This window comes from Cannabis sativa, chromosome 6, assembly GCF_029168945.1.
Source record: "Cannabis sativa cultivar Pink pepper isolate KNU-18-1 chromosome 6, ASM2916894v1, whole genome shotgun sequence".
Taxonomy (NCBI): domain Eukaryota; kingdom Viridiplantae; phylum Streptophyta; class Magnoliopsida; order Rosales; family Cannabaceae; genus Cannabis; species Cannabis sativa.
The window spans coordinates 35,499,872-35,644,050 of record NC_083606.1 but is presented as its reverse complement, the minus strand read 5'-3'; the positions used below and the strand labels follow the sequence as shown (position 1 = coordinate 35,644,050).

At 36.4% G+C, this 144,179-nt stretch overlaps 1 protein-coding gene across 1 annotated transcript; it reads right to left on the bottom strand.

Annotated features, from left to right (window-relative positions):
- Positions 1-49,541: 49,541 nt before the first annotated feature.
- Positions 49,542-117,668, bottom strand: LOC133039243 (uncharacterized). The gene is made up of 5 exons (XM_061118091.1): positions 117,489-117,668; positions 116,993-117,122; positions 116,667-116,950; positions 116,007-116,357; positions 49,542-49,550 (listed from the first exon to the last, which is right to left on the bottom strand). The coding sequence occupies exons 1-5, from the start codon at positions 117,666-117,668 to the stop codon at positions 49,542-49,544; spliced, it is 954 nt and encodes a 317-aa protein (XP_060974074.1).
- Positions 117,669-144,179: the final 26,511 nt, after the last annotated feature.

Sequence of the window (144,179 nt, the reverse complement as noted above, 5' to 3'; positions counted from 1 at the left end):
AGTTCACAACGTATTCCACGTCTCGATGTTGAGAAAATACGTTTCAGACCCCTCTCATATACTCAGTTATGAGAGTCTTCAGCTTCAGCCAGACATGACTTATGAGGAACAACCAGTGCAGATCCTGGATAGAAAGGATAAAGTCCTTCGGAATAAGACCATAGCATTGGTCAAGGTTCTCTGGAGAAACAGTAAGGTGGAAGAAGCCACCTGGGAGCTAGAGTCAGATATGAGAGCTCAATATCCAGAGTTATTCAGGTTAGATTTCGGGGACGAAATCCTTTTAAGGGGGGGATAGTTGTAAAGCCCGCTTAGTTAATTTGGAAATTAACAGTTGTTTATGATTAATTATGAAATTATTTATAGCTATTTAAATAATTTATTATACTGTTATTTACGTTATTCAGTAGCTTGCATATTTTGCAATTCCGGTGCCCGGTATTTTGGAACTCGGCGTTTGGCTCAGTAGAAATCACAACTTAGTATGTTAGTAGTTTGGGGACGGGTTTTAGACATTGGGAATGTCGGGAATGGCCGGGAATTTAGAATTTCCCAAAAATACCCCTTTAGTTTGATTTATGTGATTTTAGTGTGGAGGGGCAAAATGGTCTTTTTGCCCCAATGACTTTTTGTCTTTTAGTGACTGTTTATTTGAAAATTAAATGTTTATTTTAATTGTTATCTGGCTGAAGTAAATGAGATAAATGGCTTTGTTCAAAGAAACTCTCTCTTTCTTTCCCTTCCATTTTCGGCCAAGCATTGAGCAGCAAGGAGTGGGTTTTCTCCTTTGATTTTGGCTTGTTTATTCATCTTCTCTTAAGGTCCTTTGCAAGCTAGGTTAGCTCACCTTCTTCCTTCTTTAATTTCTTGAGATTTTGATGAAAAAGTTGAGTAAAATGCATGATTATTTGAGTATGTTGTTGCTGTGTTTAATTGTTGTTTACAGAAGCTTAATTATGTTTAATTTGAATGGATTATCTAGGTTGTAATGCATGCTAGTTGTGTTGTTCAAGGTTTGGAATTTTTAAGCTTAAATATGTGATTTTGGTGAAAATATTGTGAATCTGTTGCTGGGTTGTTGTGTATGATTTTACTTGATTTCAGAAGCTATTTTAAGCATGTTTAAGTAGAATTAAGCTGCTTGGTATGCATGTTGTTTAGATTTGCTCAAGTTTGAGTTTAGAACTCAAAGCTTGAGCTCCAATGGTGATTTTTGTTTCTGTGATTTCTGGGTTAGTTTGATGCCTTAGATTTGTTCTTTGGGGTATTTAGAGCAGGTCTGGAAGGTTTGGAACCAATTGGGTTTGATTTGGTTGAGTTAGGAATTTTTGAAAAATTCCTGCGAGGAACCGGAATTCCGGTTGTGCAACCGGAATTCCGGATGAGGGTTCAAGATCCCTTAACCGGAATTCGGTTGGGCAACCTGGCCTCATTGGGGAATTTTTCGGAACCCGTGTTTTCCTCGTTTTTGTGTTTTAAGGGGTATTGCCATGCTTTTTATCGATAGGGAAACTTTTAGTTCCTAGTTTAAGTCCCCGGGAAGTGATTTAGCGTGTCACTTATAGCGTTGTGATTTTTATGGTTTAGGAGGCAGTAATCCGCCGCTCGCCTTCGGGCTCCAGTCAGTTGACCCAAGCACACCTGAATTCGGAATCTAGGTAAGATTAGTATAACAGTATGCATATGTAGATTACATGTTTAGCGTGCATGTAGGAAGCCTGTTAGATTACATTAGATATGTATGTTGGCTTCGAACCATCGAACCCTGTCACGTCGGTACAGGCTGGAGTATGACCGGTTTGACCGATCAGGCTGACACTTGGTTGGTGGTTCCGTACTATTGACGTATCCTGCGCATGTGCCGGAGTATGACCAGCAATGAGTATGACCAGCGCGGAGTATGACCGGTTCGACCGATCGGGAGGATATAGTAACACGTCCAGACAGCCGGAGTATGACCAAGAAGCGGAGTATGACCGGTTCGACCGATCAGGTTGTTACGTGTCAATAGTACCGTCCCTATGAACGTTCAGAACTCAGTACCATGTTGGACATGGCAGTAGTGGCTCAGTACCATGTTGGACATGGCAGTAGCGGGACAAAGTATCGTGTTGGACACGGCAGTTAGAATTATGTATGAGTATTATTATGCTTTTCTTACTGAGTCTGTCGACTCACAGTTCTACGTTTACGTGTAGGTAAAGGCAAGGCTAGAGCTGATGGACCGTGAGCGAGCTTATGAAGGTTGTACATGTCGGGGCGGTTAGGCCTGGAGCGTACGATCATCGAGACAGCGAGGCTGATTTTGTAACTTGTCGTTAGACGACATTTATTTTATGTATCAGTTAAACAGTTAAATCTTTTTGTAAATGATTTTATAATCGGGATCCCGAGTCTTTTGTAATATTGTTTTATAAGTTTAATTAAAAAGCAAAATTTTAATTAATCACGTTTTTCCATAAACCTCGTTGATTGGCAACAAGCTGCACAACAAGTTTAAAAATCACGTAATACGCCTATGTTAGTTAGGGTGTTCACTAACCATCTCAGAGGCTAGTTGAGGGGCTATCAGACATGGTGCAAACTTGCCTGAGGACCCTTTATACTTAAAGCATCAGCCACAACATGGGCCTTCCCAGGGTGATACAGAATTTCACAGTTGTAGTCCTTAACCAATTCCAACCACCTTCTCTGCCTCATATTCAAATCCTTCTGGGTGAAAAAGTATTTGAGACTCTTATGATCAGTATAAATCTCGCACTTCTCACCGTAAAGATAATGTCGCCATATCTTTAGAGCAAAAACCACAGCAGCAAATTCTAAGTCATGAGTTGGATAGCGCTGCTCATAATCTTTCAGTTGTCGAGAGGCATAAGCTATGACTCTGTCAGCTTGCATCAGAACACATCCCAGACCTTGTCTGGATGCATCACAATAAACCACAAACTTCTCTTGATCTGATGGCAAAGCTAACACTGGAGCTGTTATCAAACGTTGCTTCAACTCCTAAAAGCTTGTTTAACACTTATCTGACCACACAAATCTCTGACTTTTCTTAGTCAATTCGGTTAGGGGCATAGAAATTTGAGAAAATCCCTCGGAAAAACGTCGATAATACCCTGCTAAACCGAGAAAATTTCGAACTTCCGTCACAGACTTTGGCCTCGGCCAATTCTTCACTGATTCAACCTTGTTTGGATCAACCATAATCCCATTCTTCCCAACAATATGACCTAGAAAGACACCTCAGACAACCAGAATTCGCACTTTTTAAACTTTGCATACAACTTGTGATCCCTAAGTCGCTACAATACCATTCGAAGATGATGCTCGTGCTCCTCTTCTGACTGAGAGTATACAAGAATGTCATCGATAAACACTATGACGCAGTTATCGAGGAAATCCTTGAATACCCTATTCATAAGATCCAAAAAGGCCGCAAGAGCATTAGTCAATCCGAATGACATTACCAGAAACTCATAGTGCCCATATCTGGTTCTTAAAGCAGTCTTCGGTATGTCCTCCTCTCGAATTCTAATTTGTTGATAACCAGATCGTAAATCAATCTTCGAAAACACTATTTTTCCTTGAAGCTGATCGAATAAATCATTGATTCTGGGTAACGGATACTTATTCTTAATTGTTAACTTATTAAGCTTCCGATAATCAATACACATTCTGAGGAAACCATCCTTCTTTTTCACAAAAAGAACCAGAGCTCCCCAGGGAGATACACTAGGTGGGATAAATCCAATGTCAAGCATCCCCTGAAGTTGTAACTTAAGCTCCTTAAGTTTTGTTGGAGCCATCCTATATGGAGCTTTAAAAACAGGTTCGACTCCATGTACCAAATCAATTACAAAATCAATTTCTTGATGCGACGGCAATCCCCACAACTCCTCAGGAAACACGTCGAGAAAATCTTTTATCACCCTGACTGCCTAAGGCCCAAATGTTTCAGGTCTGCTGGAGTCAATTACCACCGCTAATAATCCTACACCTCAAATGTGTAGTAAGTCTCTTGCCCTCAGTACAGAAATAACTGGGATCCCAGGCCCCTGAACTGATCCATTATAAACAAATGGATCTTCACCTTCTGGCTCAAAAGTCACCATTTTCCGCTTACAATCTACACTGGCCGAATACTTAGACAGAAAATCCATCCCCAGTATAATGTCAAACTCAGTTAATTCCAATTTTATAAGGTTAGCACCCAACTCCCTTCCCTCGATCTTAACCGGCATAAACCTAATGTGCCTATTAAAGATAACAAATTCCCCGCTAGGCCTTAGGGTTCCAAACCTTCTTTCTAAAATATCACAAGGCCTACCCAAAAAGATTAATTATTCTCATAGCTACATATGAACGTGTAGCTCACGAATCAAACAACACGATATAAAAGAAGTCGTTTACAGGGAGCTGACCTGCCACTACAAAAGGGCTCGCTGCATCATCAGCTTGAGCATTAGCATACACTGGAGTAGGAACAAATATCTCTTCCTGCTCTTGATCTTCTTTCTCCACCTGTGGGCAATCTTTCTTAAAATGACCAACCATGCCACATTGAAAACACACTTTTCGGTTACATTCTCCGGGATGGTGTTTCATGCAACGTGGGCACTCAGGGTAAGAATAACCCTGGCATCCTCCTTTGCCTTGAAACCTTTGGAACCGCTTGTTCTGTCTTAAATGCACCACTGATGACGTAGGTTTCCTCTTTCGCTCAATCATGGAGCTCCTTCCACTTCCACCATAATCTGGAATCAGGCAGGTGATATCCTTACCGTCTGCCATAATCTCGTGAGGTCTCGGAATAAATTTCTCAGGGCTTTCAGCCCAAAAAGCGTTCTTCATATTTGAATCTCCCTGAAAGACTGAAGGTTCATGCATCCAAATCTTTCCATGCAATGGTTCCACTTGATTACCAGCCATTCCATGCTTTGCTGGTAATACCGAATCAAAAATGATTGGCATATGTGGTAAAGATACTACAGGAGACCTTTGTTCTTTCAAACTCTGAATCTCTTCTTCATGTCGTTGAATCACAGCTTCCATTTTTGCAAACCTTTGCTCCAAATCCAACGGAGCCTGTGACGGATAACCATCACTCCCGTCAAAAGCCCTCCAAAGGCTTTCACCTTGGTTACGGGGACAACTTGGACTCCAGTCTGTCCAACCGTTACTAGCCCTGGCCACTTTACTCTGACTCTCCATATTGCACCAGGTGTCCATTCTATAAGACTAACCTGTCAATTAGTAAGTCCGCCTGGTCAGGCAACGGCCTATTTACATACTTACTATCCCACTTACAGATTTTAAGGCAATGCACTTAACATAAGTAATTATAACCTAATATTCTTCCTAACATCCTTTAATAATCTTTTGAGATACTAAACAAGTACAGGCTTACTGAACCGTCAACCGAGCTTTCTCTGATGAAGATTGTACATGTCTTAGCAAGCTTCAGTAGACAAACCTGGCAGCTCTGATACGAAAATTGTAACGCCCTAATGCTAAGGCACGCTACAGTGCTTTTTCAATTATAGTGCAATCTTTGCTAATCGAAGAATTTTTCTCGAAAAACGTGTCAAATTAAAACTTATATATTAATTAAACTTTTTACAGAGCAATCTTTACAAATGTTGGGATCCCGTTTTCAAACTATTTAAAGTTAACGTTCCAAAATACATATATTGCAGGTCGCACAGCAAATATCAAAATATAATCCCCATATGTCCTGAGACCGAACACTCCAGGTCGCGCTGCTTTGACATGTACAATCCCATCCGAGCTCAGGTTCACTCATGTTCAGCCTTCACCTTTCATTTACCTACACATGGAAGCAAAACTGTGAGTTGACAGACTTAGTAAGAAACGCATATAACATATCATATAATTTCCGACCTGTAATTAGGCGCCCATACACCTATTTATAGGGCTTAATAGATGAGCATGAACGTTCTAACTGCTTGTGCTATTGACAATGATATCACTCCTACCAGCACTATGATCGTGCTGCAGAATCGGCACTATGTTCCTACCGCTCTGATAGCATCAATAGCACCCAAAAGTATAATTGGCCATGATATCACTCTTAACCTGTACGATGCATGTACTGCTGAACCGACACAATCGTTGTGTCGCTATGATAGTACCAATTCATACTTTCTGGGGTGAACATCACTCTTAACCAGTACGATGCCTGTACTGCTGAACCGACACAATGGTTGTGTCGTTATGATATCACCCGAACATATACAATGATACACACAGCATGCATATATATCATACATATACATACACCCAGATATTTATATCACACGTAATATTCAGTTCTTACCAGATTTCCGAATTCAAGTGTGCTGGCCGACCTGAACGGAAATCTTGTGCTAGACGGATGCCCTATTCACATTTTAAAACCGGGTAAGTTACATGATTAATACCCTAATCTCGGGGAACCCAAAACCAAAACCCTAGGTTCTGCTACACTCTCAATGGGTTATTCTAACTCTAGAAATGGGGAAACACCCAACCGAGGCACCGCAAAGACGAAAATTGAGAAAATGAAAGGCCCGGGGAACCCTGTCAAAACTGGCTAGCAAGTTTTTGTGGCACTGCAAATCGGCTAGCCGATTTGCACCAGGTTTCCTAAAGTCCTTCATTTGTTGCTCAATTCTCCACCAAATGCAATGAAACCTTCCAGAGTACCTAATAAGGGCATACACAACATTTTCCAACCAACAAATCATAGAACAAACCATTAACACTCAAGTTGCCATTAAAGCTCAAAGTTGCATAAAACTCAAACCAATCAACAATACCAGCTGCTAGGAACTAAAATCCACTCAAATAAACTCTAAAATTTCAACCCTAAGCATAAGCAAACCTAACAGCCCCTAAACCTAGAAATCACATGTTGAAACTAACATACAACGTCAAGAAATTAAGGGGAAAAGAAGCTAGGGTTACCTTTGATTGATCCTCTTGAATTCCCTTGCTGCAAACACCAACAATCCACAACAAAACCCCCTGGTTTTGGCTGCTTCGAAGAGAAAGAAAGGAGGGAGAGACTTGTTCTTACTTTTTTTTTTGGTATTTTCCCTTTAATTTTACAAAATAAAATAAAATAAATTAGGGGAAATCAATTTCCCTTGGCTGAAGGTATTGGCTTACTAGGTGTCAAGTTACTAGGCTGCCACCTAACTTCTCCCTTGGCAATTTACTAAAATTCCCTTACTCATAAAATTAGGGTATTTTCAAGATTAGCGGTAAAATGGTCAAATTTTATAACCCCGCTCAAATCCGATAATTTATTTCCTCTAAAATATTTCCCACTAAGGAATAAGATTCTAAACTAACCCATGTGATCAAACTAGCCATCCATCGCATTTTCCGTTGTCACCGAGCAAAAATTACAAAAATAGCATATTTCACATATAAGCTAAATAATACTCCTAGAGTTTAATAAAATCTCTGGAATTGAGAAATTATAACTCTAATATTTATTTCTAAATATTGGGGTCCACAATAAAATAAATTCATAAATAATTTTAAAATAACAGGAATTAGTGCTAATTGCCTTTAATAATCCAAATTACTAAAGCGGTCATTACATGTTATGTCCTTTCCAGGGCCTTAGCAAAGTTTACCAGTATCGGATGTATGGAGTATACATCGGAAGGGACCGATATTGAACTTTGATTAGATATATTAAAATTTACTGTAATATCTATTCAATTCAATATCACCAGTTGATCCTAGATCAAATGATCTTAATCCTGATATGGTTAGGTACGATCTCAAGAGTATTATACATGTTCTTTGATTTGTTAGTTAAGCCTACTTTTGGGTCAGGGTGATACGTACATTTTTGGAACATGATAGTATAATTGAGTGGGAGCGCTAACATAAATATGGCGTCTATAACTTCTACAGGAATTTAGAAGTGAAATGATGATATCCTTTGAGCTTGGCTAAACAGAGATAAAATGGTGGAGATCTCATTTCACTTTGTTGAAATATCATTTATACAGAGCTAAGTGTTTTAAGGATAAAATACATTGAAGGTGTAACGGTAATTTAGTGCCTATTCAATGTAGATCATCAATTAGAGGGTCATTGATCAAATTAGGATTATAACAATGGATAACTAATGACGTATCTATATCATGGAACATATAGAGCGTTCTATATGACTGAGAGTGCAATTCCAAGTTCTAAGTGTGAATTCAATAAGGAATTAATAAGTTAGGGAATTTACTTGGTAAATTCAGTTCGACTTATTGGAAGCTCGGTTATATAGACCCATGGTCTCCATACTAGTTGAGACCATACTGCTTGTAAGACTCAGTTAATTGATTTTAATTAATCAATTATAATTCTAAAGTTAGACTATGTCTACATTATGAATTTTCACTAAGCAAGGGCGAAATTGTAAAGAAAAGAGATTCTAGGTTTATTTATTAATTAAGTTACTTTATATGTCTAATTAATAAATATATTAAATGATAATATTATTTAATAATTATTTTTTTAGTTATTAAATAATTAGAATTGGCATTTAAATGGTTAAATTGAAAAATTGGCATTTTTGAGAAAATGGGAATGAAAAATAACAAAATGGGAAAGTTGCAAAGTGAGGCCCAATTTCCTTATATGGCCGGCCACTATGCAAGCCTTTTACCATTTTATTTTTCATTATTTTAATGCCATACAATTCTAACCTAAACCTAGATGGCATTCTATAAATAGAAAGTGTTGGCTTCAGGAAACAATGAGACTTTGCATATTGTTCCTTTCAAAAAAAGCCATGCGCCACCCTCTCTTCTCTTTTCCTCTCTTCAATTTTGAGATAGCCTTGAGTGATAGAGTAGTGCCCACACACATCATGTGGTATCTCTATCATAGTGTGTAAGACTGTGGAGAATCAGCATCAAAGAAGGAGAGAAAGAGATCCTGATTCAGATTTTGATAATGCCCTGCTACAGAAAGGAATCAAGGGCTAGAGATCTGAATGGAAGGAGTCATTATATTCCGCTGCACCCAATGTAAGGTTTTCTTAAACTCTTATGTGTTTATTTCATTGTTTTAGAATTCATATTAGGATGTTAATGAAACATACTTGGTAGTAAATCTAGATCCTGGTAAAAAAAAATTCCAACAACTGGCACCAGAGCCATGGTATTGATTTACTTTCATGAAATATGAATTAAAACGTTGTTTTGTGTTTATTTGGATGGGTTCATGTTGGTTTATGTGCTTATGTGATGAATGTATGTGTTGTACGAAATTTTTCCATGAAAAATATTTTGTATTTTTGAAAATATTTTATTTGGATTCCTTGTGAAAAATTAAGCAATTTTGTTTTTTATAGAACTCGATTCCGATAAAAATTAAGAAAGTTATGAATTTTGGAAAATTCGAAGCCATGGCTGTCGAAGCTAGGTGCACGCATGCACCAGGTGCTTCAGACAACCAGGGACACGCGCTCGTGAGCCTCGGTCACGCACCCTGCAATCCGCCCGTGTGACCCTGCAATCCGCTGAGCCTGATCCTACAAGCGCCGAGGTTTCTCGGCGCCTCTTCTTGCTCCGTGCACGTATTGGAGCTTTTGCAACCTCTTGGGCTGCTGCATGCAGCCTCTCCTGGCACCCAACCCACAAATTGCGATTTTTGTGGGTTTTTCCCCAAAAATCCAATTTTTTATGGGATTGTTTCCCAAAATCCGATATTTCCAATTTTAGATTTTTCCAATTTGGAATATTTCCAATTTTAAATATTTCCTATTATGGTGAGATTTAAAAATTTGTTAATTTTTTTAATATTTATAAATTATTTAATTATAAGATTAGATATTTTGATATTTAACATATTTTAAATTAAAAGATAACTTTATCTTTTTATTTGAAATATGATATTAAAATAATCTTATATGACAAATTAAATAATTAATAAATTTGAAATTAACATAGATATTTTTATAGATACACTTACCATAATATTTTCAAATTCAAAATTTGTTAAATATTTAATTATTTGTAAATTATAAGTTTAAAAATGATATTTTTCTATATATATATATATATATATCATTTGTTTCCTTATTGGAAATTTATAAATCATATCTTAAATATTTAAATAACTTAGATATTTTTTAGAAATTTGAATATTGCTTAATTCGAGATATTTTGACATATAATTATTGCAATTATTATTCATTTATTATTTTATTCCTAAAATAATAATTATCTAATCAAATCTATTTTAAAATTGGTTTATTTTATTAAATTATATGATTTGAAAGTGATATTGAAGATTCTTTCTTTCAAATCATTAATCTTATTAGGTATTTAATTTAATTTGATTCAAATAAACCTAAATATTTTAAATTTAAATTTTTTGAGATTTTTAAGGTTTGTTTTAACAACCCTTAATTTTCAAAATTTATTTGGTTAGTTTAAAAATAATAATTTATATATATTAATATCTTATTTCATATCTGTTACATGGACAATGTTTGTTTATTTATTTATATTGTTTATTCAAAATTTTTTTACAAACCTATTTATTTGATCTAAATTGCTATGATTAACTTGGTGACAGATCCAATGATCTGATTTTAATCATAGTCCAATTGTCAATAGATCTTATAAATAATTTGTAACAGGTAAATTTGGCACTTCTTTCATCTGTGTAAACCTAGTAACATGATAGGGCGCATCCAAATCATTTGACATGTGTGAGCCTATATGTTTGCTATTGGGCTTAGATGCATATAGGAAGCCCATTTAAGTTTTACTAAGTAAATGGACTAGATTGCTAAAATAAAATTTGACATAAGTAATTTTATTTAGCCCGAATTAGAATTGGGCTTATTCAATGAATAACAATTGTTTATTTAAAGGTTAAATTCCTCTCCTTTGGGCCTTGTGTGAGAGTTAGGTGGCCAATAGCAGTGGGTACGACATACTGAACCCAACCCTCCCTCACATAAATTACCACAATTGTGAAGGCTCATTTGCCTTATTTAAATAATTGTATTAGGTTAATTATATTATTCTAACCTAATTAAAATTGAATTAGCAACATAATTTACTTGTAAAATATGTGAAATTTATTTTTCATTTTAATATTTTAAAGTTAATTTTAGAAAAATACTTAGTTAATGATATATATTGTAGATAGTTATTTCTATACTAGTTATTATTTCTAATATTAAAATAGGAAAATATCATTGATTGTGAAATTAATTGTTTAATAATTTATTTTGGTACAGTCTAAGTTTAGTATAGTTTCCTAGTATTAAACTAGAATTAATAATTAAGTTTCCTCTATACTTTATTATTTATTTCTTGAATTTAATAGATTTAATTAAATTGAAAATTTCAATATCTAAGTTGATTTTCATAATGCTACTTAAATATTGTTATTTTCATGTTATTTAATTAAAGTTGAAAATTATCTTAATTTTGGAATCTTATTTCAGAATAACTTAAATCTGAATAACTTTCAAAATATATTTTATTTTATTTTATTAATCTTTTTCCCACAATTTCGAAATTGCATTTCTTTAATGCAAAAATTTCGAATTTTATGTGAAAAATAGATTAAAGTTGAAAATTATTTTTTTTAATTTTGGGCCAACTTAAATCAATGATTTTTTTATTTAATGATTAATTAAAATAAATGAACTAAAATATATTATAATTAGAAATTGAATTACTTAGTCAATGAAAGTCTAGATAGATATTATCTGTTTTGCTTGAAGTATTTTTCTAGTGATATTTAATTAAATAGAAAATTAATATTTAAGTTGATATTCATCATGATGCTTAAATTTTTGAATTTTTTTCTTAAATATTTTATTAAATAGAAAAATTATATTTTTGTTGTAAATTAATTTTATTAATTAATTTTGGGCCAACATAAAATTAGAATAATTTTTTTTAGCATTTATTTTTATTTTATTTTAACAAGCATTTTCGAAAATTGTATTCTTATATATACTTCAATTTTTGGAAATGCAATATATGTTTATAGAAAATTAAATTTGAGTTGTAAATTAATTTAAATTAATTTTGGAACAACTTAAATTGAATAATTTTCTAAATATTTATTGGAAATTATTACTAAGATGAAAATAATTCATGTTATTTTCATATCCATCTAAATATAATTTATAAATATTCAATTAAAATTTATATTTAGAATTTTTCATTCTAAATTGGAAATTTTAATGAAATAAATATATATTTAAAATAAATATTAGAAGAAAACACACCTTAAATAATGAGCTTTATTATTAGGATATTCGATCTCCATTGTTTGTTTTACATAGCTATTGTTTTAGTGAGTAATCCTCCCTAATGGAGGAACGTTAATTAGCAAGTTAGCATCGTTTAATCTCAAAAGATAAGTATTCTTGTAAGTTTTTTATATAGTATTGATCACCCTAATGGTGGCGACTGTATAAGACTTGCAAGAGTATGAATTAATGGTGGAAGCTCATAAGATAGAATAGCCTTGACTCTCGCCTAAACGGGACAATGCTGGATTCCAATCTTGATCGAATAAAAGGTTGCTAGAATGTTTATCATTTTAGATGAGCTGACAACTCTATTCAATAGATGGTATCACTGGCTGTAAAGCCCGCTTAGTTAATTTGGAAATTAGCAGTTATTTATGTTAATCAGGAAATTATTTTTAGCTATTTAAATAATTTATCATGGATATTTATGGAATTCAGATATGCATAATTATGTTATCAGCAGTTTTTATATTTCGCATTTCCGGTGTCCGGTATTTGGAACGCGGCGTTTGGCTCAGTAGAAATCACAACTTAGTATGTTAGTATTTTGGGGACGGGTTTTAGACATTGGGAATGTCGGGAATGGCCGGGAATTTAGAATGTCCCAAAAATACCCCTTTAGTGATTTTTATGTGATTTTAGAAAGGAGGGGCAAAATGGTCTTTTTGCCCCAATGACTTTTTGTCTTTTGTGACTTGTAAATGGAATTATATGTTGATTTTATTTATTCTTTTCTTGGCTGAAAGTAAATGAATAATATGTGAATAAATCCTTTTTTTTTCTCTCATTTCAAACACTTAGTTAATTTTAAAGAAAATAGAAAAAACACTCTCTCTCTCTCTCTTTTTCCTCTCTTTCGGCTGAGGCTTGGGGGTTCAAAGGGCTGGTTTTCTTTGGTGATTCAAGCTCTAACTTGCTACTTTGTGATCCCTTGTTGTGGTATGTGCTTCCTTGTTCATTTCTCTTTAAATTTCTTGGAAAAATTTGATGAAAAGTGTTGAAAATGCATGTGAATTTTGAGAGTTGTTTCTGCTGTATTTTGTTGTTGAGTTATGTTGTTCAAAGCATGATTTTTGATGTTAAATGAGTTGTGTGAAGCATGAGTAGCTAGATTGTTCAAGCTTTTTATTATATATGAAAATTGATGATTTTTGTGAGAAAATGCATGTTTTGTTTCTGTATAATTGCTGGGTGTTTTTGTTAGTTTGCAGAGGGTTTTTCTTGCTTAGTTAAGTAGAATTAACTAGGCTAGGGTGCATGCTAGTGGGTTTAACCAAGTTTGAGTTCTTGAACTCAAAGCTTGGTCTTTAATGGTGAATTTTGCATGTGGGATTTCTGGGTAGGTTTGATGCTCTAGAATTGTTATTTGGGACCTATAGAGGAGGTCTGGAAAGTTTGGGATCATTTGGGTTCGAATTGGTCAAGATATGGGAATTTTTGGTTCTGCTCGCGAGGAACCGAATTCGGTTGAGCATCCGGAATTCGGATGGGGGTTCGTATTTTCCCGAACCGAATTCGGTTGGGCAACCGACTTCCGGATGGGGGATTTTTCAGAACCCTAGTTTTCCTCGTTTTTGGGTTTTTAGGGGTATTGCCATGCTTTTTATCGATAGGGAAACTTTTAGTTTCGAGTTTTAGTCCCCGGGAAGTGATTTAGCGTGTCACTTATAGCGTTGTGGTTTTTATGGTTTAGGAGCCGATGTCCGCCGTTCGCCTTCGATTCCGGTGTTGACGGCACACCCGAAATCGAATCCGTAAGATTAGTATAACAGTATGCATATGTAGTTTACATGTTTAGCGTGCATGTAGGAAGCCTGTTAGTTACATTAGATATGTATTAGGCTTCGAACCATCCAACCCTGTCACGTCGGTACAGGCTGGAGTATGACCAGGCGGAGTATGACCGGCTTGACCGATCAGCCGACACTTGGTTGGTGGTTCCGTGCTATTGACGTATCCCGTCGGGACAGCCGAGTATGACCAAGCCGGAGTATGACCGGCTCGCCCGATCGGGAGGATATAGTAACACGTCGGTACAGCCGTGGAGTATGACCAAGCGGCGGAGTATGACCGGCTCGACCGATCGGGTTGTTACGTGTCAATAGTACCGTCCCCCGAACGTTCAAAACTCGCACCATGTTGGACATGGCGGTAGTGCTCGCACCATGTTGGACATGGCGATGGCGGGACTCGCATCGTGTTGGACACGGCAGTCAGTTTTATGTATGATATTATTATGCTTTTCTTACTGAGTCTGTCGACTCACAGTTTACGTTGCATGTGTAGGTAAAGGCAAGGCAGTTGCTGATGGACCGTGAGCGAGCTTATGGGATTGTACATGTCGGGGCGGTTAGGCCTGGAGCGTACGATCCTCGGGATAAAGACGGCTGAGATTTTGTAATTGTCGTTAGACGACTTTATTTTGATGTAAAAGTTGAACAGTGAAAACGTTTGTAAATATTTTTATAAATCGGGATCCCGAGACTTTTTGGTAAAATGGTTTATAAGTTTAATGAAAAAGCAAAATTTTAATTAATCACGTTTTTCCATAAACCTCGTTGATTAGCAACGAGCTGCACAGTACGTTTAAAAATCACGTAATACGCCTAAGTTAGTTAGGGTGTTACAATTTGGTATCGTAGCCGCTGTGTTGTCTTCCGAAGATCGTCACGACATGTACAATCATCATCGCCAGCTAGCTCGGTTCACGGTTCAGTAAGCCTTTATTGCTTTAGTAGTTTATTTTATTCAGTTATGAAAAAGAAAAGCCTGTTAGGAAGCATGTTAGTAGCCTGATAGTAGAATAGGCGCATGTTTCATTTCTAATTTCCGAATTGAGCGGCATTAGTAAAGCTCTCGATGATCGTGACCTGAAATGCCAACTCGGAATTTCGAGGCAGTTCAGACTAGATGGACGCCAGGCGAATATTAGGAGTCAGGGCATCTCAGTCGGGTCAGATCAAGGTCGAGGAGCTCAGTTTCCCCCCAAGTGTTTTGGGCCGAGGTAGAGGTCCCAGGGGCAGGGTTCGCGGTTGGAGTGATGTTAACTCACCGCAGGCTGCCCAAGTGAATCAGGAAGCCCGGAATTGGGAAGTTGCAGTTTGCGAAAATGCAAACCCGGATAGAAGAGCAAGATCTCGAGATTCGCAGGCCGAGACAACAGGTGCTCTTGGCAGCCCAAAGGCTCCGTAGTTCCCGGTGGCACCGCCCCTGCCGCCTGTGCCGAGATAGTGGTAGCGGCCATTAGATTGGAACCTTAGTATGAGCGGTTCGGAAGGTGCACCTCCGGTTTTCTGGGAGGTCCGACGTGTTGAAAGCCGAGTAGTGGCTGACGGTGGTCACCAAGATTCAAAACTTTATGGGTGTCACCGGGAACGACAGAGTGGTGAGTGCCACTTTTCAGTTTAAAGAAGACGCTCTGGTCTGGTGGGACATGGTGTCTCAGATCCATGACGTCATCTCTATGACCTGGGAAAGGTTTTAGGAACTCTTCAGCGTTAAAGGTTGTAACGAGGCGGTCAGAAGCGCCAAGAGGAAAGAGTTCGCCTACCTGACCCAGCGAGAGAATATGAGCATGACGGAATATATTGCTCAGTTTAGCCGGTTGGCGAGGATAGCCTCGGGATTTGCGCTAACCGATTTCAGTAAGAAAGAAAATTTCTCGATGGACTTAATGTGAAGATCAAGTATGACCTTATGATCACTACCGACGATAAGGCCATCTAGGTTGAGGTGGCGAAGAAAGCATGGTGAGCTGAGGGCGCAGCTAGATGTATGTGGAATCAGTTAGAACTCCGGAATGTGGCGGGGCTCCTACCCCTTCTGCGTCAGGTTTCAGCAGGGGAGGTAGCGGTTCGGCCATGGACTGGAGGAGGAATCACCCACTGCATCTGGTGGCTCAAGGCAGAACAAGAAGTTCCGAGGGAACCAGAATCAAGACGATCGTCGGGGTAGTGTTAAGACCCGTTATTCCTACTGGAGTGTCTTATTAGTAAGAGGCATTCTCCGGGTGAGTGCTTGGTTCGGGGTTGTTTTGTGTGGCTGCTAGAATCTCTAGTAATTTGAGTAGACCATTTGATAGATATGAATCAGGGTTTGGAACCCTGTTACCTGGCGGAGAATTGGTTATCTCCAATAGGTGGATTAGGTCTATGCCGATCAGGATAGATGGTAGAGAGTTAAGCGCTGATCTGATAGAGATGAGCTTAGTCGAATTTGATATTATTTTAGGAATGGATTTCCTATCTAAATATTCGGCGAGCATTGATTGCAAGAGGAAGATGGTGATCTTCCAACCGGAAAGTGAAGAACCGTTCGTATTTGTGGGTTCGGTTCAGGGATCTCGGATCCCGGTGATCTCGGCTATGTCAGCGAGAGAATTATTGCTCGGTGGGTGCTTAGGGTTTCTGGCCGTGGTGGTGGACACCACTCGGCCAGACACCATTCGGCCAGAGGACATCAGCGTGGTTCGGGAATTTTTGGACGTTTTTCCCGAAGAACTTCCAGGGTTACCACCTCAGCGGGAGATTGACTTCGTGATTGACTTGGCACCAGGGGTGGATCCGGTTTCTAAAGCCCCGTATAGGATGGCTCCAGCTGAACTTAAGGAGTTAAAGATTCAGCTCCAGGGGTTGCTTGACATAGGGTTCATTCGGCCCAGTGTGTCACCCTGGGGAGCCCCGGTTTTGTTCGTGAAGAAGAAGGATGGATCGATGAGGATGTGCATCGACTACGGAGAGTTGAACAAGCTGACGGTGAAGAATAAATATCCATTACCTAGGATCGATGACTTGTTCGATCAGCTTCAGGGGAAGACGGTCTTTTCTAAGATTGATCTCCGTTCGGGTTATCATCAGTTGAGGATCCGAGAGGAGGACATTCCAAAGACGGCTTTCCGCACTAGGTATGGACACTACGAGTTCCTAGTTATGTCATTCGGACTAACCAATGCTCCTGCAAAGATTCATGGACCTGATGAATAGAGTATTCAAGGATTTCCTCGATATCTGTGTGATTGTGTTTATCGACGACATCCTCGTGTACTCTCAGTCAGAAGAGGAGCATGAGTTACATCTTCAGATGGTACTGCAACGACTTCGAGAACATAGACTCTACGCCAAGTTCAAGAAATGTGAGTTCTGGTTGTCTCAGGTGTCCTTCCTAGGGCACATAGTGAGTAAGGATGGGATCAAGGTGGATCCCGGGAAGATCGAATCCGTCAGGGATTGGCCGAGACCGAAGACAGTGACAGAGATCAGAAGCTTTTTGGGATTAGCTGGGTATTACCGTAGGTTCGTGGAGGGGTTCTCCAAAATTTCAATGCCCCTAACCGAACTTACAAAGAAGAATCAGCGATTTATCTGGTCGTATAAATGCGAAGCTAGTTTTCGTGAGCCGAAACGAGAGGTTGATTACCGCTCCGTACTAGCTTTGCCTTCGGACGAGGAGAAGTTCGTGGTCTATTGTGACGCATCCAAACAGGGTTTGGGGTGCGTATTGATGCAAGCCGATCGGGTTATCGCTTACGCCTCCCGTCAGTTAAAGGATTATGAACAGCGATACCCGACTCATGACTTAGAATTGGCCGCAGTGGTTTTTGCACTGAAGATTTGGCGGCATTACTTGTATGGTGAGAAGTGCGAGATCTATACCGACCATAAGAGTCTCAAGTATTTCTTTACTCAGAAAGATTTGAACATGAGACAAAGGCGTTGGTTGGAATTAGTGAAGGATTATGATTGCGAGATCCTCTATCATCCCGGAAAAGCCAATGTAGTGGCCGATGCCCTGAGTAGAAAGGGTCCCGGGCAAGTGGCTAGCATGGTTCAGATCTCACCTCAGCTAGCAGAGGATATGGTCAGGTCCAGCATTGAGTTTGTCGTAGGTCAGCTTCACAACTTAACGCTGCAATCTGATCTGTTAGAAAGAATAAAAGTTGCTCAGACGACAGATCCGGAGTTAGTGAAGATCCGAGATGAGGTATTGGCTGGTCAAGCCAAGGACTTTTCAGTGTCAGATAGTGGGATGCTTTTGTATAAAGCCAGGGTTTGTGTCCCGAACAGTGTGGACTTGAGGAACGAGATCTTTGAGGAGGCTCATTCTACCCCGTATTCTCTGCATCCCGGCACCACCAAGATGTACCAAGATTTGAAACCGTACTTCTGGTGGAGCGGTATGAAGAAGAATTTGGTAGAATTCGTTTCGAGATGCCTCACATGTCAGCAGATCAAGGCTGAACATCAGAGACCAGCAGGGTTGTTGCAGCCTCTAACCCTACCAGAATGGAAATGGGAGGATATTACTATGGATTTTGTGGTCGGGTTACCTAGGACCACGGGTATGTATGATTCCATCTGGGTAGTGGTGGACCGATTTACGAAATCTGCTCATTTTCTGCCGGTCAGAACGACGTTTACAGTGGATCAGTTGGCAGAATTATACGTCAGGGAGATAGTGAGACTTCACGGGGTACCGAAGTCTATTGTTTCGGACAGGGATCCGAAATTCACCTCCAAATTTTGGCAGAGTTTGCAACGGGCAATGGGTACGAAGCTAAAATTCAGTACAGCATTTCATCCTCAGACAGATGGTCAGTCCGAAAGGACAATTCAGATATTGGAGGATATGCTGAGAGCCTGTGTTATGGACTTTGAGGGTTCATGGAATAAATACCTACCGTTAATAGAGTTTTCGTACAACAACAGTTACCAGAGTACGATAGGGATGGCACCCTATGAACTGTTGTACGGTAGGAAATGTAGATCCCCTATCCACTGGGATGAGACAGGGGAGAGGAAATATCTAGGTCCGGAGTCAGTTCAGCGGACCAATGAGGCAATAGAGAAGATTAAAGCTAGAATGCTTGCCTCCCAGAGCAGACAGAAGAGTTACGCAGATCCGAAACGTCGAGATGTTGAGCTCCGAGTAGGGGACCATGTGTTCTTGCGAGTATCTCCGATGAAGGGGATTAAACGTTTCGGGAAAAGAGGCAAGTTATGCCCTAGATTTACAGGACCTTTCGAGATTCTCGAGAAGATAGGTCAAGTGGCATATCGGTTAGCATTGCCTCCAGCTTTATCAGCAGTGCACAACGTATTTCATGTCTCAATGTTGAGAAAATACGTTTCAGACCCCTCTCATATAATCAGTTATGAGAGCCTTCAGCTTCAGTCAGATATGTCCTATGAGGAACAGCCAGTGCAGATCCTGGATAGAAAGGATAAAGTCCTTCGGAATAAGACCATAGCATTGGTCAAGGTTCTCTGGAAAAGCAGTAAGGTGGAAGAAGCCACCTGGGAGCTAGAATCAGATATGCGAGCTCAATATCCAGAGTTATTCAGGTTAGATTTCGAGGACGAAATCCTTTTAAGGGGGGGATAGTTGTAAAGCCCGCTTAGTTAATTTGGAAATTAGCAGTTATTTATGTTAATCAGGAAATTATTTTTAGCTATTTAAATAATTTATCATGGATATTTATGGAATTCAGATATGCATAATTATGTTATCAGCAGTTTTTATATTTCGCATTTCCGGTGTCCGGTATTTGGAACGCGGCGTTTGGCTCAGTAGAAATCACAACTTAGTATGTTAGTATTTTGGGGACGGGTTTTAGACATTGGGAATGTCGGGAATGGCCGGGAATTTAGAATGTCCCAAAAATACCCCTTTAGTGATTTTTATGTGATTTTAGAAAGGAGGGGCAAAATGGTCTTTTTGCCCCAATGACTTTTTGTCTTTTGTGACTTGTAAATGGAATTATATGTTGATTTTATTTATTCTTTTCTTGGCTGAAAGTAAATGAATAATATGTGAATAAATCCTTTTTTTCTCTCATTTCAAACACTTAGTTAATTTTAAAGAAAATAGAAAAAACACTCTCTCTCTCTCTCTTTTTCCTCTCTTTCGGCTGAGGCTTGGGGGTTCAAAGGGCTGGTTTTCTTTGGTGATTCAAGCTCTAACTTGCTACTTTGTGATCCCTTGTTGTGGTATGTGCTTCCTTGTTCATTTCTCTTTAAATTTCTTGGAAAAATTTGATGAAAAGTGTTGAAAATGCATGTGAATTTTGAGAGTTGTTTCTGCTGTATTTTGTTGTTGAGTTATGTTGTTCAAAGCATGATTTTTGATGTTAAATGAGTTGTGTGAAGCATGAGTAGCTAGATTGTTCAAGCTTTTTATTATATATGAAAATTGATGATTTTTGTGAGAAAATGCATGTTTTGTTTCTGTATAATTGCTGGGTGTTTTTGTTAGTTTGCAGAGGGTTTTTCTTGCTTAGTTAAGTAGAATTAACTAGGCTAGGGTGCATGCTAGTGGGTTTAACCAAGTTTGAGTTCTTGAACTCAAAGCTTGGTCTTTAATGGTGAATTTTGCATGTGGGATTTCTGGGTAGGTTTGATGCTCTAGAATTGTTATTTGGGACCTATAGAGGAGGTCTGGAAAGTTTGGGATCATTTGGGTTCGAATTGGTCAAGATATGGGAATTTTTGGTTGCTGCCTGCGAGGAACCGGAATTCCGGTTGAGCATCCGGAATTCCGGATGGGGGTTCAGATTTTCCCAGAACCGGAATTCCGGTTGGGCAACCTGGACTTCGGATGGGGGATTTTTCGTAACCCTAGTTTTCCTCGTTTTGGGTTTTTAGGGGTATTGCCATGCTTTTTATCGATAGGGAAACTTTTAGTTTCGAGTTTTAGTCCCCGGAAGTGATTTAGCGTGTCACTTATAGCGTTGTGGTTTTTATGGTTTAGGAGCCGCAATCCGCCGTTCGGCTTCGATTCCGATCGGGTTGACCGGCACACCTGAAATCGGAATCCAGGTAAGATTAGTATAACAGTATGCATATGTAGTTTACATGTTTAGCGTGCATGTAGGAAGCCTGTTAGTTACATTAGATATGTATTAGGCTTCGAACCATCCAACCCTGTCACGTCGGTACAGGCTGGAGTATGACCAGCAGCCGGAGTATGACCGGTTTGACCGATCAGGCTGACACTTGGTTGGTGGTTCCGTGCTATTGACGTATCCCGTCGGGACAGGCTGGAGTATGACCAGCTGGAGTATGACCGGTTCGCCCGATCAGAGGATATAGTAACACGTCGGTGACAGCCGGAGTATGACCAGCCGGAGTATGACCGGTTCGACCGATCAGGTTGTTACGTGTCAATAGTACCGTCCCCTGAACGTTCAAAACTCAGTACCATGTTGGACATGGCAGTAGTGCTCAGTACCATGTTGGACATGGCAGTAGCGGGACTCAGTATCGTGTTGGACACGGCAGTCAGTTTTATGTATGATATTATTATGCTTTTCTTACTGAGTCTGTCGACTCACAGTTTACGTTGCATGTGTAGGTTAAGGCAAGGCAGTTGCTGATGGACCGTGAGCGAGCTTATGGGATTGTACATGTCGGGGCGGTTAGGCCTGGAGCGTACGATCCTCGGGACAGCACGGCTGAGATTTTGTAATTGTCGTTAGACGACTTTATTTTGATGTAAAAGTTGAACAGTGAAAACGTTTGTAAATATTTTTATAAATCGGGATCCCGAGACTTTTTGGTAAAATGGTTTATAAGTTTAATGAAAAAGCAAAATTTTAATTAATCACGTTTTTCCATAAACCTCGTTGATTAGCAACGAGCTGCACAGTACGTTTAAAAATCACGTAATACGCCTAAGTTAGTTAGGGTGTTACACTGGCTCTCGCCTAAACGGAACACTGATATCAGTTTGTTGAAGACCTTGGAAGTTATTTAGGATTGTATGTTTAGTATTTTCACTTGTCATTCCTACTTGCTATGTGATTAATAATTTCTGAATTGTGTATGAATTTATATTGAACCATGTTATTTTCTATTATTAAATTGTAGTTTAATTTTGAATCTTCATTGTTGGTCTAACATGGTTTGTTGGTCTAACTTGGTTTGTTGTTCTAATGAGATAAATCCCTAATGGATTTTCACCATTAGACAAACATAATAGTGTTAGATCTCGAAAGATAAATATTGTAAATGCAACATCTAGTTGTTCATCAATTGATGACACCTTAGACTAGTATTTACAATATGAAACAAGAAGATTGTATAAATAAGATTACTTTGACTCTCGCTAATCGGAGCATCATTATATTCTTATTTAAATACGAAATTATCCTAATTCCTCTTAGCTTATTCATTTCGAATTAGCTCAATAACATATCATTGGATGAATGGTCTATAAATCATTTCATGTCATTCTATATTTTCTCTTAAGAAATTAAATGACGCATATGATTATATTCCCGGAATTATATCCCAAAATGATATAAATCCTCAATCTTAGAAATCTTCTACTTGTATGGGCAAATCAACTTAGAGTTAAATTAGTAATGGTGGTCCAAGAAAGAATTACTCATTATACAGTTACACTTTAACAAGTGTTTAATAACCATTTTCTATCAATGGATTCAAACTGTATGAGTTTAGTATTCTGTGACCAGAATCCACTTGCACTATTCTAAGAACTCTTTGATGCAACTAAATCAAGTCATCAAAAGACACAACAATATTTTATAAATCTATGACATTTGTATCTTGTTCATAGTTGTTTTGACAAGATCATTCTCTGCAAAAAGTTAATATGCCTATATCCACTAAAATTAAGTTCATCTCTTTCACAGATGGATGTACATTCAGGGGTGGATATGAGTTTTCATTGTATTCTTAAAAAGATCACTCTAGATTTTACCTTAAGCAAAAGAAATTTGAAAAATTTCATGAATTTCTAGCAATGGTGAAAAACCATTATGGTAAGTGGTTAAAGATCTTGCGAATTGATAGGGGTGGAGAAATAGTTAGTAGATATGCAATTTAGAGATCATTAAATTGATTTTTTGAATTATATCCAAACTTACCTCCCCACCAATTCGATTTGCATATTGATGATTAGTTACTAGTCGTTGCCTAAATCCTTCTATGGTAATACAATTTCAGAATGATGCAATGGTTGTATACTTAATGTAAATCATTACTAGATTCATGGATGACCTAATCGAAATCTTAAGAAAAGCAAGAACTATTAACCCTGGGTTGCATGTTTGTTAGCTATTCTAAGTGATTAGGGGTGGAACATCCCATATTCAATAGATAAGAAAGTGTTTGTTTAAACGAATACTAATTTTCTAAGAAAATGACTAAGTCTGAAAATAAAGTAGCAAATAAAGGAGATAATTTTTCCTTGATTCCAAAAGTGTTCTATCATCTTATTTGACGTATGATGATCCCACTGCCTCTGTTGTCTTGACACAACCGAAGAGGTCAATACCATTTAGTTTTCTTAGACACAATTCAAGGTACCTTGTCGTAGTGGGAGGGTTTCTAGGAACTCACCTTCTTATGACTTGGAAGACACTAGTGATTAAAATCCATTGTGAGTTTAAACAAGTAATGGATTGTCAAAAATAAGAAACTAAGAAGTAAAGCCAAGAGAACTATGGTTTGATCCATTCACATGGAGTAACCTAAAGTTTTCTATTACAAGGACATAAAAGGAAATTTTCGTTAATAAGTCTATTCAATGGACTTAACAAAACTTCATGTTCCTAGTATTATAGGTTTGAGTTTATCTAAACCTATGGCTTGTGGTATACCTGGTAATTACTTACTCTAATGCAAGCAACTTACTTTAGTAAGATGCTGAAGCATTCTCTTTTTAATGGCAATCTATAGAAGTCTCTCGACTTCTAGGCATAGATTTTATTTATCTAAGGAAAAGTCTCAACTATTCCAGAAATGATAAAGCCATGGAAGGATTTCTTGAATCAATAGTGAGAGGTCTCAGATATGCTTTAGTATGCCTTAGACCAGACACCTGCTGTTGAGTGGGAGGAACGAGTAGGTATCAGATTAATCCAGGAAAGGAACATTGGAAGACAATCAAGTAAATTATAACATTTCAGGATAGAATTTCGGGAATATAATCATATGCGTCATTCAATTTTTTAAGAGAAAGTAGAATGACATTATTAGCAAATGATTTATAAACCATTCATCCAATGATACATTATTTAAGCTAATTCGAAATGAATAAGCTAACAGGAATAAAGGATAATTTTGAATTTTAAATAAGAATCCAACGATGTCCCGGTAGGCGAGAGTCAAAGTTATTCTTATCTATATAATCTTCTTGTTTCATATTTTAAATACTTGTCTAAGGTGTCATCAATTGATGAACAGCTAGATATTGCATTTACAATATTTATCTATCGAGATCTAACACTGTTATGTTTGTATAATGGTGACAATTCATTAGGATTTGTCCCATTAAAAACAACAAGCTTAGTTAGACCAACAATGAAGATTCGAAATTAAACTACAATTAATAACAGAAAACTTGGTTCAATATAAATTCACACACAATTCAGAAATTATCAAGCATTTAGCAAATAACAAAGACATGTGAAAATACAAAATAGGCACATCTTAAATAATTTCCAAGGTTTCTAACAAACTGATACAGTGTCCCGGTAGGCGAGAGTCAAAGTACCATTCATTGAATATAGTTGTCAGCTCATCTAAAATGGAAACCATTCTAGCAACCTTTTATTCGATCAAAATAAGAATCCAACGTTGTCCCGGTAGGCGAGAGTCAAGGTTATCTTATTTTATGAGCTTCCACCATTGTTTCATACTTTGTAAATTTATCTCTAAGTAGTCACCGTAGAAGAGAGTCTAATAGAGACGAAAACTTACAAAATACTTATCATATGAGATCTTACAGTGTTAAATGCTTTCAACGAATAACCATCCATAAGGGGGACGAAGTCTAGCGTCTCGAGGTTATATTGAAAACATTTAACTATGGTAAGACCAACAATGGAGATCGAACATCCTTATAACTAAAACCTCATTATTTTAAAGAGTTGTATTTTCTTTGATACTTATTTTAATCTATTTATTTTAATATATATTTATCTAATTAAAATTACCAATTTAGAATAAAATTCTAAATATAAATTTTAATTTAATATTTATAAAATTATACTTAGATGGATATGAAAAAAATAAAATGAATTATTTTCCATGTTAATAATAATTTCCAATAAATATTTAGAAAATTATTCAATTTAAGTTGTTTCAAAATTAATTTAAATTAATTTACAACTCAAATTTAATTTTCTATAAATATATATTGCATTTTGAAAAATTAAAGTATCTAAGAATACAATTTTCGAAAATGCTTTTAAAATAAAATAAAATAAATCTTCAAAAATTATTCCAATTTATGTTGGTCCAAAATTAATTAAAAAATAATTTTCAACACAAATATAATTTTTCTATTTAATTAAATCTTTAAAAAAAATTAAATATTTAAGTATCATGATGAAAATCAACTTAAATATTAATTTTCTATTTAATTAAATACACTAAAAAAATAATTCAAGCAAAACAGATAATATCTATCTAGAGTTTCATTGACTAATTAATTTATTTTCTAATTATAATATATTCTAGTTCATTTATTTTAATTAATCATTAAATGAAAAATATAATGATTTAAGTTGGTCCAAAATTAAAATAAATAATTTTAAACTTTAATCTATTTTTCAAATAAAATTAAGAAAAAATTCTGCATTTAAATAAAAAATGCAATTTCAAAAAAAAAAATGATTAATAAAATAAAATAAAATATATTTTGAAAATTATTCAAATTTAAGTTGTTCTGAAATTAAAATTTCCAACTTAAAATAATTTTATATTTAATTAAATATCATGAAAATAATAATATTTAAGTATCAAGAATAAAATCAACTTAAATATTTAATTTTCAATTTAATTAAATGTATTAAATACAAGAATTAAATAATCAAGTATACTTAATTATTAATTCTAATTTAATACTAGGAAAAATATTCTATAATTAAGTTGGTCCAAAATTAATTAAAATAAATAATTAATTTTCAACTTAAAATATTTTCCTATTTGAATATTAGAAAAAAAAATAACTAGTCACTAGAAATAACTATCTACAATATATATCATTAACTAAGTGTTTTTCTAAAATTAACTTTAAAATATTAAATGAAAAATAAATTTCATATATTTTAAAAGTTAATTATGTTGCTAATTCAATTTTAATTAGGTTAAACTAATATAATTAACCTAATAAAATTATTTAAATAAGGCAAATGGGCATTCACAATTGTGGTAGTTTATGTGCGGGAGGGCTGGGTTCAGTATGTCGTACCCACTACTATTCGCCACCTAACTCTCACACAAGGCCCAAAAGAGAGGAATTTAACCTTTAAATAAACAATTGTTATTCATTGAATAAGCCCAATTCTAATTCGACCTAAATAAAATTACTTATGTCAAATTTTATTTTAGCAATCTAGTCCATTTACTTAGTAAAACTTAAATGGGCTTCCTATATGCATCTAAGCCCAATAGCAAACGTATAGGCTCACACAGGTCAAATGATTTGGATGGGCCCTATCATGTTACTAGGTTTACACAGATGAAAGAACTACAAAATTTACATGTTACAAATTATTTATAAGATCTATTGACAATTGGACTATGATTAAAATCAGATCATTGGATCTGTCAACAAGTTAATCATAGTAATTTAGATCAAATAAATAATAGGTTTGTCAAAAAAAAAATTGAATAAACAAAATAAATAAACCAACATTGTCCATGTAACAAATGTGAAATAAGATATTAATATAATTAAGTTATTATTTGCAACTAACCAACTAAATTTTGAAAATTTAGGGTTGTTAAAACTAACCCTTAAATATGTCACAGGCTCACCTTTTTAGGCAGCAGAACACCCGTGCGGCACCTTGACTTCTCTAAGCCAAGGTCAGCCTTCCAACCATCCGAGTAACAATGGGCTCATTTTTCGCGCGACCGTGTGCCTCGTGCACACTTCCGTCTCTCGAACAACTCCCGCCGAGTCATGCTCGCAAGCATCCATGAGTGCATCCATGCATCGAGGCTCTCTAGCCAAGATACTCACACTGTCCATAGGTTCCCACCACGGTAAGACAAATTCCAACACCGATGCTCACCTTGTCACTCGTGAGCAGGGTAACATGTGTGGCAAGATGCCAACACCAAGTCAATGTGCCAACGCTTCTATCATGCCCCATTCGATACTGTTCGAACAGTCTCTCTCGTCGCGCAAGGACTCCCATACGTCCATGGACCAATCCTTAAGACGCCATGCCTCCACGCATGTTGGCAGGCCCTCAAGACAGCCCACCAAACTAATTGCATACATTAGACCTCTGTCCCTTTCCAACATGGTGCATCCGTCCCATGCATGTATGCCAACTAGCCCACAAATGACTAGCCGTGGCATCTCGTATTGAGACTCGTGGCCTAGGCGCACCACAACATCTCTTGGAGGATCTAGGCCACGTCCCATGCAAGCGGCATACCGGCAGGCCAAGGGAAACGTACCAGTGAACCTCTGGCGGCATTCTTCGACACACTATCGGGTCGGCCCGATAATGTGCATGAGTACTCCAACTCATGGAGACATATGAGTCCCCTCGTGGTCCTCATATGCCCTCCCTACTAGTCCCCACTGACTAGTAGTAGCTCACTTAGCACCAAGGTGCAAGGGGTGGTGGAGAGCTGACACCAGGGTACCCCCTTAAAGAGCATTCTAAGCTTTTAGCCATCTACGAGGAACATAGATGATTTTTGCTCTGTAGACATATGGGAAGCACCATATACCAAATCACCTAGTTTCGCCAAACCGATTGCACCATTCTATTTGTAGACCCAAATAAATGGCGAATACCAAGTCCCGTCCCGATCCGGACAATATTGAAGATATTTACGAAAATGCCACTGCATACAAACTAAGCATCAGCATGCCACCTGCATGCACCACAACATGCGCCACCACTTGGCCAACTTGTGGGCATCACTTAGCTCGTAACGTGCCATCTTAGACTGCACGTAACACTGTGCACACACAGGCTGCGTGCAGCCTCATCCGCGCGCACAGGAGGCTGCATTGCAGCCTTCGTGTGTGCCTGCAAGGGGTGCTTTGGGCGTTCAGACACGTTCACGCCCTTCAAACACGTAGGGTTCAGGCACAGGAGGACTCTCCTTGTCCGAGTGCCTGTGTGCGTGTGGTGTCGAGTGACGACACCATATGCACCCGAAACTTCAAACCTTCATAACTTCTTCGTTTTTCATCGGAATTGAGTTCCGTAAAAACAAAAATTGCTTAATTTTTCACAAGGAATCCAAATCAATATTTTCAAAAAGAAAAAAATATTTTCGTGGAAAAAATTCTTACAACACATACATTCATCAAATAAGCACATAAACCAACATGAAACCATCCAAATCAACACACATCATCGTTTTAATTCATATTTCATGAAAGTAAATCATTACCATGGCTCTAAGGCCAGTTGTTGGAAATATTTTACCAGGATCTAGATTTACTAGCAAGTATGTTTCATTAACATCCTAATATGAATTCTAAAATAATGAAATAAACACATAAGGGTTTAAGAAAACCTTACATTTGGTGCAGTGGAATATAATGACTCATTCCGTTCAGATCTCTAGCCCTTGATTCCTTTATGTAGCAGAGCATTATCAAGATCTGAACCTGGATGTCTTTCTCTTCTTCTTGAGCCTAATTCTCCTTCTTGTTGATGGATTCTTCATAGTCTTCCACACTATGATTGAGATACCACTTGATGTGTCTGGGCACTCACTCTATCACTAATGGCTGAATAATATTTGTGAAGAGAGGCTATAGTGTTTTCGAAATTGAAGAAGAAAGAAGGAAGAGGTCTCATCTAGGTTCTTATCTTTGGAGGCATTAGAGGCAAAATTTGCATTAGTTGGATGATGAGACCATAGCCTTCCTTTTATACTATTCTTCAATAGGGTTAGGGTTGAATTAAATGGATTAAAAAAGAATAAAATATTTGGCAAAAATACCTTGTTGGTCGTACAAGATAGTCGACCAATCTCTAGTTAACATTTTGCCACTTTATTTCAACCACTTATTCTTCTTTTCAATAATACCATATTTTCCAATTCAAACCTACAAATGTCAAAACTATTTATTTAATAATTAAAATAATTATCAAATAAAATTGTCATTTATAATATTTATTAATTAGACTCCATAAAGTCTCTTAATTAACAAATAAACCCTAAAACACTATTTCTTCACAATCAAGCCATAACATAGTGAAAAATATATAAACTAGACATAGTCTAATTTTAGAATTATAATTGATTAATCAAAATCAATTAACTGAGTCTTACAAGCAGTTTGTCTCAACTAGTATGGGGACAATGGGCCTATATAACCGAGCTTCCAATAAGCAGTTCTAGAATTTACTAAGTAAATCCACTGACTTATTAATTCTTTGTTGCATCCACGTATAGAACTTGGAATTACACTCTAAGTCATATAGAACGCTCTATATGTTCCAAGATATAGATACGCTATTAATTATCCATTGTTATAATCCCAATAATCAATGATCCTCTATAGATGATTTTGTTGGGTTTTATGCCCTAAATAAAACTCCATTTCAATATAATCCATTTTATTCAACATCAATAAAGAAACAGAAGTATTTTTCATTCATTTGTGTATGTTTTGGTTCATCTTATCAATTGTTTGTCTATTTGATTTATAAATTCATCTGAAACCCTTTTCACATACTTGATCCTGTTTATTGTGTTGTCAACACATTGGAAAGTAAACATGACTATGTGGATAAAGATTCCTAGATTTGTCAGACACAGGGTTTTTACTGATAGGATAATCTACAACAGAGTTTACTTGCATTTGGAGAAATGCTATGTTCTTTCCAGAGCATTGGTTAAAGTAAAGCTCAGGTTGGGTGCATGGAGTATGCATCGGAAGGGACCGATATTGAACTTTGACTTAGATTTATTAAACTTACCGTAATATCTATTCAAGTCAATATCGCCTAGTTGATCCTAGATCAAATGATCCTAATCCTTTTATGATTAGGCTCAATCTCAAGAGTGTTATTCGTGTTCTTTGATTTGTTAGTTAAGCCTACTTTTGGGTCAGGGTGATACGTACATTTTGGGAACACGGTACTGCAATTGAGTGGGAGCGCTAACATAAACATGGAATCTATAGCTTCTATCTGGCGAATAGTAACTAAAGGATGATCTCCTTCGAGCTTGACCAAACGAAAATAAATGGTGGAGTACTCATTACACATAGCTGAAATATCATTTATACGGGGTTAAGTATTTTAAGGATAAAATACATTGTAGGGTGTAACGGTAATGTAATCCCTTTACAGTGTAGATCATTCATATAGAGGATCATTGATCAAATTAGGATTATAACAATGGATAACTAATGACGTGTCTATATGGTGGAACATATAGAGCGTTCTATATACTGAGAGTGCAATTCTAAGTTCTATGCATGGATTCAACGAAGAATTAATAAGTCAGTGAATTTAGCTTATAAATTCTTGATCTACTTATTGGAAGCTCGGTTATATAGACCCATGGCCCCCCACTAGTTGAGACAATATTACTTGTAAGACTCATTTAATTGGTTTGGATTAATCAATTACAATTCTCAAATTAGACTATGTCTATTTGTGAATTTTTCACTAAGTAAGGGCGAAATTGTAAAGAAAGAGTTTTTAGGGCATATTTGGTAATTATGATACTTTGTATGGTTCAATTAATAGATATGATAAATGACAATATTATTTAATAATTATTTATAGTTATTAAATAGTTAGAATCGGCATTTAAGTAGTTGAATTTGAAAATTAGCGTTTTTGAGAAAATGAGATGCAGAAATGATAAAACTGCAAAATTGCAAAAAGTGAGGCCCAAATCTACATAGCCATGGCCGGCCACTTTTATAGGGTTTATCATCTGATATTTTCATTTTTTAATGCCAAATAATTCAAACCTAACCCTAGCGGAATGTTATAAATAGATAGTGAAGGCTTCAAGAAAATTACACTTTCACTTCTGATTTCCTTCAGAGAAAAACCTGCCCCTTCTCTTTCTAAACCCTAGCTGCCACCTTCATACTCTTCTTCTTCCTTGAATAATTTCGAACCACTTAGTGTTAGAGTAGTGCCCACACACAGCAAGTGATACCTCAATCATAGTGAGGAAGATCGTGAAGAAAGATATTCAACAAGAAGGAGTTTCAGTACTAAAGAAAGGAGAGAAAGAGATCCAGGTTCAGATCTTGATTATACTCTGCGACAGAAAGGATACAAGGGTTAGAGATCTGAACGGAAGGAGACATTTTATTCCGCTGCACTCAATGTAAGGTTTCTCATACTTTATATGTGTTTATTTTATAATCGTTTCAGAAGTTCATATTTAGGATTTTAATCAACATACTTGTTAGTAGATCTAAGATCCTAGTAAAATAATTTCCAACAACTGGCCTCAGAGTCATGGTAATTGATTTTCTTGCAAGAAATTTGGACTTAAAACGATTTGTTTGTGTTTTGGATGGTATAATGTTGTTTTGAGTGTTGTTTGATGATTGATTGATGTTTGTTTAATTCTCATGAAAAATAATTGAATATCTGTTTCTGAAATTATTTTTATTGGATAGTATGGAAAATATTAAGCAATTTACTTTTTTATAGAACCCACTTTTGATTTAATTTGAATTAGTTATGATTTTTTGAAGTTTCGAAAAATATCAGGGTGGTGCAACTACCCAAGTGCGAGGATGAGGGGCATCCCTCGGACAGCACGCGCACAGACAAGATTTTGTCTGAAACCGAGCCTCGCGCGCGCGGAGAGGCTGCATGCAGCCTCCTGCGCCGAGTTTTCTCGGCCGTGCAACCTGTCTTGCGGGCGCGGACAGTATGCACAGCATATTGTCCGTACAACTCGCAATTTTTTCGTTTTTCTTCGATTTTTCATGCTGTTTCATGGATTTAACTTCCAATTTTTTGTGTTGTTTTGTATTTTGATTTTTACTTTTCAATTTTCAAATCTAATATCAGAAATAAATTAATTTGAATTTTTTAAATTTAATTTTAGATATTAGTGTAATTTGAATTTGAAAACAAGTAAAAATCTATCTTTTTGCTTGATTTTATATCTTATTTTTAAATTTGATTATTTTATCTTATTTTTTAAATTTAAAGGTCAGATATTAAATATTTTTTTAAATTAATTTTTTTAAAAAAAATTATTTGACCTTATTTAAATTTAAAATAAGATTACTATAATCATGTAATTTTAAATAGAAGTAAGATATTTTGCTAATTTTTAAAATTTTGTTATTTTATTTAAATTAAATTATAAAATCTGAAAAATATCTATTTATTTGTATTTTTTTTATTTTATATTTAATTTATAAAATAACTTTAAAAATTTAAAAGGTAGTTAACAATTATTTTTAAAATGATATTTAGGTTAGTTGAAACCTAATTTTTCAAAAATTGTAGGTTTAATTTTAAATTATTTTTTTATTATTATTTTATTTTTAAAAATCGAAATATTTTTTTTATTTATTTAAATATTTTTGAAAATAATTATTTAAAATTTAATAATTCCGACATCCAACTATCCAATTCATCTTGTTGAAGGAGTATGTGTTTTAGCTTGTTTGTAAGTTTTATAAAACCTATTATTGCTTGATCTAAATTGCCATGGTTAACTTGTTGACAGATCAAATGATCTGATTTTAACCCATGGTTCAATTGACGATAGGTCAAGTAAATAATTTGTAACAGGTAAATTTTATAATCTTCTTTCATCTGTGTATGACCTAGTAACATGATAGGATCCATCCAAATGTGTGCCTGTGTGAGCCTATATGTTTAATTTTGTTATAGATGCATATAGGTTGTTGTTGCTAAATAAAATATCATAGTTTTTGATAGATTTTATTTAGGTCCATTTAGTTTTTGGGCCTATTCAATTAATAACGGTTATCCATTTTAAGGTGAAATTCCTCTCTTTCGGGCCTTGTGTGAGAGTTGGGGGCCAATAGAAGTGGGTACGACATACTGAACCCAGCTCCCCCTCACATGAAGTACCCCAATTGTGAAGGGTCATTTGCTTGATTTGGATAGCTGTACTAGGTTAATTAAATTAGTTTAACCTAATAAAATTGATTAGCAACATAATTATTTTCATTTATTTTGAAATTAATTTAAGAAAACCATATTTTAAAGACTAATATTCTAAGCTAAACTATATGTATTTTCTTGTATTTAATTAAATATAGAATTATAACCAACTAGATTCTTTCTGAAGCTTAATTTAAATTTTTCAATAAATATTCCTATTTAAGTTGAAAATTAGTTATCTCTATCTAATCAACTTAAATCTGAATATCTTTTGAATTTCAAATTTCAAAATTAAGTTGAGGAATTTTAGGAATTGGTTATTAAGATTCTATAGATATTTTTTAAGTTGATATTTTTTCAAATATTAACTTAAAATGGAATATTTTAAAATTAAGTGGTTACAACTTAATTTTATATTTAATTAAATCTAATTTGAAAGATATTTATGTTGATTTTTTTTAGATTCTTCTAAACAACTTAAATAAGATATTTTCAAATTTTTTCCATTATTTTTTTATTTTTTTTTCCAATTTAAATAATAATTGAAATTTAATTAAAATTGTTTTTTTTTTATTTAAACAAACTTTAATTTGTAATTTTTCATTATTAAAATATGGAACTCATGATTAAATAAAATACAATTTTTTTTTTAAATAATGAGCTTTAATCAAATGATATTCGATCTCCATTGTTGGTCTTACAATAGTTAAATTTTTTCAATATAACCTCGAGACTCTAGACTTCGTCCCCCTTATGGATGGTTATTCGTTGAAAACTTTTAACACCGTAAGATCTCATTTGATTAGTTTTTTGTGAGTTTTCGTCTCTATTAGACTCTCCCCTACGGTGACTACTTAGAGATAAACTCATAAAACATGAAACAATGTTGGAAGCTCATAAAATAAGAATAACTTTGACTCTCACCTACCGGGACAACGTTGGATTCTCATTTTGATCGAATAAAAGGTTGCTAAAATGGTTTTATTTTAGATGAGCTGACTACTCTATTCAACTAATGTTATCTTTGACTCTCGCCTACCGGGACACTGTATTTCATTATGTTGGAAACCTTAGAAAATAAACTATGTTAGATTTAATTTTTATAACATATGTGATTATTCGTTATTTTCTGAACTTGTGTATGAATTTGAACCAAAACCTTACTTCTGCTTTATTGATGTGTTGTAGTGCCAATAACCCTCATCCCATTCCACTCCTAGTTAATATCTTAGTATATGAACTTGAAGTTATAAACTCCTTGTCAGAGTAATACTTCCCATATGCTCATGATGAACATAAAATTTCAGAAAGCAGGTAAGCTAGGAATTGTTCACTCTGAAGAGCAAATAGTTCATAACTCCATAAATCCTACTATTTCAAGCTTAGTTGAGAAGATAAGAGAAAGTGATTCCACTTCCTCAAGTTATACTTCGCAACAAAATGAAGCAGCAAGAACAACAAATCACAAACGAATAAGCAGTGATGCTTTAGTCTTCGAATCATGTGTTTTAGAGAATGATAAATCCATTTGGATTCTTGATTCTGGCTCTACAAACCATGTAAGTTGTTCATTGCAATTGCTTGAGAATTGGAATTATTTGAAATCCGGAGAGTTTTGTTAGCCCAAGATATGTTTCCAAGAGGGGGGGGGGTGAATTGGAAATTTAAACTAATTTCGGTAAATTAAAACTTTTAACACAAAATTATGCAATTAGTCACTTAATCAAATAAAACCAAGTAGTATGGCAAGAAATATATAAAGAAAAATAATTAAACTTGTAAATTAAAGAGTTTAAGGATAAGAAAAAGCAAACTCTCGATTTTTACAAGGTTCGGTAGAGCTATGCCACCTACGTCCTTGGTCTTCAAAGCTATGGACCTAGCTTTTAGTTCCAATATCGAGCCAAGTTAACGGGCTTCACTAACCCTTATAACTGGGAAATTTTTACCAAGGTATTTCCAAACCTCTTACAATAGTTTCGCACCCCCGAGGACTATTAACCTCTTTCTCGGATTGTTGAAGTGCCAATCTCACTATTACCGGGTTATTTACAATACCCGTGCCAACCTCACCTCAATCACAATATGGAAATGCGTTTGATATTACAAGCTAAAATCACTCTAGAAATATGATGATACAATGGAAACCTAGAGTGAAAAGCAAGCACACTCAAGATGAATAAAATCAAATTTTGGCTCAAAGTGTGTGAAAAGTGTTTGTTTGGATTTCAAACTTGGAAGCTCATTAATCTCACTTAGATAGGTTAGATATTTGAAATAAATTCTCAACCAGCTTATTTTTTGAAAGAAAAATCGAGTTTATATAGTGTTGAAGAGAAAAATAGTCGTTTATAGCTGTTAGCACGTTTCCCGAGGTGAGGTCAGCCGTGAACCGAAATTCCGAATTGATGACAACCGGAGAATTCCGGATGCCAACCGGAATTCTGGATGACTGACCAGAGGCAAAAATGCCATTTTTCGGGACTTAAACGCGCATAACTTCTTACTAGATTGTGCGATTTCAGAAATTCCAACTTTGTTCTCTTAGTTAAACAAAATGTGATTTAGAAATTCAATCAAAAAAAATTTTGAACTATCGTGTGACAAAACTTGTTGCACAAGTTAGTGAATGGGCCAAAATTTAAATTTATAAAACTTAGTGTGCTATGCAAATCACTTTAACAAGACTAAAGTAAAATTATACAATTTTATGTTGAGTAGTCTTGATATAGATGAGCCTCCTAGCTTGATTTGCATGTTTTTGATCCCCTGTTGACTTTTCCCGAGAGTTGACCTTGACTTTGACTTTGACTTTGACTTTCAGGTTGACTTTTGACTTTGGGCTTTTGAAGACCTCTTTTGAATACGGTCTTGAGTTGTTGATCCCTTGATGAATCTTTTGCTCTTGATATGCTTGTTGAATCCATTTAGTGTTGCTTTCAAAAGTTTGGTAGAAATACCAAAATGTTTATTTTCTCTTTTCAATTTGCTACAAAATCAATAAATCATTAGTAACAAATAATAATCAAATATTTGTTAATCATCAAAACAAGGAGATCTAAAAGTTTGAGTTAACAAGTTGAAACTTAAGGTTGGTAATGGCGAAATGGTTTCGGTTAGAGCTAGAGGAAATGCCAAACTCAAGTTTCAAAATAGAATTTTGGAAATAGACAATGTCTTATACATTCCAAATTTCAGTAGAAACTTGGTTTCTGTTTCATGCTTACAATTGCAACAATACAAATTAGATTTTTCGAGTTTTGGTTCTACCATTTCTCGAAATGACATTCATATTTGTGTTGCATCCATGGAACAGGGGCTTTATGTGCTTAGACCAGAAACACCATTTGCCCTACATAACGAACTTTTTAAAGTAGCTAAACCTAGAAACCACAAAAAGCAAAAGATCGATGATGATAATGAAACATATCTATGGCATTTACGTTTAGGTCACATAGGCTATGACAAACTAAATAGGCTAACCAAAGACGGTCCATTGAAAAATGTCGTCTTAGGTGAATTACCTGTTTGTGAGTCTTGCCTAGAAGGAAAGATGACTAAACGTTCTTTCTCTGCAAAGGGAGAGCGTGCCAAACAACCCTTAGGGTTTGTGCATTCAGATGTTTGCGGACCTTTGAATGTAAAAGCCCGAGGTTGTTATGAGTACTTGTTGGAAATTATTTTACCAGGATCTAGATTTACTAACAAGTATGTTGGATTAACAACCTAATATGAATTCTAAAACAATGAAAATAAACACATATCAAGTTAGAAAACCTTATAGTGGGTGCAGCGGAATAATATGACTCCTTCCGTTCAAATCTCTAGCCCTTGATTCCTTTCTGTAGCAGAGCATCACCAAGATCTGAACCTGGATCTTCTTTTCTCCTTCTTTGATGCAGAAATTCCATAGTCTTACATACTATGATTGAGATACCACTTGATGTGTGTGGGCACTACTCATCTCACAAGGATTTCGAAATTTCTCTCTACTTTTCTCTCTCAATTTCGTGGCTTATGAAGCATACAAAGACATGCAAGAGAAGAGAACAAGGCTTGCTTTATATAGGGAAAAGGGAGAGCACAACTTTCCAAATAAACAGTTTCCTCTTTTACTGTGTAATTGATTAACTGCCTTATTTAGTGTGATCTACCACTTTCCTATTATTGCTAGCTTTGATTAGCAATTACATGGCAATTAAAAATTGAAAATAATAATTGGGAAAATCACAAAGAGGTGGCCGCCCATAGGGTGATATGGGCCTCACTTGGATTTTGCAGTTTCCTCAATTTTATTTCTATTTCTCCAAAAATACCACTTTTCCAATTCTAATCATTTAGATGCCACAACTAATTATTTAATAACTAAAATAGATTATTAAATAATTATTAATTAGACATACAAAGTCTCTTAATTAATAATTAAACCTAGAAACCCTTTTCTTTACGATTTCATCCTTAAACTGTGAGAATTCATAAAGTAAACATAGTCTAACTTTTAGAATTATAATTGATTAATTAAAATCAATTAACTGAGTCTTACAAGCAGTATGGTCTCAACTAGCATGGGGACCATGGGTCTATATAACCGAGCTTCAATTAAGTCGAACCGAATTTACCAAGTAAATTCCCTAACTTATTAATTCCTCATTGAATCCACACTTAGAACTTGGAATTGCACTCTCAGTCATATAGAACGCTCTATATGTTCCACGATATAGACACGTCATTAGTTATCCATAGTTATAACCCTAATGTGATCAATGATCCTCTATATAGATGATCTACATTGAAAAGGCACTATTGTTTCCGCTACACCTTCAATGTATTTTATCCTTAAAACATTTAACCCTGTATAAATGATATTTCACCTAAGTGAAATGAGATCTCCACCCTTTATCTTCGTTTGGTTAAGCTCGAAGGAAATCATCCTTTACTTCTATTTGCCAAATAGAAGCTATAGATTCCATATTTATGTTAACGCTCCCACTCAATTGCACTACCGTGTTCCCAAAATGTAAGTATCACCCTAACCCAAAAGTAGGCTTAACTTAACAAATCAAAGAACACGAATAACACTCTTGAGATTGAGCCTAACCATATCAGGATTGAGATCATTTGATCTAGGATCAACAGGTGATATTGAATTGAATAGATATTACGGTAAGTTTTAATATATCTAATCAAAGTTCAATATCGGTCCCTTCCGATGTATACTCCATACATCCGATACTGGTAAACTTTGCCAATGTCCTGGAAAGGACATAACACTTTTCCAAGGTGTAAGAATACCTATCGCTGATTATACCATGTCAGTCTAAATCCAGTGTTCTGACAAATCAGGGAATAAACTTTTGAACATTTGATTAAGATTATATTCCACTGTGCTGACAACACTATAATCTTTAACCAACTCATATGTTTTGGACTTAAAAAAAATTCATACATTATATACATATAATCATGTGAACCATGCAATATAAAATGTTATTTCTGATCTTTATTAATAAGTAAATCTTATTATATGAAATGAGTTTTATTTAGGGCATAAAACCCAACAAACTCCCACTTGCACTAATATAAAACAAAAAGTGCATTTCAAACAATCAATAACACCTTGATATACAAATCAAGTGTAATAGTAGTAAACTCCTCGTAATAGGATCTGACAGGTTGAATTAAACACAACCTTTTCTCCATCATTACTCTTCCTTAATCAGAAAATCTTTGATAATAAGAAATTCCTCTCTATATGTCTACTCTCATGGGATACTGGATCCTATACTTTTGGCAACTACTCTTTGGTTATTCAGGAAGTAACCTTAGTAGTTAAGGCAAGTTGGAACAGTGCCACAAATGTATAGAACTTTCCTTAGACTGAATAAGTATCTTTCCTGCAACTTTTAACATTCAGTCTCTCTCTGGTAGACCAAGAGATTTCAGATAGGTTTTTACACTTCTGAAAAATCACTACTCCACCCCCAAAGTAATCACCATCTCATCAGCAGACTTTCTAGCGCACAGGCAAGTCTCAAAATCTAATGTGGTGCAGTCTAAGAGTTTTAAAACCACCCTTATTGACTAACATATAGTTCCTCTTCTTAATCTTAAAATTTACTTGATTGTCTTCCAATGTTCCTCTCCAGGATTAATCTGATACTTACTCATTACTCCCACTCAACAGCAGGTGTCTGGTCTAAGGCATACAAAAGCATATCTGAGACCTCTCACTGTTGATTTAAGAAATTCTTTCATGGCTTTATCTTCTCTGGAATAGTTGAGACTTTTCCTTAGATAAATAAAATCTATATCTAAGAAGTTGTGAAGCTTCTATAGATTTCCATTGGAAAGAAAATGCATCAGCATCTCATGCTTGCATTAGAGTAAGTAATTTCCAGGTATACCACAAGCCATAGGTTTAGATAAACTCAAACCTACAATACTAGGAACAAGAAGTTTTGTTAAGTCCATTGAATAGACTTATACACATAAATTTCCTTTCATGTCCTTGTAACAGAAAACTTTAGGTTACTCCATGTGAATGGATCAAACCATAGTTCTCTAAGCTTTCTTCTTAGTTTCTTATCTTGACAATCCATTACTTGTTTAAACTCACAATGGATTTTAATCACTAGTGTCTTCCAAGTTATAAGAAGGTGAGTTCCTAGAAACTCTCCCACTACAACAAGGTACCGTGAATTATGTCAAAGAAAACTAAATGGTATTGACCTCTTCAGTTGTGTTAAGACAACAGAGGCAGTGTGATCATCTTGTAAAATAAGATGATAGAACACTTTTGGAATCAAGAAAAAATATCTCCTTTATTTGCTACTTTATTTTCAGACTTAGTCATGTTCTTTGAAAAAAGTGGCATTTGTTTAAACAAACACTTTCTTATTTAAGGACTATGAGATGCTCCACCCCTAATCACTTAGAATAGCTAACAAACATGCAAACCAGGGTTAGCAGTTCTAGTTTTTGTTAAGATTTCGATTAGGTCATCCATGAATCTAGTAATGATTTACATTAAGTATACAACAATTACATCATTCTGAAATTTTATTACCATAGAAGGATTTAGGCAACTACTAGTAACTAATCATCGATATGCCACTCGAATTTCTGGGGAGGTAAGTTTGGATATAATTCAAAATCAAATTAATGATCTTTGAACTGCATATCTACTAACTTTTTCTCCACCCCTATCAGTTCGCAAGATCTTTAACCACTTTCCATTGCTAGAAATTCATGAAATTTTTCAAACATTTCAAATTTCTTTTGCGTAAGGTAAAATCTAGAGTGATCGTTTTAAGAATACAACGAAAACTCATATCCACCCCTGAATGTACATCCATCTACGAATGAGATGAAATTACTTTCAGTGGATATAGGCATATTAACTCTTTGCAGAGAATGATCTTGTCAAAACCACTATGAACAAGATACAAATGCCATAGATTTATAAAATTTGTGGTTGTATCTTTTGATGACTTACTTTAGTTACATCAAATAGTTCTTAGAATAGTGCAAGTGCATTCTGGTCACAGAATACTAAACTCATACAGTTTGAATCCACTGAAAGAAAATGGTTATTAAACACTTGTGAAAGTGTAACTGTATAATTAGTAACTCTTTCTTGGACCACCACTACTAATCTAACTCTATGATTTACTTATACAAGTAGGAGATATCTAAGATTGAGGATTTATATCATTTAGGGATAGAATTCTGGGAATATAATCATATGCGTCATCTAATTTCTTAAGAGAAAATAAGACTTTATATGATTTATAGACCATTCATCCAATGATATGTCATTAAGCTAATTCGAAATGAATAAGCTAAGAGGAATTAGGATAATTTCGTTTTAAATAAGAATCCAACGATGCTCCGATTAGCGAGAGTCAAAGTAATCTTATTTATACAATCTTCTTGTTTCATATTGTAAAACACTAGTCTAAGGTGTCATCAATTGATGAACAGCTAGATGTTGCATATACAATATTTATCTTTCGAGATCTAACACTATTATGTTAGTCTAATGGTGAAAATCCATTAGGGATTTATCTCATTAGAAAAACAAATCAAGTTAGACCAACAATGAAGATTCGAAATTAAACTACAATTTAATAACAGAAAATAACATGGTTCAATACAAATTCATACACAATTCAGAAATTATGAAGCACATAGCAAGTAGGAATGACAAGTGAAAATACTAAAACATACAATCCTAAATAATTTCCAAGGTTTTCAACAAACTGATATCAGTGTCCCGTTTAGGCGAGAGTCAAAGCTACCATTCATTGAATAGAGTTGTCAGCTCATCTAAAATGTCAAACATTCTAGCAACCTTTTATTCGATCAAGATTTGAATCCGCGTTGTCCCGTTTAGGCGAGAGTCAAGGCTATTCTATCTTATGAGCTTCCACCATTGTTTCATATTCTTGCAAGTCTTATACAGTCGCCACCATTAGGGTGAGCATAAACTATATAAAAAACTTATAAGAATACTTATCTTTCGAGATTAAACGGTGCTAACTTGCTGATTAACGTTCCTCCATTAGGGAGAATTACTCACTAAAACAATAGTTATCTAAAACCAACAATGGAGATCGAATATCCTTATAATAATAAAGCTCATTATTTAATGAAGGGTTGTATTTTCTTCTAATATTTATTTTAATCCATTTATTTTAAATATATATTTATTTAATTAAAATTTCCAATTTAGAATGAAAAATTCCAAATATAAATTTTAATTTAATATTTATAAATTATACTTAGATGGATATGAAAATAACGTGAATTATTTCCATCTTAGTAATAATTTCCATAAATATTTAGAAAATTATTCAATTTAAGTTGTTTCAAAATTAATTTACAACTCAAATTTAATTTTCTATAAATATATATTGCATTTTCGAAAATGCTTTAAAATAAAATAAAAATAAATTCTAGAAAATTACTCTAATTTTATGTTGGCCCAAAATTAATAAAAATTAATTTTCAACAAAAAATATAATTTTCCTTTTTAATTAAATATCTAAGAAAAATTTCAAATATTTAAGTATCATGATTTAAAAAAATAAAATCAACTTAAATATTAATTTTCTATTTAATTAAATACAATAGAAAAATACTTCAAGCAAAACAGATAATATCTATCTAAGCTTTCATAGACTAATTAATTCAATTTCTAATTATAATATATTTTAGTTCATTTATTTTAATTAATCATTAAATGAAAAAATTATTGATTTAAGTTGGTCCAAAATAAATAATTTTCAACTTTAATCTATTTTTTAAATAAAATTCGAAATTTCTGCATTAAAGAAATGCAATTTCAAAATTTTTGGAAATGATTAAAAAAATAAAATAAAACATATTTTGAAAATTATTCAAACTTAAGTTATTCTGAAATAAGTTTCCAAACTTAAAATAATTTTCAACTTTAATTAAATAACATGAAAATAACAATATTAAAGTATCATGATGAAAATCAACTTAGATATGGAAATTTTCAATTTAATTAAATGTATTAAATTCAAGAAATAAATAATTAAGTATAGAGGAAACTTAATTATGAATTCTAGTTTAATACTAGGAAAATATACTAAACTTAGATTGTACCAAAATTAATTATGAGACAATTAATTTCACAATCAATGATATTTTCCTATTTAATATTAGAAATAATAACTAGTACTAGAAATAACTGTCTAGAATATATCATTGACTAAGTGTTTTTCTAAAATTAACTTTAAAATATTACATGAAAAATAAATTTCATATATTTTAAAAGTTAATTATGTTGCTAATTCAATTTTAATTAGGTTAGACTAATATAATTAACCTAATACAATTATTTAAATAAGGCAAATGGGCCTTCACAATTGGGGTAGTTCATGTGAGGGGAAGCTGGGTTCAGTATGTCGTACCCACTTCTATGGCCCCCAACTCTCACACAAGGCCCAAAAGAGAGGAATTTAACCTTAAAATAAACAATTGTTATTCATTGAATAAGCCCAAATCTAATTGGGCCTAAATAAATTTCCTTATGTCAAAATTTATTTTAGCAACCTAGTCCATTTACTTAGTAAAAACTTAAATGGGCTTCCTATATGCATCTAAGCCCAAAAGCAAACATATAGGCTCACACTACAGGTCAAATGATTTGGATGGGCCCTATCATGTTACTAGGCTTACACAGATGAAAGAAGTACAAAATTTACCTGTTACAAATTATTTATAAGATCTATTGACAATTGGACTATGATTAAAATCAGATCATTGGATCTGTCAACAAGTTAATCATACCAATTTAGATCAAATAAATAATAGGTTTGTTAAAAAAAATTTTGAATAAACAATATAAATAAACAAACATTGTCCATGTAACAGATGTGAAAACAAGATATTAATATAATTAAATTATTATTCTTAAACTAACCAAATAAGGGAAACTAATTTTAAAATATCTAGGTTTATTTGAATCAAATTAAATTATATATCTAATAAGATCAATGATTTGAAAGGAAAGAATCTTCAATATCACTTTCAGATCTTATAATTTACTAAAATAAACCAATTTTAAAATAGATTTGGTTAGATAATTATTATTTTAGGAATAAAATAATAAATGAATAATAATTACCATAATTATATGTCAAAATATCTCAAATTAAGCAATATTCAAATCTCTACAAAATATCTATGTTATTTAAATATTAAAGATATGATTTATAAATTTCTAATAAGGAAAAAATGATATATATAGAAAAAATATCATTTTTAAACTTATAATTTATAAATAATTAAATATTTAACAAAATAACAAATTTTGAATTTGAAAATATTATGGTAAGTATATCTATAAAAATATCTATGTTAATTTCATATTTATTAATTATTTAATTTGTCATATAAGATAATTTTAATATAATATTTTAAATAAAAAGACAAAGTTATCTTTTAATTTAAAATATCTTAAATATCAAAATATCTAATCTTATAATTAAATAATAAATAAATATTAAAGAAGTTAACAAATTTTTAAATCTGACCATAATAGGAAATATTTAAAATTGGAAACATTCCAAAATAGAAAATATTTAAAATTGGAAAGAATTCCAAATTGAAAATATTTATAATTGGAAACATTTCAATTTAGAAATATTTAAAATTGGAAAAGTAAATTTTGGGAAACAATCCCATGAAAAAATTGGATTTTTGGGAAAAAAAACCCCAAAAATCGCAATTTTTGGGAAACTGGCACTAGGGCTGCATGTGCAGCCTAGATAGGCTGCAAAAAGGGCCTTACGCGCGCGGATGAGGGGAATTGCCAGGATAGGCTGCATGTAGCAACCATGATTTCCAATCTTCCAAAATTCATATCTTTCTCAATTTTTATCGGAATCGAGTTCCGTAAAAACGAAAATTGCTCAAATTTTTCACAAGGAATCCAAATAAAATATTTTCAAAAATTGAAAAAATATATTTCATGGAAAAATTTCGTACAACACATACATTCATCACATAAGCACATAAACCAACATGAAACCATCCAAATCAACACAAAAATATGCAAATAATCGTTTTAATTCATATTACATGAAAGTAAATCATTACCATGGCTCTGGTGCCAGTTGTTGGAAATTATTTTAACAGGATCTAGATTTACTAACAAGTATGTTGGATTAACAACCTAATATGAATTCTAAAACAATGAAAATAAACACATATAAAGTTCGAAAACCTTACAGTGGGTGCAGCGGAATAATATGACTCCTTCCGTTCAGATCTCTAGCCCTTGATTCCTTTCTGTAGCAGAGCATCACCAAGATCTGAACCTGGATCTTCTTTTCTCCTTCTTTGATGCAGAAATTCCATAGTCTTACATACTATGATTGAGATACCACTTGATGTGTGTGGGCACTACTCATCTCACAAGGATTTCGAAATTTCTCTCTACTTTTCTCTCTCAATTTCGTGGCTTATGAAGCATACAAAGACATGCAAGAGAAGAGAACAAGGGTTGCTTTATATAGGGAAAAGGGAGAGCACAACTTTCCAAATAAACAGTTTCCTCTTTTACTGTGTAATTGATTAACTGCCTTATTTACTGTGATCTACCACTTTCCTATTATTGCTAGGCTTTGATTAGCAATTACATGGAAATTAAAAATTGAAAATAATAATTGGGAAAATCACAAAGAGGAGGCCGGCCATAGGTTGATATGGGCCTCACTTGGATTTTGCAGTTTCCTCAATTTTATTTCTATTTCTCCAAAAATACCACTTTTCCAATTCTAATCATTTAAATGCCACAACTAATTATTTAATAACTAAAATAGATTATTAAATAATATTGTCATTTAAAATAATTATTAATTAGACATACAAAGTCTCTTAATTAATAATTAAACCTAGAAACCCTTTTCTTTACGATTTCATCCGTAAACTGTGAGAATTCATAAAGTAGACATAGTCTAACTTTTAGAATTATAATTGATTAATTAAAATCAATTAACTGAGTCTTACAAGCAGTATGGTCTCAACTAGCATGGGGACCATGGGTCTATATAAACGAGCTTCCAATAAGTCGAACCGAATTTACCAAGTAAATTCCCTAACTTATTAATTCCTCATTGAATCCACACTTAGAACTTGGAATTGCACTCTCAGTCATATAGAACGCTCTATATGTTCCACGATATAGACACGTCATTAGTTATGCATTGTTATAACCCTAATGTGATCAATGATCCTCTATATAGATGATCTACATTGAAAAGGTACTACTGTTACCGCTACACCTTCAATGTATTTTATCCTTAAAACACTTAACCCTGTATAAATGATATTTCACCTAAGTGTAATGAGATCTCCACCATTTATCTTCGTTTGGTTAAGCTCGAAGGAAATCATCCTTTACTTCTATTCGCCAAATAGAAGCTATAGATTCCATATTTATGTTAGCGCTCCAACTCAATTGCACTACCGTGTTCCCAAAATGTAAGTATCACCCTGACCCAAAAGTAGGCTTAACTTAACAAATCAAAGAACACGAATAACACTCTCGAGATTGAGCCTAACTGTTTACCCAAATTTTGACGACGATGACGTGTCAAAGATAGCACCGCGTGGCACAAAAATACCGGGACTAAATTAATGAAGAAGGTGTAAAGTCATGACTGTTGAGATGCCCCCTTAACTTGGGTGGTTGTTCTTCTCCCCCCAAAAGAAAGCTTGGGTTTTGGGGGGGGGGGTCCCCACTTGGGTTTAAGGGGGGGACCCCCCCCTAACTTGGGTTTAAGGGGGGACCCCCCCCCCCCAACTTGGGTTTAAGGGGGGGACCCCCCCCCTCCCCAACTTGGGTTTAAGGGGGGGACCCCCCCTCTCTCAAGTTGGATCATGGGGGAGTCACCTAACTATGATGGTGGTCACCCCCCTTAGCGAGAGTCTCGAGGGTGTTACCCCCAAGTATGGGCTTAATCCTCAAAGGTGGTTGACGACCATGTCACACCCATAAGGGACCCTTGTCATCAGTGACTCCTTCAAATGTTCAAATCCCGCAAAAGGCTCAAAGACAGTTGTCAACCCACGAAAATAGCGGGATATTATCCTAAATATCAGACTCCGACCGCCTCCAAAAATCAAGGAGACGGTTGAGATAACTCCGCGTTGGTCGCGTCTCTTGAAGCGAGAAGCACCGACCCCCTCCCCTATATAAGCGGTCACCCATGACCTGGGAAGGGGATCCACAATTGGAAACACTTAGAGAAATAAACACTTCTCAGTCTTTGCAATCAAGAGCCTGTTCTTGACTTTTGCAACTCAGATCAATAAAACTCAAGGGGAGTAGGCTATTACCGACATCCGGGGCCGAACCTCTTTAAATTCCGGTGTCTTTTATTTACATTTATTGCGAATTCCGGTGTTATTAACTGCATTTATAATTGTGATTTTGGTTTAAATCTCATTTATTACGACTCCACGTCGGTTGGCTAAAAATTCAGTCAACATTTTGGTGCATTCATTGAGAGCTTAGGCCAAAATCTTCAAGTTTTTTGCCGGAAAAAATGGTGTTAACCCGAAGATCTCAAGTGCGACCTGACGAAGAGATGGAAAGTGCCCACCAAGTTCCATCAGCGAGTAACCTCGCCGAAAAAAATTGAGAACAAACCCCACGTCCGGGGAACGACGGCACTACCACCACCGTTCAAACCGCTGGCGATGGAGCAACTGGTCAAACTACAGTCACTGGACAGACAACTACTGGGCGTACCACCAATGCCACTGCCGTAGGAGGCAGCGCTACTAATGGCACCACCGGAAGAGGTTATACTAGAAATTTTGTCCCACCTACTGACGGTGCGGGCCAAGCTCAGACTGGCCGCGGCCCTGGCATCTTTACGCCGCGGAATGAACCCCATGTTGACATCGAGGGAATTGACCCCGAGATGGATCAACTGCGAGATGCGATAGGCCAGATGCAAGGCCAGTTTCAAACTGTGCACCAAGAGCAAAATCAAGCTCGAGAGGCCCTGACTGAAAGTCTTGCTAATCAAAGGAGAGAATTCCAATCTTGGCTGGAAGATCATGCTCGTGAGATGAGGAGGCGCCAAGACGACCTAGATCGTCGCACCCAAGAGGTTGCCGACTTAATACGAAGCTACTTCAACCAAAACACTCAAGGGATGGGTACTGATGCCAACAATCAACAGATACCTCAAACCTACCCTCGGGAGGTCCCTACCCCAAGGAACCAGAGGGAGAGGGTGGTCTATGGACCTGAAGAGCACCCAAGGAACCAAGAAAAGACTAAGAGTCACCCCTCCAACAGGGTTCCCCGCAATAATAATCGACCACCCCCGACTGATGAGCAAGTCCTACCCGGTCATCATATGGGACACGATGACTCCCACAATGTCCGTCTAAGGCGGAGTGGTGGATCTAAAAACAATAATAGTGATCGTGACAGAAATAGTGGGAGGACACCCCAACGTAGGGAGTGGCAACCCCGGGATCAACGTGGCCAACCACGAGATGGCAATGATCGCCCAAGAAATAGTAGGTCGAGAGGGAGAAGAGAAGACCCTGAGGTCAACAGTGACTACCATCCAAACTACCTTGACGGTCATGGTGATGATGAAGCTGAAAGTCGGGCTAACAACCAGCCAAATCCTGAGCTGGGGGGTTATCAAGCCAGAGGGCCGTATGCCCCTAATAGGCAACATCAACCTGAAAATCCACCCCAAAGGGGTAGGAATGACCAAGTACCACCCCCGGCTGATGGAAGGGCTGATAGTCAGAACGCTGGAGGAAGGCCAAGAACTGGGTTAGTTTTTGAACGGGTAGGCCCCCGAGGGGGTAGAGACCTGCGGGACGCCCTCAACAGACATAGAGACAATCGTGGTTCCAACATAGTTAACCCACCTGAGCCAGACCAAGGGGACCAAGCGAATGTTGGTGCCAATATTGCTCAACCTCAAACAGCAACAGATCCGGTGATCCAGGCTCGGTTGGACGAGTTAAGCCGATTGGTCAAGGACCTTACCGCACCAAAACCCACTAATTTGGACCTGGAAAGGAGGAGAGGGTCTGCCTTCTCCCAAATGATTAATGACCTCCCTATTCCAGCAAAGTTCAAGATGCCCACTTGCAAGTACACGGGTAGTGAAGACCCACTAACTCATGTGGAGAACTTCAAAATCCAAATGGACCTTCAAGGAATTAGGGATGACCTTAGGTGTCAAATTTTCCCTGCAACCCTCACGGACACGGCGCAACAATGGTTTACTAAACTACCCCCAGGAAGAATTACTTCTTGGGATGAGTTTGAGGGGTTATTCTACACCCAATTCTCTTCAGCCCGACAGATACCAGCAGAGTTGGGTGACTTGGTCGCCATCAAGCAGAAGCCCGATGAGCCACTAAAAGACTACATTCAACGCTTTATGCAGGAGGGAACCAAAGTAAAAAATCTGAGCGATGATGGCAAGCAGGCCGCCATCATGGGGGGCATCCTTGTGGGAAGTCGGCTGTGGAAGGATACGAGGCGGAAACCAACCCATACTATGAGAGACTTTCTTGATAGAGCTGATGAGTTTATTAAATTGGAAGAAGCCGAGCGAAACGCTTAAAGCTTCAACCACACTAAGAATAAAAAGAATGGAACAAGCTCAAATAGTTAAAGCTCTCAAGGGGGTAATGGTAAGAATGGCTCCAACAATGGCAAGAGAGGGAACAACGATAATGGTGGAAACCACTTTATTAACAACAAAAAGCCAAACAAAGCATCCTCATGAATGACTATGTCCTCTTAATTGATACAATCTTTAGCCACGTGCGACATTCCCCTTGTCCTTACCTATGGGTATGATAACCCATCATCCTGCCAAAGGGTGACTTACCACCGAGTATGGAGTAGTTGGGATCATCCCACCTGGAATATACAAGTTAGCATGTTATGGTGCCAACACAAAGCTAGTACTAGTGTCTTGCCATTAAAATGCAGAGCACCTACAAAAGTACTACCAATATAAGTTGCTTTTCAGCAATGACTTAGGCTGGTTGGTGTACCCGCAAAGTGTATTTTCATAGCTGGTCGTCATACCTACCAACAAAGTTTGATAATGTAAAGGCACAAATTGCCCACTTTTGATGTAATAAGGCATATTTGCCCATTTTATTCATCAAGAAAAATTGCAAGTTATTTTTCATATAACGACGCAGCTTGTATGATTGTTATTGAATCAAATTACAAGCCTAACTAAGGTCAAGAGTGTATGAAATTATAATGGCAAACCCGTGAGAATAACGGTTCCTATGTGAAAGCCCTGATTACTTAACAAGTGATCAAGAGGTGAACCTACCTAGTCACTTGTGGGGCAACCACGCTCATACATGGACTAGTAAGCATAAAACACACTCACTTAAATAGATTTTACAATTTTGAAACTTTCTCTTCAAATTCTAAAGTGTTTGTGCATTGCTCAATGTCTTGAGCAACTTACATGTTGAACATGGTTAACTATAAAAAAAAATGCTTACGCATAGTGTGGTACATGCCAGACAAGTGAACACATAGTAGCATATAGTAATAGAGTCACATAGCTTCAAAGTAAAAAAGAAAGCATACATCTATGACATTCATAGACCCTCAAGGGTCCAAGCTAGGGGTACCACCCCGATCCACAAGGGTCCAAGCTAGGGGTACCACCCCGACCCCTAAGGGTCCAAGCTAGGGGTACCCCCCCGACCCTCAAGGGTCCAAGCTAGGGGTACCACCTCGACCCCCAAGCGTCCAAGCTCGGGGTACACCCCCGACCCTTCATAGGGTGTGGCGGTTGATGGTCAACAAAGTGTGTTCAAGCCTACAAATCATCCAAGTTTATCACACCCCCACAAGTACCTTTTTGCCAATTTCATGAAAATAAAGTTGGGAAAATGGAGGGAATTTGAAATTTTGCATGTTCATAATGTTCTTCAATATTCAAGAACACAATCACCCAAAAGTTTCAAAGTTATTCATTTTCTCACCAAATTACATTAGACCAGAGCCAAAAACACATTACCATAGCCTATGCTACAAAACCCAATCGTCAAACACTCACATTTTATCAAAAACTCAAAAATCCCAAGGATTCAATGCCATTTCCGGCCATGGAGAAAACTACCAAAAAGAAGTGCTAAAAATTTCATCAAATTTTAAATTTCAAGTAAGAAGTTTGCAAGAGGAAGTGTGGATAGCCTACCCACTATGAAGATGGAAACCTCAAAGCTTCCAAGGATTATTATAATTTTTTCTTTGTAAATATTTAGATTATTTCTTTTGAAAATAATTTATTTGTAATTTAATTTTGCTTGTAAAGGGAAAAATTATCATTGGGATATGTTGTTAAATGTGAAAAAAGTAACGGTTGGGTAAAATATTTTTGGGTTTTTGGAATGTAATTTTAGTATAGGCGTAGTATTTTTGGTGCCGCTGTGCCAAGCCGTCAACAACAGAAGTAAGACCCGAACAACACAAGAAAGTTCCTACCGTATGGTCATACCGCTAGAAACTTGGGGGGCAAATGTTTACCCAAATTTTGACGACGATGACGTGTCAAGGATAGCACCGCGTGGCACGAAAATACCGGGACTAAATTAATGAAGAAGGTGTAAAGTCATGACTGTTGAGATGCCCCCTTAACTTGGGTGGTTGTTCTTCTCCCCCCAAAAGAAAACTTGGGTTATAGGGGGGGGGACCCCCCCCCAACTTGGGTTTAAGGGGGGGACCCCCCCCCCCCCAACTTGGGTTTAAGGGGGGGGACCCCCCCCCCCCCTCTCTCAAGTTGGATCATGGGGGAGTCACCTAACTATGATGGTGGTCACCCCCCCTTAGCGAGAGTCTCGAGGGTGTTACCCCCAAGTATGGGCTTAATCCTCAAAGGTGGTTGACGACCATGTCACACCCATAAGGGACCCTTGTCATCAGTGACTCCTTCAAATGTTCAAATCCCACGAAAGGCTCAAAGAAAGTTGTCAACCCACGAAAATAGCGGGATATTATCCTAAATATCAGACTCCAACCGCCTCCAAAAATCAAGGAGACGGTTGAGATAACTCCGTGTTGGTCGCGTCTCTTGAAGCGAGAAGCACCGACCCCCTCCCCTATATAAGCGGTCACCCATGACCTGGGAAGGGGATCCACAATTGGAAACACTTAGAGAAATAAACACTTCTCATTCTTTGCAATCAAGAGCTTGTTCTTGACTTTTGCAACTCAGATCAATAAAACTCAAGGGGAGTAGGCTATTACCGACATCCGGGGCCGAACCTCTTTAAATTCTGGTGTCTTTTTTTTACATTTATTGCGAATTCCGGTGTTATTAACTGCATTTATAATTGTGATTTTGGTTTAAATCTCATTTATTACGACTCCGCGTCGGTTGGCTAAAAGTTCAGTCAACACTAACCATATCAGGATTGAGATCATTTGATCTAGGATCAACAGGTGATATTGAATTGAATAGATATTACGGTAAGTTTTAATATATCTAATCAAAGTTCAATATCGGTCCCTTCCGATGTATACTCCATACATCCGATACTGGTAAACTTCGCCAATGTCTTGGAAAGGACATAACACTTTTCCAAGGTGTAAGAATACCTATCGCTGATTATACCATGTCAGTCTAAATCCAGTGTTCTGACAAATCAGGGAATAAACTTTTGAACATATGATTAAGATTATATTCCACTATGCTGACAACACTATAATCTTTAACCAACTCATATGTTCTGGACTTAAAAAAAATTCATACATTATATACATATAATCATGAAATAAATCATGTGAACCATGCAACATTAAATGTTATTTCTGATCTTTATTAATAAGTAAATCTGATTATATGAAATGAGTTTTCTTTAGGGCATAAAACCCAACAGTACTTTGTCACTTTCATTGACGAATACTCTAGATATGGACATATTTACCTTATGCATAAGAAATCTGAAACATTTGAAAAGCTTCAGGAATTTCACGCATTCCCTCAAAACTAATTAGGTAAAACATTAAAGATCTTGCGAACTGATAGGGGTGGAGAATATATGGATATGCAGTTCAAAGATCATTTAATTGAACTTGGAATTGAATCCCAATTAACCGCCCCTAGCACTCAACAGCAAAATGGAGTTGCAGAAAGACGGAATTGCACGCTTTTGGAAATGGTTAGGTCCAGGCTTAGTTATTCAACTCTACCTACGTCCTTCTAGGGATATGCAATTCAGATGGCAACTGACATTTTAAATGTTGTTCCATCTAAATCAATCCCTAAGACACCTTTAGAACTATGGAATGGTCGTACACCTAGTTTACGCCATTACAGAATCTAAGGGTGCCCTACTCATGTCTTAAGAAAGAAAGATGGCAAACTTGAGTCACGAACTGAAGTTTGCATGTTTTTCGGAAATTCTAAAGAGACTAGGGGTGGACTATTTTATAGTCGCAAGGATGATAAAGTGTTTGTTTTTACAAACGCCACTTTCCTTGAAGATTATTATATTAAGAATTTCAAACCACAAAGTAAAGTAGTGTTGGAGGAAATGCTTTCAGATATAAGTCCTTCCAATGTTTCGTCCTCTTCCACTCGAGAAGAGGATAATCCCACTCCCTCAGTCGAACCAACTGAGAAAACTACTACCAAAGTTCTTGTTCAGAAGATCACCGCTCCTCGTCGTAGTGGGAGGGTTTCAACAAAACCAGCTTGTTATGGCTTGGATGGTGAAATCAATGAGGTCGTTGCTGACGGTATTGAAGACGACCCATTAACCTATAAACAGGCAATGGCTAATCCGCAACGGAAACGATGGTCAGCCGGCATGGATTCAGAAATGGATTCCATGAAAAGAACAAAGTCTGGGAATATGTAGACGCACTTGATGACTATCATCCAATCGGATGTAAGTGGGTTTACAAGAAGAAAAGAGGAGCTGGAGGCGAAGTCGAAACTTTTAAAGCTAGACTTGTAGCCAAGGGTTATACCCAAAGAGAAGGTGTGGACTATGAGGAAACTTTTAGTCCTGTACCCATGCTCAAATCCATCCGAATTCTTCTCTCCGTAGCTGATGCTTTCGATTACTAAATCTGGCGAATGGATGTCAAGACTGTTGGGATTTATGCTCTAAATAAAACTCCATTTCAATGTAATCCATTTTATTCAACATCAATAAAGAAACAGAAGTATTTTTCATTCATTTGTGTATGTTTTGGTTCATCTGATCAATTGCTTGTCTATTTGATTTATAAATTCATCTGAAATCCTTTTCACATACTTGATCCTGTTTATTATGTTGTCAACACATTGGAAAGTAAACATGACTATGTGAATAAAGATTCATAGATTTATCAGACACAGGGTTTTACTGATATGATAATCTACAACAGAGTTTACTTGCATTTGTAGAAATACTATGTTCTTTCCAGAGCATTGGTTAAAGTAAAGCTCAGGTTGGGTGCATAGAGTATGCATCGGAAGGCACCGATATTGAACTTTGACTTAGATTTATTAAACTTACCGTAATATCTATTCAAGTAAATATCGCCTAGTTGATCCTAGATCAAATGATCTTAATCCTGTTATGATTAGGCTCAATCTCAAGAGGTTATTCATGTTCTTTGATTTCTTAGTTAAGCCTACTTTTGGGTAAGGGTGATACGTACATTTTGGGAACACGATAGTGCAATTGAGTGGGAGCGCTAACATAAACATGGAATCTATAGCTTCTATCTAGCGACTAGTAAGTAAAGGATGATCTCCTTCGAGCTTGACCAAGCGAAAATAAATGGTGGAGTACTCATTTCACATAAGCTGAAATATCATTTATACGGGGTTAAGTGTTTTAATGATAAAATACATTGTAGGGGTAATCTAATCCCTTTACAGTGTAGATCATTCATATAGAGGATCGTTGATCAAATTAGGATTATAACAACGGATAACTAATGATTTGTCTATATAGTGGAACATATAGAGCATTCTATATACTAAGAGTGCAATTCCAAGTTCTATGCGTGGATTCAACGAAGAATTAATAAGTCATTGAATTTAGGTTATAAATTCTTGATCTGCTTATTGGAAGCTCGGTTATATAGACCCATGGTCCCCCCACTAGTTGAGATAATATTGCTTGTAAGACTCATATAATTGGCTTTGATTAATCAATTATAATTGTCAAATTAGACTATGTGTATTTGTGAATTTTTCACTAAGTAAGGGCGAAATTGTAAGGAAAGAGTTTTTAGGGCATATTTGTTAATTATGATACTTTGTATGGTTCAATTAATAAATATGATAAATGACAATATTATTTAATAATTATTTATAGTTATTAAATAGTTAGAATTGGCATTTAAATGGTTGAATTTGAAAATTGGCGTTTTTGAGAAAATGAGATGCAGAAATGATAAAACTGCAAAATTGTAAAAAGTGAGGCCCAAATCCATATTGCCTAGGCCGGCCACTTTTATAGGATTTATCATCTGATATTTTCATTATTTTAATGCCAAATAATTCAAACCTAACCCTAGTGGAATGCTATAAATAGATAGTGAAGGCTTCAGGAAAATTACACTTTTCATTCAGAGAAAAATCTGAGCCTTCTCTTTATAAACCCTAGCCGCCACTCCTTGCTCTTCTTCTTCCTTGAAATTTCGAAACCACTTAGTGATTAGAGTAGTGCCCACACACAGCAAGTGATACCTCAATTATTGTGAGGAAGATCGTGAAGATAGATATTCAACAAGAAGGAGATTCAGCATCAAATTGGAAGGAGAGAAAGAGATACATGTTCAGATATTGATAATGCTCTGCTACAGAAAGGAATGAAGGGCTAGATATCTGAATGGAAGGAGTCATTATATTCCGCTGCACCAAATGTAAGGTTTCCTAAACTTTATATGTGTTTATTTCATAATCGTTTTAGAAGTTCATATTTAGGGTGTTAATCAACATACTTGTGAGTAGATCTAAGATCCTGGTAAAATAAATTTCAAACAACTGGCCTCAAAGCCATGGTAATTGATTTGCTTGCAAGAAATTTGGACTTAAAACGATTTGTTTGATGTTTTGGATGGTATCATGTTGTTTTGAGTGTTGTTTGATGATCGATTGATGTTTGTGAATTTTTGTGAAAAATAATTGAATATCTGTTTGTGGAATTATTTTTATTGGATTGTATGGAAAAAATTAAGCAATTTACTTTTTTACAGAACTCAATTTCGATTTAATTTGAAGTAGTTATGATTTTTTTGAAGTTTCGAAAAATATCAGGGTCACATCACTAAGACACGCGCACGCGAATGGCCTATTTCCTCGGCTAGACGCGTGTTAGGACAAGTTTTGTCCAAAGAACACGCGCATGGGGTGTCTGAAACCCCATTCCGCGCTCGGAAATCCTGCGGGACTCCTCCAGCGCCGAGCTTGCTCAGCCGTGCACCCTCCCTAGCGCGCGCGGACAGTATGCAATGCATACTGTCCGTACAGCTCGCAATTTTTTCGTTTTTCTTCGATTTTTCATGCTATTTCATGGAATTAACTTTCGATTTTTTGTGTAGTTTTGTATTTTGATTTTTACTTTTCAATTTTCAAATCTAATATCAGAAATAAATTAATTTGATTTTTTTTTTAAAATTTAATTTTAGATATTAGTGTAATTTGAATTTGAAAACAAGTAAATATCTATCTTTTTGCTTGATTTTATATCTTATTTTTAAATTTGATTATTTTATCTTATCTTTTAAATTTAAAGGTCAGATATTAAATATTTTTTCTTAAATTAAATTTTTTTTAAAAATATTTGACCTTATTTAAATTTAAAATAAGATTATTATAATCATGTAATTTTAAATAGAATTAAGATATTTTGCTAATTTTTTAAATTTTGTTATTTTATTTAAATTAAATTATAAAATCTAAAAAATATTTATTTTTTTATTCTATATTTAATTTATAAAATAATTTTAAAAATTTAAAAGGTAGTTAGCAATTATTTTTGAAATGATATTTAGGTTAGTTGAAACCTAATTTTTCAACAATTGTAGGTTTAATTTTAAATTTTTTTTATTTAATTTTTTTAAAACCGAAATATTATTTAATTATTTAAATATTTTCGAAAATAATTATTTAAAATTAAATAATTCATACATCCAACTATCCAATTCGTCTTGTTGCAGGAGTATGTGTTTTAGCTTGTTTGTAAGTTTTATAAAACCTATTATTGCTTGATTGCAAATAGCTATGGTTATCTTGTTGACAGATCCAATCATCTGATTTTAACTCATGGTTCCATTGGTCAAGTAAATAATTTGTAACAGGTAAATTTTACAATCTTCTTTCATCTGTGTATGACCTAACAACATGAGAGGATCCATCCAAATGTGTGCCTGTGTGAGCCTATATGTTTAATTTTATTATTGATGCATATAGGTTGTTGTTGCTAAATAAAATATCATAGTTTTTGACAGATTTTATTTAAGCCCATTTAGTTTTTGGGCCTATTCAATTAATAACAATTGTTCATTTTAAGTTTAAATTCCTCTCTTTTGGGCCTTGTGTGAGAGTTGGGAGCCATAGTAGTGGGTACGACATACTGAACCCAACACCCCCTCACATGAACCACCCCAATTGTGAAGGCCCATTTGCCTGATTTGAATAACTGTACTAGGTTAATTAAATTAGTTTAACCTAATAAAATTGATTAGCAACATAATTAATTTCATTTATTTTGAAATTAATTTAAGAAAACCATAGTTTAAAGAATTTTATTCTAAGCTAAACTATATGTATGTTCTTGTATTTAACGAAATATAGAATTATAACCAACTAGATTCTTTCTAAAGCCTAATTAAAATTTTTCATTAAATATTCTCATTTAAGTTGAAAAATTAGCTATCTTGTAACGTCCCCGCTTCAAGCCTCCATTGGGCCCTTACACCCACGGACTAATGACTCTTATACACAAGTACGCCACTCTGGCTGCTTCCTGGATTGATGACTGACCCTACAGACCAACACAAGTGTTTCCAGCATGCTTTGTCCTCACTCACACACATCCTGGGAAAACTTCCCAGGAGGTCACCCATCCTTGAAATTGCTCCAAGCCAAGCACGCTTAACTGTAGAGTTCTTTTGAGATGGGCTACCGAAAACCAAAGATGCACCTTGTTGACATAGGTAGTACCAATCAATCCATTTAAGCCCTCTTCAACTGTATAGTCCCATACCTACACAGTCTCAGAATCATCCCACTTGACCTTCCCCAGGCGGTGTGGGATTGCAAGCTTACCCGGTATTTCCCCTTACGGATCACGGGACTACAGACTATCACAATCACCACCCCTTAGGGGGTCTGACGTCCTCGTCGACCACACTTCCGACTGGGTCAAGGCTCTGATACCATTTGTAACGTCCCCGCTTCAAGCCTCCATTGGGCCCTTACACCCACGGACTAATGACTCTTATACACGAGTACGCCACTGCGTCGCTTCCTGGATTGATGACTGACCCTACAGACCAACACAAGTGTTTCCAGCATGCTTTGTCCTCACTCACACACATCCTGGGAAAACTTCCCAGGAGGTCACCCATCCTTGAAATTTCTCCAGGCCAAGCACGCTTAACTATGGAGTTCTTTTGAGATGGGCTACCGAAAAACAAGATGCACCTTGTTGACATAGGTAGTACCAATCAATCCATTTAAGCCTTCTTCAACTGTATAGTCCCATACCTACACAGTCTCAGAATCATCCCACTTGACCTTCCCCAGGCGGTGTGGGATTGCACAGCTTACCCGGTATTTCCCCTTACGGATCACGGGACTACAGACTATCACAATCACCACCCCTTACGGGGTCTGACGTCCTCGTCGACCACACTTCCGACTGGGTCAAGGCTCTGATACCATTTGTAACGTCCCCGCTTCAAGCCTCCATTGGGCCCTTACACCCACGGACTAATGACTCTTATACACGAGTACGCCACTCTGGCTGCTTCCTGGATTGATGACTGACCCTACAGACCAACACAAGTGTTTCCAGCGTGCTTTGTCCTCACTCACACACATCTTGGGAAAACTTCCCAGGAGGTCACCCATCCTTGAAATTGCTCCAGGCCAAGCACGCTTAACTGTGGAGTTCTTTCGAGATGGGCTACCGAAAAACAAGATGCACCTTGTTGACATAGGTAGTACCAATCAATCCATTTAAGCCCTCTTCAACTGTATAGTCCCATACCTACACAGTCTCGGAATCATCCCACTTGACCTTCCCCAGGCGGTGTGGGATTGCACAGCTTACCCGGTATTTCCCCTTACGGATCACGGGACAACTGACTATCACAATCACCACCCCTTACGGGGTCTGACGTCCTCGTCGACCACACTTCCGACTGGGTCAAGGCTCTGATACCATTTGTAACGTCCCCGCTTCAAGCCTCCATTGGGCCCTTACACCCACGGACTAATGACTCTTATACACGAGTACGCTACTCTGGCTGCTTCCTGGATTGATGACTGACCCTACAGACCAACACAAGTGTTTCCAGCGTGCTTTGTCCTCACTCACACACATCCTGGGAAAACTTCCCAGGAGGTCACCCATCCTTGAAATTGCTCCAGGCCAAGCACGCTTAACTGTGGAGTTCTTTCGAGATGGGCTACCGAAAAACAAGATGCACCTTGTTGACATAGGTAGTACCAATCAATCCATTTAAGCCCTCTTCAACTGTATAGTCCCATACCTACACAGTCTCAGAATCATCCCACTTGACCTTCCCCAGGCGGTGTAGGATTGCACAGCTTACCCGGTATTTCCCCTTACGGATCACGGGACTACTGACTGTCACATATCTCTAACTAATCAACTTAAATCTGAATATCTTTTGAATTTCAAATTTCAAAATTAAGTTGAGGAATTTTAGGAATTGGTTATTAAGATTCCTTAGATATTTTTTTTAAGTTGATATTTTTTCAAATATTAACTTAAAATGGAATATTTTCAAATTAAGTGGTTACAAATAAATTTTTGATATTTAGTTAAATTTAAATTTGAAAATATTTAAGTTCTAGATTTTTTCTAATACAACTTAAATTAGATATTTTTTCAAATTTTGTGGAAAAGATATTTAGTCAAATAAAAATTTTTCTAGATAGTTATTTCTAGACTACTTATTATTTCTAATATTAAATAGGAAAATATTATACATTGTGAAATTAATTATTTAAATAATTAATTTTGGTACAATATATTTTAAGTATATTTTTTTCCTAGTATTAAATTAGAGATTAATAATTAAGCCATCTCTACACTTAATTATTTATTTCTTGAATTTAATACATTTAATTAAATTGAAAATTAAATATCTAAGTTGATTTTCATCATGATACTTAAATATTTCTTTTTCATGAAACTTAATTAAATAGAAAATTATTTTTAGTTGAAATTTATTTTTTCAACTTAAATTTAAATAATTTTCAACATATATATTTTTTCTTTATTTTATTAATCAATTTTCGAAATTGCATTCCATAATGCAAGATGATTTTGAATTTATCTTGAAAAATAGATTAAGTTGTAAATTAATTATTTATTTTAATTAATTCTTGGACCAACTTAAATCAATGATTTTTTCATTTATTGATTAATTTAAAATAAATGAATTAAAGTATATTATTAGAAATTTAATTAATTAGTCAAAGGAAAATCTAGATAGGTGATATTTTTACTTAAAGTATTTTTCTAAGTAATTATTATTTAGGTATTTCGAAAATATAAAGTTTTTATACTTTCTTTTTCAAAATACAATAAATATATTCTCATGAAAATTTATTTTGAGTTGCAAATTAATTTAAATTAATACAACTTAAATAATTTTCTTAATATTTATATATCAAAATTACTACTGAGATGGAAATAATTCAATTTATTTCAATCACCATCTAAGTATAATTTTATAAATATTAAATTGAATTCTAATTTAGAATTTTAATTCTAAATTCGATCATTAATGAATATATTTTATTATAAATAATAATAAAAATAAATTTTAAAGAATGAGCTTTATTATTATTAAGATATTCGATCTCCATTGTTGGTTTTACATAGCGTTTGTTTTAGTGAGTAATCCTCCCTAATGGAGGAACGTTCATTAGCAAGTTCGCACCGTTTAATCTCGAAAGATAAGTAGCTTTGTAAGTGTTTTATATGGTATGGATCACCCTAATGGTGGCGACTGTATTTGACTTGCAAAATATGAAACAATGGTAGAAACTCATAAGATAGAATAGCCTTGACTCTCGCCTAAACGGGACAACGCTGGATTCCAATCTTGATCGAATAAAAGGTTGCTAGAATGTTTAACATTTTAGATGAGCTGACAACTCTATTCAATGGATGGTAGCTTTGACTCTCGCCTAAACGGGACACTGACATCAGTTTGTTGAAAACCTTGGAAATTATTTAGGATTGTATGTTTTAGTATTTTCACTTGTCATTCCTACTTGCTATATGTTTAATAATTTTTGAATTGTGTATGAATTTCTATTGAACCATGTTATTTTCTGCTAAGAAATTGTAGTTTAATTTCGAATCTTTATTGTTGGTCTAACTTGGTTTGTTTATCTAATGAGATAAATCTCTAATAGATTTTCACCATTAGACATACATAATAGTGTTAGATCTCGAAAGATAAATATTGTATATGGAACATCTAGCTGTTCATCAATTGATGACACCTTAGACTAGTATTTTTACAATATGAAACAAGAAGATTGTATAAATAAGATTACTTTGACTCTCTCTAATCGAAGCATCGTTGGATTCTTATTTACAAACAAAATTATCCTAATTCCTCTTAGCTTATTCATTTCGAATTAGCTCAATGACATATCATTGGATGAATGGTCTATATATCATTTCATGTCATTCTATTTTTTCTCTTCAGAAAATAAATGACGCATATGATTATAATCCCGAAATTCTATTCCGCAATGATATAAGTCCTCAATCTTATAAATCTCCTACTTGTATGGGCAAATCTGACTTAGAGTTTAAATTAGTAGTGGTGGTCCAAGAAGAATTACTCATTATATTTGGTATAAATTTAAGTCTTTGACTTTAATTTTAGATTCCAAACAGAAATTTTCTTATATTTCTAATTCCAGAATACAATACAGTTACACTTTCACAAGTGTTTAATAACCATTTTCTATCAATGGATTCAAACTGTATGGATGATGAGTTTAATATTCTGTGACCAGGATCCACTTGCACTATTCTATGAACTCATTGAAGTAACTAAATCTAAGTCATCAAAAAGACAAAACCACATTTTTATTAATCTATGGCATTTGTATCTTGTTCATAGTTGTTTTGACAAGATCAATCTCTGCAAAGAGTTAATATGCCTATATCCACTGAAAGTTGTTCATCTCATTAGTAGACGGATGTACATTCAGGGGTGGATATGAGTTTTTTCGTTGTATTCTTAAAACGATAATTCTAGATTATACCTTATGCAAAGAAATTTGAAATGTTTGAAAAATTTCATTAATTTCTAGCAATGGTGGAAAACCATTAAGGTAAGTGGTTAAAGATCTTGCGAACTGATAAGGGTGGAGAAATAGTTAGTAGATATGCAGTTCAAAGATCATTAATTTGATTTTTGAACTATATCCAAACTTACCTCCCCAGAAATTTCGATTTCATATTGATGATTAGTTACTAGTCGTTGCCTAAATCCTTCTATGGTAATACAATTTCAGAATGATGCAGTGGTTGTATACTTAAAGTAAATCATTACTAGATTAATGGATGACCTAATCAAAATCTTAAGAAAAGCTAGAACTGTTAACCATGGTTTGTATGTTTGTTAGCTATTCTAAGTGATTAGGGGTGGACCATCCCGTAGTCTATAGATAAGAAAGTGTTTGTTTAAACAAATACTACTTTTCTAAGAAAATGACTAAGTCTGAAAATAAAGTAGCAAATAAAGGAGATATTTATTTCTTGATTCCAAAAGTGTTCTATCATCTTATTTGACATATGATGATCCCACTGCCTCTGTTGTCTTGTCACAACCAAAGAGGTTAATACCATTTAGTTTTCTTAGACATAATTCACGGTACCTTGTTGTAGTGGGAGAGTTTCTAGGAACTTCACTTCTTATGACTTGGAACACACTAGTGATGAAAATCCATTGTGAGTTTAAACAAGTAATGGATTGTCAAGACAAGAAACTAAGAAGAAAAGCCAATAGAACTATGGTTTAATCCATTCACGCGGAATAACCTAAAGTTTTCTATTACAAGGACATAAAAGGAAGTTTCATGTATAAATCTATTCAATGGACTTAACAAAACTTCCTGTTCCTAGTATTATAGGTTTGAGTTTATCTAAACCTATGGCTTGTGGTATACCTGGTAATTACTTACTCTAATGCAAGCGACTTACTTTAGTAAGATGCTGAAGCATTTTCTTTCTAATGGCAATCTATAGAAGCTTCTCGACTTCTAGGCATAGATTTTATTTATCTAAGGAAAAGTCTCAACTATTCCAGAAAAGATAAAGTCATGAAAGAATTTCTTAAATCAACAGTGAGAGGTCTCAGATATGCTTTAGTATGCCTTAGACCAGACACCTGCTAATGAGTGGGAGTAATGAGTAGGTATCAGATTAATCCAGGAGAAGAACATTGGAAGACAATCAAGTAAATCTTAAGATTAAGAAGAGGAACTATATGTTAGTCAATTAGGGTGTATTTAAAACTCTTAGACTACACCACATCAGATTTCGAGATTCGCCTTTGTGCTAGAAAATCTTTCTGATAAGATGGTGATTACTCTGGGGGTGGAATAGTGATTTTGGAGAAGTGTAAAAACCTATCTGAAGTCTCTAGGTCTACCAGAAAAGGACTAAATGTTAAAGTTGCAGGAAATGTACTTATTCAGTCTAAGGAAAGTTCTATACAACTGTGGCACAGGTCCAACCAGCCTTAACTACTAGTGTTAATTTCCTGATTAACCAAAAGTAGTTGCCAAAGGTATAGAATCCAGTATCCCAAAAGAGTAGACATATAGAGAGGAATTTCACATTATCAATGGTTTTGTGATTAAGGAAGAGTAATGGTGGAGAAAAGGTTGTCTTTAAATCAACCTTTCAGATCCTATTACGAGGACTTTACTACTACTACACTTGATTTGTATATCAAGGTGTTGAGATTATTTGAAATGCACTTTTTGTTTTATATTAATGCAAGTGGGAGTTTGTTGGGTTTTATGCCCTAAATAAAACTCCATTTCAATGTAATCCATTTTATTCAACATCAACAAAGAAACAGAGGTATTTTTCATTCATTTGTGTATGTTTTGGTTCATCTTATCAATTGCTTGTCTATTTGATTTATAAATTCATCTGAAATCCTTTTCACATACTTGATCCTGTTTATTGAGTTGTCAACACATTGGAAAGTAAACATGACTATGTGAATAAAGATTCCTAGATTTATCAGACACAGGGTTTTACTGATATGATAATCTACAACAGAGTTTACTTGCATTTGGAGAAATGCTATGTTCTTTCCAGAGAATTGGTTAAAGTAAAGCTCAGGTTGGGTGCATGGAGTATGCATCGGAAGGGACCGATATTGAACTTTGACTTAGATTTATTAAACTTACCGTAATATCTATTCAAGTTAATATCGCCTAGTTGATCCTAGATCAAATGATCTTAGTCCTGTTATGATTAGGCTCAATCTCAAGAGGTTATTCGTGTTCTTTGATTTGTTAGTTAAGCCTACTTTTGGGTCAGGGTGATATGTACATTTTGGGAACACGGTAGTGCAATTGAGTGGGAGCGCTAACATAAACATGGAATATATAGCTTCTATCTAGCGAATAGTAAGTAAAGGATGATCTCCTTCGAGCTTGACCAAACGAAAATAAATGGTGGAGTACTCATTTCACATAAGCTGAAATATCATTTATACGGGGTTAAGTGTTTTAAGGATAAAATAAATTGTAGGATGTAACGGTAATCTAATCCCTTTACAATGTAGATCATTCATATAGAGGATCATTGATCAAATTAGGATTATAACAATGGATAACTAATGATGTGTCTATATGGTGGAACATATAGAGCATTCTATATACTGAGAGTGCAATTCTAAGTTCTATGCGTGGATTCAACGAAGAATTAATAAGTCATTGAATTTAGGTTATAAATTCTTGATCTGCTTATTGGAAGCTCGGTTATATAGACCCATGGTCCCCCCACTAGTTGAGATAATATTGCTTGTAAGACTCATATAATTGGTTTTGATTAATCAATTATAATTCTCAAATTAGACTATGTCTATTTGTGAATTTTGCACTAAGTAAGGGCGAAATTGTAAGGAAAGAGTTTTTAGGGCATATTTGTTAATTATGATACTTTGTATGGTTCAATTAATAAATATGATAAATGACAATATTATTTAATAATTATTTATAGTTATTAAATAGTTAGAATTGGCATTTAAATGGTTGAATTTGAAAATTGGCGTTTTTGAGAAAATGAGATGCAGAAATGATAAAACTACAAAATTGCAAAAAGTGAGGCCCAAATCCATATTGCCTAGGTCGGCCACTTTTATAGGATTTATCATCTGATATTTTCATTATTTTAATGCCAAATAATTCAAACCTAACCCTAGTGGAATGCTATAATTAGATAGTGAAGGCTTAAGGAAATTTACACTTTTCATTCAGAGAAAAATCTGAGCCTTCTCTTTCTAAACCCTAGCCGCCACTCCTTGCTCTTCTTCTTCCTTGAAATTTCGAAACCACTTAGTGATTAGAGTAGTGCGCACACATAGCAAGTGATACCTCAATTATAGTGAGGAATATCGTGAAGAAAGATAACAAGAAGGAGATTCAGCATCAAAGGAAGGAGAGAAAGAGATCCAGTTATGAATTACAAACAATGTTGAAAAACATTAAGGTAAGTGGTTAATTTGGAAATTATCAGTTAATTGTGATTAATTATGAAATTATTTATAGCTATTTAAATAATTTATTGCTGTTATTCATGGAATTCAGAAATGCATGTTATGTTATTTAGTAGTTTTCATATTTTGCATTTCTGGTGCCCGGTATTTTGGAACTCGGCGTTTGGCTCAGTAGAAATCACAACTTAGTATGTTAGTAGTTTGGGGACGAGTTTTAGACATTGGGAATGTCGGGAATGGCCGGGAATTTAGAATGTCCCAAAAATACCCCTTTAGTTATTTTTATGTGATTTTAGTATGGAGGGGCAAAATGGTCTTTTTGCCCCAATGACTTTTTGTCTTTTAGTGAATTGATTATTTGAATTTAAATGGTTATTTTAATTTATTTTGTTGGCTGAAATGAGTATATGGTTTAAGTGGCATTATTCTTTTATTGTTTTCTCATTTCAACACTTAGAAAAATTTTAAAGGAAAAACACTCTCTCTTTCTTTCCCCTCCATTTTCGGCCAAGCATTTGAGCAGCAAGGAGCTGGTGTTCTCCTTTGATTTTTGGCTTGTTAATTCATCTCCTCTTAAGGTCCTTTGCAAGCTAGGTTAGCTCATCTTCTTCCTTCTTTAATTTCTTGAGATTTTGATGAAAAAAGTTAAGTAAATGCATGATTATTTGAGTATGTTGTTGCTGTGTTTAATTGTTGTTTACAGAAGCTTAATTATGTTTAAATTGAATGGATTATCTAGGTTGTAATGCATGCTAGTTATGTTGTTCAAAGTTTGGAATTTTTAAGCTTAAAAATGTGATTTTGAAGAAAATGAAGAAATTGGTTGCTGTGTTTGTGGTGGTTGTTTTCTATTGTTTGCAGAGGCTTATTTATGCTTGTTTTAGTATATTCTAGCTTGTTTGAATGCATGTTTGTGGGATTTGCTCAAGTTTGAGTTTAGAACTCAAAGCTTGAGCTTTAATGGCAATTTTAGTATCTGTGAATTCTGGGTTAGTTTGATGCCTTGGATTTGTTCTTTGGGGTATTTAGAGCAGGTCTGGAAGGTTTGGAATAAATTGGGTTTGATTTGGTTGAGTTAGGAATTTTTGAAAAATTCCTGCGAGGAACCGGAATTCCGGTTGTGCAACCGGAATTCCGGATGAGGGTCCAAGAATTCCTTTAACCGGAATTCGGTTGGGCAACCGGTCTGCCGGTTGGGGAATTTTCAGAACCCGTGTTTTTCCTCGTTTTTATGTTTTTAGGGGTATTGCCATGCTTTTTATCGATAGGGAAACTTTTAGTTCCTAGTTTAAGTCCCCGGGAAGTGATTTAGCGTGTCACTTATAGCGTTGTGATTTTTATGGTTTAGGAGCCAGTAATCCGCCGCTCAGCTTCAGTTCCAGTCAGGTTGACCGGCACACCTGAATTCGGAATCCAGGTAAGATTAGTATAACAGTATGCATATGTAGATTACATGTTTAGCGTGCATGTAGGAAGCCTGTTAGATTACATTAGTTATGTATATAGGCTTCGAACCATCCAACCCTGTCACGTCGGTACAGGCTGGAGTATGACCAGCAACCGGAGTATGACCGGTTCGACCGATCAGGCTGACATTTGGTTGGTGGTTCCGTGCTATTGACCTATCCCGTCGGTATAGGCTGGAGTATGACCAAGAATGGAGTATGACCGGTTCGACCGATCGGAGGATACTTGTCAATAGTACCGTCCCTGTGAACGTTCAAAACTCAGTACCATGTTGGACATGGCAGTAGTGGCTCAGTACCATGTTGGACATGGCAGTAGCGGGACTCAGTATCGTGTTGGACACGGCAGTTAGAATTATGTATGAGTATTATTATGCTTTTCTTATTGAGTCTGTCGACTCATAGTTTACGTTTATGTGTAGGTAAAGGCAAGGCTAAAGCTGATGGGCCGTGAGCGAGCTTGAGAAGATTGTACATGTCGGGGCGGTTAGGTCTGGAGCGTACGATCCTTGGGACAGCAAGGCTGAATTTTTGTAACTGGTCGTTAGACGACCTTTATTTTATGTAACAGTTAAACAGTTAAAACTTTTTGTAAATAATTTTATAATCGGGATCCCGAGTCTTTTGTAATATTGTTTTATAAGTTTAATTAAAAAGGAAAATTTTAATTAATCACGTTTTTCCATAAACCTCGTTGATTAGCAACGAGCTGCACAGTACGTTTAAAAATCACGTAATACGCCTATGGTAGTTAGGGTGTTACATTTACACCTTTCATTCAGAGAAAAATCTGAGCCTTCTCTTTCTAAACCCTAGCCGCCACTCCTTGCTCTTCTTCTTCCTTGAAATTTCGAAACCACTTAGTGATTAGAGTAGTGCCCACACACAGCAAGTGATACCTCAATCATACTGAGGAAGATCGTGAAGAAAGATATTCAACAAGAAGGAGATTCAGCATCCAAGGAAGGAGAGAAAGAGATCCAGGTTCAGATTTTGATAATGCTCTGCTACAGAAAGGAATCAAAGGCTAGATATCTAAACGGAAGGAGTCATTATATTCCGCTGCACCCAATGTAAGGTTTCCTAAACTTTATATGTGTTTATTTCATAATCGTTTTAGAAGTTCGTATTTAGGGTGTTAATCAACATACTTGTGAGTAGATTTAAGATCCTGGTAAAATAAATTTCGAACATTATGTTCTTAGACCAGAAACACCATTTGCCTTACATAACGAAATTTTTAAAGTAGCTAAACCTAGAAACCACAAAAAGTAAAAGATCGATGATGATAACGAAACATATCTATGGCATTTACGTTTGGGTCACATAGGCTATGACAGACTAAATAGGCTAACCAAATACGGTCCATTGAAAAATGTCGTCTTAGGTGAATTACCTGTTTGCGAGTCTTGCCTAGAAGGAAAGTTGACCAAACGTTCTTTCTCTGCAAAGGGAGAGCTTGCCAAACAACCCCTAGGGTTAGTGCATTCAGATGTTTGCGGACCTTTGAATGTAAAAGCCCGAGGTGGTTATGAGTACTTTGTCACTTTCATTGACGATTACTCTAGATATGGACATATTTACCTTATGCATAAGAAATCTAAAAAGTTTGAAAAGTTTCAAGAATTTCATCCTTTGGCTCAAAACCAATTGGGTAAAACATTAAAGATCTTGCGAACTGATACGGGTGGAGAATATATGGATATGCAGTTCAAAGATCATTTAATTGAACTTAGAATTGAATCCCAATTAACCGCCCCTAGCACTCCACAGCAAAATGGAGTTGCAGAAAGACAGAATCGCACGCTTTTGGAAATGGTTAGGTCCATGCTTAGTTATTCAACTCTACCTACGTCTTTTTGGGGATATGCAATTCAGATGGCAACCGACATTCTAAATGTTGTTCCATCTAAATCAATCCCTAAGACACCTTTAGAACTATGGAATGGTCGTACACCTAGTTTACGCCATTACAGAATCTGGGGGTGCCCTGCTCATGTCTTAAGAAAGAAAGACGGCAAACTTTAGTCACGAACTTAAGTTTGCATGTTTGTCGAAAATTCTAAAGAGACTAGGGGTAGACTATTTTATTGTCGCAAGGATGATAAAGTGTTTGTTTCCACAAACGCCACTTTCCTTGAAGATGACTATATTAATAATTTCAAATCACAAAGTAAAGTAGTGTTGGAGGAAATGCTTTCAGATATAAGTGTTGGGTTTTATGCCCTAAATAAAACTCTTTACAATCTGATTAGTTATCAATATAAGAAATTTGAAGTGATTGATGTTTGCATGAATTTTACATGCTAATGGTTTAATATGTTTAATATGTTTATTACATTCATACACACAAAATCAGTTAAATCCAGATCATATGTTTATTCACAATTACAGTATCGTCAACACAGTGGAATGTGATTGTGATCATATGAATCAAAAGTTTTGGTCCCCGTTTCATCAGTGTTATTGGATTTACACTAATGTGATAATCAGCGATGATGTGTACTTACACTTGGAGTAAGTGTTATGTTCTTTCCAGGACATTAGTAAAGTATACTAGTTTCGAATGTATGGAGTATACATTGGACTGGACCGATATTGCAACTAAGTTAAGATATTACAAACTTACCGTTATACATATCTTTCCAAGTCAATATCAGTAGTTGATCTTAAGATTAAAAGAATCTAAATCCTGATATGCTTAGGCTCAACTCAGGAGTGCTATTCATGTTCTTAGATTTATTAGTTAAGCCTACTTTCGGGTCAGGGTGATACGTATATTTCGAGAACATGATAGTATGATTGAGTGGGAGTGCTGAACATAAATATGGAATCTATAGCTTCTACTAGTGTATAGAAGTCAAGTGATGATTCCCTTCGAGCTTAGCTAATAGAAGTAAATGGATGAGCTCTTGTTTAACTGACTAATTATTAGATCACTAAACACCATTTACAGGTAGCTAAGTGTTTTAAGGGGCAAAATACATTGAGGGGTGAGAACGGTAAAGAAATCCCATCTCGATGTAGATCATCTATATAGAGGATCTTTTAAATCACAATAAGATTATAACAATGGTTAAATGAGATAGTATATTGATATCGTGGAACATACAATATGCTCTATATAAGTCTGAGAGTGCAATTCTAAGTTCTAAGAGTGGATTCAACGAAGAATTAATAAGTAGGAATTTACTTGGTAAATTTGGTTCACTTATTGGAAGCTCAGCATATAGATCCATGGTCCCCATTCTAGTTGAGAACATTGTGCTTGTAAGACTCATTAATTGATTTGTGATTGATCAATTATAATTATAAAGTTAGACTATGTCTAATTTTATGAATTTTCACTAAGCAGGGGTGAAATTGTAAAGAAAAGAGATTCTAGGTTTATTTATTTATTAATGGACTTTATATGTCTAATTAATAATTAAATTAAAGGAAAATATTATTTAATAATCTATTTTAGTTATTAAATAATTAGTTTTGGCATTTAAAAGGTTCGAATTGGAAAATTGGCGTTTTTCGAGAAAATAGAGATAAAATTTGATAAAATTGCAAAATTGAGTGAGGCCCATTACAACACCATGGCCGGCCACTTAAGTTGATTTTTCAAATTAATATTTTCATTATTTTAATGCCAAATAATTATAAACCTAAACCTAGTAGTTGCCTATAAATAGAAAGTGATGGCTCAGTCAAATACACATCTTTGAATAACCTTTTCTGACAGAAATTTCTCTCTTCAGAAAAACTGAGCCTTCCCCACTTTCTATACCTGGCCGAAATCCCTCTCTCTTTTCCCTTCATCTTTTTTCGTGACCCTAGTGAAAGAGTAAGTTCCCACACACAACAAGCAGTAACTCAATCATAGATTGGAAGACTGTGAAGGATCAAACTTGAAGAAGAAGGACATTCAGGCTCAGATCTTGATTATACTCTGCTACAGAAAGGAATCAAGGGTTAGAGATCTGAGTGGAAGGAGACATTAATTTCGCTGCATCAATGTAAGGTTTTCTTAACTTTATATGTGTTTATTTATCGTTTTAGAAAGTTCATATTTAGAGTGTTGAAACAACATACTTGTGAGTAGATCTAAGATCCTGGTTAAATAATTCCCAACAACTAGCCTCAAAGCCATGGTAATTGATTTACTTGCATGAAATTTGGACTTTAAAACGATTGTTTGTATGTTCTTTGGATGGTATCATGTTGTATTGAGTGTTATTTGATGATTGATTGATGTTTGTGAAATTTTTCGTGACAAATAATTGCGATTTCATCTCTGAAATTATTTTAATTGGATAGTATGGAAAAAATTAAGCAAGTTAGCCTTTTACAGAACTCAATTTCGATTTTATTTGAATTAGTTATGATTTTTTGAAGATTTGAAAAATCGGGGCTGTGCTGATATTTTCCTGCGATCATAAATCTGTCCGTACAGTTTCGAATTTTTTTGTTTTTCTTCGATTTTTCATACTTTTTCATGGAATTAACTTCCGATTTTTTGTATAGTTTTGTATATATACTATTACTATTCCTAATTCAATTCTAATTATAATTTTGAATTAATTTAATATTTTTTAAATTTAATTCAAGATATTAGTGTAATTTGAATTTGAATAGAAATAGTATCTATCTTCTTGCTTAAATATCTATCTTATTTTTAAATTTGATTATATCTTATTTTTTTTTAAATTTAAGGTCAGATTTTACAAGATATTTATAAAATCTTTTAAGATATTTTTAAGATATCTTATCTTTTAAGATATTTTTTAATTATATCTTATCTTTTAAGATTTTTTTTTAAAAAAAATTAAATCTTTTTAGATATTTTGACCTTATTTAAATTTAAAATAAGATATTTATAATCATGTAATTTTAAATAGATGTAAGATATTTTGCTAACTTTTAAATTTTGTTATTTTATTTATTTAAATTAAATTTAAAATTTGAAAAGATATTTCATTTATCTTTTCTAATTTTTATTTAATTTTTATTTTTAAAATAACATTTAATTTTTTAAAAGTAGTTAGCAAATTTTTTTTTGAAATGATATTTAGGTTGGTTGAAACCTAATTTTTTCAAAAAGTAGGTTTAATTTTAAATTTTTTTTTATTTTCGAAATTTAAATTTAAATTTTTTTTATTTCTGAAATAAATATTTTTTTTATTTAATTTTTCGAAAATTAAATTAATTTTTTTTTTAATTATTTAATTATTTATTTTTCGAAATTATTTATTTAAAATTAAATAAATCCTACTTCCAACTATCCAGCTAACCTTGTTGCAGGAGTATATGGTTTAAACTTGTGTGTAAGTTTTTCAAAACCTATTATCACTTGATTGCAAATAGCCATGGTTACCTATTGCCAGATCTAATGATCTGATGGCTCCCTTGGTCAAGTTAATAATTTGTAACAGGTAAATTTTACAATCTTCTTTCATCTGTGTATGACCTAGCAACATGATAGGATCCATCCAAAGTGTGCCTGTGTGAGCCTATGTGTTTATTTTATTATATAGATGCATATAGGTTGTTGCTAAATAAAATGTCACACCATGATAGATTTTATTTAGGTCCATCTAGTTTTTAGACCTATTCAATTAATAACAGTTATTTATTTTAAGGTTAAATTCCTCTCTTTTGGGCCTTGTGTGAGAGTTAGGAGCCATAGAAGTGGGTACGACATACTGAACCCAGCACCCCCTCACATGAACTACCCCAATTGTGAAGGCCCATTTGCCTGATTTGAATAACTGTACTAGGTTATTATATTAGTTTGACCTAATAAAATTGAATTAGCAACATAATTAACTTTTAAAATATATGAAAATTTATTTTTCATTTTAAGATTTTAAAGTTAATTTTAAGAAAAACACTTTTAGTTTAGATATTAATTCTAGACAAACTATTTGTATTTTTCTTGTATTTAATTAAATATAGAATTTTAACTAACTAAGATTCTTTCTAGAACTTATTTAATTAAATTTTCCTATTTAAGTTATAAATTAGTTGTATCAACTGATTTTTATTATCTAACTTAAATTTGAATATTTGATTTAAATTTTAAATCAAGTTGAGGAATCCTAGGCATTAGTTATTAAAGATTCTTAAGATATTTTTTAAGTTAATATCTTTTCAAATATTAACTTAAAATGGAATATTTTAGATATTTTTTTTTTGGTTAATATCTTTTCAAAAATATTAACTTTAAAAAGATATCTTCAAATTAAGTGGTTACAACTTAATTTTTGATATTTAATTAAATCTAAATTTGAAATTATTTAAGTTTTAGATTTTTTCCACCTAACTTAATTTAGATATTTTTCAAATTTCTGAAAAGATACTTAGTCAAATAAGATATTTTCTAGATAGTAATTTCTAGACTACTTATTATTTCTAATATTTAAATAGGAAAATATTATACTCTATGAAATTAATTATTTAAATAATTAATTTTGGTACAATTTTATTAAGTATATTTTCCTAGTATTAAATAGAAATTAATAATTAAGCCTTCTCTACACTTAATTATTTATTTCTTGAATTTAATACATTTAATTAACTTGAAGAATCTAAATATCTAAGTTGATTTTCATCATGATACTTAAATATTTATTGATTTTTTCATGACACTTAATTAAATAGAAAATTATTTTTAGGTTGACATTTAATTTTTCAACTTAAATTTAAATAATTTTCAATATATATATTTTTCTTTATTTTATTAATCAATTTCGAAATTTGCATTTTATTTATGCAATATTTTTGAATTTTTTATTTTGAAAAATAGATTGGGTTGTAAATTAATTATTTATTTTAATTAATTCTTGGGCCAACTTCAATCAATGATTTTTTCATTTAATTGATTAATTTAAAATAAATGAATTTAAAATATATATATTATTAGAAATTGAATTAACTAGTCAAAGAATATCTAGATAGGTGATATTTTTGCTTGAAGTATTTCTTTTATATTTTATTATTTTCGAAAATAGTATTTTTATATACTTTAAATTTTCGAACACAATAAATATATTCTCAAAGGAAATTTTTAAGTTGCTAATTATTTATTTAATTCAACTTAAATTAATTTCCTTAATATTTATATTTAAGATTATTACTAATATGGAAATAATTTATTTCAATGACCATCTAAGTATAATTTTATAAATATTATATTAAATTCTTACTTTTGAATTTTAATTCTTAATTTAGAATTTAATGAGATCTATTTATTAGAATAATAAAGAAAATAGATTTTAAACAATGAGCTTTATTATTATTAAGATATTCGATCTCCATTGTGGGTTTTACACCGCGTTTGTTTTAGTGAGTAATCCTCCCTAATGGAGGAACGTTCATTAGCAATTTCGCACCGTTTAATCTCGCATGATAAGTGGTTTGTAAGTGTTTTATATGGTATAGATCACCCTAATGGTGGCGACCATATTTGACTTGCAAACTGCGAAACAATGGTAGAAGCTCATAAGATAGAATAGCCTTGACTCTCGCCTAAACGGGACAACGCTGGATTCCAATCTTGATCGAATAAAAGGTTGCTAGAATGTTTAACATTTTAGATGAGCTGACAACTCTATTCAATGGATGGTAGCTTTGACTCTCGCCTAAACGGGACACTGATATCAGTTTGTTGAAAATCTTGGAAATTATTTAGGATTGAATTTTTAAGTATTTTCTCATATCATTCCTACTTGCTATGTGCTTGTAATTTCTGAATTGATTTTGTGTTAAACCATTATTAATTTCTATTTGTTGATTTCTATTATTTTGTAGTATCCTGTTTTGTCAAAATGAATCCCATGTTATCGCTGTTGACTGAAAATAAGCTGAATGGATCTAACTTTAATAAATGGAATGAGAACATTAATATTGCTCTCATAGGAGAAAGTGCCTTGTTTGTTTTAACTGAGCCGTCACCTGAAGTGCCTGGGGACAATGCTTCCAAAGCTGTGAAAGAAAAGTATGAGCGTTGGCAGAAAGCAAATGACAAAGCTCTATACTTTATGCTTTCTAGCATGGTTGACACCCTCAAAACTCGGTTTTCTAAAACCGAAAAGGCTGCTGAAGTTATGACGAAGTTAAATGAGCTATTCGGTAAGGCATCACTTCAGTCACGCTTTGACGCGACTAAGAAGTACATTAATGCACGGATGGAACCTCATCAAAACGTGCGTGACCATGTTCTCCTCATGTCCAGTTATTTCAAAGAAGCCCAGGATCATGGTGCTGAAATGGACAGTGCTACTCAAGTTAGTCTTATCTTGAATAGCCTGACTCCAGCATTTCTACCATACACATCAAATTATGTCATGAATAAGAAGGAAATTGACTTTCATGAATTAGTCAATGACCTTCAAACTTATGAAAATTTGATTGGAGGACCCAAGAAGAAAGGGAGTAAACCTCATAATCCTGGTAATGGTAATGGGACGATAAAACCTGAAGCAAATGTTGCCTCTGCTTCAAAGCCCAAATCGGAGAAGAAGTGGAAGAACACCAAGAAACGAAAGCCATGAAAAAGGCTGCTCCTTCTGGTGATGCTGCACTTAAAGGAAAGTGTTTCTACTGCAATGAGAAAGGTCATTGGAAACCCCAGTGTCCTAAACTTCTTGCAAAGAAACAAGGTATTTCCATTTATAAACTTTAAAAGTTTGTGAATTATTATCCAATTGGATTTATGATTCTGGACTAACTTTGTTTATTTGTTTTTCTTCTTCTTATAGGCCAAGCTACTTGAACTCATATGAGTTGGATCAGCAAGCTGGACCAAGGGTGAAATCGTCCGGATGAAGATGAAGCTCTTCAATTTTTTGAATTAATTGTTTTAGTTTAAAGACAATTTGGATTTCAAATTTTAGTCAGGGATATTTATCCCTGTTTCTCTCATATTGTTGCAATACATTTTTTTTTTATTGTTAATAAATTTTTTTTCGAAATTCCCTATTGCAATTTATGAAATTGAGCTTCATTTAATTTTATCTTCATCACTTATTACCACATTATATTTGTATGTTTGTTTGTGTAAGTGTTTTTATTATTGATGCAAATTCTTTAATATTTACAACTCTTCATAGAGTTATATTATATAAACACTAGAAAGTATTTCTATGTTTATTAATAATTGTTCATTCTAATACAATTATTAAGAATTTGTTTAATAAAAGGATCTTATGATCTGATAGGGGTGGAGAAAAGTTAAGAAAACTATGCAGTTCAACGATCTTTTATATCTAATGAACTCTGGATAGTATTCAACTCCACATAAACTCTATCACACTAAGAGAATCATGATCTTTACAACCTTTAGTGGTGGATCATAATCTCTATATACTTAGGGGTGGAGGTTATCCATAGTACCCTATATGTATATTCTTAGGGGTGGAGGTTATCCATAGTACCCTATATGTATATTCTTAGGGGTGGAGTCCATTCCACAATTCCCTATGAAACACATATCTTGTTTAAACATAGAAGTAATATAATGAGTCAGCTATTGTCAATATAAATTCTTGATCTTGATTGTATGTTCCATTTCGATTTTACTGTTGTAAGTAAAAGTTTGATACCTTTGAAAGTTCTTTGTTAAAGTTTCACACTACCTTAATTGAGTGGGAGAATTTTAAAGTTCTATACCCATCTTCATTAGGTTGATAATTGTGATAGGTACTTAAGAACACTACTGAAAAGCAAATCTAACCATTCACATGGATAGGTATAGCTTATCAGAATTATGAGAATAAGATAAAGAACTCTAGTTCAGTCCATTCAAATGACTTGAACCAAGAATTCTTAATCCTCATAAAATTTGATGGTATCTTAATTTTGATTACTTTATCTCTGGCATGTATTTTTCACTTCAAATACTAGTCTGTTATGTTGATGACTTAGTCTTAACTTAAAGTTTCAGACTAATACAAAAGTCACAACTAGGTAACTCTCTAAACAATCAGAGGTTAAAAGTATTATTTAACCAGACATCTGCTATTGAGTGGGAGCTATCTGAGATGTAATCAAATAGGGAACATTAGAAGATATTCAAGAAAGATTTATGAAAGTGATCTATATGTTAGATATAAGGAACTGTGTATCATTTTTCCTTGTATCTCACCATCTAATTTCGATTTATATAAGATGGTACTTACTTTGGGGGTGGAGGAATTATTGTATAATAATTCAAGCTCTACCAGAGAAGAACTATAACTTGGTGTCTTCGAAATCCAAGAAAGTTATATCACTGAAGAAAAGTCTACACTGTATTATCTCAATTACATATTTTAAAATATGAGAGATATGTCTTCTGTTTATTCAGATGTACTTTTAAAACAGTAAAGATTTCAGTATCCCTTGATGAGTAAAGCATATAGTAAATGATGTTTCATAAGTGTATTTATCAACTAGTTTCCAGAAGTTTGCGTCGATTCAAATATACTACACTTGATCTGAAGATCAAGACATCAGATTGACCTATTTGCACAGTCTGTTTTATATTAGTGCAAGTGGGAGTTTGTTGGGTTTTATGCCCTAAATAAAACTCTTTACAATCTGATTAGTTATCAATATAAGAAATTTGAAGTGATTGATGTTTGCATGAATTTTACATGCTAATGGTTTAATATGTTTATTACATTCATACACACAAAATAAGTTAAATCCAGATCATATGTTTATTCACAATTACAGTATCGTCAACACAGTGGAATGTGATTGTGATCATATGAATCAAAAGTTTTGGTCCCTGTTTCATCAGTGTTATTGGATTTACACTAATGTGATAATCAGCGATGATGTGTACTTACACTTGGAGTAAGTGTTATGTTCTTTCCAGGACATTAGTAAAGTATACTAGTTTCGAATGTATGGAGTATACATTGGACTGGACCGATATTGCAACTAAGTTAAGATATTACAAACTTACCGTTATACATATCTTTCCAAGTCAATATCAGTAGTTGATCTTAAGATTAAAAGAATCTAAATCCTGATATGCTTAGGCTCAACTCAGGAGTGCTATTCATGTTCTTAGATTTATTAGTTAAGCCTACTTTCGGGTCAGGGTGATACGTATATTTCGAGAACATGATAGTATGATTGAGTAGGAGTGCTGAACATAAATATGGAATCTATAGCTTCTACTGGTGTATAGAAGTCAAGTGATGACTCCCTTCGAGCTTAGCAAATAGAAGTAAATGGATGAGCTCTTGTTTAACTGACTAATTATTAGATCACTAAACACCATTTACAGGTAGCTAAGTGTTTTAAGGGGCAAAATACATTGAGGGGTGAGAACGGTAAAGAAATCCCATCTCGATGTAGATCATCTATATAGAGGATCTTTTAAATCACAATAAGATTATAACAATGGTTAAATGAGATAGTATATTGATATCGTGGAACATACAATATGCTCTATATAAGTCTGAGAGTGCAATTCTAAGTTCTAAGAGTGGATTCAACGAAGAATTAATAAGTAGGAATTTACTTGGTAAATTTGGTTCACTTATTGGAAGCTCAGCATATAGATCCATGGTCCCCATTCTAGTTGAGAACATTGTGCTTGTAAGACTCATTAATTGATTCGTGATTGATCAATTATAATTCTAAAGTTAGACTATGTCTAATTTTATGAATTTTCACTAAGCAGGGGTGAAATTGTAAAGAAAAGAGATTCTAGGTTTATTTATTTATTAATGGACTTTATATGTCTAATTAATAATTAAATTAAAGGAAAATATTATTTAATAATCTATTTTAGTTATTAAATAATTAGTTTTGGCATTTAAAAGGTTCGAATTGGAAAATTGGCGCTTTTCGAGAAAATAGAGATAAAATTTGATAAAATTGCAAAATTAAGTGAGGCCCATTACAACACCATGGCCGCCCACTTAAGTTAATTTTTCAAATTAATATTTTCATTATTTTAATGCCAAATAATTCTAAACCTAAACCTAGTAGTTGCCTATAAATAGAAAGTGATGGCTCAGTCAAATACACATCTTTGAATAACCTTTTCTGACAGAAATTTCTCTCTTCAGAAAAATTGAGCCTTCCCCACTTTCTATACCTGGCCGAAATCCCTCTCTCTTTTCCCTTCATCTTTTTTGGTGGCCCTAGTGAAAGAGTAAGTGTCCACACACAGCAAGCAGTAACTCAATCATAGATTGGAAGACTGTGAAGGATCAAACTTGAAGAAGAAGGACATTCGGGCTCAGATCTTGATTATACTCTGCTACAGAAAGGAATCAAGGGTTAGAGATCTGAGTGGAAGGAGACATTAATTCCGCTGCATCAATGTAAGGTTTTCTTAACTTTATATGTGTTTATTTATCGTTTTAGAAAGTTCATATTTAGGGTGTTTAAACAACATACTTGTGAGTAGATCTAAGATCCTGGTAAAATAATTCCCAACAATAGGTCCTTCCAATGTTCCGTCCTCTTCCACTCGAGAAGAGGACAATCCTACTCCCTCAGTCGAACTAACTAAGAGAACTACCGCTAAAGTTCCTGTTCAGAAGATCACCACTCCTCGTTGTAGTGGGAGGGTTTCAACAAAACCAGCTCGTTATGGCTTGGATGGTGAAATCAATATGGTCGTTGGTGACGGTATTGAAGACGACCCATGAACCTATAAACAGGCAATGGCTAGTGCGTGACGGAAACGATGGTCAGCCGGCATGGATTCAGAAATGGATTCCATGAAAAAGAACAAAGTCTGGGAATATGTAGACGCACCCGATGACTATCGTCCAATCGGATGTAAGTGGGTTTACAAGAAGAAAAGAGGAGCTGGAGGCGAAGTCGAAACTTTTAAAGCTAGACTTGTAGCCAAGGGTTATACCCAAAGAGAATGTGTGGACTATGAGGAAACTTTTAGTCCTGTCGCCATGCTCAAATCCATCCGAATTCTTCTCTCCATAGCTGTTGCTTTCGATTATGAAATCTGGCAAATGGATGTCAAGACTGCCTTCCTTAATGGGGTCCTTGAAGAAACCATCTATATGGAGCAACCAGAAGGTTTACAAATTAAATAAGTCTATCTATGGACTCAAGCAAGCTTCTCGCTCATGGAATAAAAGGTTTGATGAAATCATCCAGACCTACGGCTTTCTTCAGAATGAAGATGAACCTTATGTTTACCAACTCAAGGAAGACCAAGTAATAGTATTCCTGGTCCATTATGTTGACGACATTTTGATTATTGGAAACAATATCAAGAAAATGACTCACATCAAGGAATGGCTTAACACTCAATTCGATATGAAAGATTTGGGTGAAGCATCCTATGTTCTTGGTATTCAGATTATCAGAAACCGGAAGAACAAATCTCTTGCTCAATCTCAAACAACCTATATTGACAAAGTTTTAGAGAGATTCTCCATGAACAACACCAATGGGGCGAATATGCCTTCTAGATATGGTATCCGTCTATCTAAGGAATAGTCTCCTACTGATCCTCAAGAGATAGAGGACATGGCAAAAGTTCCCTATGCCTCTGCAGTTGGAAGTCTAATGTATGCAATGTTATGCACTAGACCTGACATCTGCTATGCAGTTGGAATCGTCAGCAGGTATCAGTCTAATCCGTGACATGAACATTGGAATGCAGTTAAGTATATTCTGAAATACTTAAAGAGTACAAGGAATCTTGTGTTAGTCTACAAGGGTGGTGCTTTAAATCCCATAGGCTATACTGATTCAGATTTCCAGGCATGTCTTGAAGACAGGAAATCTACATCTGGGATGGTGTTTACTCTTGGGGTGGAGCAGTGGTTCGGAGAAGTGCAAAACAAACCGCGATGTCAGACTCGACGATGGAAGCCGAATACATAGCTGCAGCAGAAGCTGCTAAAGAGCTTGTCTGGCTAAGAAAGTTCTTCACCAGTATCGGTGTTGTGCCTGGAATGGAAAAGCCTCTGGTCCTACTTTGTGATAATAATGGAGCAATAGCCAATAGTAAGGAACCTCGAAGCCACAAGAGAAGCAAACACATAGAAAGGAAGTATCACATAATCAGAGAATATGTGGCAAGAGGGGATGTACTAGTTGAGAAAGTCGACACAGAAGACAACTTAGCTGATCCATTCACCAAAGTCTTGGTCGTGACTGCATTTGAAAAGCACCGTCAGAATTTAGGATTAATTGATATGTACTGATTAGTTTTATATTAGTGCAAGTGGGAGTTTGTTGGGTTTTATGGCCTAAATAAAACTCCATTTCAATGTAATCCATTTTATTCAACATCAATAAAGAAACAGAAGTATTTTTCATTCATTTGTGTATGTTTTGGTTCATCTTATCAATTGCTTGTCTATTTGATTTATAAATTCATCTGAAACCCTTTTCACATACTTGATCTTGTTTATTGTGTTGTCAACACATTGGAAAGTACACATGACTATGTGAACAAAGTTTCCTAGATTTATCAGACACAGGGTTTTACTGATATGATAACCTACAACAGAGTTTACTTGCATTTGGAGAAATGCTATGTTCTTTCCAGAGCATTGGTTAAAGTAAAGCTCAGGTTGGGTGCATGGAGTATGCATCGGAATGGACCGATATTGAACTTTGACTTAGATTTATTAAACTTCCCGTAATATCTATTCAAGTCATATCGCATAGTTGATCCTAGATCAAGTGATCTTAATCCTGTTATGATTAGGCTTAATCTCAAGAGGTTATTCGTGTTCTTTGATTTGTTAGTTAAGCCTACTTTTGGGTCAGGGTGATACGTACATTTTGGGAACACGGTAGTGCAATTGAGTGGGAGCGCTAACATAAACATGGAATCTATAGCTTCTATCTGGCGAATAGTAAGTAAAGGATGATCTCCTTCGAGCTTGACCAAACGAAAAATAAATGGTGGAGTACTCATTTCACATAAGCTGAAATATCATTTATACAGGGTTAAGTGTTTTAAGGATAAAATACATTGTAGGGGGTAACGGTAATCTAATCCCTTTACAGTGTAGATCATTCATATAGAGGATCATTGATCTTAGGATTATAATAATGGATAACTAATGATGTGTCTATATGGTGGAACATATAGAGCATTCTATATACTGAGAGTGCAATTCTAAGTTCTATGCGTGGATTCAACGAAGAATTAATAAGTCAGTGAATTTAGGTTATAAATTCTTGATCTGCTTATTGGAAGCTCGGTTATATAGACCCATGGTCCCCCCACTAGTTGAGATAATATTACTTGTAAGACTCATTTAATTGGTTTTGATTAATCAATTATAATTCTCAAATTAGGCTATGTCTATTTGGGACTTTTTCACCAAGTAAGGGCGAAATTGTAAAGAAAGAGTTTTTAGGGCATATTTGTTAATTATGATACTTTGTATGGTTCAATTAATAAATATGATAAATGAAAATATTATTTAATAATTATTTATAGTTTTTAAATAGTTAGAATTGGCATTTAAATGGTTGAATTTGAAAATTGGCGTTTTTGAGAAAATGAGATGCAGAAACGATAAAACTGCAACATTGCAAAAAGTGAGGCCCAAATCCACATAGCCATGGCCGGCCACTTTTATAGGATTTATCATCTGATATTTTCATTATTTTAATGCCAAATAATTCAAACCTAACCCTAGTGGAATGCTATAAATAGATAGTGAAGGCTTAAGGAAATTTACACTTTTCATTCAGAGAAAAATCTGAGCCTTCTCTTTCTAAACCCTAGCCGCCACTCCTTGCTCTTCTTCTTCCTTGAAATTTCGAAACCACTTAGTGATTAGAGTAGTGCGCACACATAGCAAGTGATACCTCAATTATAGTGAGGAATATCGTGAAGAAAGATAACAAGAAGGAGATTCAGCATCAAAGGAAGGAGAGAAAGAGATCCAGTTATGAATTACTAGCAATGTTGAAAAACATTAAGGTAAGTGGTTAAAGATTTTGCGAACTGATAGGGGTGGAGAAATATTTTGTAGATATGCAGTTCAAAGATCATTAAGTTGATTTTTTGAATTGTATCCAAACTTACTTCCCCAAAAATTGTATTTGCATATTGATGATAGTATAAGGTCTATGATTAGTTACTAACAGTTGCCTAAGTCCTTCTAGGGAAATACCCTAGTGATAAGAAAATTTCAGAATGATAAAATGGTTGTGTACTTAGTGTAAACTGTTACTAGATTCATGGATGACCTAATCGTGATCTTAAGAAAAGCTAAAACTATTAAGCAAGGTTTGCATGTTTGATAGCTATTATAAGTGATTAGAGGTGGACCACCAAAAGTCATTAAAATAAGAAAGTGTTCGTTTCAACAAATACCACTTTTCTAAGAAAATGACTAAGTCTGAAAACAAAGTAGTAAAGTAAAGGAGATATTTTTTTCTTGATTCCAAAAGTGTTCTATCATCTTATTCGATATAAGATGGTCCCACTGCCTCTATTGTCTAGACACAACCAAAGAGGATAATACCACTTACGTTCTTAGACAAAAGTCACTGTACCTTATCGTAGTAATGAATTGTTATGACTTGGAAGACACTTGTGAGGAAATCCATTGTTAGTTTAAACAAGTAATGAATTATTAGAATAAGAAATTGTGTAGCAAAGTGAAGAGAACTATGGTTAAATCCATTCATGTGGAACAACCAAAACTTTTCTATTACAAGGACAAGAAAGGAAATTTCGTTAGTAAGTCTATTCAATGGACTTAACAAAACTTCCTGTTCCTAGTATTAAAGGTTTGAGTTTATCTAAACATATGGCTTGTGGTATACCTGGTAATTTACTTACTCTAGTGCAAGCAACTTACTTTAGTAAGATGCTGGAGCATTTTTCTAATGGCAATCTATAGAAGCTTCTCGACTTCTAGACATAGATTTTATTTATCTAAGGAAAAGTTTCATCTATTCCAGAAAAGATAAAGGCAAAAGAAAGAATTCCTTGAATCAACAGTGAGAGGTCTCAGATATGCTTTGCTATGCATTAGACCAGACACCTGCTGTTGAGTGAGAGTAATGAGTTGGTATCAGATTAATCCAGGGAATGAACATTGGAAGACAATCAAGTAAATCTTAAGATCAAGAAGAGGAACTATATGTTAGTCGATAAGGGTGGTATTAAATACTCTTAGACTACACCAAATCAGATTTTTAGACTTGCCTTAGTGCTAGAAAGTCTGTTGATGAGATGGTGATTTCTCTGGGGGTGGAGTAGTGATTTTGGAGAAGTGTAAAAACCTATCTGAAGTCTCTTAGTCTACCAAAGAGACTGAATGTTAAAGTTGCAGGAAAGATACTTATTCAGTTTAAGGAAAGTTCTATACATTGTTTTTGGCATTGTACTAACATTTATTAACAAATAGTGTTACTTCATGACTAACACAAATGTAGGTGCCAAAAAGTAAAGAATCTAGTATCCCTAGAATAGTAGACATAACTTCATGACTAACACAAATGTAGTTGCCAAAAAGTAAAGAATCCAGTATCCTTAGAGGAGTACACATATAGAGAGGAATTTCACAATATCAAGGATTTTATGATTAAGGAAATGTAATGGTGGAGGAAGGGTTGTATTGAATACAACCTGTCAGATCCTATTACCGAGAGAATACTACATACTACACTTGATCTGGATATCAAGGTGTTGCGATTAATTGAAATGCATTTTTTGTTATATTAGTGCAAGTGAGAGTTTGTTGGGTTTTGTGCCCTAAATAAAACCAATTTAGATATAATCATATTTACTAATTAATAAAGATCATAAATAATTTTATGTTGCATGGTTCCCATGATTTGTTTATGATTATGTTTAATGTATAAATTCTGTTAAGTCCAGAACATATGTATTTGTTCATGATTATAGTGTTGTCAGAACAATGGAATATAATCATGATTATATGTTCAAAAGTTTAATTCCCTGATTTGTCAGTTCACTGGATTTAGACTGGCATGACAATCAGGAATACGTATACTTACACCTTGGATAAGTGTTATGTCATTTCCAGGGCATTGACAAAGTTTACCAGTATCGGATGTATGGAGTATACATTGGAAGGGACCGATATTGATCTTAGATAAGATATCCTAAACTTACCGGTATATCTTTCTAAGTCAATATCAATGGTTGATCTTAGGTCTTTGGATCTTAATCCTGACATGGTTAGGTTCGTTCTCAAGAGTGTTATTTGTGTTCTTTGATTTGTTAGTTAAGCCTACTTTTTGGTATGGGTGATACGTACATTTTGGGAACATGATATTACAATTGAGTGGGAGCGTTAATCATAAATATGGAATCTATAGCTTCTATAGGTATTTATAAGTGGAACGATGATTTCCTTCGAGCTTGGCTGAATAGAGATAAATGATTGAGATCTCATTTCAATAATTATATTAGTTTACTAAAATATCATTTATCGGTAGCTAAGTGTTTTAAGGATAAAGTACATTCAATGGTGGAACGGTAAATTTATCCCTATGAAGTGTAGATCATCTATAGAGGATCCTTGACTATTAGGATTATAACAATGGATAATCTTAACGTATATATATCATGGTACATATAAAGCGTTTTATATAACTGAGAGTGTATTCAATTCCAAATCTATAGTGGAGCAAGGCAGAATTAGTAAGTTGAGAATTTACTTGGTAAATTCTAGATCTGCTTATTGGAAGCTCGGTTATATAGGCCCACAGTCCCCTCACTAGTTGAGATAATACTGCTTGCAGACTCAGTTAATTGATTTTAATTAATCAATTATAATTCTAAAATTAGACTATGTCTTATTTATGAATTTTCACTAAGCAAGGGCTTAATTGTGAAGAAAAGAGGTTTTGGGGTTAGTTTGTTAATTAAGAGACTTTGTATGGTCTAATTAATAAAATACATAAATAGCAATTTTATTTAGTAATTAATCATAATTATTAAATAAACAGTTTTGGCATTTATAGGTTTGAATTGGAAAATATGGTATCTTTGAAAAGAAGAATAAGTGGTTGAAATAAAGTGGCAAAATTGTAACTAGAGATGGGTCCCTTTGAACTGTACGACCATATAGTATTTTTGCCCAATATCTTATTCTTTTTTAATCCATATAATTCAACCGTAAGCCCTAGTTGAAACACTATAAAAGGAACATGATACTCTTACTCATCCAATTAATGTTAACTTGACTATTCAACCAAACCTAGATGAGAGAGTTCCTTCTATAAAGATTTCACCTTTTTCATTGTTCTTCACCATATTCGAAAGCCTAAGTGATGAGTGACGTGCCCACACATAGCAAGTCAAGTACTCAATCATAGTGAGTAAGACGGTGGTAACCAGACCCAAAGGAGAAAAGAGATCCAGGTTCAGATCTTGATAATGCTCTGCTACAGAAAGGAATCAAGGGCTAGAGATTTTGAACGAAAGGAGTCATATTATTTCGCTTTACCCAATGTAAGGTTTTCTTAAACCCTTATGTGTTTATTTCATTGTTTTAGAGAATTTATATTTAGGATGTTAATTCAACATACATGTTAGTAAATCTGGATCCTAGTAAAATATTCCCAACAGTACTTTTGCCACTTTCAGGGCGACAAATTCTTGAAGAAGTTGAGAAAATAGACTTCAAGTATGGAAATGGCAAGAAAAAAAGGCTAATGGATGTTTTCAAAGAAAATTGATTTTCTTCAGGCCATGTTCTTTGAATTTATGAGAGTAAAAGGTCAAAATGAGTACGTCAGAGTTCCTGTTAACCCATCCTTTTTACCGACTTTACATCTACATAAATTCCAAGAGATGTCATAAAGTGGCCACCCAAGATGAACTTACGGGTTCAACTATGTTATTTGGACTAAAGTATCTCTTTAACTTTTACCAATATATCATATATATATTATGTTAGTGGAGTTTGAGTATCTTAGATATTCATTTGTAGTGAAGTAGATTCTAAGTTTGATGGACTGTGGAGATATAAGAAAAAACTTTATGTGTTGTTTATTGTATTGATATGTACTTAAAAAATTTCAGGGAATGTTATGGAGACAGAGGAAACTCTGTCCATTTTTTTTAGGACTCTATTTGATTTTTTTTCTGTTTTTTTTTTAAACATGTGCATTTGGAAAATTTTAAATCAAAAACAAAAAGAGTTATACAAGCTTTATGATGTTGAGCTTCTTAATTATAATAATGAGCAAGACAATGTGATAGCCATCAATTAATTGTCAATATGGTTAAACAATATGACTCAAGTAGGACCATATTTTTCCCTCAAAAACAAAAGGTAGGGCAATATTTTTTTATACTATGGAACATAGGGTAAGACCCACACCATTATTTCACTTTCACTATAATATTTTATTTTTATATTAATATAACATTGTTACTTTTTTCAACAAGAATTGGATGTTGATTATAGCAAGGACATCGGGAAGAATTATATTCTTAAACTCGCTTAAATCTAAAGTCCCGCCAATCATTGCTGAGATGATAAAAAGGTAAGTTTAGAACTTTAAGCTATTCATTCTAATATAATAATCAATTACTAAATTTCAATAGCTTCACTTATAATTTTTTTTATGTCTTTAACTGCTCATACACAAATATTAGCTCAAATACTATCGTATTTGGCGCAAAGGAACCGCGAATATATACTTTTGTTTGTCCAAAATAACCATAAAATTACGAATGTGGTTACTATGTACAAACTTACTGATAACTCTATGAAAATAGAGTTATTTATATCTTTTAATTTTGAGCATTAAATTAGCTTTGTTCTCAAGTATTTTAGTTTATTTTAGTATCTTTTATTTGGTTTTATTTAGTTTTGCATAAATATTAATTTTAGTATCTTTAGATTAATTTTTAACTAATTTTGTAATATTTTATCAATTTTATTTAGTTTCTCATTTTATAAGTGTTAATCTCAATTTTGTGTATTTTTGTAAAAAGATCAATTGTAAAATTTGGACTTATAAAGGTGCCGTTTGGTAACACTTTTGTTTTCTAATTTTTTAATTACAAAATGAAAGAAAATTTTTTGTTTTTAAAAATTTTGTTTTAGAAAAACAAAAATGCGTTCTATAACTACTTTTATTTTTCAATTTTAAAAACAGAAAACAAAAGTGTGTTCTGTAAAGTTCATTTTCATTTTTATTTTTTGATTTTATTTAAGTCGGGTCTACGTTCGGGGTCGGATTTGGATTCAGCTCAAAGGCTGGGTTTAGCGCCAGGACGGTGGGAGGGGGATTTGGGTCCGGTCTGGTCAGAGTTTAAATATTGATTAAGAAAAAAAAAACTGTTAAAAAAAATATTGAAAGTGACTTTTTTAAAAAAAAAAAAACTGATTCGTAATTAAAAAATTAAAAAGTGAAAACAGTTTTATAGAACATGTTTTTGAAAAATATTTTCACTTTTCTAATTTTAAAAACAAAAAACTAATTAAAAAAGTGTTACCAAACGTCACCAAAGTGTCAAAATGGTCAAAATAGAGAACAATTTGAATTATGTGATTGATGTAGTTGATTAATTTACTAAAGTCTAATTGAAGCCCAAATATCTTTTTCAAAGTCCATTTTATTTGTTAATGGGCTGGGATGTTTTTAGTGTGATAAGGATTTAACAAAAAATAAATAAAGAAAAAAAAACCAAATGAAAAAATGGGCTCATCACTAAAATATCAATTATATCTCCATTTTTTTTACCAAGTGATTAATGTGTTTTTTTTTATTGGGCCTTTTTGTAAAAAAAAATTCACAAAAGGTGAAAAGAGACCATGGGCCACGTTAGGAGGGTTTTTATTGGCAAGAAATCAATTTGGAAGAGTTGATATATTTGTGATTGTTGGAAATTATTTTACCAGGATCTTAGATCTACTCACAAGTATGTTGATTAACACCCTAAATATGAACTTTTTACAACGATGAAATAAACACATATAAAGTTTGAGAAACCTTACATTGGGTGCAGCAGAATATAATGACTCCTTCCGTTCAGATATCTAGCCCTTAATTCCTTTCTGTAGCAGAGCATTATCAATATCTGAACCTGGATCTCTTTCTCTGATTCTTTAGTGTTGAAACTCCTTCTTGCTGAAAGTCTTTCTTCACGATCTTCCTCACTATGATTGAGGTATCACTTGCTGTGTGTGGGCACTACTCTAACACTAAGAATTTTGAAATCTTTAGGAAGAAGAGAGAGAGGGAGTGGTCGGCCAAAGATAGGGAGAGAGAGAGGCTCAGTTTTTTCTGAATGAAAAAGTAGAAAATTTAAGTGTGTTATTTTCCTCAAGCCTTCACTATCTATTTATAGCATTCCACTAGGGTTACATTTGAATTATTTGACATTTAAAATAATGAAAATATCAGAGGGAAAACCCTACAAAAGTGGCCGGCCATGCCATGTGGATTTGGGCCTCACTTTTTGCAATTTTACAGTTTTATCTTTTCTGCATCTGATTTTCTCAAAAACGCCAATTTTCAAATTCAACCATTTAAATGCCAATTCTAACTATTTAATAACTATAAATAATTATTAAATAATATTGTCATTTATCATATTTATTAATTGAACCATACAAAGTATCATAATTAACAAATATGCCCTAAAAACTCTTTCTTTACAATTTCGCCCTTACTTAGTGAAAAATTCACAAATAGACATAGTCTAATTTGAGAATTATAATTGATTAATCAAAACCAATTATATGAGTCTTACAAGCAATATCATCTCAACTAGTGGGGTGACCATGGGTCTATATAACCGAGCTTCCAATAAGCAGATCAAGAATTTATAACCTAAATTCATTGACTTATTAATTCCTCGTTGAATCCACGCATAGAACTTAGAATTGCACTCTCAGTATATAGAATGCTCTATATGTTCCACCATATAGACACATCATTAGTTATCCATTGTTATAATCCTAATTTGATCAATGATCCTCTATATGAATGATCTACACTATAAAGGGATTAGATTACCGTTACATCCTACAATTTATTTTATCCTTAAAACACTTAACCCCGTATAAATGATATTTCAGCTTATGTGAAATGAGTACTCCACCATTTATATTCGTTTGGTCAAGCTCGAAGGAGATCATCCTTTACTTACTATTCGCCAGATAGAAGCTATAGATTCCATGTTTATGTTAGCGCTCCCACTCAATTGCACTACCGTGTTCCCAAAATGTACGTATCACCCTGACCTAAAAGTAGGCTTAACTAACAAATCAAAGAACACGAATAGCCTTTCGAGATTGAGCCTAATCATAACAGGATTAAGATCATTTGATCTAGGATCAACTATGCGATATTGACTTGAATAGATATTACGGTAAGTTTAATAAATCTAAGTCAAAGTTCAATATCGGTCCCTTCCGATGCATACTCCATGCATCTAACCTGAGCTTTACTTTAACGAATGCTCTGGAAAGAACATAGCAATTCTCCAAATGCAAGTATACTCTGTTGTAGATTATCATATCAGTAAAACCCCGTGTCTGATAAATTTAGGAAACTTTATTCACATAGTCATGTTTACTTTCCAATGTGTTGACAACACAATAAACAGGATCAAGTATGTGAAAAGGATTTCAGATGAATTTATACATTATGTACATATAATCATGAAATAAATCATGTGAACCATTCAACATTAAATGTTATTTCTAATCTATATTAATAAGTAAATCTGATTATATTGAAATGAGTTTCATTTAGGGCATAAAACCCAACAGTTATATATACTCAAGAAGGCAGGCGTGGGTGACGGGAATTGAAGGAGCGGGCGGCTGCTACAGTCAGCTCCACACCAATGAGAAAAATGAAGAAAAAGAAGAAAAAGAAAAAGAGAGAGAGTTTTATTTTGGGTTTTAATTTAATATTTTTATTTTGGAGAATGGCAAATATTCAAAGGAAGAAGAAGAGAATTTTGGCAAAGAAAGCTTGGAGTATTGTGACAACTCCAATATGAGTTTTTCTTTTTCTCTTTCTCTTATTTTAAACTTTGTAATTTTTGCACAATTTATTATGAGTTAATTTTTCTTTTGCTAAAATTATTTTGTTGACTTAAATTGTGATTTGGTATTTTATTGCTATGTTTAGTGAATTGATTTTCTTCATTCAAGAGTGTTTATTGTGCAATTGCTTACTTTTGCTTGATCACCATTAGAAAGTAGTAGCTAATAGGGTTGGTGGAATTGCTTAAATGATGCATGAAAATCACCTTAGAAAAGTGTGATTTGTAAATGGCATAGTAATATGTTATTTACCTTGTATGACTTGAAGGAATTGTGCTTAAATTGGTATTCTTAAAATTAATTGGGCATATAAATATGTTAATTAATTAGAGAATGAAACCATAAATACTTTGAAAAAAAGATTATGACATTTTAAATTACTAGTTGACATTATTAATTTACAACAATACTCATTTGCACAATTATATCAACTTTACATTTTTAGGCCAATTTAATAATTCTAGCTTGTTTTCTTCAAAGTTTGTGTTTGTTAAATTTTATATATTCTCGTCACTTCATTTTATTTTTGTTTAAACCAATTTGTGAGTAATTCGTTTTACAAATTAATTTCTAATTTTCAATCACTGTGGAGACGATACTCGATTTATGATCATTTTATTACTTGTTCCGATTCCGTACACTTGCGTATACAAATTTTTACAACACTTACATTTGTGATATGCTTCAACATTCAAATCCTATTGAAGTCATAAAAGAAAAAGTAAGTATATTCTCATTTTCTCTATAAATACAAACATATAAAAATATTTTCCTTTTAATTAGTTTTAATTAGTTATAAAAAAAAAAAAAAGATGAATGAAATGTAATAAAATTAAAAGAAAAAAAAAATAGAAAACCTATGTATTTGCAAAATTAGATCAAAATTAAGGTGACCTTTTCATCCAACTTTTTATTAAAAAAAAAAAAAAAGTTGGATAAATCTCAATTTTTTCATGAAAAGTGGCATGGAAAGTACACTTTTATCTCACTTTTTTCAAATAACCGGGATAAAAGGGGTACTTTTTATCCCGCTTTTATGAAAAAATTGGGATAAACAGGTAGTTTTTATCCTTTTTTTTTTGTCATAAAAATCGGGTTAAAAAGTGTACTTTTTATCTCGATTTTTTAAATACTTTTATCCCACTACCAAATATCCCAGATTTTATTTTAGTAAAAATAGGGATAAAAAAACTTAAAAACTGAGATAAAAAGCTTTTTCCTGTAGTAGTGTCAGTTTTGCCATTATATTTCAATAATGATTAAATGACACTTAATCTATTTTGGATACTAAGAAAAGGGCGGTGCTATGGGGTACCAAGATATCTAACACCATGATGAGATGACGTCCTATAATTAGTTAACAGTTTTCGATAATCCTTATTGAAATTAAATAAGTGAAACCTAATATTTAATTATAGTAATATTACAATTTACAAGAATATTAGGTACTATATTTGGTCTTTAGCATTTCACTTAAAAAAACAAATCCGAAAATTTACATATTATCACGTATATTTTATATATCTAGAATTGATTTGTAAAAGGCAGATTCATCAGCATCATATGACATTATATTACACCCAAAATCTAATTCTATTAATTTTATGTCAGGAAAAACTGTGTTTCCCCTTAATCATATGGTATACGAAAGGATTAAATGCATTTAATTTCTTTATAGAAGAATCAAATTTGCTAATATCTATCTACAGAGAAATGCTAAGCGCTAATTATGGTGCCTATGAGGTGTAATCTCTCTATTTGTATAATTTAACATAGGTCACATTTACTTTAATTTAAAAAACATTATAAAGAACCACTAACTAATTATAATAACCTATAACATAGAAATCTCAGGCACCCTGGTGCCCATAGCAAATGGGGATCCGAATTACATAAACATTATGATATTGTAATAAACAAAGTAATACATAATACCCTTTTGTATGGCTGTATGTAGGCTTCACTTTGCAGTGTCTTTCTCCACATCATTCACTTGAAACTACAAAATTTTGCCTAGAATATTGGAGGTAGTGACGGTTATGCACTAAGATTTTTTCATTGAAAGAAGGCTCATAGATATTCCAACGCTTTGCTTCCTCTTATACTTAGAACTTTTATTGACGATGGCATTTTGTTTCGGATTTCTTAGAACACAAACATCTCCGTCGCATATGTATCGTTTGGGCTGGGAAGAGAAGCACCCAAAGATGTTTGAGAGCAAAGCCATATTGGACCTTTAAACGAGAGAGAATATCAGAAGACGACTCTTCTGTTCTTGTGTTGTATTTGATTTTGTGTTTTTCAGCCAAATGCATGTTAGAAAAACCAGACATATATATTGGTTATGACAATGAGAATAGAGTCAATGTTGGTGGGTTTAATTCGTACGAAGATTGATGTGACACGCTTCAAATTATGGACTTTTCAACCAGACCAAACGTGTCGGTATCCACTTCTGGATGCTCTATAAAACTATTGTATCATAATAATATGTTATTTATTTTATTTTTTTGAAACGGAATAATATATGTTATTTCATTGACCCATGTTTTAAGAATTTTATTCTAACTTTATAATTAATCAACGTTAATTTTCAAAAAAAGAACACAAAATTTATAATAATAATAATAATAATCTATATATCTATATATATACTAGCAAAAAGTTACGTGTATACTAAATTTTATGCTAGTTTTTTTCTACGCTATTAAAAAGTGATACAATTAAAAATTAAAAAAATATATATATTATTAATTATTAGGTTCAACATCATTACCCTGTGTTCATTTTTAAGGAAAAAAAATATATTTATGAAATAAAAATTTGTTGCAACGCGTGTACAGGCAAAATTCGAAAAATATATTTATTAGTAGAGTATTGACAATTTCAACAGTAAATTAATTGATTGTATATTTTTTTTGTCTGCTAACATTAAGCTTTTGATATTTCAGTGGTGAACTCTTATTTGTCCGCTTTTCAAATTTTTCTAACACTCTCATTTTATGCTTCCAACATTCTGTACGTAGTTGGAGTGATGTCCTTAATTGTTCTATATAGTGTAGTCATTTATTCACATGTTTTCAAATAAAAGAATAGATATACAAAATAAAAAATATAATTAAGCTCATATTAAAATCAATCTCACCTTTTAATATAGTGAAAGGTTTTTAAATTGATTCATTCTCACTTAATAATTGTGACAGACCTAACGAATAATAATATTATGTTACCTCATAACAAAATAGGAATCCACCAAACAACATTATCAAAATTTATTTCAGGTATAGTTATATAAATCTATTACTCATTGAAGCCTATTAGAAACTCTAAAAAGCTCACAATACGAAATTTTACATCAAAAATCTAAAAAATGATCAACTATGTAGCAAGAATGATAACACAATAACCAAAATTGTCTAGTCATATACAGTCTTAAAATTTAAAAGAGTGGCATTATTGATTCAAGTTTCGACTAAGTATTTCTGAGTTTGAGTTATAATATATTGTGTCCTGTGTTTATGTCCAAATGTTGTGTGTCTGGCTAATCTAGTGAAGAAGATTGAAGTTTTGATTCTCAATAAATAGAATGAATATAAGTGTATACTTTGTAGTAGGTCATTATTGTATCATTTTTAAGTTAATGTGTCAACTTGAAAATAATTCATTTAATAAACGGAATAGAGGAGTCAATCTCAAAATATTTTTCTACATTAATAAGTAGAGCTATAGAAAACAAACTCGGTAACTTTTTTAGTGTTAAAAAATTGTAAATGGTTATAAATTCAGAGTAAGTAACTTTTTACACTAATATATTGCATTTAGTATTTACTTTTAATTTGCAACACCATTATTTAGATTAATTAAATATACGTAAAAATAATTTTAAATAAGAACTAACAATATTTTTTTTTCTTCAATTAATTATTGTATTAAATAACTATTGATTTTTAATATTATTTTATTAGATATATATATATATATATATGTGGGTTTTTTTTTTTTTTTGAAATGGATGATAATCTGTTTTTAACAAAATTAAAGTGTAAATGTTGATGGTGCGATTACGATCTTTCCGTCTGAAGGATCGATGGTTTGGGGCTAGGTGTAGCTCGGGATGGTGTGCGTACATTAATTCACATATTATTGTTAAAATAATTTTATATTGAATGGAATTTTAATTAAGTAACAAAACCCCATATTTTTTGGATTTAATAGGATTTATTTTATTATATATAAATAAAAAGTTACCATGAATTTCTCATAAACTATTTATTTTCATTAATAAACCATTTTATTTTTAATATAAATAAAAACTCACCCATGAATTTCTCATAAACCAAGAATTCTGTTATATAGGCACACTTTATATAGAATAGATATAAAGGAGAAATATGTGGCAGTGATGTGGCGGTACAAAATCACTTCAAATAACACTATCTCTTCTCTCCTTGATTCTCTCATTTTTTAATTTTTTATTAATTTTATAAATATTAATTAATGTAAAATATATTTTTATATATAAAACATAACTCTAAATTTAAATCAATCGTCACGTTATTGTTTTTTAGTTTAAAAAGGATATTTTTTTTTAAAAAAATTAATATATATATAAATATATATTGTTAAATTTATAATAATATGTTATTAATTAATTAAAAAATAAAAATGTGAATTGAAAAAAAAAACTACACACGTGTATTTATTATTTTTTTAAAATGATATTTTTTTTAAAAAAAATTATATATATTATTAAGTTTATTATATTATGTTATTAATTAGTTAAAAAATAAAAATTTAAATTGAAAAAAAAACTACACACGTATATATATATAAAGGAGAAGTATGAGACGGTGATGTGGTGGTACAAAGTCACTTCAAATAGCACTATCTCTTCTTTCCTTGATTCTCTCATTTTTTTAATTTTTTATTAATTTTATAAATATTAATTAATCTAAAATATATTTTTATATATAAAACATAACTTTAAATTTAAATCAATTGTGACGTTTTGGTTTTTTTTTAGTTTAAAAAGGATATATTTTTTTAAAAAAATCAATATATATATAAATATATATTATTAAATTTAAAATAATATGTTATTAATTAATTAAAAAATGAAAATTTGAATTGAAAAAAAAAACTACACACGTGTAGTTATTATTTTTTTTAAATAATATCTTTTAAAAAAAAAATTGTATATATTATTAAGTTTATAATATTATGTTATTAATTAATTAAAAAATGAAAATTTAAATTGAAAAAAAAAAACTATCCATACGTGTAGTTATGATTTTTTTATTATTATAAATATCTATTATAATCAATATATTCTAAAATCACTCTAAACTATTTTTCTCTCTCTCCTTAATACTCTCAATTTTAATATTTTATTAAAGAATAAATCTATAAATTGATATTTTAATAAATCTCAATTGTTAGAATTTTTTTACTAAAATTAGACAAAAGTCCTTAAATTTAACAATCTCAATAGTTCGGGGGAATTTCTAACGGCAAAAAAAGTTCAGGGGGCACAATTTAGTATATGTCAAAGTTCGGCGAGAAAAATTACTATTTATTAAAGAATATTAATTAATTTTTAACAAAAGCCTACTTTACGTCTTTTTTTGAAATGATAATTTTAATGTCAAGTATTCCATAAACTTTTTACTAATATTTTTCAATCAATGAAGTGAACAGATAAACTTTAATTCCCGTATGAAAAATCAAACTCTCAATCCCAATAATCAATAGAAACAACATCAAATTTCATGTTCTTAAAATCTATAAAAATAAATACAAACTCAAACATTAGAACCCCATAAAATTTTAAAACTCAAACATTAAAAACACACACAATAAAATTCAAACTCAGAACTTAGCACACACATTAGAAAAAAAATTAAACCATAAATGAAGATTTATGGTACTATTTTTCAAATTTCGGTATTTATTAGTAACAAACTTAATATTTTAAGTATTTATGTAACAAATTTTTTAATAGTAAAATAAAAATTTTAATATAATTTTACTAAGTAATTATTATTAATTAAAATAAACGATTTATTTTTTTATATATAATTTAAAATATTTTATATATCCGCCGCAAAGCGTGGGATGTTTACTAGTAATAATAATAAGGGAAACGATTCAGTCACGTATACTATACGGCGGAACTTGTTCCGTGTATGCCACGTGGCTAATCATGAGCTCATTTTTTATATATTAATTTTACAATAAAATATTTTCTAACCCCATATTAAAAAAAAAAAAAAACAGGCTTTTTATAATAGGGGTATCCTATTACTTAGTTTTTTTTTTTCAATAAACTAAGGTGTCGTTTGGTAACACTTTTGTTTTTAAATTTTTTAATCACAAAATGAAAGTAAAATTTTTGTTTTTAAAAAATTTATTTTTGAAAAATAAAAATGCGTTCTGTAACAGCTTTTGTTTTTCAATTTTAAAAACATAAAACAAAAGTGTGTTCTGTAAAGTTCATTTTTTATTTTTATTTTTTGATTTCATTTAAGTCGGGTCTAGGTCCGGAGTCGGATTCGGGTTCAGATCAGAAGCCGGGTTCAGCTCCAGGGCCTTGGGGAGGAGATTTGGTCCGGATCTGGTCGTAATCCAAAAGATTGATTATGAAAAAAAACTGTTTAAAAAAATATTAAAAGTGATTTTTTTTTTTTGTTTTTAAAATTTTGATTTCTAATTGTAAAATTGAAAAGTAAAAACTGTTTTATAGAACATGTTTTTGAAAAATATTTTCACATTTCCACTTTTAAAAACAGAAAACTGATTAAAAAAGTTGTAACACCCTAACTAACTTAGGCGTATTACGTGATTTTTAAACGTACTGTGCAGCTCGTTGCTAATCAACGAGGTTTATGGAAAAACGTGATTAATTAAAATTTTGCTTTTTAATTAAACTTATAAAACAATATTACAAAAGACTCGGGATCCCGATTATAAAATCATTTACAAAAAGATTTAACTGTTTAACTGATACATAAAATAAATGTCGTCTAACGACCAGTTACAAAATCAGCCTCGCTGTCCCGATGATCGTACGCTCCAGGCCTAACCGCCCCGACATGTACAACCTTCATAAGCTCGCCCACGGTCCATCAGCTCTAGCCTTGTCTTTACCTACACATCAACGTAGAACTGTGAGTCGACAGACTCAGTAAGAAAAGCATAATAATACTCATACATAATACTAACTGCCGTGTCCAACACGATACTGAGTCCCGCTACTGCCATGTCCAACATGGTACTTAGCCACTACTGCCATGTCCAACATGGTACTGAGTTCTGAACGTTCATAGGGACGGTACTATTGACACGTAACAACCTGATCGGTCGAACCGGTCATACTCCGCTTCTTGGTCATACTCCGGCTGTACCGACGTGTTACTATATCCTCCCGATCGGTCGAACCGGTCATACTCCGCCGCTGGTCATACTCCAGCCTGCACCGACGGGATACGTCAATAGCATGGAACCACCAACCCAGTGTCAGCCTGATCGGTCAAACCGGTCATACTCCGCCTTGGTCATACTCCCGGCACTGTACCGACGTGACGGGGTTGGATGGTTCGAAGCCAACATACAACTAATGTAATCTAATAGGCTTCCTACATGCTCGCTAAACATGTAATCTACATATGCATCTTGTTATACTAATCTTACTCGAATTCCGAATTCGGGTGTCTTGCCGTCAACTTGATAGGCCGAAGTGACGGCGGATTGCGGCTCCTAAACCATAAAAATCACAACGCTATAAGTGACACGCTAAATCACTTCCCGGGGACTAAAACTTGGAACTAAAAGTTTCCCTATCGATAAAAAGCATGGCAATACCCCCTAAAACATAAAAACGAGGAAAACTAGGGTCCCTGAATTTTCCCCAACCGGTAGACCGGTTGCCCAACCGGAATTCCGGTTCTGGAAAATTCAGAACCCTCATCCGGAATTCTGGATGCACAACCGGAATTCCGGTTCCTCGCAGGCAGCAAACCAAATTTTTCATAACTCGACCAATTCAACCCCAATTGGTTCCAAACTTTCCAGACCTGTTCTATACCCTCCCTAGAACATTTCTAAGGCCTCAAACTAACCCAGAAATCACAGATTCAAAAATCACCATGTGAGCTCCAAGCTTTGAGTAAAAACTCAAACTTGGCTAAAGCTCACTCACAAGCCTCAAAGCTAGCCTAGAATTACATAATCAAGCATAAAAACATAGCAGAAGACAAAACCTAGTTCATGCAACAACTACAGCCACCAATTGTCAATTATTTACTTTGAAAACCAAAATTTTGCATAAGAAAATTCTAGCATGCTCAACCTAGGAATCATACACCACAAGTAGCTTAATTAACATCTAAAAATCATGATTTAACCTCAGAAATCAACAATCAAACTCAGCAGCAACAACATTCAAATTAACATGCATTTACTCATTTTTTTATCAAAATTCCAAGAAAACAAAGAAGGACAAGTAAGAGATACATACCACAATCAAGAGTTCCTAACAATGTGATGAATCAAGCTTGAAAAACCCAACCTTTGAATCCCCAAAACCCAGCCGAAAATGGAGAGGAAAATAGAGCTTTTCTTTTAAATTTCTAATTTTCTAACTTAGTGTTTTTTTTTTGTAAAAATGAATAAATGAAACAAGTCACATATATTAATACATTTCAGCCATAAATAATCCATTAAATTAAACATTTATTCCATTTAAAACTCACATAAGACAAAGCACTAATGGGGAAAAAAGACCATTTTGCCCCTCCACCATAAAACCACATAAATCATACTAACGGGGTATTTTTGGGACATTCTAAATTCCCGGCCATTCCCGACATTCCCAATGTCTAAAACCCGTCCCCAAACTACTAACATACTAAGTTGTGATTTCTACTGAGCCAAACGCCGAGTTCCAAAATACCGGACACCGGAAATGCAAAATATGCAAGATACTGAATAACATAAATAACAGTAGAATAGATTATTTAAATAGCTATAAATAATCTCATAATCAACATAAACAACTGCTAATTTCCAAATTAACTAAGCGGGCTTTACAACTATTCCCCCCTTAAAAGGATTTCGTCCCCGAAATCTAACCTGAATAACTCTGGATATTGAGCTCTCATATCTGACTCTAGCTCCCAGGTGGCTTCTTCCACCTTACTGTTTCTCCAGAGAACCTTGACCAATGCTATGGTCTTATTCGAAGGACTTTATCCTTTCTATCCGGGATCCGCACCGGTTGTTCCTCATATGACATGTCCGGCCGAGCTGAAGACTCTCATAACTGAGTATATGAGAGGGGTCTGAAACGTATTTTCTCAACATTGAGACATGGAATACGTTGTGCACTGCTGATAAGGCTGGAGGCAATGCTAACCGATATGCCACTTGACCTATCTTCTCGAGAATCTCGAAAGGTCCTGTAAATCTAGGGCATAACTTGCCTCTTTTCCCGAAACGTTTAATCCCCTTCATCGGAGATACCCGTAAAAATACATGTTCCCCTACTTGGAACTCAACATCTCTGCGTTTCGGATCTGCGTAACTCTTTAGTCTGCTCTGTGAGGCAAGCATTTTAGCTTTTATCTTTTCTATTGCCTCATTGGTCCGCTGAACTAACTCTGGACCTAGGTATTTCCTCTCCCCTGTCTCATCCCAGTGGATAGGGGATCTACATTTCCTACCGTACAACAGTTCATAGGGAGCCATCCCTATCGTACTCTGATAACTGTTGTTGTACGAAAATTCTATCAACGGTAGATATTTACTCCATGAACCCTCAAAGTCCATAACACAGGCTCTCAACATATCCTCCAATATCTGAATTGTCCTTTCGGACTGACCATCTGTCTGAGGATGGAATACTGTACTGAATTTCAGCTTCGTACCCATTGCCCATTGCAAACTTTGCCAAAATTTGGAGGTGAACTTCGCATCCCTGTCCGAAACTATAGACTTCGGTACCCCGTGAAGTCTTACTATCTCTCTGACGTACAGTTCTGCCAACTGATCTACTGAAAATGTTGTTCTGACCGGCAGAAAGTGAGCAGATTTCGTAAATCGGTCCACCACTACCCAGATGGAATCATGCAAACCCGTGGTCCTAGGTAACCCGACCACAAAATCCATCGTAATATCCTCCCATTTCCATTCTGGTAGGGTTAGAGGCTGCAACAACCCTGCTGGTCTCTGATGTTCAGCCTTAATCTGCTGACACGTGAGGCATCTCGATACGAATTCTACTAAATTCTTCTTCATACCGTTCCACCAGAAGTACGGTTTCAAATCTTGGTACATCTTGGTGGTGCCGGGATGCAGAGAATATGGAGTAGAATGAGCCTCCTCAAAGATCTCATTTCTAAGTTCCGCACTGTTCGGAACACAAACCCTGGCTTAATACAAAAGCATCCCACTATCTGACATTGAAAAGTCTTTGGCTTGACCAGCCAATACCTCATCTCGGATCTTCACTAACTCCAGATCTGTCATCTGAGCGACTTTTATTCTTTCCAACAGATCAGATTGCAGCGTCAAGTTGTGAAGCTGACCTACCACCAACTCGATGCCGGATCTAACCATATCCTCTGCTAGCTGAGGTGAGATCTGAACCATGCTAGCTACTTGCCCGGGACCCTTTCTGCTCAGGGCATCGGCCACTACATTGGCTTTTCCGGGATGATAGAGGATCTCACAATCGTAATCCTTCACTAATTCCAACCAACGCCTTTGTCTCATGTTCAAATCTTTCTGAGTAAAGAAATACTTGAGACTTTTATGGTCGGTATAGATCTCACACTTCTCCCCATAAAGGTAATGCCGCCAAATCTTCAGTGCAAAAACCACTGCGGCCAATTCTAAATCATGAGTCGGGTATCGCTGTTCATAATCCTTTAACTGACGGGAGGCATAAGCGATAACCCGATCGGCTTGCATCAATACACACCCCAAACCCTGTTTGGATGCGTCACAGTAGACTACGAACTTCTCCTTGTCCGAAGGCAAAGCTAGTACGGAGCGGTAATCAACCTCTCGTTTCGGCTCCCGAAAACTAGCTTCGCATTTATCTGACCAGATAAATCGCTGATTCTTCTTTGTAAGCTCGGTTAGGGGCATTGAAATTTTGGAGAACCCCTCCACGAACCTACGGTAGTACCCAGCTAATCCCAAGAAGCTTCTGATCTCTGTCACTGTCTTCGGTCTCGGCCAATCCCTGACGGATTCAATCTTCCCGGGATCCACCTTGATCCCATCTTTACTCACAATGTGCCCTAGGAAGGACACCTGAGACAACCAGAACTCACATTTCTTGAACTTGGCGTAGAGCTTATATTCTCGAAGTCGTTGCAGTACCATCTGAAGATGTAACTCATGCTCCTCTTCTGATTGAGAGTACACGAGGATGTCGTCGATAAACACAATCACACAGATATCGAGGAAATCCTTGAATACTCTATTCATCAGGTCCATGAATGCTGCAGGAGCGTTGGTTAGTCCGAATGACATAACCAGAAACTCGTAGTGTCCATACCTAGTGCGGAAAGCCGTCTTTGGAATGTCCTCCTCTCGGATTCTCAACTGATGATAACCCGAACGGAGGTCAATCTTAGAAAAGACCGTCTTCCCCTGAAGCTGATCGAACAAGTCATCGATCCTAGGTAATGGATATTTATTCTTCACCGTCAGCTTGTTCAACTCTCTGTAGTCGATGCACATCCTCATAGATCCGTCCTTCTTCTTGACGAACAAAACCGGGGCTCCCCAGGGTGACACACTGGGCCGAATGAACCCTATGTCAAGCAACCCTTGGAGCTGAATCTTTAGTTCCTTAAGTTCAGCTGGAGCCATCCTATACGGGGCTTTGGAAACCGGATCCACCCCTGGTGCCAAGTCAATCACGAAATCGATCTCCCGCTGAGGTGGTAACCCTGGAAGTTCTTCGGGAAAAACGTCCAAAAATTCCCGAACCATTCTGATGTCTTCTGGCCGAATGGTATCTGGCCGAGTGGTGTCCACCACCACGGCCAGACACCCTAAGCAACCGCCGTGTAACAATTCTCTCGCTGACATAGCCGAGATCACCGGGATCCGAGATCCCTGAACTGAACCAACAAATACAAACGGTTCTTCACTTTCCGGTTGGAAGAAAACCATCTTCCTTTTATAGTCAATGCTCGCCGAATATTTAGATAGGAAGTCCATTCCTAGAATAATATCGAATTCGACTAAACTCATCTCTATCAGATCAGCACTTAACTCTCTACCATCTATCCTGATCGGCATAGACCTAATTCACCTATTGGAGATAACCAATTCTCCGCAAAGTAATAGGGTTCCAAACCCTGATTCATATCTATCATACGATCTTTCCAATTTTCTAAAAACTCTGGCTGCCACACCAGACATCCTTGACCTAAACACTCATCCATAGGGTGCCTCTTACTAATGAGACACTCCAGTAGGAATAACGGGTCTCAACACTACCCTGACGACCGTCTTGATTCTGGTTCCCTCGGAACCTCTTGTCCTGTCTCGAGCCACCGGATGCAGTGGATGATTTCCTCCTCCAGTCCATGGCCGAACCACTACCTCCCCTGCTGAAACCTGACGCAGGAGGGGTAGGAGCCCCGCCACATTCCGGAGTCCTAACTGATTCCACATACATCTAACTGCGCCCTCAGCTCACCATGCTTTCTCCGCCATCTCAGCATAGATGGTCTTATCGTCGGTAGTGATCATAAGGTCATACTTGATCTTCACATTAAGTCCATCCCGATATTTTTCTTTCTTACTGAAATCGGTTGGCACAAATCCCGAGGCTAACCTCACCAACCGGCTGAACTGAGTAATATATTCCGTCATGCTCATATTCTCTCGCTGGGTCAGGTGGGCGAACTCTTTCCTCTTGGCGCTTCTGACCGCCTCGTTATAACATTTAACGCTGAAGAGTTCCTAAAACCTTTCCCAGGTCATAGTGATAACGTCATGGATCTGAGACACTATGTCCCACCAGACCAGAGCGTCTTCTTAAAACTGAAAAGTGGCACTCACCACTCTGTCGTTCCCGGTGACACCCATAAAGTTCAGAATCTTGGTGATCACCGTCAGCCATTGCTCGGCTTTCACTACATCCGGACCTCCCAGGAAAATCAAAGGTGCCTGCTTCCGGAACCGTTCGTACCAAAGTTCCAATCTATTGGCCGCCACCACTATCTCGGCCTGGGCAGCAGGGGCAGGTGCCACTGGAACTACGGGCACTGGAACTGCAGGAGCACCCTGCTGTCTCAACCTCTGAATCTCGAGGTCTTGTTCTTCTATCTGGGCTTGCATTTCCGCAAACCGTAACTTCCCAATTCTGGGCTTCCTCATTGACTTGGGCAGCCTGCGGCGAGTTAACATCCTCCAACCGCAAACCCTGCCCCTGGGACCTCTACCTCGGCCCGAAACACTTGAGGGGAACTGAGCTCCTCGACCTTGATCTGACCCGACTGAGATGCCCTGACTCCTAATGTTTCGTCTGGCGTCCATCTAGTCCGAACCGCCTCGAAATCCCGAGTTGGCACTTCAGGTCACGATCATCGAGAGCTTTACTAATGCCGCTTAATTTGGAAATTAAAAACGAAACATGCGCCTATTCTACTATCAGGCTACTAACATGCTTCCTAACAGGCTTTTCTTTTTCATAACTGAATAAAATAAACTACTAAAGCAATAAAGGCTTACTGAACCGTGAACCGAGCTAACTGCTGATGATGATTGTACATGTCGTGACGATCTTCGGAAGACAACACAGCGGCTACGATACCAAATTGTAACACCCTAACTAACTTAGGCGTATTACGTGATTTTTAAACGTACTGTGCAGCTCGTTGCTAATCAACGAGGTTTATGGAAAAACGTGATTAATTAAAATTTTGCTTTTTAATTAAACTTATAAAACAATATTACAAAAGACTCGGGATCCCGATTATAAAATCATTTACAAAAAGATTTAACTGTTTAACTGATACATAAAATAAATGTCGTCTAACGACCAGTTACAAAATCAGCCTCGCTGTCCCGATGATCGTACGCTCCAGGCCTAACCGCCCCGACATGTACAACCTTCATAAGCTCGCCCACGGTCCATCAGCTCTAGCCTTGTCTTTACCTACACATCAACGTAGAACTGTGAGTCGACAGACTCAGTAAGAAAAGCATAATAATACTCATACATAATACTAACTGCCGTGTCCAACACGATACTCAGTCCCGCTACTGCCATGTCCAACATGGTACTGAGCCACTACTGCCATGTCCAACATGGTACTGAGTTCTGAACGTTCATAGGGACGGTACTATTGACACGTAACAACACGATCGGTCGAACCGGTCATACTCATTCTTGGTCATACTCCGGCTGTCGTACCGACGTGTTACTATATCCTCCTGATCGGTCGAACCGGTCATACTCCGGCTGCTGGTCATACTCCAGCCTGCACCGACGGGATACGTCAATAGCACGGAACCACCAACCAAGTGTCAGCCTGATCGGTCAAACCGGTCATACTCTGGCTGCTGGTCATACTCCAGCCTGTACCGACGTGATAGGGTTGGATGGTTCGAAGCCAACATACAACTAATGTAATCTAATAGGCTTCCTACATGCTCGCTAAACATGTAATCTACATATGCATACTGTTATACTAATCTTACTTGGATTCCGAATTCAGGTGTGCCGGTCAACCTGACTGGAACTGAAGCTGAGCGGCGGATTACTGGCTCCTAAACCATAAAAATCACAACGCTATAAGTGACACGCTAAATCACTTCCCGGGGACTAAAACTTGGAACTAAAAGTTTCCCTATCGATAAAAAGCATGGCAATACCCCCTAAAACATAAAAACGAGGAAAACTAGGGTCCCTGAATTTTCCCCAACCGGTAGACCGGTTGCCCAACCGGAATTCCGGTTCTGGAAAATTCAGAACCCTCATCCGGAATTCCGGATGCACAACCGGAATTCCGGTTCCTCGCAGGCAGCAAACCAAATTTTTCATAACTCGACCAATTCAACCCCAATTGGTTCCAAACTTTCTAGACCTGTTCTATACCCTCCCTAGAACATTTCTAAGGCCTCAAACTAACCCAGAAATCACAGATTCAAAAATCACCATGTGAGCTCCAAGCTTTGAGTAAAAACTCAAACTTGGCTAAAGCTCACTCACAAGCCTCAAAGCTAGCCTAGAATTACATAATCAAGCATAAAAACATAGCAGAAGACAAAACCTAGTTCATGCAACAACTACAGCCACCAATTGTCAATTATTTACTTTGAAAACCAAACTTTTGCATAAGAAAATTCTAGCATGCTCAACCTAGGAATCATACACCACAAGTAGCTTAATTAACATCTAAAAATCATGATTTAACCTCAGAAATCAACAATCAAACTCAGCAGCAACAACATTCAAATTAACATGCATTTACTCATTTTTTTATCAAAATTCCAAGAAAACAAAGAAGGACAAGTAAGAGATACATACCACAATCAAGAGTTCCTAACAATGTGATGAATCAAGCTTGAAAAACCCAACCTTTGAATCCCCAAAACCCAGCCGAAAATGGAGAGGAAAAGAGAGCTTTTCTTTTAAATTTCTAATTTTCTAACTTAGTGTTTTTTTTTGTAAAAATGAATAAATGAAACAAGTCACATATATTAATACATTTCAGCCATAAATAATCCATTAAATTAAACATTTATTCCATTTAAAACTCACATAAGACAAAGCACTAATTGGGCAAAAAGACCATTTTGCCCCTCCACCATAAAACCACATAAATCATACTAACGGGGTATTTTTGGGACATTCTAAATTCCCGGCCATTCCCGACATTCCCAATGTCTAAAACCCGTCCCCAAACTACTAACATACTAAGTTGTGATTTCTACTGAGCCAAACGCCGAGTTCCAAAATACCGGACACCGGAAATGCAAAATATGCAAGATACTGAATAACATAAATAACAGTAGAATAGATTATTTAAATAGCTATAAATAATCTCATAATCAACATAAACAACTGCTAATTTCCAAATTAACTAAGCGGGCTTTACAAAAGTATTACCAAACGCCACCTAAATTACTAATTCTTTCTGCTTATAGCTATCTCATGTAAATGTTTTTAACTTTTTTTACTACCACTTTTTATTTAATATACTGATAATAACCAAAAAAATATAATTACTTTATTTTTTTTTCTTGTTCTTGTCTGAATCAGTATTTTTTTTATTAACTCTAAATTAGTATTTTTTTAAAAATTAATATAATTTCAATGTCAAAAAAATAGTAATATATTTTGATAGAAAATTTACGATGCATCTATTTCAAAAGAAAGGGTCATGCACTACTATTTGTTTCGCCATTTGAGAGAGTTTTTTAGTTTATTTTTTTTTTATAGTTATGTACGTGGTATTTAAGATATCCTGTAAAATTTTAAGAAATTTGAAAAATTTAAACACGCCGAAAATAGGATTCAAATTAGGGGTGTTCATCGAATTCAATCCGTAGTTTTTTGTTCATATTACATTTGATCCTCAATAAGTGCGAATTTCATATTTTAGATCTAATCCAATCTACATAATACCTCAAATCCAATCTGTAAAAATGTGGATTGGATCAGTTATTTTAGATAAATTACTTTTTTATATTAAATTATTTAATATTTTTTAAAAGATATTTTTTTTTCATATAACTAATAATAAAATAAAACAAAATATTATTGATTTATGTCTCCAACAACATATTAAAATAAAAATAATAAACAATAAATTCACAGAAAAAGGAAAAAAAAATGTATAAAGAATAAACTTCATTTAAGTAATTAAAAACAAAAATAAATTTAAAATTAAAGTGAAAATTACATCAATTTTGAGTTCATCACCTTCTTGGGGTTCATTAGTGTTGGCATAAACTATATTAGGGCTGAGCATCGATTGGTTTGGTCGGTTTTTTTCTATATAAAAATCTAGAATTGGGTTTTCGGTCTTTGTTGCCCCTGATTTTGCCCAATATACGTGGACCAACCGGACAGGGACACGTGGACCAAAAGATCTTAACATGAATTAATTGCTAAGTCTTTATGAAGAAAGGCAGCATCCGGGACCTGCCTTTCGGAGAAGGCATACAAAGTCCCCTACGCTCCCGGAGGCCTAAGTAACATCAAAGCATCTCCGCGAGGTGTCAGGCTTCCCCTGAGCAGTCGTCTCGCATTTAATGCCGCATGGGAGGAAACGTGTTGGGACTGCCACACGCAATAAAGTCTGAGGACACAACCCCCGATCTGCACCTACGAAGTTATGATCACTTAAGTCTATTGACGGCTACACTGCGAAGAGTCAAGTTAGTCAAAAGGCAATAAGGACATTCCAAAACCCTACAGCACCTAGGGATTTGACCATGCATTACCCATGGTATATTCATTGGGAATACCCAACTTTATGGATAATTACAGAAATACATGTACTATAATCCTGGGGATCATCCCACCAAAAACACTATAAATACCCCCTCAAAGCTCATTAAATGGGGTCGAGAAGTTTTGGTTGCATAAGTGCAAGAAGAGTAAATACTCACCAAGAACATTCTCTGTATTTAATACACTCATAAAAATACAGACTCGTGGACTAACGCTCATTAAAGCCCCAACCACGTAAAAATCCTTCTCTTAATTTCTTACAGCTCTTTAATCTTCTATTATTTTATTGGTTGCCGAAAACCTCAGTCAACATTTTGGTGCTTTCATTGAGAGCTGAAGAAAGCTTCTGTAAACAAATTTTACATTACAACAATGGTGGAAACTAGAAGCACTCGTCAACCTCGCCCTCTAGAAGATGCTCAAGACCCGATTGAGGAAGACGTAGCCTCAAGAGCAGCTGAGGGCTCTGAGGAAGAAGAAGGAATTCTTGATGATGATTACGAGGGAAACCTCGATGAGTACGCCTATGATGAAGGTAGTTACTCAGAGCTGGTGCTTCTAAGACAAAAGGCTGTCGATCATGAAGCTGAGATCGCAGCCCAAAAAGCACAAAACCAAAAAATGCAAGAGGTAATGCTTGCCATGCAGAAAGCCATGGAGGCGGCAGGCATCCACGTGCATCCCAAGGCAATGACTGCTTGACTTGGCAAGGAACCAGAGGAATCCTCGCCTAGTACCCAACAGCAAAAGTCTAGGGAACCTAGCCCTATAAGGTATCCCACTGAAGGGAACCAAAAGAAAAATCCTACCTCTACCCCTGGGAGAAAGAAAAAGGCACAGGATCCGTGAAAGGTCCGCTCTGATTTTTCGAAAGGGAAAGGTCCGCAGAGGGGCAAACTCCAAAAAGGGAGTCTTGGCCCTCAGAATCGAGAGGACCGAAAAAGCGTTTCCGTGCAACAGGAGCCCAGAGGTAGAGGGAGAAGAGGACAGAGATGTCCTCCCGTTGATTTGAGAAATCAAATCAATGGGAATCAAGGTGACCTCCGGGATCACCTTGACCAAAAGAAATACGGACCCGCGGTCTCCACGCGAACGTTAAATGAAGGAATCATGGCCGAACTCACCATACTCCGAAAAGATATCGCCCGAGTCTCCCGGAGACAGAAAGGTGACAACTCCGACTCAGACTGTGAGGACCGAGAGCCGTGTGCTAAGCACATCCTAGAAGCAGAGCTCCCCAAGAACTTTAAGATGCCCGAAATGGCAGCTTATACTGGGAACTCCGATCCAAGCGATCACTTGTCGCGGTTTAACCGTGTCATGACGGTCATGAGAGTCAACAATGACGCAAAATATCTGTGCTTCCCGCTTACTCTAAGCGGGTCCGCGGAGGAATGGTTCAAGAAGCTGGAACCAGGATCCGTGGGCTGTTGGAACAAGTTACAGACCAACTTCCGGAGATAGTTTGTCGCCGCAAGAAATGTCAACCTGGAGGTCACTGCCTTGACTAACATCAAGAAACTGCCCACAGAGACCTTAAAGAATTATATAAAGAGGTTCCGAGAGGAAGCCTCGAAAATTAAGAAAGTTGATGACGGACAATAGCTTGCCCTTCTCCAGGCAGGCATCCGTATAGGGACTCCATTCTGGAATGAACTACAACAGGAAGGAGCTGCAAACCTTCAGGACTTCCAGAAAAGAGTCCAAAAATACATCAACCTTGAAGAGGCCCAAATAGTGGCCTATGGAGGATACTATTCCACCGGGATAGCAGGGTATATGCCCGGAGCCCCGCCGTTGGGTACTGTCCCGACCGCGGCTCCACCAATGAGCGGCATACAATTCTCTGCTACTCCCAGATAAAGTCAGGGCCAGGCCTTGGCCCCCGCATCGTCCCATTTTGGAAATCCCTCGGGGATAAATGGACAAGCTCCCTCGCACTCCGCTCCAACCGCCAGCCTGGCAGGTCCTTCCCAGGGCTCAAGGAGTAAGCGATCCTCCAAAGGCAGCACTCGGAAGGAGGAGAAGCGACAAAAAAGGGGATACACTCCGCAGTACACCCAGTAAACGGAGTTGACAGACTCCCAAGAGCGTGTGTACTTTGCTACTAGGCAAAACACCCACTACCGGAGACCACCTCCCCTGTACAAAGATAGCTCCCGGAGGGACCCCAACAAAAGATGCGAGTACCACAACGACATTGGGCACAACACCAATGAATGCAAAAATCTCAAGGATGAGATTGAAAACCTAATCCGATTGGGGAACCTCTATGAGTGGATCAAGAATCGGCTGCCTCACCTTAATCCGGGTCAAGCGACAGGGGCTTTTCCACAGGGAACACCAGGGGGTGCAGCGGGAGTATTGGCTCCAGGTTCTCCCACCGGAGATGCCCAGCATATCCCCGGTCTGCCTCCCAGACCCAATGGGAGAGTGACCATCATCTCAGGAGGACCTCATATTGGAGGAACCACCCGCAAAGAATTGAAGCGGTATGTGGGGGCCGTAAAGCACAATCAGGTTTGGGAGGTCACTCAACTCCCAGCGCAAAGGCAGCGGCTGATGGATCAACCCATCACATTCACGGAAGAAGACGCCAAGACGGTACGTTTTTCCCACCATGATCCATTGGTCATAGAGACCCGCATCGCCAATAAAGTGGTGGCCAGAGTCTTGATTGACAACGAAAGTTCTGTAAATCTACTTTTCAAAGAGGCCTTCACTGCAATGAGCCTGACGGACCGAGACCTCTCACCCAGTGGTTCCCAACTCACAGGGTTTAACGGAACGACGCTCATCCCAATGGGGAAAGTGAGACTTCCCGTCACCTTGTGCTCGGACACCCCCCAAAGCACATTCAAATACTACACTTTTGTGGTGGTAGACTGCCCGACCGCTTACAATGCGATCCTCAGCCGACCGGCCCTGGTAGATTTCGGTGCAGTCATGTCTATATGACACTTGTGCTTAAAGTTTCCTACCCAGGAACCTAGAATAGGGACGGTGAGAGGAAATCACGGGGAGGCAAGGCAATGTTACAACGTTGCAACCCACCTGCCCGTACTGATGGTCCGGGAAACCATTGAGCCAGAAATGGCTGAAGAAGATGAGTTGGATCCCCGAATGGGGTCCGAAAAAATTGTAGAACCAATGGAGGATGTCGAGGAGATATCAGTGTGTGACGTCGACTCCACCAAAGTACTCCGGCTGGGAAAGAGCCTAGATCCAGAGGAAAAAGAAAAAATAATAAAAACACTAAAGGGCGCCATCGACATTTTTGCATGGCGCCAAGAGGACATGACTGGCATAAGTCCCCATGTCATCACCCACGTCCTCAACATCAACCCGGACATGCCGCCAGTCCAACAAAAGCGACGCCCCCTCGATTCAGTAAAGGCCGAGGCCCTAGAGAAAGAGGTGGACAAGCTTTTGACAAACATCATGATCCGCGACGTATACTACCCGGAATGGCTAGCCAATCCTGTCGTGGTGCCGAAGCCTAACGGGACTTGGCGAGTTTGTATAGATTTCACTGATCTAAACAAAGCTTGTCCAAAAGACTGTTTTCCTCTGCCCAGGATCGATCAGATGGTAGACGCCACTTTCAGATTCAAACTACTGTCCTTCATGGACGCCTACGCCGGGTACAACCAGATAAAAATGCACGCGGCGGACCAAGAGTGCACTAGCTTCTGGACCGATAAGGGGGTATACTGCTACCTGGTCATGCCTTTCAGACTGAAGAACGACGGTGCGACCTACCAGAGAATGGTCAACTGGATGTTCAAAGGCCTCTTAGGGAGAAACATGGAGGTGTACGTGGACGATATGCTCGTCAAGTCTAAAGCATGCAATAGCCATGCAGACGACTTTGAAGAGTGTTTTGAAGTAGTCCGGAGATACAGAATGAAGCTCAACCCAAAGAAATGCACCTTTGGGGTCAAGTCAGGAAAGTTCCTGGGCTTCATTGTCAGCCAGAGGGGGATTGAGGCAAACCCAGAAGAAATCCAAGCTCTCCTGAGCATGCCATCCCCCAAGAAGCATAAAGACGTGCAAAGCCTAACCGGAAAGGTTGCTGCCCTGAGCCGTTTTATCTCCCGGTCCACAGACAAGTGCATCCCCTTCTTCAACATATTGAAGAAGTGCCAAAAATTTGAATGGTCGGATGTGTGTGAGGAGGCATTCAGAAAATTGAAAGAACACATGGCCAAGTCTCTGTTCCTGTCAAAACCCGTTCTCAGAGAGGACCTATTCCTATATCTGGCCGTCTCCGAGCACGCGGTCAGCGCTGCCCTAGGGGCGGAGACGCGGTACCCATCATCGAAAAACTAGTTTTCTGCCTCCTAATGGCCCCAAGAAAATTAAGGCCATATTTTCAAGCGCACCCAATTAAGGTGCTGACCAATCACCCACTCCGGCAAGTCCTACAAAAGCCAGAAGCATCCGGAAGGCTCCTCAAATGGGCAATGGAGTTAAGTCAATTCAACTTACACTACATCATCCGCATCTCCATAGAAGGCCAAGCCTTGGCGGACTTCATCAACGAATGCAATGAAGTCGAGGCAACCGCGAATGCGCCGATACCGTCGATCCCCACATGGAAAGTGTTCGTGGACGGAGCCTCCAATGAAAATGGATCCGGAGCGGGGGTTGCGATGATATCCCCGACCGGACTTCGACTCCAGGCAGCCCTATAGTTCGACTTCTCAGCTTCAAACAACGAGGCCGAATATGAGGCCTTGATAGCAGGGCTGAGATTAGCGAAGGCCGTAGGGCCAAAAGAGTAGAAGTCTACAGCGACTCCCAGCTGATCGTAAATCAGATATCAGGAGAGTACCAAACACGCAATGAGCGAATGGCCGCACACGTAACAATAGTCCGGGAGCTGCTCCACGAGTTCACGGACTACAAAGTAGAAAGAATCCCCCAGGAAAAGAACGCTCACGCGGACTGTCTGGCTAAGTTAGCTTCAGATAGTGAAATTGAAGGGCTGGGGGTGGTACCCGTGGAACGCTTGGCAAAGCCAAGCATCAAAGTAAAAGAGGCCATAATAGCGGTTGGGCAAGAACCCAACTGGATGGTCCCCATCATAGAATACATACGAAAGGTGAGTTGCCCCAAGAAAGGGCACTGTCTAGAAAGATTCAGTATCAGGCTCATCGTTATGTAATGATGGATCAAATTCTCTATCGAAGAGGACTCAGCATGCCTTATTTAAGGTGTGTATCGGACCCTGAAGCTAGACAAATTATGCTAGAGGTCCACGAAGGGTTCTGTGGAGATCACACAGGAGGACCCAGTCTCTCAACGGAAATATTGAGACAGGGATACTTCTGGCCAACAATGAAAAAAGATTGCATAGACTACGTCGAAAAATGTGATTCGTGCCAAAGGTTCGCGAACATACCGAGAGCTCCTCCCAATGAAATTACCCTGATGACTAGTCCCTGGCCCTTCGCAGTTTGGGGAATAGATCTTATTGGGTCCCTGCCAACAGGAATGGGAGGAGTAAAGTATGCAATAGTAGCAGTAGACTACTTCACCAAATGGACGGAGGCTGAGCTCATGAAGACTATAACTGCTAAAAAAGCACTAGACTTTGTTATCGTAAAAAAAAGTGTGTGGATATGGCTTGACTCACAAAATAGTCTCTTACAATGGAAAGCAATTTGATTGCGAAGAATTTACTGACTTCTGCAACCAACACGGAGTAGTAAAAAGCTTCTCCGCGGTGGCAAGGCCGCAAACGAACGGACAAGCAGAAGCAGTCAATAAAATCCTAAAGGTCACCTTAAAGAAAAAGCTGCTGGCCTGCAAAAACAACTGGAAGAGTTGCCAAGAGTGTTATGGGCCTACCGGACGACCCCCAGAACCACGACCGGCCACTCGCCTTTTTCAATGGCGTACGATTGTGAAGCGATGGTCCCGGTAGAAACGTTATTCCCGTCCCACAGGAGAACGACTTACGATCCAGCTACAAACCAAGCTTTACTACAAGAGGCGCTGGATCAAGTTGAAGAGCTCCGGGACGAGTCACAAATACGGATGGCAGCTTATCAAAAGAAGGTGACCAAATATTTTAACTCCAAAGTTAAAAACAGAAAATTTGCTATTGGGATATGGTCTTAAGAAGAGTCTTCCCAGCCACCCAAGAACCCGGAGTGGGGGTACTTGGGCCAAATTGGGACGGACAAAATGAAATCGAGGACAAAATCAGTTAGGGCACTTATAAGCTAAAAAGGATTGATGGAACCATTGTGCCAAGGGCCTGGAACGCTGATCACCTCAGAAAATATTACCAATAGTCCAAAAGTGTAACTTAGGTTTTGTTTAAAGGGTTGTACCGTCTAAGTGTATGCAGCCTCTGTATTTTAAATAAAACTGAGCGCCTTAAAAACAAAGTTTCCATGCCACTCAGGGGGGTACTAGGGCATACCACACGGACAGACGAAAAACAGGCCAAAAGTAAAACATCCTGACCCAAAGGGCAGGTCGAAAAAAAAAAAAAAGGAGTATGCATGAAAGAAAAAAAAAAGCATATGTATAAACATCCTGACCCAAAGGGCAGGTCCAAAAAAGAAAAATATGTGCATCAAGAAGGATCATATATATATAAAAATCCTAGCCCTAAGGGCAGGTCAAAATATAATTATAAATGTATACAAAGGGCCCAGGGAAAGGCCTTAACTGTTGTTTCCCCTCAAAAAATAAAACATCTATGTAAATAGGAATTGTCTTAAATAAAAGAGAATTAGCTGTAAATGAAAAAAAAGAGATAAGAAAAATCTGGGTTGTATTCAGAACGGCCTAGTCAATTCGAGGAGGAAGGCAAGGACCAATGCGCGCCTCCAGCATGGCATCAAGCTTCTTCTTCTTCTCCAAGAATTTGGCAATCATCTTCGTGGGTTTTGGGTAGAAGTCGAGCTTGATACTCTGGCGATTTGTTGACCAGGCCATATAAACGCCATCGTCGAAGCGCTTAATGCATCGGTTGCAGGAGACGGGAGAAAGAAGCTCATCTTTCTTAGCCTTCTTCAAGGCTTGGTCTTTAAAGTCCTTAAGCTCCTTCAGCTCCACGGCAAAGTTTGCCCTTGACTCCAAGTCCGCCTGGTGCAATTTCTCTAAAGACTTCACCTTGGCAGCCATTTCGTCTAAGGCCTCCCTAGCCTCCCGAAGCTCACGCCTGGCCTTGGCAACAGCCTCACCCTCCGCCCTCAGTGCTTCCTGGTGCTTGGCTTCCAGCCTGTCCCTCCAAAGGACCTCCTCTCTAATCATCGGCTCCGCTTGGGCTTCCCTTTGCTTAGCCTCTTCCTCGAACTTGGCCTTAGCAAGGGCCTCCTGCCGCGCCGCCTCCTCTTGGAACGTCCGCCTTTCAGCAGACAGGTCCTGTAGGGTCTTCACGACTTCGTCTATGCCCCCAAATTCGGAAAAGACGAAGCCGTGATTGATTAGGTTCTTGGAAAGGCGGCCGGCCTCTGCAGCAAGCTGGAAAAGGATGCAAGAGTGAGTAAAGTCCTTAAGAAAAATAATGAGGAAAGAAGTAAACTACGGAATACTTACCACAGTCAAGGAATGGCTGAGATCCTGAACTTGAAAGACGGAGTTCAAGGATGCACAAGCAGCGAACCGCTTAGGGGCGCACCGGGTTAGCTGGGAGACAAACTCGCCGGTTATCTCCGCAGCAAAAGGAGCCAAGGTAGGCCCGAGGAAACGATTAAACCAGTCCTACAGGGGGTCCAGGTTTAGATCCCACGGGTTCTGGTAGCTCTGATCGTTAAGGGTATTTTGCATTACATCTCGCAAAACCCTCCTAAAGGCCTCCACCTCAGCATACCCCCGAGAGTACTCGTCCATGGCGTAATTGTACTTGGCTATCCGAAGCTCCTGCCTCGCCTCATCTCTGGGAACCGGAGTCAGCACTATGTTGGGAGACACTGTAAATTCCTCCACCTCGGGAGGGATCCCGGAATCATGGCTCAGGGCCGGAGTGTCCACTCTCCGCGGCCGTTTAGGTACCTCCTCAGCTACCATTTTGCCTTTGCGCTTGCGAATCAAAGCAACCTCTTGCTCTTCTTCACCTTCTTCAACTTCCTCAGGAAGAGCCCATTGCTCTTCTTGACCTTCTTTAGCTTCCTCAGGAAGTACCTCCTCCTCAGGAAGGGCACTGGAAGAAGCCTTCGCAGGGGTAACCATCTGGGAAGAAGTTGGAGGAAGGGGAGCATCAGGAAGTGTGAGCTCTAGCAACGGTGGCTAAAATTGCCTCCATGGAATTGGCTGTTGCAACAAAAGAAAAGAGTTAAGTGTTAGAATATCTGTGAAAGCAGCAAACACTTAAAAAGCAATCAAAATAGTCCTACCATGACTCTCTAATTCGGCCCTAGCAAAGTTCCGAATCTTAATGCTGGCTGCATCATCCCCGAGATAGCTCTCCGAGGGGCGGAACCAGCTAGAAGAAAGATAGGCCGAAGGGTCTAAGGGAACGGGCTCCGGAGGTCCAGAACCCATCCGGGACCGACCTAGATAATCTCCTAAGTTGGAGAAATAATAATCCTTGGCATGATCCCCCCACCGGGTCGAGGGCATCCTAAACCTAAGGAGACGTTCATCGAACCCTACAGGCCTAAGGCTAGCATATTCGCTAACAGGAGGGACATAATGTATTGCTAAAGGGGACTTACCAGAGCCGGAAGTGCTGGCATCAGGGGCCCCTGTATTCGGCACCTGGACGATAGGCCTTGGCCCAGGAGCTCTCTTCTCAACCAGACTCCCAATACGAAGGGATCTCCCGGCAGCCATCTGGCTCCTTCTCTCCACTGGGCTCCCAACGCGAAGAGGCCTCCCGGAAGCCGCCTGGGCCTTAGTATAAGCCTTCTCCTGGGCCTTCCGGTAGAGGTAATCTTGGAACTTCTTTTTCGCGGTGGCAATAATCTCATCCCGGAAGGTCTTCTTCGCGGCCGGAACCCTCACGTTCGGGCAGATGACCTTAGAAAGGTTGGAGTCCTCCACCGACTTATGCGCCAGGATCAGCTTGGCTTTTCGGCAGTTCTCCGTCGTGACTAATCCCCCGACGTTGAGATCTGCCTTGTCATAAGTCGCGAAGGTCTAGGCCCGCTGAAGAAAGATCTGAGTAGGTGCGGTCCGCTCGTACGGAGGGATCCTAACCCACTCCGTAAGGAGCTCCGGGTGCTCCACAGCTCGGAACCCGGAGGAGAAGAAAAAGCAATGGCGGTACTCCTTGACGTGTTTTTGCTGGTTATAAGGGACCACGCCATCATTCGAAGGGTGGGCCCGGAAGCCGTAAAATCCATCCTTAAGTTTGTCCCCCTTCTAGGGGACAGAAATAAGTTCGTAAAAATACAAAGTCTCTGTCGGACTGGGAGAACCCCATCCCAGTGCGGAGTAAAAAATAAATAAGCCTGAAAGCAGGCGGTAAGCTTGAGGAATAAGTTGGTATGGCGCAAGGCCGACAAATACAAGGAAATTAATGAAATAATCTTGAAGGGGAAGCATAGCCCCGGTCATTAAATGCATCTGGCTCCAAGCTCCGAAGCCTCCGTAATTGTGGTTGGGCGTCTCTGCATCACGGGGCGGCCGGTGGTACATCCGGGACGTCGCGGGTTTGATACCGGCCATCTCCACAATATTCTCCAGTTGGTGGGGGCAAGTCAAAGTAGAGTGAAGCTCGGCCGCTTCCCATCCCGTAGCACGAGGTCTATACCCCTCCTGGGCAACGGGACCCACCATAACCTCTTCCAAGGTGGCCAGACGCTTTCCTCCCTTCTTGGAAGATTTGGAACCGGATGCAGACATTTTGGCTCTGAAAAAGAGTTAAATTTCCAACAATTAGGCCCCATACCAAACCCTAAATCAAAAAAGGGAATGGGGGTCCCCTAACCGCTGGATAGAGGCCCCCTCCGGACGACTGTCAACAAGAAAGCCCTAGAAGGATTTCCTGGACAAAAGTTGGGTGCAAAAATCTTAGAGATAGTTACATTGCGCATAAAAGAAAAAGGAAGAGGAGGGGTAGAAAATCAAGAAAGACAAAGTCTTCTCTATGCCCTTGAAGGCCATCACACAAAGAGTATATGGGCCTTTACAAAAAATAATAATAATGTGTAAGAAGAGTGACCCTAACACCAGAGAAGGAAAATCTAGACGTATTACGTGAAAACTCAAGGTGAAACATTCCCAGAAACTTCAAACACTAAACCCAGAAAAATAAATGAACAGTAAAGCATGCCATGTACACAAACAGCAAAGTGAGGGATGCGAGAAACTTACATGAAGTGTTGGAACTGGGGGTTTCTGTTGATCGACGAATAAAAATAGACTGACAGTAATGAACAAAGGTTAAACAAAGAAATCTATAAGTGTTTGAAGGTTTTCTGGTCTGAGGATTTTTTCTCTCTGGAAAACTCGAAGAAACTTGGCGAAAGGATGAAAGTAACCAAATGAAGGAAAGGTGGTGGCTTTTGTAGGCGAAGGTGCATGTGGAACAGGCACAATCACCGACCAATCGAACGGCTGGGGAGGCGCGCGATTCGAGTTCCCAAGAATCAACAGTTAGATTGATTCGTAATTAAGGCGGTGGAAACGCTTGAGTATCCGTCTGACACACATTAATGCGCCGTATCAATCAATGGGCATGAAACGAATCAACGCTTGCAAAAAGTGAATCGTTGCAATAATGGTGATCATTAAATGCACCTTCACGCGCCCAAAGCACGTGCCAGGAAACCGAGGAGTCAACCGGAGGCACTTGAACAAGCCTTGATTCATTTTTCAAATAAACAAGGCTTGGGGGTAAATGTTGCCCCTGATTTTGCCCATTATACGTGGACCAACAGGACAGGGACACGTGGACCAAAAGATCTTAACATTTGAATTAATTGCTAAGTCTTTATGAAGAAAGGCAGCATCCGGGACCTGCCTCCCGGAGAAGGCATACGAAGTCCCCTACGCTCCTGGAGGCCTAAGTAACATCAAAGCATCTCCGCGAGGTGTCAGGCTTCCCCTGAGCAGTCATCTCGCATTTAATGTCGCATGGGAGGAAACGTGTGGGGACTGCCACACGCAATAAAGTCTGAGGACACAACCCCCGATCCGCACCTACGAAGTTATGATCACTTAAGTCTATTGACGGCTACACTGCGAAGAGTCACGTCAGTCAAAAGGCAATAGGGACATTCCACATAAAAACCCTACAACACTTAGGGATTTGACCATGCATTACCCATGGTATATTCATTGGGAATACCCAACTTTATGGATAATTACAGAAATACATGTACTATAATCCTGGGGATCACCCCACAAAAAATACTATAAATACCCCCTCAAAGCTCATTAAATGGGGTCGAGAATTTTGGGTTGCATAAGTGCAAGAAGAGTAAATACTCACCAAGAACATTCTCTGTATTTAATACACTCATAAATACACAGACTCCTGGACTAAGGCTCATTAACGCCCCAACCACGTAAAAATCCTTCTCTTAATTTCTTACAGCTCTTTAATCTTCTATAATTTTATTGGTTGCCAAAAACCTCGGTCAACAGTCTTTATTGGTGCAACTTGAAAACCGACCGACCAATCCAAAACTTATCTCAAAACCGACCGTTTTGAATCATGGTTTGGTGGGATTTTATGCTCAACCCTAAACTACATCATCAAGGTGAAATCGATATTAAATGAGATTAAAAGGCAATAAAACGGTAACAAAGAAAACTAAAACCTAATAATGTGAATCACAGTGAAGGAATTGTATAAAAAGTATAATTATTGTGTACTAAATTTAGGTTTGTTGAGGCTCATTTTTCTTCAATTTCGTCAAGTGATTCTTCTAGGAGAGCATGATTAGCTTCTTGATCATAAGTCAATCAAGTCAATCTTCTATGAGACGGAGGTTCTAGTTCTATGGGCAACATAGCTTCATATCCATATGCCATTGCGAATGGAGTCTGTCCAATTGTTGTTTTTTTAGTTGAGCGATACGACCATAAGACTTTTGGAAGTTCCTCCGGCTAGTTCCCCTTAGCTTCTTCAAGTTATTTTTTCAAAGTTTCTTTAAGTGTTTTATTGACTATTTCGACATGACCATTTGATTAAGGTGTGCCACAGCGAAGAAACTTTTTATGATTCCATGGTTCGTGCAGAAATCTATGAACAATTGACTGTCAAACTATGTGCCATTGTTTGAGACTATTTTGTGCGGGAGTCCGAACTGAAATATTATGTTTTTCACCACGAAATCCAATGGCTGATTAGCAACTTGATAGGCTCTCCGTATCAGTACGGTAGCCTACCTTGCGTGGTCATCAATGGCTGCTTGTTGAGCCTTCAATGCTTCCATCTCCCTATCCCTCCACTCAATGAACTGATGTCGCTGCTCATCGAATGCAAGGTTTATAGCAGCAAGAAGATCCTCCTGATCATGATGCAAGGCGTTATTATGGCCTTGCATGAGTCCAAGGGCATCACGGAGGTTTTGGATCTCAGTGTCATCCCCCACTATTGTAATATCCAGAGTAAAATAGCATTTAATTTTTTTGGAATATTAATTGTGCGAGAATAATTATCTCAGTTATTTGTGTTGTTAGTGAGTTGATATTATTGCTTAGAGTAGTTGTACCAATTTTTTGGAGAGTTAAAGTTGTATTAACTACGAAAGTAAAATATTATGGTATTTTTACGTAATTGTTTAATTAAAGCCCAATATGAAGGTCCATTAGGATTTTATAATATATTTAGTTGGTAAAATTAATTGTATAAGTGATATCAAATAACGTTATTATAGAATTAATGTTAAAAATTCGTAGATTTGGATAAATTCGTAGAATTAAAAATTGTTTTACTAAAACAATCACATCTAGAGTTCTAGAGCTCGAATTTAGGTGATTCTAGTGGCATTAGAAAGATAATTAAAAAATCTATAAAATTTTGTAGAAATAGTCATATCATAATTCGGAAGTTTCCTAGGTCAAAACTGAGCCAAAAGTTACGAGGTAGAGGTCTTATTACTTTTAAAATTCAAAAGTTAGATATTTGTTGATTTAATGATGTTTTAGCATTTTATTTTTATTATTAGTTAACCTAAACCTATTACAATACGATAGTTCATAATCTTGATTTTTATCAAATCCTAAACTATCATAGTTTTATTTTTCTCTGCAAACCAGTCAAAGCCTCATTCTTCATCATGGTTGCTCATCTCAACCCTTCAATACTTCTTCTTATTTTTCTACCTTCATTCTTAAACTTTTGGATTTCTAATCAAGGCTTGTGGGCTTCAGACATCACATTGAAAGTTATAAAGAGGTAGGAAATATTTTCTTGCTCAATAATGCTAGATGTAATTTAGGGTTCAAACATATTATGTTTTTTCGTTTTCAGAAAAACAAGTTTCAGTAAAGTTCTCATATCTCTCTCGATATTGATCCGTTTTTAGCGATTTTTGTATTGTTGGAAAGCGGATGTACTACTTGAAGTCTGTTTGGGATATTCATCTCCGTCCAGGTGCAAATAATATTGGATACATATCACTTGAATATGTTGCCACGTCATAGTGTAAAAAATGGGATAACATATATATATTGTTTTATTTTTTTCTAAAAAAAATCAAATAATTTTTTTATTTTAATTTATTTGTCATAGTATTTAAAATACAATTTAATTTTCTTTGATAGGTATATTTTTTAAGAATATGAATTGGAAGAAAAAAGTTAAAAAACTTAATACAATTAAAGATATAAATTTTATATAAAATAAAAATTATTAAAATAAGGTGTCTTTAAAAAATTTTGGGGTGTAAATAAAATTTGCCTTAAAAAAAGAAAAAGATAAAAGTGAAAAAACACTTAAGAAACTCGATTTTTTAAGAAAAAATATTTTTAAAAAAAAAACAACAAAGTAATGTGAATATTTTAAGAAGTATTGTGTGTTTTAAGATGGTTATTGTGTATTGCATGATATCAGGGTATAAGAAATGGACAAAACTATGTTTCACAATAAAAAACAACGTTTATATTATAAAATTATTAAATTGTCCAATATAACCTTAATAATAAATGACAAACCCCCAGAACAGGTCCTTTGTGATGCCACAAACTACCTTCACCAATACTCGGGCTGCAATCAGAAGACCATCATCTCTCCACAAGTCCATGAAGATCAACCGTTACCCACTGCTTGCCGCACAGCTGCTCCAACCTTCAACTTTCGGCTTTATGTTGATGCTGCCCAAGATTTAGAGCTTCTCAAAATGGGGTATGGCATGACTATCCATTCCAAAACAGGAGATGTTCTTTAGAATTTGGCATCACCTAAAAGTGGCATAACAACCCCTTTATTAATGGAAGCACAAGCCCTCCATTTGGCTCTTTCTTGGTGTCATGTATTAGAATATTTTATTTATGGAAATTATTTTCTAATTAAGGAAATGATTTTCTATTTAAGGAAATATATAAATAATTGATTTTCTGTTAAATGAATATTTTATATTCATTGAATCTGGACAAAATCAATTATGTAATATTCTATATATGGTCAGATTTCTATATTCATTACCTGATTTGATTTCCTGAATTAATTGTCAAAATATTCTGACAATTAATGTGGCGCAGATACTGATGGAGTATCTCACCTATAAATATAGGGTCTCGGTCCCCGAGCTCCTCACTCATTCTGTTCATAACAGCAAAATCCATCTAAAGAGAGTTGAGAGAGCGAGGAAGTCCGATTACCCACATCAATCGGTTTCTTTTGCAGATCAAGCTTATGTGGGATTAATGCTCAAAGAATCAATGGCTGGAGGTATTTCGATCCTTATATTCATATAGTGTATATGTTTATTTATTCCGCATGTTATATACACATCATATATTTTATATTATACATATAGATGTCTAACAGTTGGTATCAGAACGGATTATATATCTCTGCCTTGATTTATTTTGAGTTTCATATATATATATATACACATACATTTACGGGGTTCTTCATTTATAATATAATATATATTTTATATATATATTTTCATATTATATAATTCCCGATTATATATATATTCATATACTCAATTTTTTAATATATACATATATATATATTCATCTTCATATTTACGTTCATATATATATTATATACATTCATTTATACCGTATAATATATATATATGTTTCTGAGTATACACTTTCATATTATATTCATTGATTTCTTTCCATATAATTGATTATCATATTCTTTTATATATCTTTATGATATTTTATATGGTTTAATGTGTATATGTAAGTCTATATGTATATATATACATATCCAGTATTGGTTTTTGTTTGTATATATATTTTATATACATTTTCTTTTCATTTACGTATATATATTCATATTTATATATATACTTTTATATTAATATTTCATAATCTATATGTTCATATATATATGCACATTCATATTTATATTCATATACTGTGTGTATACATATAATTTTCATGTATATATGTTTATGTATAATACTCAATGCTTTCATATTTTTGTTGCATAAAATTGTATGTAATACTCTCTTTCATACATTAATGATGATTTTATGCAGTATATATACATTGTATACGAGTATATATATACATGAAAGTTTTATTTTTCGGTCTATAATTTTTCCGTTTTCATTTTCGGTATTTATTTTAAATCCTCTATTCATTACTATATTCATATAATATTTTAGATCGATTTTATGAATGAAAAGGATTTAAAACCCATCTGAAAACTGAAAAAAAAATTCTCTTAAGAACACGATTGGACCTGAAAGAATTTTTTATGAAATTAAAGTCTACATTTTACGTGTTTTCGATGCTTGAAATCAATATGGATCTCTTAATTTATTCATTTAGATCATTTTGGAATTGGTTTCATGAATTTTGGTCATCGGTGTTGTTTTTCATGGCAGTTTTTCAAAAAAAAAAAGGAAAATTAAGAAAAATTTAAGAAAATTCCGAAATTTTGTTACTTTGATTTATTTTTGGAATTTTATTTTATTTCCTTATTTTCGTTGATTTAGTCAATTAAATTACATTTGTTTAACTTTCCATTCTTATTTAACATATATCTTCATATATTATATGTTATTTAGTAATAAATTATTATGGAAAGTTTTTAATTTGATAAATTAATTACATGTTTTATTTTTTCATGTAATTACAATAATTGTGATATTTTAAGAATGTGAATATTTAATTATTCTACAATTAAGTGCGCAATTATTGTATTTATTTACCAATTAAGTAATTTATTGATTAAATTAATTGATAATCTGCCATTAAGTATATTCTTTAATTTTGCATTTAATTCATTCCATATAATTAATTGTACTAATTTGTATATTTACCTTATTTATACAAATTAATTATTAGTATAAATATTTAAGATATTATATGGTTATAAATGCATAATTAATTACATGTCATGGAATTAAGCATTTAATTTATTATCATACAATAATTGTTTTAATTTGTATTTATTTGGCAAATTTATTTTTAATACAATTAAATTTGATTTGTATGATTTAAATGGTATAAATAAATTCCTTTTATAGTGCTAGATATATTTAGCAATATTCAAACATTAAGATAGGTTGAATATTTTATTATAGCACATTAAGTTTCATAAAAATTCATAAAATTATTCATAAAATATTCATAAAACTTCCTAAAATGAATAAAATATGAATAAAATGTAAGTAATTTTATGGTTTGACATAAGAAAACATGAACTTGGGACAAATGCTCATATCTAGAACGGTTCTTAATGATCTTCGGACGACCACACTAGGAGCACTAATCTCAGTGATTGTTTATTATGTTAACAACGAAATTACTTTTAGGTAGAGCTCAATACCTAATGTCAAAGTGAAAATATAATTTTATATAATTAGGGAGTAGCCACAGCATCCTTATTTGTATAAAATTATACATTAATTAAAATTCACCTTAATGGACATAACTTGTAATTAATTATATAGGTATAATAATTTTACCCCACAGGGATTTTATTATATTTGTATAATTAATTAGGATAATATGTTAAATTAATTTCTCTTAATTTACCCCACAGAGAGTTATGGGGATTTAATTTAATAGTGTTATCACAAATTTAATTAAAGATAGATAATAATCCTTCATTTTCCTAAACTAATTGTTTAATTAAATCTATCATAAGGTTCATCTAATTTTATTAAATTTAAAATTTAGCCCACAGGCAATTTTAGATTTAGTAAAATTTTAATCTTCAGTTTATACTTTGGTGTCTAGTGAACCACATAATTTTAAATAATTAGGGAGTAGCCACATCATCCTTAATTATATAAAATTATATATATTAAGTGGATTAAGATCACATAATGGACATGAATTATGTGAACATAATAATCTTACCCTACAGGGATTTTATTATTTTTACATAATTAATATGTTAAATTAAATTCTCTTAATTTATCCCACAGGGAATTATGTAGATTTAATTTAATAATTTTATCAAAAAATATAAAATTTTGAAACATTTATAAATAATTAAGTGTTTCATACCTTTCATTGAGATAGAAATATTAAACTTTAAGTTTTCATAAATTATGTAAATCTATCATAATCTACATCTAAATCTAATCTTATTAAATTAAAAATTTAGCCCACAGGCAATTTTTGTTTTATAAGATTTCATATGTAAGCATGTTTATTCATTGGTAAAAACATGATTCATTTAAACCTCAAAACTATATATGTAATTTTATTACATCACTATTCATAAATTTCTTCCATACCAGTAGAAATTTTCAAAATTTATTCTGATAACTTCATTTAGAATATACAGTTTTTACTGTATAATTAAGAAAAATAAATCACTTTATTATCACCAATAAATTTTAATTTATTGTGTATGAATTCATTCTAATATAGTTAATGTGATTATTAACACATAGTGGATTATTTTCAATTGTTATTCCACATTCATAATTTCTTGCAAGGTTTACAATAAACCTAAGAAAGTCAGTAACTGTGAGAAAATCTTATCCACAGACAAGATAAGTTCTCACATTTAGAAGTTTAAGGAACAAGCAATATAGTAGTGGCTTTGTTTTAAAATTGGCAAAGACCTTTATGTTCCAAGATTCTATTGAAACTTGATTTAGACACATTTAGAGGTCTTTACTACAAATGATGTCAGTCATAAAGATATGCAAGTTCAATCTGACAATAAGAAATGTGTTATTAATAAGAATTCTTCTACATTATAGCACCAAAAATTATGGAACATATCTCCATAAATAGAATAAATGTTAGTAAATGGTGGGGATCTTCGTTACACTAGATTTTACAAACTTTATTTAGAACTTGTGTGAATTTCATTAAGAATATGTATTCCAACAAGTCAAAATTGGTGCATACTAGAATTCTATCATATTAGAAATCATACAAGTCAATTAATTTTGAAGACATGGACTCAAATTTTGCATCTCTTTTTTAACGATTACTCACATAAATAATTTTTCTACAAAAGTATAGATTTATATGTTTCAAAGACATTTAAATCTTAAGTAGAGAAATGGTGCATTTTTCATATTAAGATAGTGAGATCAAATATAAAATGGAGAATACTACATTAAAATTCGTGAGTATGGATAAACTCCTAGTCTATTTGCAAAGTTTCTTTAAAAGCATGGGTTCATTGCCCGATACATATGCTTGGTACACCTAAATTATAGTGTGTAACAGATTTAAGAAACTAAGCATTTTTTGGACATGGGGTGGAGCCTACATAGCAAACTCCAATCTTTCCTAAATCTTTCTCTATTGATACTCTTCAATGGGGTGTACATATCGAATCGTGTTCTAACCAAAGTTGTTTCTCAAACATATTTTGAGTTGTGATAAGGTTGAAAACCGACTTGATGACATGTACACATTTTATAAATACCCATTAATAGTTAGAGTAAAATTGTCAAAGAAAAGATCTGGGCCCAAAACCATAAATGAGCATATTTCATTTGAAAAGCTATAAGGTTTAAGGGTTACATATTTTATTATCCATCTCACAACACTAGAATTGTGGAATTAAGAATTGACTTGATCAGTGGGAGTGATCAATCTAGGAACCTAGTTTCCGAGAAAGATCATTCATATTTTCTCAAACTTCCACCTCAAGTGTTAGATTAATTATGATTCACAACAACCCTTAAGATTACTGGTTATTGAGAATTCATAACTAATCATTAATAATATACAAGTCATTGGTAAAATTCTAATAAGTTATGTTATTTAGTAATTGCTTACAATTTCTAAAATAACATGCTATTGAACCATTTGCTCTTTTAAGAGTTTGTTGGTCCATCCTTAAGATGACTTATTAGAACAGTAAGATCAATGTATTCTAGTGATCACATTTTGTACAATAAGAGTTCAACTACAATATTAATTTGAGACACAAATTAAATTATAGAATGATAAAGAATTGAAGTTGTAGTACAATATGCCATGAATGAAGAAATGAATATCTTAAATAGCAATAAAGTTTATCTTTAGTAAAGTTGCCTAATGGGGTGGAGAACATTAATTAAGCATAGGTTTTTTCACCAATAATATTCATTAGGCAACATTGAGAAACATAAAGATATAAAAGAATATTCATTGCTAAGAAGTTCATTTTGAACTAAGAATCAATAACAAAGGAGATTTACATTCTCAATTATTTTTATAAAAGATTCTATTATAGACCTTGGCATTTGTTGCTTGTTTTAATTCATTAATCAATTCCAAATAGTGAACTAGAGGAGAAGGTATATAGACTGCCATAAAGATTTTCCTCTAATAGTGGTGAACATATGCAAGCTTAAAGTGTCTACCTATAGATTAAAACAAACATCTCACAAATTGGTATTATATCATCTTTTCCTTTAGGTTTGAAAAGAGAATTATGGAAATAATTATATACCAGAAAGTTAGTGGGAGTAATATTTGTTTTATACGTCGACAATATGTTACTTGCAAATGATGATAAAAGTTTTCTATATAAGTTGAAATCATTCATATCTTAAATTATTATTTTGAGATAAGGAATATAAATAATATATATAATTTTAATTAATTAGAGAGTAGCCACAGCATCTCTGATTAAATAAAATTATGTATTATTCATCATATATAACTTTTATCTTTAAGTGTGATAAATTCAACTCGAACCAGCATCTGAAAAATGATCTGGAGTGAGAATAAATTAAGAACATTCATTTGCTTCTATTTTAGAAGCCTAATGTATGCCTAAGAGTCTGAATAAGACTTTGCATTACATTTGTTTCAGGATTGTTAAGTAGTATCAGAATAACTAAAGTTAAGACCACTTTATTTTTCATACAAAGTGATGAGGTATCTTTAAGATACTAAAAATTATATTCATACATATTTTAAGATGAATTGACCATCTGGAAATATAGTTAACCAATTAGATTCTAACATACGTCACTGGTTGTATTTATTCACGTAAATCAATATTTTATTACGTCCTTAAGATTACCAGTAAGTTATATTGTAGAGAATCTTGATTGTTATTTCCACTATAGAAGTCAGATTCATTTATTGTTTTTAGGATACATCTCGTATGATGTATTATAGAGTTTCATAGTAGGCCTAGAGTTCAGAATTATAGTTTCATTAGGCCATTAAGAAAATTTTGCGATAAATTCAGCTACAATATTTATGGCTAATAACTATAAGAGTACTGGTCGAAGCTAGCATATCGACATTAAGTATTTAGCCATAAAATGGTGTGATAAGTGGTCATTAATCACGCAAACTGAATTAGGTGATCGCATATCCTTGACTAAAGGCATGCCACAACACAAATTCAAGGATCATAAAGTAAATATGGGATTCAATTAACCCATATGCGGTTTTTTATTTGTACAACCAAAAATTATTTCATGAAACTCTAATTTCGATATTTTCTCATATTTATGTGCACCTTAATTTCATCTGAGAAAATTATCGTAAGAGGACCTGAATAAACATAAGGGTTAGGGTTTATTCACTTAAGTACATTGCCACATAAAGTACATTGTTATATAATAAATATATCGTAATACATAGAAGATAATACTCGACTTATAATGAGGACATGTCGCTATGATTCGTATGTCTATTATATAAAGAGGAACGTTTGGGTTTGAATGTTTTAGTCTAAATGCTGACCAAGTGGGAGAATATTAGAATATTTTATTTATGGAAATTATTTTCTAATTAAGGAAATGATTTTCTATTTAAGGAAATAAATAAATAATTGATTTTCTGTTAAATGAATATTTTATATTCATTGAATCTGGACAAAATCAATTATGTAATATTCTATATATGTTCAGATTTCTATATTCATTACCTGATTTGATTTCCTGAATTAATTGTCAAAATATTCTGACAATTAATGTGGCGCAGATACTGATGGAGTATCTCACCTATAAATATAGGGTCTCGGTCCTCGAGCTCCTCACTCATTCTGTTCATAACAGCAAAATCCATCTAAAGAGAGTTGAGAGAGCGAGGAAGTCCGATTACCCACATCAATCGGTTTCTTTTGCAGATCAAGCTTATGTGGGATTAATGCTCAAAGAATCAATGGCTGGAGGTATTTCGATCCTTATATTCATATAGTGTATATGTTTATTTATTCCGCATGTTATATACACATCATATATTTTATATTATACATATAAATGTCTAACATCATGATCATTCCTTTTACCCTGATAGTGTTGTTTCAGATTGCAAGGTTTTGGTTGATTATATTTGTAAAAATAGCACTCATAATTTGCATCTTAATCCTTTTGCTACTGAAATTAAAAGCTTGCTCTCTTACTTCCCTAAGATTTCTCTTAGCTACATCCCAAAGAGGGGCAAATAATGCAGCCCACTGTTTAGCTAGAACAGCTTTAGGACTAGAGCAGGAAGCTTTATGGAGGAATTCATCTTTCCACTCATAACTGTATCTTGTACTTGTTTGATTGTTATAATGGAATCAGGTTCATTCTCAAAAAAAAAAAGTAAATAATCCAGTTCAAGTTGGTATAAATTATATTAATAGGTCATAATATATAAAACTGGAATTTAAAAATATTACGTTTTTTATTATTGTATGACAGACTACTTTAATTGAGCTACATTATATATCACATTATATTATTAATATATGGTGCGTGACTTCTTCCCCAGCTAGTACAAGCGGGAGAGTATCGTTGCCTAATAATAATAATAATAATAATAATAATTAAAATTCTGTTTTTAACATTACAAAGGAAAAAGGGGCATCTGCCGTAAGGGTTGGACTTGGCGTGAGGCTTCTTCTTGGTATTGTCGTCACTGTTCTTGTTCTTTTTCTTGGTGCTCTTCTTCTATGATCCAAGCCTCACCATTGACACGACGAAATTGGGTAACCTCAGCGAAAATGGTGACAAATCCCGATGAGGAGTGGAATTGGGGTTGGCAGAGGGAGAATGTGTAAGAGGAAACGAATAGGGTTTTGCAAGGCCTTACGAAGGTGGAGATGATAGAGATCCAAATCAGTACAATGGTCAAGAGAAGACGTTGACTCTTGGAAGCTATGGTAGACATTTCCCATCTCTCTCTGGTGAGGATGAAGCAGGGATTAGTGTCTCAAGTTTTGGAGATTGGGATTATATTTCATTCTGTGATTATTGGGGTGACCATGGGAATGTCTCAAAATTAGTGCACCATTAGACCTTTGATCGTTGCAGTTGCTTTTCATCAGATTTTTGAAGGCATGGGTCTAGGCGACTGCATTACAGTTAGAAATTTCATATTGTTCCTGTAATATTTGTGGTAAATATCGCGATCATGTACGGGGGATACAGCCACTGCCGATCAACGTCAAAGGAGGGGATTGTAATCCACTGCCGATCAACTGGTGCGAGATCGGCTGTCGGATGGCCGTTTATTGAGGCCTCGGTATAAATTGGTAACAGTTAAATTAGTTTTTAATTATTATTTAATTTTATTTTTATTTGTCAAAAAAGTGGCTAGTAATTTTTATTATTATTATTATTATTATTATTATTATTATTATTATTATTATTAATAATTAAATTGTAACTGTTATTTTACTTTCATAATTTTTAAGTATTTAACTTTCATTATTATTATTTTAAAAGTAATATTATTGTATTAACTAAAATGATGAGAGTTATGTTAATATTTATATGAGTTTTTTTTTCAAAAAAAAAATTATTATTATTATTTGTTGACCGAGATTTTCGGCAACTATTAAAATATGATTATAATAAAGAGCTGTAAGAAAGTGAGATGAAGGTTTTTTACGTGGTTGGGGCGTTAATGAGCCTTAGTCCACGAGTCTCTGTTATTTATGGATGTATTTAATACAGATTCCACACTTGAGAGAATGTCTTTCTCTTAAATACAGAGAATGTTCTTGGTGAGTATTTTCTCTTCTTGCTTGTTTACAAAACCAAGATTCTCGACCCCATTAAATGAGCTTTGAGGGGGTATTTATAGTGTTTTGGTGGGGTAATCCCTAGAATTGTTCTTACACATGTATCTGTAAGTATCCATAAAGTTGAGCATTTCCAATGAATATACCATGGGTGATGCATGGTCAAATCCCTAGGTGCGATAGGATTTTTATGGAGAATGTCCTTTTTGCCTTGTGATTGACGTGACTCTTCGCAGAGTAGCCGTCGCTAGACTTAAATGATCATTACTGTAGCGCTGCTGTTTGGGGGTTGTGCCGTCAGACTTTATTGCGTGTTACAGTCCCAACACGCTTCCTCCCATGTAGCATTAAATGCGACTTGATTGCTCGGGAGAGACCTGACACATCCCGGAGAGCCTTCATGCTATGCACGCCTCCTGGAGTACCTTGTACTCCGGGAGCCTCCTCCGGGACCCATGCTAACAGTGCTTCCTTGTGGCGCGCAAAGACTTAGCAAATGTTTACAAGTTATCTGATCCACGTGTCCCCTCTCGACTGGTCCACGTATTTTGGGCGAATTCTGGAGCAACATTTACCCCCCAAGCCTTGTTTACTTAGTAAAAATAAACGAAGGCTTGTTCAAGTGCCTCCGGTCGACTCCTCGTTTCCCTGGCTCAGGCCTCGAGCGCGTGGGGGCACATTTAATGATGACATTTAATGCAGCGATTCGCCTTTTGCAGGAATGTCTCTAGCCGCCTCCTCGGTCTTCTGACACGAGCTTGGGGCGCGTGAAGGCGTGTCTAATGATGGCATTGAATGCAGCGATTCGCTTTTGCAGAGGTCGATTCGTTTCACGCCCTTTGACTGATGCGGCGCATTAATGGTGTCAGACGGATACTCAAACGTTTCCACCGCCTTTATGGCAGATTGATCTGATCCGTTGATCTTCGGGAATTCGAATCGTGCATCTCCCCCCACCGTGCGATTGGTAGGTGATGACGCCTGTTCCTCATGCGTTTTTGCCTATAAAAGCCACCACCTTTCCTTCATTTCGGCTAATTTTCATTCTTTGCCATTTCTGCTCGAATTTCCCAGAGAGAAAATTCCTCAAAGTAGCACGAACTGCCTTAATACTTAAACACTTCTTTCAGTCTTCCAGTGTTCGACTTCGCCAGTTCTTCTAAACTTTTACTCAACCACATTCAGTACCCCCAGTTCAACGATCTACTGTAAGTTTCTTGCATCCTTAAATAATAACATGCTTATATTTACTTCGTTCGTTTTCTGGGTTCGCACTTAGAGACTTCTGGGTGTGTGAGTGTTTAAGTCCTTTGAGTTCTGCTTTACGTTTACTGCGTTAGTTGTAGAATCGCCATTGTCATGCCCCTGTTGTAATCATACAGCTTTGTTTGAAGAGAGCCATGCATTCTTCGTTTAACAGTTGCTTAGGGCATAGGATGGCTTTTCTTTTTTTTTTCTTTTTTGCAAAACCACTTTCTGCGATTTCACTGCACCCGATACTTGTTCAGGGATTTTCTCCAGAGTTTCTCATGTGACACGTGTCCGGAGGGGGCCTCTTTCCAGCGGTTAGGGCACCCCCACTCCCTTTTTCTTTATTTAGGGTTTGGTATGGGACCTAACTGCTGGGATTTTCCTTTTCCTTTTTGTTTTTCTCAGAACACAAAATGTCTGCTTCTGGCTCAAAATCTTCGAAGAAGAAAGGAAAAGATATGGCCACGTTGGAGGAGGTTTCTCTGGGACCCGTTGCCCAGGAGGGGTATAAATCCCGTGTGACTGGTTGGGAAGCGGCCGAGCTTCGATCCACCCTGACTTGTCCTCACCAACTGGAGAACATTATTAATGTTGCTGGGATCAAACCCTCCACTTCAGGGACCTTTCACCGGCCTCCTCGTGACTCAGAGACGCCTAATCATAACTATGACGGCTTCGGGGCTTGGAGTCAGACCCATTTGATGGCCGGTGCCATGCTCCCGCTCCAAGATTACTTTGTTAATTTTCTTGTATTTGTCGGCCTTGCGCCATACCAACTTATTCCTCAAGCTTACCGCCTTCTCTCAGGCTTATTTATTTTTTACACCGCCCGTGGCTGGGGGTCTCCTAGCCCGGCGGAAATTTTATATTTTTATGAACTTGTATCCGTCCCCAAGAAAGGGGACAAACTTAAGGATGGTTTTTATGGGTTCCGGATCCACCCTGCTAACGAGGGGGTGGTTCCGTATAATAGGCAGACTCACGTTAAGGAGTACCGCCACCGCTTTTTCTTTTCGTGCGGGTTCAGGGCCGTGGACCACCCGGAGCTTCTCACGGAGTGGGTGCGGATCCCACCTTATCAGCGGACGCTTCCCACTCAGGCTTTTCTTCGAAGGGCCCAAGCCTTCACCTCCTATGACCACGCTGATCTTGATGTCGGGGGCCTAGTCACCACGGAGAATTGTAGGAAGGCCAAACTTATCCTTTCTCACCAATCCGTGGATGACTCCAACCTCTCACGGGTCATCTGCCCCAATGTGAGGGCGCCGGTTGCGGAGAAGGCCTTCCGGGATGAGCTTATTGCTACGGCAGAGAAGAAGTATCAAGATTATCTCTACCGGAAGGCCCAGGAGAAGGCGTACTCTAAGGCCCAGGCTGCCTCTGGGAGAGGGCTTCGCGTGGGGAGTCCGGTGGTGCGAAGGAGCCAAGCCATTGGCGGGAAGTCCGAAGCTAAATTTTTTGACAAGATACTTCAAGAAGAGATTGGGGATCGTCCCGCTGGGAGGCCCCTTCGTCTTGAAGATTCTTCCGAGAAGCAGACTTCCCGGCCACAGCCTTCAGTCCCCGAACCAAACTCGGGTGCTCCCGGTGCTAGCACTTCCGGTGCCGGCGGTAAGTCTCCCTTGATAATTCGCTATGTTCCTTCCGTTGATGAATACACCAGTCATAGGCCCGTAGGGTTCGACGAGCGTCTTTGTAGATTTAAGATGCCGTTGACCCGGTGGGGGGATCGTTTGAAGGAATTTTATTTTACGAACTTAGGAGATTACCTAGGTCGGTCCCGGATGGGCTCCGGCCCTCCGGAACCTATTCCCTTAGGTCCTTCAGCTTACATAACGTCCAGCTGGTTTCGGCCCTCGGACAGTTATCTCGGAGATGACGCCGCCAGCATTAAAGTACAGGACTTTGCTAGGGCCGAATTAGGAAGTTCGGGTAGGAGTAGCTTATTTGCCGTATCTTGTATAAGCGGTTCCTCACGGACTTCTAACACTTGCTTATTTTTTGAAACAGGTATCTCCATGGATGCCATCCTGGAACAGCTCGTCGGGGTTCATACTCCCGTGGCTCCTCCAGCCTTCACCCCCTCTCCCCCGGCCCCTTCCTTGAAGGTTTCTTCTAGCGCTCCCCCCGAAACCATTGACTTAGTGGATGACGAGGAGGTGCTTCCGGGAGAAGGCCAAGGGAAAAGGTGGGACTTCTCGGAGGAAGCCGTTGAGGGTGCAGGAGAGCCTCAAGCCCCTCCGGAGGTAGCAGAGGAGGACGAGGAGGAGCCTGAAGCGGCTCTGATTCGCAAGCGTAAGGGCAAGATGGTTGCCCAGGATGAGTCGAAGAGGCCTCGGAGAGCCGACACTCCTGCCCATGGCCTAGACGGCGGGGTCTCCCCGATGGAGGAAAATCCTGCTCCTCCCCACATCGAGCTTACCCCGATTGCGAGGGACAAGGTGAGGCAGGAGCTCCGCATAGCCAAACACAACTATGCTATGGATGAGTACTCCCGGGGGTATGCTGAAGTGGAGGCCCTTAGGAGGATCCTGCGAGCTGAGGTTGAGGCGAGTATCAACCACCCAGAATACCAGGATCCGTGGGACCTTAATCTGGACCCCTTATCGGACTGGTTCCGTCGCTTCCTAGGGCCTACCTTGGCTCCTTGTCCCCTTCTCAGCTCACACGTTGCGCGCCCAAGCATTTTGCCACTTGCGCTTCTATGAACTCTATCTTCCAGGTCCAGGACCTCAGCCATTCTCTCACGGTGGTAAGTACTTTGCAATTTTTGCGTTTCCTTTTATTGTTTGTATTTTGTTTTCTTCCTTTGAGAAATTTTTCCTTATACTTCGTTATGGTTCAGCTTGCTGCTGAGGCTGGCCGCCTCTCCAAGAACATCATAAACCATGGCTTCACTCTGTCCGATTTTGGGGACATGAATGACGTCAGGAAGGTCCTCCAGGACCTCACAGCGGAGAGGCAGATCTACCAGGAGGCTGCCGAGCGCCAGGAGGCAGCGGCCAAGGCCAAGGAAGAGGAGGCCAAACGGAGGGAGGCTCAGGCGGAGGCCATGATCCGGGACGAGGCTCAGCGGAGAGACAAGATGGAGGCCCATCACCAGGAGGAACTAAGGGCTCAAACCGAGGCTGCTGAGAAGGCCAGGCGAGATCTCCGGGAGGCCAGGGAGGCTTTGGATGAAATGGTCGCCAAGGTGAGATCTTTAGAGGAGACTCACCAGTCGGACATTGAGTCCAAGGCCGCTCTAGCTGCGGAGTTGAAGGAGCTTAGGGATTTCAAAGAACAATCCACCAGGAAGGCCAAGAGGGCCGAGCTCCTTCTCCTGTTTCCTGCGCCCGGTGCCCGAAGCGCTTTGATGATGGTGTCTATATGGCTTGGGCCACCAATGATCAAAGTATCAAGCTTACTTTTTATCCCAAACCCGAGGAGATGATTGCCAGATTTCGGGAAAAGAAGAAGAAGCTTGATGCCGCGCTTGAGGCACGGATTGGACCTCGTCTTCCTCCGCGGGCTGACTGAGCTGCCGTATTATTGACCCAGATTCTACCCATTTCTTTTATAACTCTTTTTTTTTTGTTTTTGTTTGTACATATTTGCTGCTGCCTTAGAACAATTTATATATAGGTGGCAGCTTTCGTTTGAAGGGGAGACAATTATATTTTAAGGCCTGTCCCCGGGCCATTTATATGTATATGACCTGCCCTTTGGGCTAGGATATTTTTTATGCGATCTTTATTTGTCACACTTATATATTTTAACCTGTCCTTTGGCTCAGGGTTTTTATACTTATGCTTTTTATTTTTGTGCATACTTTTTGACCTGCCCTTTGGGTCAGGATATTTTACTTAGTTTGTTTTTTTTTTTTGTCTGTGCGGTATACCCTAGTACCCCCCTGAGTGGCATAGAAACTTTGTTTTTAAGGCACTCAGTTTTATTTAATATAGAGGAGGTATACATTTGGACGGTACAAACCCTTTGAACAAAATCTAAGTTTAATTCGCTACTAGTAATATTTTCTGAGGTGATCGGCATTCCAGGCTCTTGGGACGGTTGTTCCGTCCATTCTTTTTAGTTTGTAAGTGCCAGAACCGATTTCATCCTCGATCTCATATGGTCCTTCCCAATTTGGTCCAAGTACCCCCACTCCGGGTTCTTGGGTGGCTGGAAAAACCCTTCTTAGGACCATATCCCCAATAGCAAATTTTCTGCTTTTAACCTTGGAGTTAAAATATTTGGTCACCTTCTTTTGATAAGCAGCCATCCGTATTTGAGACTCATCCCGGAGTTCTTCGACTTGATCCAAAGCCTCTTGGAGCAGTGCCTGATTGGTGGCCGGATCATAAGTCTTCCTCCTGTGGGATGGGAATAATGTTTCCACCGGGACCATTGCTTCACAACCGTACGCCATTGAGAACGGCGAGTGACCGGTTGTGATTCTGGGGGTCGTCCGGTAGGCCCACAATACCCTTGGCAATTCTTCAGGCCAGTTATTTTTACAGGCCAGTAGCTTCTTTTTCAAGGTGACCTTTAGGATTTTATTGACTGCTTCTGCCTGGCCGTTTGTTTGAGGCCGGGCTACCGCGGAGAAGCTTTTTACCACTCCGTGTTGGTTACAAAAGTCAGTAAATTCCTCGCAATCAAATTGCTTTCCATTGTCTGAGACTATTTTGTGAGGCAAGCCGTATCGACACACTATGTTTTTGATAACAAAGTCCAACGCCTTCTTAGCAGTTATTGTCTTCATAAGTTCAGCCTCTGTCCACTTGGTGAAGTAGTCCACTGCTACTATTGCATACTTTACCCCTCCTTTTCCCGTAGGTAGAGACCCGATGAGATCTATCCCCCAGACCGCGAAGGGCCAGAGGCTGGTCATCAAAGTGATCTCATTTGGAGGAGCTCTCGGTATGTTCGCGTACCTTTGCCACGAGTCACACTTTTGGACATAGTCTATACAATCTTCTTTCATTGTTGGCCAGAAGTACCCTTGCCTCAATATTTTCTTTGAGAGGCTGGGTCCTCCCGTATGATCTCCACAGAACCCTTCATGGACCTCCAGCATGATTTGTCTAGCTTCAGGGTCCGATACACACCTTAAATAAGGCATGCTGAGTCCTCTCCGGTAGAGAATTTGGTCCATCATTACATAACGATGAGCTTGATACTGAATCTTTCGAGACAGTGCCCTCTCTTGGGGCAACTCACCTGTGGTTATGTACTTTATGATGGGGACCATCCAGCTGGGTTCTTGCCCAACCGTTAGTGTGGTCTCTTTTATTTTGATGCTTGGCTCTGCCAAGCGTTCCACTGGTACTACCCCCAGTTCTTCGATTTCACTGTCCGAGGCTAACTTAGCCAGACAGTCCGCATGAGCGTTCTTCTCTCGGGGGATTCTTTCTATTTTATAGTCCGCGAACTCGTGGAGCAGTTCTCGGACTATTGCTACGTATGCGGCCATCCATTCGCCACGAGTTTGGTATTCTCCGGAGACCTGGTTTACGACCAGCTGAGAGTCACTGTAGATTTCCACTCTCTTGGCTCCTACAGCTTTAGCCAATTTTAGCCCTGCTATCAGGGCCTCATATTCGGCTTCATTATTCGAAGCTGTGAAGTTGAATCGGAGTGCTGCCTGGAGCCGCAATCCAGTTGGTGATATCATAGCCACTCCGGCTCCTGAACCGTTCTCATTAGAAGCTCCGTCTACAAATACTCGCCAAGTGGGGATTGGTGGTTCCGGTGTATTGGCTGTTGCCTCGGCTTCATTGCATTCGGTGATGAAGTCTGCCAAGGCCTGGCCTTTTATGGAAATCCGGGGCACGTAATGTAAGTCGAATTGACTCAGCTCCATCGCCCACTTGAGGAGTCTTCCGGATGCTTCAGGCTTCTGGAGAACTTGCCGGAGCGGATGATTGGTCAGGATTCTGATCGGATGGGCTTGGAAGTACGGTCTCAACTTCCTTGATGCCATCAGGAGGCAGAATACTAATTTTTCAATGACCGGGTACCTTGTCTCAGCCCCTATCATGCGCTTACTAACATAGTACACGGGGTGTTGAACTTTTTCTTCCTCCCGGACCAGTGCAGCGCTGACCGCGTGCTCGGAGACGGCCAAGTAAAGGAACAAGTCTTCTCCAAGGACGGGTTTTGATAGGATAGGAGGTTTGGACATGTGGTCTTTTAACCTTTTGAATGCCTCCTCGCATTCATCTGACCATTCGAACTTTTGGCATTTCTTCAGTATGTTGAAGAAGGGTATGCACTTGTCCGTGGATCGTGAGATAAAGCGGCTTAGTGCGGCTACCTTTCCGGTCAAGCTCTGCACGTCTTTATGTTTCTTGGGGGATGGCATGTCCAGGAGAGCTTGGATTTTCTCCGGGTTTGCTTCGATCCCCCTTTGGCTGACTATGAAGCCCAGGAATTTTCCCGACTTGACCCCGAAGGTACATTTTTTCGGGTTGAGCTTCATGCCATATCTCCGGACGACTTCGAAACATTCTTCTAAGTTGCTTGCATGGCTATTGCATGCTTTGGATTTGACGAGCATGTCGTCTACATATACCTCCATGTTTCGTCCCAGGAGGCTTTTAAACATCCGGTTCACCATTCTTTGATAGGTTGCTCCGGCGTTTTTCAGTCCGAAAAGGCATGACTAGGTAGCAGTATACCCCCTTATCGGTCCTGAAGCTAGTGCACTCCTGGTCTGCCGTATGCATTTTTATTTGGTTGTACCCAGCATAGGCATCCATGAAAGACAGCAGCTTAAATCCGGACGTGGCGTCTACCATCTGGTCGATCCTGGGTAGCGGAAAGCGGTCCTTTGGGCGAGCTTTGTTTAGATCGTGAAATCTATACAAACCCGCCAAGTCCCGTTCGGCTTGGGCACCGGGGTGGATTGGCCAGCCATTCCGGATAGTACACGTCGCGGATCATGCCATTGGACAAGAGTTTGTCCACCTCTTTCTCTAAGGCCTCGGCTTTCACCGAGTCGAGCGGGCGTCTCTTTTGCTATACAGGGGGCATGACCGGGTTGACATTGAGTACATGGGTGATGACATGAGGGCTGATGCTGGTCATGTCTTCTTGGCGCCATGCAAAGATGTCGATGGCGCCTTTCAGTGTTTTTATTATTTTATCTTTTTCCTCCGGATCCAGGCTCTTCCCTATCCGGAGTACTTTGGTGGAGTCGTCGTCGCACACTGGTATTTCTTCGACGTCCTCCATTGGTTCCACGACCCTTTCGGACCCTATGCGAGGATCCAACTCATCCTCTTCAGCCTTCTCTATCTCAGGGGGCCCCCGGACCATGAATACTGGTAAGTGGGTGGCAACATTGTAACATTGCCTGGCCTCTCCCTGATTTCCCTTACCGTTCCGACTCCGGCTTCCTGGGTAGGGAATTTCAGGCATAGATGTCGGATTGAAGTAATCGCACCAAAGTCGACGAGGGCCGGTCGGCCTAGGATCGCGTTGTAGGCTGTTGGACAGTCTACCACCACGAAGGTGCAATACTTAAATGTGCTCTGGGGGGTATCCGGGCACGGGGTAGCTGGGAGCCCGACTTTTCCCATCGGGATTAGTGTCGTCCCGTTAAACCCTGTGAGCTGTGACCCACTAGGCGAGAGGTCCCGGTCGGTCAACCCTATCGCAGTGAAGGCTTCTTTGAAGAGCAAGTTCACGGAACTCCCATTGTCAATCAGGACCCTAGCCACCACTTTATTTGCGATGGGGGTCTCTATGACCAGCGGGTCGTGGTGAGGAAAACGCACCATCTTGGCGTCTTCTTCCGTGAACGTTATGGGCTGGTCCATTAGCCGAGGCCTTTGGGCTGGGAGTTGAGTAATCTCCCACACCTCACTGTGTTTTGCGGCCTCGGCATATCTTTTTCGCTCCTTGCGAGTGTTTCCTCCGATATGGGGACCTCCGGAGATCATGGCTACCCGTCCATTAGGCCGGGGCGGTAGCCCGGGGATATGCTGGGTGTCACTGCGGAGCGGTGGAGGCAATACTCTGCTTGTACCCCACGGCGTCCCCGGAGGCATACCCCCGGCCACCTGCCCTGGATTAAGGTGGGGCAACCTATTTTTGATCCACTCGTAGAGGTGGCCCAAGCGGATCAAATTTTCAATCTCGTCTTTGAGATTTTTACACTCGTTGGTGCTATGACCAATGTCATTGTGGTACTCGCATCTTTTACTCGGATCTCTCCGGGAGCTGTCTTTGTACAACGGCTGGGGTCTCCGGTAGTGCGTATTCTGCCTTGTGGCAAAATATACACGTTCCTGAGAGTCCGTGAGCTCTGTGTACTGGGTGTATTGGGGTGTGTACCCCTTCTTTTGGCGCTTCTCTCCCGTTCGGGTGCTGCCCTTGGAGGACCTTTTGCTCCTCGACCCCTGGGTAGGGCCTGTTAAGCTAGCAGTCGGGGCGGCCTGTGAAGGAGTTCGTCCATTCACCCCGGACGAGTTGCCGTAATGGGAAGATGCCGGTGCCAAAGTTTGGCCCTGGCTGTATCCGGGAGTAGCGGAGAACTATATGCCACTTACTTGTGGAGTTGCGGTCGGGACAGTACCCGAGGGCGACACTCCCGGCATGTATCCTGCTATCCCGGTGGGATAGTAGCCTTCGTAAGCCACGATCTGGGCTTCTTCGAGGTTAATATATTTTTGGACTCTCTTCTGGAAGTCCTGAAGGTTAGCAGCGCCTTCTTGCTGCAACTCGTTCCAGAAGGGAGTCCCAGTGCGGATTCCTGCTTGGAGAAGCGCAAGCTGTTGCCCGTCGTCGACCTTCTTGGTCTTCGAGGCTTCCTCTCGGAACCTCTTGATGTAATTCTTCAAGGTCTCGGTGGGCAGTTGCTTGATGTTGGTCAAGGCACTAACCTCCAAGTTAACCTTCCTGGCGGCGACAAATTGTCTCCGGAAGTTGGTTTGGAGTTTGTTCCAGCAACCCACCGATCCTGGTTCCAGTTTTTTGAACCATTCCTCTGCTGATCCGCTCAGAGTGAGGGGGAAGCACAAGCATTTGGCGTCATTGCTGACCCGCATGACTGTCATGACACGGTTGAACCGTGACAAGTGATCACTGGGGTCGGAGTTCCCAGTATATGCCGCCATTTCGGGATCTTGAAGTTTTTAGGGAGCTCCGCCTCCAGGATATGTTTGGCACAAGGCTCCCGATCCTCGCTGTCCGAGTCGGAGTCGTCTCCCTCTGCCTCCGGGAGACTCGAGCAATATCCTTTCGAAGTATGGCAAGTTCCGCCATAATCCCTTCGTTTACTGATGCAGGAGACCACGGGCCTGTATCTTTTTTGGTCAAGGTGATCCCGGAGGTCACCTTGATTCCCGTTGATTTGATTTCTCAGATCAATGGGAGGACATCTCTATCCTCTTCTTCCTCTACCCCCTGGTTCCTGGTACACGGAAACGCTTTTTCGGTCCCCTCGATCCTGAGGGCCAAGACTCCCTCTTTGGGGCTTGCCCCTCTGCGGACCTTTCCCTTTAGGGAAATCCGAGCGGACCCTTCGCGGATCCTGCACCTTTTTCTTTCGACCAGGGGTAGAAGTAGGGTTTTTTGTTTGGTTTTCCTCAGCAGGGTGCCTTATAGGGCTAGGTTCCCTAGGTCTTTGCTGCTGGGAATTAGGCGAAGACGTCGCTGGCTCCCCGTCGAGCCCAGCGGCCATCGCCTTGGGATGCACGTGAATACCAGCTGCCTCCATGGCTTTTTGCATGGCTAGCATCACTTCCTGCATTTTTTGATTTTGCGCTTTCTGAGCTTCGATCTCAGCTTCATGATCGATAGCTTTTTGTCTAAGGAGCACCAACTCCGAGTAGCTTCCTCCGTCATAGGCATACTCGTCGAGGTTTTCCTCGTAGTTCTCGTCGGGAACTATCTCTTCTTCTTCTTCCTCGGACTCCTCTGCTGCTCTTGAGGCTACATCTTCCTCATTGGGATCTTGAGCATCTTCTAGAGGGCGAGGATGACGTGTACTTCTTGTCTCCACCATTGTTGTGAAGTCAAATGCTTGTTATGTAGCAGCTTTCCTCAGCTCTCAATGAAAGCACCAAAATGTTGACCGAGATTTTCGGCAACTATTAAAATATGATTATAATAAAGAGCTGTAAGAAAGTGAGATGAAGGTTTTTTACGTGGTTGGGGCGTTAATGAGCCTTAGTCCACGAGTCTCTGTTATTTATGGATGTATTTAATACAGATTCCACACTTGAGAGAATGTTTTCTCTTAAATACAGAGAATGTTCTTGGTGAGTATTTTCTCTTCTTGCTTGTTTACAAAACCAAGATTCTCGACCCCATTAAATGAGCTTTGAGGGGGTATTTATAGTGTTTTGGTGGGGTAATCCCTAGAATTGTTCTTACACATGTATCTGTAAGTATCCATAAAGTTGAGCATTTCCAATGAATATACCATGGGTGATGCATGGTCAAATCCCTAGGTGCGATAGGGTTTTTATGGAGAATGTCCTTTTTGCCTTGTGATTGACGTGACTCTTCGCAGAGTAGCCGTCGCTAGACTTAAATGATCATTACTGTAGCGCTGCTGTTTGGGGGTTGTCTTAGTC

Excerpts from the sequence above, each read along its gene's own strand:
- LOC133039243 (XM_061118091.1), bottom strand. The coding sequence starts at position 117,668 with ATGGCTGCCGGGAGATCCCTTCGTATTGGGAGTCTGGTTGAGAAGAGA. Across the intron at positions 116,951-116,992 it reads TCCTGAGGAAGCTAAAGAAG|GTGAAGAAGAGCAAGAGGTT; the intron begins GTCAAGAAGAGC and ends AAGTTGAAGAAG. Across the intron at positions 116,358-116,666 it reads TTAGGAGGGTTTTGCGAGAT|CTTGCTGCAGAGGCCGGCCG; the intron begins GTAATGCAAAAT and ends ATCCTTTTCCAG.